Below are 115,405 nucleotides of genomic sequence, written 5' to 3' on the forward strand. Positions count from 1 at the left end.
TGTAAAGTGAAATCTTTTATTACACTTGATCTTAAAATATATGTTTGTCAGTTACATTAAGAAGAAAATAACTACCTACAGTTTGTTCGAAGTTATTTACAGTCTGTGTCTTGTGACACACGGAATCTTATAATATATTATCTCAGCTTCTGTCTCTAATTAAAATAGTGAAATAATTGCTTCCAGTACAATTCACTGAATCTAAACTATATGTAACTAAACACTTTCTATTAGTTAAAGGAGAAACAATTCTACAGCATGTTTATCCATTGGCAAAGATTGTCTAGTGACAAAATATACCATATATTGATTTGCACAGAGTAAAAAGTTCCGCATTCTTGCGGAGACCCTTTTTAATGTAACACATGCAAACAGAGGTGCATCCGGTTTGGACAAGGTAACTTTTTATGTGTCTTTTTGCAATATTAAAGCTCATTCAACTTAACTAACGAGATAAACATTGTCACATTTCGTTATAAGGTATTATCAAAATAAGGTTTTTTCATCCTCCGTTTGTACACCACCACTTGTCGAAATAACTAGGGATAATCACCAATAGTTCAAAATTTTGCAAACAAAACTAGTTTTGCTCAAAACACAACAAACAATCAATAGTTTATTTCCTAAAAATAAATAGAATTCAATTATATAACACTTGCCTTCAAAGATGTAACTATATGAAAGTTAAAAATATTTTTTAAACTGGAAGTTGTTGATTAAAGATGGGTGTGAAAACGCATCATATGGTATAGAATTTTCAGAAAACAAACTTTGTCCTAATTTAATTTTTATCCACGGTGCCATTTGACACTATGCATCTAAAATGAAAGGTTTTAATGGAAACTATTTTTAGTTTATCAAAGGAGAAACGGTTCAGTCTATGGAACGTTAGTTTTTTTATTATACTTCGCGTCAAAATGCCAGATTTTGATTGGTTTAATACGAGGGAGACAATTTACTCTATCCCATGGCAAATACTCTATTACCCTTCACAGAGACGCTTGCTCAAGTTTGCGCTTTAATAAATACGGATGATTGTTATTATTGTACAAGACGACATAGTTTATTACTTTGAATTTGAAATTTAATAGACAGTTATAACAGAACATTCAGTATAATAAATTAAATAACACATATCTGAGAGAGTGATAGAGCAGATTGTTACCCCTCGAAAAGACATTGTCAACCTTGCCTTCGCCTCAGTTGACAATGTTTTCTCGGGGTAAAAATCTGCTCTATCACCCTCTCAGCTATGTGTTATTTATATAGTGTCAAATTATTGCATTTATTTTAATGAATACGAAAAAGCGTGGTTTCAAGAACTTAATATATTCAAACAATATGCTCTAACAATAAACCTCTAAATGTGTAGCCATAATAAAGACCTAAGTTCTTCATGTAAAAATGGTATTCTTTATGTCAATCGTATCTCGAGGTCAGGCTCTTGATATAAAAATTTTACCCAAAGGGTAATAACGTTCATGATATATATCAGATTTTTTTCACATATAAAAAAACGTGGAAAAGTTGGTCATTACTAAGGAACTTAACAATAATGCGTCATATCGGTCTTCACGTTGAAAAGTTTTACCTATTTTTTTAAATACTTTTTTTTATTTATATTTGTGAAAAACACTGAAGCTATCTTACTGTTTGCGGGTTGTTTAGTTGTAAATTACAAATATCGTGAATTTTCACTCATATTTCTTCTGAGAAGTTAAAGTGTCCCAAGTTTATTACAAATAAATGCTATTATTCCGTGCACTTACTAATCGTTAGCACACTTGTTAATAATAAATAAATTTATATCGTTAACACTCTTGTAGAGAATTTCGAACAATCTTTACCCTATAGAACCAATAGCTATAAGAGCTTGTTAACCAATAAGTGATGTCAAATATTGCTAGCCCATTGAAAATATACTATTGTGAACTCATTAGCGAATGGTTTTCTCCTCCTTTTCGTTTATTGACATACCAATTTAGAACTCTTCCTTACTAGCTTATATATGGTTTAAAATCTGTGTTAGTATATTGACACGATTTTCTTCATTAATTCGGTATATACTTTAACAGATTTCCTGATTGTGATTTGGTGAGTTGCTAACTAAATGATGTATTTATCTGATTTTCCAAACAACTTGATGTGGAATACAGGACACGATCGATCTTACAATGAATGTTGCTTTAGAATTGATTCTTAGGAAATCTTTACTACTCTGTGTAGCACCGAAACTGTTCTCTGTTATACGCATGTGCGACACTTTTTTTGAATGAATAGGAGATATCTGTATTAACCATACACAATGTTGAGGTATCCACGGCAGGTGTGTTTTAAAATGGAATTTTTTGTTCGACTTCTATTTATGATAATGCCATGGCTTTATTCTCAGTGGTAAGTAGTTAATTCAAATGAAAAAAATATTCAAAAATCTATAAAATTACTTTATACTTATCGTTTACATAGTTATCAAAGAAGCCTAGGGTCTTTTTTCATATCTAATAGAACGCGGTCTAGAGATTGAGTTACTGCCACATACATAATGAACCTATGTCCTCTTCAGACTTAGAGTTTAACTTGTAAGACGAACCATTCTACACACGAATAATAATTGACGCTAGAATAAAGACAGTTTAGGACCACGTTTAATATACGACAAAATATCCGTTATATCAGACAAACAATAACCGTATAACAGGCGAAACAATAACCCTATATCAGTCGACTAAATCATCGTTATAACAGACGACATAAGTACCGTATAACTGCTGACACAATATACAAAATACAATTATGGCCCGTAGAAAATGTGAATATCCAAAATTATCAACCCTTAAAAGTTATATCCCTGATGGAGCAGCCCGAAGTTAAATAACTTTTTAGGTTTGACAATTTTGGATATTCATCGCTTCTTAGGGGCGACTATTTTTTTATTATACTGAATTAGCAGAAAAAAGCTTTTTGACCCATTGAAAATCCACTTGCTTTACTGTAGTAACTGATTGTCAAAGTACTTATGTTAGAAAACTATTTTGTGTCTTAGATATGTACAACAACACTAGACGATCCTTTCTGTAAAATATTGATGACCCTGGAAATGACCGTTTGGAATTGCTATCCTCGACACTAGATTAATTTCCAAACCTTGTTTTCTCGTCACTCGATGGGCTTCTAACTTGGCCGTTGCCATTATGTTTATATACTCTGTAACGTCATTTTGGTTAGAGATAACTCATGGAGCTCACCAACAGGTTATTCATGGGTGAATAATAGGTTTGTTCATCACTTGGTGTTAATTTTTAGGGTTATTCGTGCTTTTTTGCATTCATTCTAATGAAAATGAAATGAGTTATGCCACGCCATGTGATAATGTATAATATTACCTAATAGAATTGTTAATCATATATGTAAGTTATAATAATAACCATTATAACAGGCGACATAATAGCCGTATAATTACCGACACAATAACCCTTATAACAGACGATATAATAACCGTATAACTACCGACACAATAACCCTTATAACAGGCGATATAATAACCGTATAACTACCGACACAATAACCCTTATAACAGGCGATATAATAACCGTATAACTATCGACACTATAACCCTTATAACAGGCGATATAATAACCGTATAACTACCGACACAATAACCCTTATAACAGGCGATATAATAACCGTACAACTACCGACACAATAACCCTTATAACAGGCGATATAATAACCGTATAACTACCGACACAATAACCCTTATAACAGGCGATATAATAACCGTACAACTACCGACACAATAACCCTTATAACAGGCGATATAATAACCGTATAACTATCGACACTATAACCCTTATAACAGGCGATATAATAACCGTATAACTACCGACACAATAACCCTTATAACAGGCGATATAATAACAATACTTAAAAGGTATCAAATGTTGCTCACCGCCACAAAAACAGGCTCAACGTGCTTTATGTGTCAATTTGTTAACCATGTTTTCATAAACTGTTAAGTCTGCCGTAGATTTTCTACAGTACCTTCTTGAGCAGTGCACGACATGTAGATTGTTTTGCAATACACAAAGTATAAATATGTATAAATCTTATACTGTTAAAGTAAATAAATAAAACTTTAAAGTTGTGTTTCAAATTGTTAATGAATGAACCATATAGATCCCTCATCACTAAAAAGGCAATGATGGTACAACAGTATAATTGTAATTTGATCTACCAAAAAAGACTGACTTAAGGGATAAATATGACACGTATTTACTTTTTCTGGTTAATATCATCGTAAACTTATAGTAAAATTAAGAAAAGATTTAACTAGCTTGTGAATTTTTGTGTACCCCTGTTTTAAAAGTGTTTAAGAAAGAAAATATAACTTTCATTAAAGCAAAAACCTGATATGCAACCAACAAGTAATGTATTCTCCATACGTAGGAACTAGTGTAACATTACGTGACCATTAAGGAAAGGCAAATTAACAATATTGAACAAACAGTTAACTTTGTTTTAAAAAATGTGTTGTTAAATATAATAACAACTTTAAACAAATAAGGACCGATTTCTACGTTGGATTTGATAAAAGTCTAAATTAAATTGGAATATGTAGGAAAATCCAGATAATTCAGGGGGATAAGTCCTTTAAATGTAAACAGGTTTTTTTCAATCACCTCATAACAGTACAGGAACAAATATAGAACAAGGAGGACTTTCAAATTACAAGCATATGTTGAAGAAGAGAGGCGAAAAATACGAAAGGGACATTCAAACTCATAAGTCGAAAATAAACTAAAAATAAAGAAATATTGAAGGTGTACTTTTGAATTACATTACAAAAGAATACACATATATTTAATCCAAAACCGAAACAAAAGATTTAGATTATACTTACGCCCACCCACTCAATTAGATCTCGTTATACTTTATATGACATGAAAAATTATATTTGACGTATTTATTCTTTCAGAGAGGCAGCAATAAATACGTGTAAAATTGTACATCTATAAATATACAGAATGAACGCATAAAGTCTCTTAAATATACATTTTTGTTCACTTTTTAAAGAGATTTAACGAAAACATGCCCACCTCATTATGTTTCAAATCGACATGTTAACGCTTGGACAATCATCAAATATTAACCAAGATGCAAATTGTAATACCTTTGGTGGAACTTCGTGCTGTGCTTTTCCAGGACAAAACTTGCAAAATATGTAGACGATATTTTGACCTTTAACCAATTTACTGTAAGCTGGTGATATTTTGGTTAAATTGAAAATTTATTTCATCAAATAAACTATAATTGAATCTGTTTCTTCTCTCCTAAGTGTGAAATTCTTAAATTGGAATCACAATTTATTTTCTTTGATATATTACTTAGCATGTATTTTTCTTCCAATTGATATTTCATGATATTAATAACCTAGCATGTAATTTTGTCAGTGTATTTCATTCTTTTTAATTCACTATAGCCACGATTGTAATTTGCTAGAAAATATAACATGGAAAGTTAATTCTTAGCAGTAAATTAGAAATTTCCAAAATAATCAAGATATGAAGGGAATAATTCAGCCTTTCTGTCACAATAGTTAGCTTTCCGATTTTGTATTTAGAGAAAAAGATTTTTCGTTAATTATTTTAATTGTATGGGAAACCCTCACACAAAACTCAGCTGAGTTGAAAGAATTATTGTTAAAAATAAGGTTTATTGTCTAAATTTGTTGAAATTTATACTCAGAATTGTAAAACCCGCAAGTTTAAATTAAATGAATTTGAATTTCCTGCCAATTAATGGATAGCAACATATTGTGGAGCTCTTCTGTATTGAAGGGACCAAAGGAGTAATTAATTTTCTTCGTCATCCCTACTATTCCGGTTTATCGAGAAGCAACCAATTCATCAAAAAATATTTTTTTCTTTCAATATTACGTTATTATGATGTCTTATCAAGCTATCAATTGTGTAAATGCAAAAGGGAAGTGTGGTCAGAGGTTTTTTTGAAATACCTAATCAGTTAAAATCTAACGAGAAACGGAAATTCTGCAAACTTTTCCCACATTCGCACCATAATTTCCACCAATGTCCGAACTACAGCTTCTGAAGGTGCACATGCAGCTCGAATTCGATCTCCAATTTCTTCAACAGTGAGATCGGGTTCGAAGTTGTAAGCAACAAGATCTATCTGATTTTGGCTACTTTCATTTTCCATCTAGGTGTGTAAATACATTTTGGAAAATCGCAGATGCTGGAACAGGTAAAACCGGAACCATTGGTGTGACGTCACGGATAGTACATGAATGGATGCATACAGAGAGGCGGGAATTGATTATAAAAAATATTGATTTATTTCTAAACGGGACCATTTTTTAACACAAATGTTGTTAGAAATAAAGATATATAATAATGTTCTATTAATGCATGCAAATATTTTTTAGGGTTTCCCTCCCCTTTAAGTTGCAAACTAGTAACCTTTTATAATCCTTTCAGTGGTGTCAATGTCCATGGCTTATAATTTTGTAAATTTGACGACATGCTTCCTAATGTCTTTTGTGTTTCATGCTTGCGTGTTTTTTACTTTAAACCTTCAACTTGTAAGTTGTTATCAACGTATTTGTTTGTAACTTGTTTCAACGTTCTCGAACACTAAATAACACGCTCGGATTTTGTAGTCGATTTTATTTTTGTCACAGTATATAATTTACATGAAATGTGCATATTAATGGATATTTTATTTGTTCATTCTCCTAAAAAAATATTTCTGTGAATAATTCTACTAACCATGACTGACTTTTCAGGTACTTTGTAGTAAAATAAGTATTCCCTAGAAAGTTCGTTAAATTCTTATTTGGAATCACAGGGGACGATATTGTTTGTTATTATTAATTTTTAAATGTTCTACCTTTAGTCGCTTGGTAATATGGTCATGGTAGCCATATGGCTTGCTGATTTTGATGTGTTATATTCCGATGAGACACTATAGATAAAGAAAGACAACAGTAGTATACCGCTGTTCAATAGTCATAAATCAATTTATTTGAAACAAATCCGGGTCACAAACCAAAACCGAGGGAAACACATCAACTATAAGAGGAAAACAACGGAACAACATATACTGAACTGCTACAAAAACAAACGCCAACATATATAGAAACGGACTATTTGATAACAACTGCCATATTCCTGACTTGGTACAGGACATTTCAAGAAAAAATGGTGGGTTGAACCTGGTTTTATGGCTAGCCAAACTTCCAGCTTACATGGCAATGTTAAAAATACCGCTAAAATCACAACATTACGTGACAGGAATACATTAAAACTAAACGCAAGAACACTCAGGACAGAGGCATACATAAATAAATGATATAATAGTACATTACAACATGTAAACCACAGAATAACAACGGACACCTCCCATTTACACCACAATAGAATTATGAACTGTGCGTCACACGAATGTATCAACGCTACAAAAAGTGACGTCACAGGTAAATTTCTAAAAATAGAATATAAAATTTGGATTAAGATTGTAATGGTATTATTTTATGTAGAACATCTGTCTATCATTGGCAATCAGTAGAAACCCTATGCGACACGTTTGTGGTAGTTTTGTTTTACTTTTATCGCAGAATGAACTTTCTGTGGTGTAACTAGGTCTGGAGTTGAAGGTAATGTTAATTACATGGCCACTTGGAGTCTTATGGCGATTGTTGATATTTACATAATTGTCTTGACTTAGTTACATTCGCCGCAGATGTTTTGTCAAACATCAACAAGCTGTACACACTCGGTATTATAAGAGGGGAGAATTCATCGAGGTATCTATGTTCTCAATATAATCAATGTTTCAATATTTTATCTTAATGCATTTTACTCTTTTCCCTACCATTATGACGAAATATATTTTTGATTAAGTTTAAATGTAAAGAGATGTAATTTTACTACATTAAGCGTTTGTAATCAGTCGAGCTGTAACATGATCGTCACTGTGATTTAATTTAAAGCATGTATTGCTTTAATTTTGTTTTTTGTGCAATAATTTGTGGATTAGTGTTTGTTTACATCTTAGATTTATGTGTTGTGTTTTGGGGACTTTTAGTCTTTTAAATCGTGTTTGTTGACAATTGTTTGCTATATCTTGACTTACATCTAGAAATTGACAATGAGGGTCGGTTGAAAACAAACTTTACGACAAAAGAGATGATTTCAGCTTCCCAATTGTGAACTTTCCATTTCTATGTAGCAACATTCCAGCAGCGCCCGCATACGGAGTATATATCTCCCAGTTGATACAATATTCCAGGGCTTGTATTTCCTATCATGATTTCCATGATAAAGGGTTGCTGCTCACGAGGAAACTTTTAAACCAAGAGTTCCAAGTGGTGAAGTTGAAATCATTCCTTCGTAAATTTTCACGAGATGGTTGACCGTTATGGAATATCTGTTTTACAGATGATAGCGGATATGTTCCAATTGTCGTAACTACAATCCCGATCATGATCAACACGACGGGTGCCACATGTGAAGCAGATCTGCTTACTCTTCCGGAGCACCTGAGATCATTCCCAGTTTTTGGTTGGGTTCGTGTTGCTCAGTCTTTAGTTTTCTATGTTTTTTTTTGTGTACTGTTGTTTGTCTGTTGGTCTTTTTCTATTTTAGCCATGGCGTTGTGAGTTTATTTTCGACTAATTAGTTTGAATGTCCCTTTGGTATCTTTCGCCTCCCTTTTATACATGAAAATAATGTAAAGACGTGGGGTTTTTTTTAACGCTGAGGAAGTAGAATAATGGAAAATCCAGTTATAGCTTAAGCTTTACTGGTGATTTTACAGTTATATTCAAAATAAATGAATGTGATGTCCGAACCTACCTACTGGAAAAAAGTCATCAAATTTTATTTTACATTCTCTTAGTTCATTTAATGAACGAGATACGCTGTCATCCAATGATCTATGCCAAAATTCCAAATTAAACAAAATTTTACAGGTTTACAGTTGATTGATCCACATATCGTCTTTATATTTTGAATATTTTTTACCGGAAAAGCATAACAGGAAGTCCAAGTTTTTCTACAACATAACATTTTGGTTGATATTTGATTGTTATGAATATCAGCGTTTTATATTGTAAATGTTTTCTTGGTCTCATAGTGTATTTTTAAAAAAAAAAAAGGTTTGATAAATAGAGTGAAAAAAGCTTCAAGAAGACAAAATATAAGTGACGTCGTCATGTCATGCTGCAAAATCGCAGTTTTTCATGTGTCATTCAACCTTCAGTGATTTAGACAGAAAACATGAAAATGATGACCCCTTGTAAACTTATAATCATTCAAAATAATTTTTAGAAAACAAATCTTGTCAAAACCTTTTAAAAATTGTGGGTCCTTATTGCTCTTCAACTTCGTAATTTATTGACCTTTTGAAATTTTTATTCAAGTGTCGTTGATGAGTCTTTTGTAGACGGAAAGCTCGTCTGGCGTACAAATTCATAAGCCTCGTATCGTTGATGAGTCTTTTGAAGACGAAAAGCTCGTCTGGCGTACAAAATCATAAGCCTCGTATCGTTGATGAGTCTTTTGTAGACGAAAAGCTCGTCTGGCGTACAAAATCATAAGCCTCGTATCGTTGATGAGTCTTTTATAGACGAAAAGCTCGTCTGGCGTACAAAATCATAAGCATCGTATCTTTGATGAGTTTTTTTAACAAATAAATATACAATTTTTGTCGAAATTGAAATGCAGTCTATACCATCAGATTGCATTAACTTTGCATTTATTTAATTCAATGTATTTTGGCGAAGTTTATGACAAAGACAGTTTTTGTAAAGACTATAACAAAGTGACCTTTTATGAATTTTGCTATCCTTTTAATTTCTTTTGTTTATCAAGCTCAAACCAGTTCTACGTATTTATGCATCTCTGGATTTCCAATGTTTATGGTTGATCGTTCCCGATGAAAGGATATATCCAGAAATGTGAATCGGACGCAAGAAATTCATATCGAATTATTTCACTTTATTTCCATGATTTTGCATATAGAAAATTAGAAACTAAAAAATTGTTGATGATTTGCCATTTAGAAAAAGGTAATAAAATCGTATGACAAGGTCGTAAAATATGGGGAGCTCTTACAATGATCAAAGGGGTCAAGGATACAGAAACATCGATCAAAACAAGCCGAGAGTGGTTAGTTTGGTTTTTGGCATATACTCAATAATAAGTAAAATGGAAGGAAGATAAATCGTCTTTTCTAACATATAGAATGATAAAATTATCAATATGACGATAAGATCATTGAATCCAAATTTAAACACCTAAATCTAAAATTATCAAACTTACTTTCATATTTTCCAGCAGCCTCCAAATTTCTATCTCGTTTATGAAATCTTACAGTAAACTATAAATGATATAAGTGTGAATATGATTGTTATCAAACATTCACTTAACATTGGCTTTTTAAATAATGATGTAGCTGTCAAAATTATTATAATTTTAATAGCTAGAATATTTCGGCATGTTGAAAATGAATTTTAAGTCAAACCAAAATTATTGTGTTTATCAATTTTGTACTTGCGATCGCAATGAGTTCTAGAATAGCCAGCCTTATCATCTGGGCTTTTATTAAGTGTTATACAGCTATCATATCATTATTTTAACTAGTTCCTTGACTACAATTAAATAACTTATGATTATATTTTGCAATTGAAAATAATGGAATTTACTTTTTTGGGGTGTACAAACTCTTTGGATGTTTTAATATATAAATTAAGCGCCTTTGGTGGTCCTTTCAATTCAACTGACAGTTATGACTTCTTCCCTCTCCACACTACACTTCCAACCAATATTATCAAACAGAAGTTTTCATATTTAATCAAATTGTGCTTTGAAGAAATTGATTGCAAATGTATGTGCTGCAACCAATGTAAAGCCGGTTTTTGTAATGAAAGAGCTAGATATGCTATATACAGAAACAATTACTTGAAATGTGCATAATATTATGATTATATCTGTGAATTATCTTCTTGACAATATCTATGTACGTTTCGGTAATAATGTTACACGGTGTGTATATTTCTCAACTCGTTTGATATGCCCGTGTTTGTTGTTTTTTGTTTTTCTTTTTGCTTTGTGTCGACATGATGTCTCAAGCGCTTTCAAACCAGTTTTTTAGGGTTGAGTTCTCACAAACATTTTTTACTTTTCATATTAATTATGTGCCTGTCCCTGGTCAGGAGCTCGTGATTCATTGATTGTCGTTGTTAGTCTTTAATTTTCTTTGTTATGTTTTGTATAATGTTGTTTGTCTTTTTATAGGTTTTCATTTTGTCAGTTTGTTTTCGACTTATGAGTTTGAATGTCCCTTGGGTATATTTCGCCTCTCTTTTGTCGTTGGTTGTTGTACGTCATTTTTGTTTGACTTGTCGTTTTTTTTTTATTCGTTTGAAGTGTTTCACATATTGTCATAAGTGGGCCTTTCATAGCTGATTATACGGTAGGAGTTAGCTCATTGGTGAATGCCGTACGGTGACTTATAGTTGCTGACATCCACGTAAATAAACACATCATAGATACCAGGATATATAGACTTAATTATACTATGGTCAAAAGTTGTCTCATTTGTTTTTTATACATAAAACTGTATTTAGTCAGGTCAAGTTTTTTGGTACTTTTTAACTCTTGGATTTTCGTGAACAAGTTTGAATTCTACAACGCTACAGTATCCAGTCTTTGACATTGGCATTACTATACTTTAAAAACATAAACTTACAATGGACAATCAAAGTTTATCAAAAGCGCATTGATTAAATCTCATTTCAATTCTAACAAGTAAAGTGAATTTAAATCGTGGTATTTGTTCCATTTAAAATGTTTATCCTCTAAATGTGCACTTAGATTTTACAAGGTTCAAGGTTTTTATGTGGATAATCCACAGCACAATTATTGTACTTATTAAATAATAGTATTGTTTGGTTATACACCATTGAGGAGTATCCTGTTTTCTACACAAATAATAGTATTCTCAATAAAATTTTGAGAAAATGATTGAACGCTGATATATTTTGATTTCTTTTTAATTTTCAAAAAATATATTCAAGGCTTTTAATCTTATCGTTTAATTAATGTCTGTTTTCTTAGTTTTAGGAAAATTATAAGATACTTTATGTAATAAAATTGAAACAGTTTTAAATGTGACATTTGTTATAATGTTTAGGTTTCTTTAGAAATCATCAGAATTTCTGTAATGTATAGGCCAATACATCACGTTTGTCAATAATCAAATACTAATATTTGAATTCGTCCATCATATTAATATAATCAATATTAGACCATCAAAGTTGCTGGTAATGATGGCATGATACTGAACCCCTGTTCTTGATTTTCAAATGATGAATACATAATCTATCGTTCAGTTTAATTGAGATCTAGAGCTGGCAAGTCAGTAATTGCTAGATGTAATTTCTTAATTTATGTTGATCATTGTCATTTTGCTTAGTATCGTCTGTTACCTAATTTAACAGCAGACTCGGACTCCTTTTGAATTGAGTTTTACTGTGCGTATTGCTGTGTGTTTGTTTGTTACACATTGGTTAGAGGTATAGGGGCAGGGTTGAGATCTCACAAAACACGTTTAACCCCGCTGCATTTTTGCGCCTGTCCTACGCATGGAACGTCTAGCCTTTGTTAGTCTTGAGTGTTTTTTTTTTATTTTGAATTCATTTATATGTTTCGGAATTAAATGTGTCGTCCATTTCGCTGAACCAGTATACATTATTATTAAGGGGCCAGCTGAAGTCCGTCTCCGCGTGCGGGATTTTCTCGCTGCGTTGAAGACCCATTGGTGGCCTTTGGTTGTTTTCTGCTCTTTGGTCCGGTTGTCTTTTTGACACATTCCCCGTTTCCATTCTTAATTATATTTAAAACGCTATTCATTCAAATAAGTTAGGAACTCCTAAAAACAGATTTGAATGGCTGTAAACTGAAGCTCTCCTAAGCATTGTGTGAATTAAAGAAGTATTATAAGAGTTTTTACGTCTTAGTTGAACCCTAAGGTTGGAAAAAATCTTCACTCCTTCAAAATTGCACTAACTGTAGATCTATATGTGCAAATGATTAGATGGTCAAGTCTGATTTTTAAATTCAGGAATAAATATTATTTGTGGTAGTACTGTGTCATCATAAACACTTCATAATTGATAAATGTTCCCGAAAGACCGTTATACAAAAAGTGTTGATTTAGTAGTAAATTCAATAAAGATAACAGCCTTACCATAATGATATTTAATTTACTTCAAAATCTTGATTTAATACGTCTTGTAGCAAATATAAGGTAAGTCTGATACTAATAAAATGCAGGAGATTGTTATATCGTCAGACTTTTTACCAAAAACTTATGTTTTGTCTTCTGAGCGAATCCCAAATAAACTCATAACGAATTATAAATCGGTGAAATGAAAATTCTTGGAAAAATATATATTTTTGGAATTATTTTTGTTCTTTATCGAGCTAAAAAATTTTAATGATCTTTTTCAGTGGCAAATGTTTAAAAACTCGCGAAACTGTATTTTTTCTTAACGTTGTACATGATGAAATATCAACGCAATCATGGCCTTTCAAATGTTTTTGTATAAGCGTTTATGATAAAGATAAATACATAAAAACCAATGGTCGGCGCTGGGTCTGAATAATGTAGAGTATGCCTGAGTGCATACAGGAGCTTCTCAGAAAGAATAAAAAGAAGCTAGTATTTTTCTTTCATTTCTCGTTACGCTATATTGATGATGTACTCTCATTAAAGTATTCAAAATTTGGAAAGGAAACCACAGGTACAGTTAAGTCTGCCTCCTATCTTAGCTGACAACTCGAAACTCAAAACATGAGAAAAAAAATTTCCCATTTCCATTCACAATTTTATTCCAAGTGGTACAGTTGGTTGACAGTAACGAAATGTCCGTGTCACCGATGACCATGGAATGTTCCAATTGTCGTTACCAAAATTCCGTCCTCTTTTCCTCGATTGTTACATCACCGAATGAGACTTATCATCGGATTTGTAGCACACACTGCTTTCCCTTCCAGAGCACCTACGTACACCTTGGGTCTTTTGTGGGGTTCGTGTTTCTCAGTCTTTAGTTTTCAATGTGGTGTTTTGTGACTTGTTGGTGTTTTTGTCGTTATTTTTCAGGTGTTGTCAGTGTTTCCCCGACTTATGAGTTATACATGTCCCTTTGGTCTCTTCCGCCTTTTCAATTATTTTAGCTGTTCTGTCAAGACACTTATGGTTCTGATGTAACTAAACATTCCTTATATTTGATTTTGAAAAATTTGGTCAACACTTTGAGATATTCCAGAATACAACCTTATAAAAAAGCAATATTGCCATGTTGAAATGTCATTATATTTTATGTTTATCTCAAACATGTATTTACCTAATGGAAAATACCAGACAATAATCCAGAATAACAAATATGAATTAAGCCACTGTAGTCCAAATGATCCACACATATATTTTTTTCTGGCGAAGTAGTATGTTGTGTTTGCAAAAGTGATTTTTTTTTATCATTTTTAAACTGTTACAACGAATCTTTAATTTCTTAAAATCTTTTTCGCTGAAAGTATTGAACTTGTTAAGAAGGAAATGGGAATAGGATATATGGAAACACATTTATAGTCCCATCATCCGTATGTCATAACAAATGTTTTAGATTTGAAGGTAACATTAAGCACCAAATACAACCTACGTTAGAGGTAATTGATTTTCTGCTACCATGTAAATTGCTCGCTAATCGATGACTTCAAAACATACAAATATCATTTCTTAATAGAAGATTAAACAAGAATAGCACAAAGAAAAAATCTTATCTGAACGTAATCTTCCCATTTAGTTATAATTCTCATTTCCAAATGTCAAGTGACCAAGTCTGGAGATCCTAAGAGAATTCTTTTGTGTGTATCTGCATTTTACTGTGTCGCATTAAAGTGTAACTAATGTAGTTTGACAAATGAATAGCAACAATTTATATGTCTCCAGACATTTCTATCACAGTTTGGACTGTTTATGTTGACAACGAAACGGAAATCGTGTGATATAAGAGTGTTTTATCATGAGTGCTGTATGAAATATGCAGAAACGTGTCTAATCGAAGAATGTTTTGCATGTTTGAACACAAAATTAGTCAATAAACGATTATATCTGTGATATATAGAGACATTAGAAAGACCGGCAAACGAACAGAACAACAACTCCCAAAAAGGTTAGTTCTGTGCATTTAATTTCGTATTCTGTTACATAATAACATCGACTTTTCAAATCGAAGCTTAGTACCTGCGTTACTGGAGAGTGCGTTTTACCCTTTGATAGAAAATAAGGACGTTTGTGTCGAATGAATTTGAATTTTGTCTAGCAACCGAAGTAAAGCATATAGAAATTGCTATGGTCAACGCACATCAAGAAATTTCAGAACAAAGTTGGTTAATTCAAATTTTACTCGTTGAGCCAATATAGCTACAGGTGGACTATAAAATCTAGTGGCTAGCGCTTCAGTACTAGTGTTATATATTGGTATATTTTGTCTGTGAATTACTTATTTATTCGTTTTGTTACTGGACTACAACTCCCTCTGGAAAAGTTGATCATATACTCATTTTAGAGTATTGTGTGTTATTTCTACTTCAATCGTGTATAATAATGTGAATCCACGAGATGATTAAAATCATTTTCATTTTTGATATGTGTTTTTGGTACGTGTCCTAGTCACAGTAAATGTCTTTAGGTCATGAAAGAGGCAGACATATTTCAAAATCTAAAGAACTAATTTCATGCAACGTTGAAAACCTGTCAAAACCAAAAAGGAAGAACGGTAAAGTAAAATCCAAGTTATTGGAGCTTTTCATGAGGAAGAGCCATTCCCTAATTTAATTTAATTTCCAAAATTTTGTACCCGCAAGTTTAAATAAAAGACAATCCGAATTTTTTTGCCAAAATCAACTGAATATTTAAAATTTTATTTTCGACATGCGACATATTACCCAAAGTGACGAAAAAAATGAAAACAAAACTTTATAAATTTCATGCGTCAGAAGCGCTTTTCTAAATTTACCTTCATCTGAAACGCTCAAAGCCGGAGAATCTCTTGTCGAGTTTTATCCGTTCTGAATGTGACTCACTAACGGTTTTTGACTGGGGAATACGCATAACTTTTTGAAGAACCTTAGATCACTTCAAGTTGTTATGATTGTCTTAATAGCCAAATACAAAGTATTTTTGTTGAACATCCTGGAGTAATATTTGTTATCTTTTTGTATTTTTTATTGAGTTTTTATCTATTAGAATAGAAGTGTTATCATTAATCAGCAAAAAGTTAATATTTTGGCAATTAAACCAGAAAAAGACAAGACAAGGCAGCAATTCATATTCCCATACAAAAGCTGTGATAAGGTATCAATTTGATGATAGAAAAAATAGATGCAATTAAGATTTCATTCCAAATCCATAACTACAAAACATCTTCTGAAAGTGTTAATGCATCTGGAAAATTTGAGATAATGACACTTTTTCCTTTTTTATCAATTGCTCTTTTTAGAACAAGAGAAAAGATTAAATATTTATTTATTACTTCTATGTAAATCAGATGTAATCGTCTCATATATTTGGGGCTAACGCTCCTCAGATATCAGAAGCTTACATCTAATACATACTTTCTACTTTAGTACCGTAAAAGTCCTCGAAATCAACCATCTATGCATTACTGAAAAATTAGTACACCAGGGTTTTCGATAACACAAACTAGTCAAAACATTTACTAAATATTACCATCGGTACACGGACATCATACACAAGTCAGGAGCCTCTGGCCTTTGTTAGTCTTGTATGTTTTTTAATTTTAGTTCATTTATATGTTTAGTTTAGTATGACGTCCAATTTCACGGAACTAGTACACATTTTTGTTTAGTGGCCAGCTGAAGTCCGCCTCCGGGTGCGGGATTTTCTCGCTGTGTTTAAGACCCATTGGTGGCCTTCGGCTGTGTTTTTTTACTCTTTGGTCGGGTTGTTGTCTCTTTGACACATTCCCCATTTCCATTCCCTATTTTATCATGTACCAAATATTACGAACTGGATTAAATTTTATGGTAATATAATATATTACAAACTTGGAACTTAGTTGTTGCAAATATATATAGACAATATACTTACTTTTGTTCAATACAAACAGGGAAGCTCCTGGAACTTTTATTACAGTAACACCTTTAATTATTCGATAAAACCTGGTAAATTTTAAATTAATGTAAATTTTCATCAAACGATATTACATCAATCCAGATTTGTGTAACCCATTCCTTTATCTTGTTCTATCGGTAAAATTTATCAAGTATTGCTTCCATCGATTTCACAATACATGTATTTCTTGGAATCTTTTCATCCAGACAAAAATGATAGAAATTTTCAAAAAAAGTATAAAATATACATCACAAAATAATTCCAGGGTAACTTGAAGAAATATGAATTTGGCAAAACATAATATTGTTACCTTTAAACTATCTGAACTAGTATCTTCACAGACCTATTATCCTAAATGTTTTTATCGAACGAACGACTATTACATGATTTATATATATCTATGTAGGTTTTGCACCGTATATCATCCCATACTGACAACAAATATTACACATATAACGAAATTTGTTCAACAAATTCCTCCAGACATGACTTCGGCATAATGGCAGAGTTGTTTTCTATTAACTTAATCCCAGTATTAATCCATTCTGTTGGTTTGTATGGAAATGCTACCCGGTTATGACTTATATGTAAACTTTTACTTTTATAAATTTTGACTTGGATGGAGAGTTGTCTCATTGGCACTCATACCACATCTTCTTATATCTATTTACATATTTGATGAAAATGAATAAACGCTGGACTTCATCCAAATAATGATATTCTAATTATGTTTTTTATTTATATATATATGGAGTAATATTTGGTTTGATGAGCATCCAGTGAGTAATATTGGATTGATATACAGGACGATAAAATATTAATGGTATACAAATTTACCTAGTGTGACGTTTACTGGAGCACTGAATTCAATTTCGAACGTGCTGGTTTACAGAGTAACAGTTGACTGACAGACAAATCTGGCTACCATCAGACATTATTCTGACGTTCTGTCTTACTCCCAATTGTTACTTGCTTCGCGGAAAAGCAAGTACCAGTTTCTAATTGGTATTAAAATCTGATAAGAAAAAAAGAAGAGAACAAACGTCTTGACCAGACTAGGATCAAACTAACGATTTCCTACTTCCAAGGTAACTTAACCACACCAAGACCACTGAGGCGGTGTAGCTTGTTGGACACTTTATAACAGATAGTAAACTTTAAGAAGTTTTATCGTGCATACTCATAATTCATAATTGTTCATTTACTGTAGCTTTAATATTTGCTTTGCTTTACCCTCTCTTCATTATCCTTTTACTTAAAGGGGCATTAGCTGTCAAATTCATTATCACCGATTTGACTCAAATTCTCATATTTTATTTATTACATACTAAAACGTATATATCCAATTTATAAAAAGTCTAAAATAAACAATTTACAATGCATGGGCTCGATAATATGTATCAGCATTTTGTGTGTATTCTAGTATAGAAGCCATCTAATTAACCATCGAGGTGACCTCCGAAGACTATCGACGGTCATAGAACCGATATAAACATAAATATAGATATAAATAGATAGCGAACTCGTGCAATTGGATTTTTCTAGATCTGTTTGATTTCATATTATAGGTTAAAAATATATGTTCATCATCGTTTTTACCTTTGTAAGGAGAAGTTTTTGTGGATCGAATCAGTCAATCAAATTGTTTACCTTTTTTTCACTTTCAATGTTGACATTCTTTTCCTTTTTAATTACTGAATACGCCTAAGTCATGCGTAACCCATCTCTAGCTAAAGGGTTAAATGGAAGGTCACATGAATACAGATTCAATGAGGTCGAGTTATTCACTTGTGAATAATTCATCAGCGATGTTTCGTAGCTTTTTTTTGACAATATTGAACCAAACTGTCTTCTAAAAGCGAATTATTATTTCACTATTTCACTTTCATTAATGATTTAACAAAAAAAAAATCTCATTTTATTTTTTTTATATCTCGTACCTAATGCCCGTTTAACTTTTCGGTTTTTTTTTATCATACTTCACATGCAAATAAATAATGCACTATCTTACTTGAAGATCTATCACAGAAGGACGTTAGAAGAATGAAATGTAATGCTTGTAATGTTGCTTGTGACCTATCCGTCCCCGCAGTAACCATCCGTTCTGTAGACAGTGCTTTATTACAGACATTATAAAAGTTATGAAATTGTTGTCATATAAATTTCCAGTTCATGAATTATATAATTTATTTAAGTTAAGGTTCCAACTTTTTAATGCTAAATGGTTTTGACAGTTTGTTTATGTCATTTACGTTTCTTTGCTGTCAAAACATTTTATTAATTGAATATTTTTACAAATTTTGGTTGCGAGTGACGTTTTTTTTTTATAGAAACCTGTGTCGTATGGATGGGAATCAGGATCATATGTTCAAGCTAGATGAAACCCATTTGAAAATTAGAAGATCGATGGTGCATAATTGCCAATGAGACAACTATCCACCAGAGAGCATACCAATTAAAACTTCATGTCTTTGAACATGAAATAAAACGAATCATAGTCAGTACTTTTGAAGTCAAATATATATATGGTCTCAATATGTGATGAAATTCCACATTTACGTTGTCTCGTTAAAAATAAGAAGAAAACATACAGCAGGATATCATCTTAATCAATCTCAATTTCTTTATATTTCAGTGGATGTCTTACTCCGCTTCGCAACACATCAACCACTCTTGATAATTTATTGAAAAGCTACGACATCCGTTTAAGGCCTAATTTTGGAGGTATGTTGATTGATATTTATATATATCTAAATTTGATTATCACTTTAAAGATTGAATTGGTCAGTGTTACTTATCATTGTGTGAACAGTCATCCAGTGGCCTAGATATGTATTATCAGAACTGTTACTTCAATATTGCCTAATCAGAGTCGCTAAACAAAAGCTGAAAATCTTGGCAAAAATCCCCAGTTTCTCTCTTATCGTAATGTTTTTGCAGTTTATCTATTGTTTATGCTTAGAAAGCCAATTTACTAAAAATTACAAGTATAACAAAACCGAAGCTAAAATACCTACCAAAAGCCGAATTCAATCTCAATGTAAGACCATTGTTTTCAATATTTATAGCAAAATATTTTAACTGGTGATCTGTCATTCATTATTATTAAATCTGCGTCCAGTTTTCGTCGTATCTGTCGATAAAAAAGTGATTTATATGTTTTTCATTAATTAGTTACACGCTTCGTAAACCTGTTTGATTCGCTGCATCGTTCAGTAATTTAATAAGAATCACATCAAATTGATTTCGGTGGTCAAATTGCTATACACTGGTCAGTTAAGTCTAAATCATTTTTTAGAAAAAAATTGACTATATTCTTATCAATAGTCACACAGATTTTGCGTATCTTCGTTGTGTGTTATAACAAAACAATATAAAATCAAACATCTTCATTCTCATCAACAAACATTCAAGTTTATATGTTCCAATTGTCGTAACCACAATCCCATCCTCTTTCCCCAAATGTGACCTACTGAATTAGACTTATCGACGGATTTGTACTTTCATGAGCACGACGACGGGTACCACATGTGATGCATGATCTGCTAACCCTTCCGGAGCACCTGAGAAGGAAGTAAGGTTAATTGAGTTATATTCCCTTATATGACAGAGTACAAAAAAAATTGAATCATACAAAATATATTATATTTTTGTTTGTTTAAAAATTAAAGGTTGAAATAATATGAAAACACACAATGTTCTTCATTTAGATGAAAGGTCTTTCAAATTAATTACAATTCTCTCTAAAAATGTGCATATTTTATTAAAGAACCAGACTGATTGTGTTCTTCTATTTTACCGTGAATCCAAAAAGTCTGAAGACACCCGATCTACCTTAAACAATACAAATGCTTATTTACTCGGCATTCATGACATCAAACGCTTTCCTTTTCGTATATACAATTCAAATGACATATTAGAGTTCAGATCATTTTGTTTTTGTTTTCTTATGTTTTAACATGTTTAAAGTATAATTCTGCATTAAAAAGATGACATGAATACCCTTAAATATTGGACAGTTCAACATACCGCAACAAACGCCAACAACCGACTCCTTCGAGAAATAGACTTACAAACACTGACGAACGACAACAAATAACACGTGGTCCAGATACCCTGACTTTACACAGGTCCAAAATGAGCTGGAGTTAAATCAGTTTTACGTGGACATAAACATCATTTACTTTATGAACCATGTGTCGTAAATTACATAATGAGTAACGATTGCCTTTTAGATTTGAAATATGTTTATGCAAATATAAAAAATACATTGTATTTATGTTTGTACCGATCTGATGAGTCATGTCCTTTCAAACTGATATGTTTTTTTTTTCTTATGCCGTTTTTAACACCATTGTGCCAGGTTAAGGGTGTGACAAAGGATCACAAATATGTTAAACTCCACCTCATTCTTAATATGCCTGTCCGAGGCAGTAAACCTACAATCCAATGGTTGAAGCTCGTTGCTTTCTGAAATATTTTTTTTCGTTCACTGTTGCAGTGTAAATCATGCTATAAGTTTTTTTTCTTTCGACTTGTTTCACAGTTTTCATTCCAGGTTCATTTATGGCTATACATTATTCGTTTTTATCATTGTTGAAGGCCGTATTCAGTGAGAGGACATCGTCTTTATAGTGGAAGAATACATGAAGTTTATCCTTTGACTGCGCTAAGCTATATAGGACATACATGTCCAGAGTCGTTAGACCGCAGTAAGGACATATGTGTCCAACGACAAGAAAAGTCTTCCAACAAGCTGAAAAATAATAACAAACTATTACTTCTTGGATACTATTTTATAATACTTTAAACCCTTCAGTAAAAACAATAACAGTTTAACGTCCAAACGGACAATTTCTGGATCCTTCACCTGAATGCAGCAATAAACTTTTTCAAAGATTTTTAGAATATCTCTTACTAAGAAATCTCCAAATATTGTGTGAAGAAGTATATCACACCAGCAATCTTAGTCATGTGGATTCTAAAATTTTACAAATAAATATACCTGCATGTCTTTAATAACAATCACTATTAATCTCGCAACATTATTAAAACTTGCGACCGCACTGCACTTTTACCAATTTGATGAAAGATCGACTACATATTCTCGCCTAACGTTTTTCTTCTATTGTTTTCCTGCATTCGTAAATGGGTAAATGACCGATGACATCCTCTTTTGTTTGGAAACTTTATGATTCAAATAACAAATTTGCTTAGTAAGCTGATTTCTTTCAGGCAGTTGGTATTTCACTTGGTACTTTTTGTGTTCCCTCCTTACTTGTTTTTCCATTTTTTCTATAAAAACAAGATGTGGTATGATTGCCAATGAGACCAAATGACATAGAAGATAACAACTAAAGGTCACCGTACGACCTTCAAAAATGAGCAAAATCCAAACAGCATAGTCAGCTATTAAAGGCCCCGAAATGACAAATGTAAAACAATTCAAACGAGAAAACTAAGGGTCTTGTTGATGAACAAAACAATGAACGAATCAAACGAGAACACTAACGGCCTGATTTATGTACAAAACTATGAACGAATCAAACGAGAAAACTAACGGCCTGATTTATGTACAAAACAATGAACGAATCAAACGAGAAAACTAACGGCATGATTTATGTGCAAAACAATGAACAAATCAAACGAGAAAACTAACGGCCTAATCTACAAAACAACGAACGAAAGTATTTAAATGAAGCAGAAACTACATAAAGCCATTTGAAAATAAGAGGAAGAAAATATCTAGTAAAATTCATAAATATCTGTATTAGATATATTGTTCATTTTCTTCATTACAAAAAACCTTTTATCAGTGAGTGCTGATATCTCATATATTATGCTGAGTGTACTTGGAATAAAGAATAGTGTAGGGACACGGATATTTAATTCATATCTTTTTTTTCTCAAGAAATTGACATTGATGGACGATTCAACTCTAGATAAAAGGACCGATAAGCTCTACCGTTGCCATCACGAATTGGCTGATCGCTACAATGTCTCAACTTTCTAAACACCCGTTAGCCTTGTCATAAACTCCATATGTTTATTATCAATTTGACCTTATTCCCGGTTTTGTCATGTTTTTTTTATGATAACACTTGTTGCTGGATATACTTTGAAATCTAATGGAGGTAAATACATATTTAGGAGGAGTATTACAAGGCTTATGGTACAATCATAAACTAAATGTTCACATCTTGCGAACATTCACTAGAAAGGTAACCTTTTTGTAGGTTCGAGTGAAGATTTCTACATTAATTTTAATCAGGACAGCTTAAAGACAATGTTGCATGTTTATGAGTCTGTGGTCAATCAACCTCGCTACATGTTAATGAACCTGTGGTCAGTCAAAACCAAGTTGCATGGTAATGAGTCTGATTAGTCAAATCATCGCTACTTGTTAATGAATCTGTGGTTAGTAAAAACCTCATCTCACAATACGTTAATGAGCCTGTGCTTATTAAAAACCTCTCTACATGTTGATGTGCCGGTGGTTATAGTCAAAACCTCGCTATAGTTTATGTGCCTGTTGTTATATTCAGAAACTCGCTATATGATTATGTGCCTGTTTTATAGTCAAAATCTCGCTACATGTTAATGTGCCTGAGGTCATAGTCAAAACTTCTCTACATGTTAATGTGCCCGTGGTTAGTCAAAACCTCATCTCACAACACGTTAATGAGCCCGTTATATTCAAAGCATCGCTACATGTGTATGACCCTGTGGTTATTCAAAGTCTCGTCACATGGGTATGACCCTGTGGTTATAGCCAAAATCTCGCTTCATGTTGATGTGTCTGTGGTTATTCAAAACCTCGCTAAATGTTAATTAGCATGTGGTTAATCAACCTCGCTACATGTTTATTTGCCCTTCAAAGAATTATGTGTTCGGTAGTCTTGATTGATTTTAAAAACTTATCCAGATTTTAGTTGAATTGGAGTTTGACATATTGCATAGACAGTTGTCTATCGTTATAAACCGTAAATTCTTCTTCAGAGGATTGGTGTCGCTTTTTGTGATTACTCGATAAAAATATCATATTCGTTGAACGTAAAATCACTTTAAATCCGTAATATATATGTTTTATTGCATTCTACATATCCGTTTTACAGAAAATCTATTTCAGATTATCCCTTGTGAAATTCCTGACACCGTGCGTACATATACCATATTGGATCAGAAACAGTCTGTTTTAACTCAATAAGCCTTCAAACAAACGAGTCATTTTAAACTGTAAATAAATACGAAGTATTATATTATGCATGCACTAAATCATGCATGTGATTAGGAACTGATTTTCTGTCAAAGTGAACGTCAATAAATCAAAAACTAATTTCACTATAAAATGAATTTACAAAGTGCATCCACAAGTTTATGAGTGAATTAATGTTACGTAATCAAATATTGAATTATGTAAGGGAAAGTATTTTCAACGTTTGTCAGTAAAAGTTACACAGAAAGGGAAGGAAAAATAAATTCAGTACCATAGCAGATTTTAGAAAGTTTTTGTGAAACTAAGTAAAAATATTTTTACCCAAGAAAAAATATTTATCCCGACTATATTCAACCAATGAAGATGACGGAAGGCTAGTAGTATCAGATATTAGTCCGCTTTTAGTCCCTTTTCTGCTCGTTTAGAGCATTTTGAAAGTATGAGATATCAGAAATGTGGTGTATTCCACGATGAATTGAAAAAGCATAATTATATAATGAATAGTGCGTTCCGTGATGTATTGAATAAAACAGACACGGATTTTTGTTAAACTCAAGAAAATGAAATAAAAAATAAATTGCTGTAACTTAAAACTGAAACAAATCAAAATGAACGAGACAGCTGTATGGACAAACAATAAATCACGCACCCTAAGAAAAAACGCAAACAACTATAACACGTTTAAAAAGAAGCGAAAGATACAAAAGGGACATTCAAATTCAAAAAGTCGAAAACAACTGACAACGCCATGGCTAAAAAGAATAAAGACAAACAGACAAACAGACAAACAACAGTACACAAAACACAACATAGAAAACTAAAGACTGAGTAACACTATCCTCAACAAAAAACATGGGGTGATCTCAGGTGGTCCAGAAGGGAAGCAGATCCTGCTTCACATTTGGCACCGGTCGTGTTGCTCATATCAGTACATACCCGGTTATAAGTCTAATTCGGTAAGTCACATTCGGGAAAAAGGGGGGGGGGAGGGGGCGGGATTGTAATCACGACTATTGGAACATATCCGTCGTCATCTGTGAAACAGATATTCCATAACGGTCAACCAACTCGTGATGGCGTCCGTAAAATTTACGAAGAAATGATTTCAACTTCAACACTTGGAACTCTTAGTTTAGTAGCTTCTTTGTGAGTAGCAACCCTCTATCAAGTCACCAAATTTGAATTATTTAGTGAGAGAACATCATCTATATATCAGAAAGTGACGTTAAAGGATACTGCTAACTTTTTCTTTTCTCCTAAAAAGTTCCTGTATGACGTCAGCCTCATATAAATAAAGGAACAAGTTGGCAAGGAAAGGGGCACAGTTGGTTCTCATGGGAATGCCAATTGTTGGTGGAAAACACGTCCCACAAACGTAACAAATATGTTGTCAATGAAGAAATCAAGCATCTTGATAATGTCAGTTTTAGAGAATTTTTTGTTAGAATCAGAGTGATTTATAATATGTACGATTTATCCCTCCCTTAGACAAGATACTTGTATCTACGTCGACCATTCTTTTTGATGAAACAGAGCAGAAGTATCATTAAAATTCGTTACCTGATTACAGCTTGTGTAGTTGTTGTTGTTTTTTCATTTTTTTTCAGATTCCTCTCGAGTCATCTAGTAAGAGTTTTTTTTTTTATTGGTCTTTTGTTCGATAAATTTGTATCAAGCCTAATTTCACGTGGAACACTTTTTAACCAGTAGTTCAGAACCTCGGTACTTACATGAACATATACATATTGGTTTGTTATGAATTTGCAGTGATAAAACCCATGAAATCTTTTAAATTGAAGAATATAATATATTATGTCCTCTGTGCATTGTATCCTCAAATACTTGGAACCGTTAACCGTAATTTATCACTTTGAGAACAAGCAGCCAACATAATTATATTAAACTAATGAACTTTCAATTGTGTTTTTGAATGAAATGTAAGGCTTTCAACAACTTCAATAGACTAGTATGATTTAACGCGTACAAGTAATGTAATCATACTTATCCTTGTTTGTATGATACGTTTCTTTTCCCAGAGTTCAAAGCATTATACAGCCTAAGTATTCTGCTACTAAGTACCGTTGCACATTATTCCCCTAAAATCTGGATGAGACATACGTTTTTCATTGAATTTCCTAAAATGGGATCGCAAGTCCATAATTAGAACCATCATCGTGTGACCAAAAAAGGATAATAGCGAATTACTTAGTAATTTAGATATTACAATCATTAAAAAAGCTATTTTCTGTAAAGGCTTTTTGAACATGATATTGGTGTTGAATAAATCCAGGAGAAGTTTTTTATATCTTTTCCTTTACGGATAAAATTGCTTATTATATTTGTGGCTTTTAATGGAATAGTGGAGGATCGCGTAACTTCTGAAATAATAACATATTTACACTTGTTTGTGTATTTTGTAGGCGAAAGACTGGACATTGGTATCGAGTTAATTGTTGTAAGCTTTGACGCCATATCTGAAGTCAATATGGTATGTATGAATGTGCCTTATGTGGTCCATTGTTGTAAGATTTGACGCTATATCTGAAGTCAATATGGTATGTATTAATGAGCCTTATGTGGTCCATTGTTGTAAAAGTTGACGCTATATCTGAAGTCAATATGGTATGTATTAATGGCCCTTTTGTGGTCCATTGTTGTAAGATTTGATGCTATATCTGAAGTCAATATGGTATGTATTAATGGGCCTTATGTGGTCCATTGTTGTAAGCTTTGACGATATATCTGAAGTCAATATGGTATGTATTAATGTGCCTTATGTGGTCCATTGTTGTAAGCTTTGACGCAATATCTGAAGTCAATATGGTATGTATTAATGGGCCTTATGTTGTCCATTGTTGTAAGATTTGATGCTATATCTGAAGTCAATATGGTATGTATAAATGGCCCTTTTGTGGTCCATTGTTGTAAGATTTGATGCTATATCTGAAGTCAATATGGTATGTATTAATGAGCCTTATGTGGTCCATTGTTGTAAGATTTGATGCTATATCTGAAGTCAATATGGTATGTATTAATGGGCGTTATGTGGTCCATTGTTGTAAGCTTTGACGTCATATCTGAAGTCAATATGGTATGTATTAATGAGCCTTATGTGGTCCATTGTTGTAAGATTTGATGCTATATCTGAAGTCAATATGGTATGTATTAATGGGCCTTATGTGGTCCATTGTTGTAAGCTTTGACGCAATATCTGAAGTCAATATGGTATGTATTAATGGGCCTTATGTGGTCCATTGTTGTAAGATTTGATGCTATATCTGAAGTCAATATGGTATGTTTAAATGGGCCTTTTGTGGTCCATTGTTGTAAGATTTGACGCTATATCTGAAGTCAATATGGTTTGTATTAATGGGCCTTATGTGGTCCATTGTTGTAAGCCTTGACGTTATATCTGAAGTCAATATGGTATGTATTAATGTGCCTTATGTGGTCCATTGTTGTAAGCTTTGACGCAATATCTGAAGTCAATATGGTATGTATTAATGGGCCTTATGTGGTCCATTGTTGTAAGCTTTGACGCTATATCTGAAGTCAATATGGTATGTATTAATAGCCCTTTTGTGGTCCATTGTTGTAAGATTTGATGCTGTATCTGAAGTCAATATGGTATGTATTAATGGGCCTTATTTGGTCCATTATTTTAAGCTTTGACGCTATATCTGAAGTCAATATGGTATGTATTAATGTGCCTTGTGTGGTCCATTGTTCTAAGCTTTGACGCTATATCTGAAGTCAATATGGTATGTATTAATGAGCCTTATGTGGTCCATTGTTGTAAAAGTTGACGCTATATCTGAAGTCAATATGGTATGTATTAATGGCCCTTTTGTGGTCCATTGTTGTAAGATTTGATGTTATATCTGAAGTCAATATGGTATGTATTAATGGGCCTTATGTGGTCCATTGTTGTAAGCTTTGACGATATATCTGAAGTCAATATGGTATGTATTAATGTGCCTTATGTGGTCCATTGTTGTAAGCTTTGATGCAATATCTGAAGTCAATATGGTATGTATTAATGAACCTTATGTGGTCCATTGTTGTAAGATTTGATGCTATATCTGAAGTCAATATGGTATGTATAAATGGCCCTTTTGTGGTCCATTGTTGTAAGATTTGATGCTATATCTGAAGTCAATATGGTATGTATTAATGAGCCTTATGTGGTCCATTGTTGTAAGATTTGATGCTATATCTGAAGTCAATATGGTATGTATTAATGAGCCTTATGTGGTCCATTGTTGTAAGATTTGATGCTATATCTGAGGTCAATGTGGTATGTATTAATGGACCTTATGTGGTCCATTGTTGTAAGATTTGATGCTATATCTGAAGTCAATATGATATGTATTAATGGCCCTTTTGTGGTCCATTGTTGTAAGATTTGATGCTATATCTGAAGTCAATATGGTATGTATTAATGGCCCTTTTGTGGTCCATTGTTGTAAGATTTGATGCTATATCTGAAGTCAATATGGTTATGTATTAATGGGCCTTATGTGGTCCATTGTTGTAAGCTTTGACGCTATATCTGAAGTCAATATGGTATGTATCAATGTGCCTTATGTGGTCCATTGTTGTAAGCTTTGACGCTATATCTGAAGTCAATATGGTATGTATTAATGAGCCTTATGTGGTCCATTGTTGTAAGAGTTGACGCTATATCTGAAGTCAATATGGTATGTATCAATGGCCCTTTTGTGGTCCATTGTTGTAAGATTTGATGCTATATCTGAAGTCAACATGGTATGTATTAATGGGCCTTATGTGGTCCATTGTTGTAAGCTTTGACGCTATACCTGAAGTCAATATGGTATGTATTAATGTGCCTTATGTGGTCCATTGTTGTAAGATTTGACTCTATATCTGAAGTCAATATGGTATGTATTAATGAGCCTTATGTGGTCCATTGTTGTAAGATTTGATGCTATATCTGAAGTCAATATGGTATGTATTAATGGGCCTTATGTGGTCCATTGTTGTAAGCTTTGACGTCATATCTGAAGTCAATATGGTATGTATTAATGAGCCTTATGTGGTCCATTGTTGTAAGATTTGATGCTATATCTGAAGTCAATATGGTATGTATTAATGGGCCTTATGTGGTCCATTGTTGTAAGCTTTGACGCAATATCTGAAGTCAATATGGTATGTATTAATGGGCCTTATGTGGTCCATTGTTGTAAGATTTGATGCTATATCTGAAGTCAATATGGTATGTTTAAATGGGCCTTTTGTGGTCCATTGTTGTAAGATTTGACGCTATATCTGAAGTCAATATGGTTTGTATTAATGGGCCTTATGTGGTCCATTGTTGTAAGCCTTGACGTTATATCTGAAGTCAATATGGTATGTATTAATGTGCCTTATGTGGTCCATTGTTGTAAGCTTTGACGCAATATCTGAAGTCAATATGGTATGTATTAATGGGCCTTATGTGGTCCATTGTTGTAAGCTTTGACGCTATATCTGAAGTCAATATGGTATGTATTAATAGCCCTTTTGTGGTCCATTGTTGTAAGATTTGATGCTGTATCTGAAGTCAATATGGTATGTATTAATGGGCCTTATTTGGTCCATTATTTTAAGCTTTGACGCTATATCTGAAGTCAATATGGTATGTATTAATGTGCCTTGTGTGGTCCATTGTTCTAAGCTTTGACGCTATATCTGAAGTCAATATGGTATGTATTAATGAGCCTTATGTGGTCCATTGTTGTAAAAGTTGACGCTATATCTGAAGTCAATATGGTATGTATTAATGGCCCTTTTGTGGTCCATTGTTGTAAGATTTGATGTTATATCTGAAGTCAATATGGTATGTATTAATGGGCCTTATGTGGTCCATTGTTGTAAGCTTTGACGATATATCTGAAGTCAATATGGTATGTATTAATGTGCCTTATGTGGTCCATTGTTGTAAGCTTTGATGCAATATCTGAAGTCAATATGGTATGTATTAATGAGCCTTATGTGGTCCATTGTTGTAAGATTTGATGCTATATCTGAAGTCAATATGGTATGTATAAATGGCCCTTTTGTGGTCCATTGTTGTAAGATTTGATGCTATATCTGAAGTCAATATGGTATGTATTAATGAGCCGTATGTGGTCCATTGTTGTAAGATTTGATGCTATATCTGAAGTCAATATGGTATGTATTAATGAGCCTTATGTGGTCCATTGTTGTAAGATTTGATGCTATATCTGAGGTCAATGTGGTATTTATTAATGGGCCTTATGTGGTCCATTGTTGTAAGATTTGATGCTATATCTGAAGTCAATATGATATGTATTAATGGCCCTTTTGTGGTCCATTGTTGTAAGATTTGATGCTATATCTGAAGTCAATATGGTATGTATTAATGGCCCTTTTGTGGTCCATTGTTGTAAGATTTGATGCTATATCTGAAGTCAATATGGTTATGTATTAATGGGCCTTATGTGGTCCATTGTTGTAAGCTTTGACGCTATATCTGAAGTCAATATGGTATGTATCAATGTGCCTTATGTGGTCCATTGTTGTAAGCTTTGACGCTATATCTGAAGTCAATATGGTATGTATTAATGAGCCTTATGTGGTCCATTGTTGTAAGAGTTGACGCTATATCTGAAGTCAATATGGTATGTATCAATGGCCCTTTTGTGGTCCATTGTTGTAAGATTTGATGCTATATCTGAAGTCAACATGGTATGTATTAATGGGCCTTATGTGGTCCATTGTTGTAAGCCTTGACGCTATACCTGAAGTCAATATGGTATGTATTAATGTGCCTTATGTGGTCCATTATTGTAAGCTTTGACGCTATATCTGAAATCAATATGGTATGTATTAATGAGCCTTATGTGGTCCATTGTTGTAAGAGTTGACGCTATATCTGAAATCAATATGGTATGTATTAATGAGCCTTATGTGGTCTATTGTTGTAAGCTTTGACGCTATATCTGAAGTCAATATGGTATGTATTAATATGCCTTATGTGGTCCATTGTTGTAAGCTTTGACGTTATATCTGAAATCAATATGGTATGTATTAATGAGCCTTATGTGGTCCATTGTTGTAAGAGTTGACGCTATATCTAAAGTCAATATGCATGGTATGTATTAATGGGCCTTATGTGGTCCATTGTTGTAAGCCTTGACGCTATATCTGAAGTCAATATGGTATGTATTAATGGGCCTTATGTGGTCCATTGTTGTAAGCTTTGACGTCATATCTGAAGTCAATATGGTATGTATTAATGGGCCTTATGTGGTCCATTGTTGTAAGCCTCGACGCTATACCTGAAGTCAATATGGTATGTATTTATGTGCCTTATGTGGTCCATTGTTGTAAGATTTGACTCTATATCTGAAGTCAATATGGTATGTATTAATGAGCCTTATGTGGTCCATTGTTGTAAGATTTGATGCTATATCTGAAGTCAATATGGTATGTATTAATGGCCCTTTTGTGGTCCATTGTTGTAAGATTTGATGCTATATCTGAAGTCAATATGGTATGTATTAATGAGCCTTATGTGGTCCATTGTTGTAAGATCTGATGCTATATCTGAAGTCAATATGGTATGTATTAATGGGCCTTATGTGGTCCATTGTTGTAAGATTTGATGCTATATCTGAAGTTAATATGATATGTATTAATGGGCCTTATGTGGTCCATTGTTGTAAGCTTTGACGTCATATCTGAAGTCAACATGGTATGTATTAATGGGGCTTATGTGTTCTATTGTTGTAAGCTTTGACGCTTTATCTGAAGTCAATATGGTATGTATTAATGTGCCTTATGTGGTCCATTATTGTAAGCTTTGACGCTATATCTGAAATCAATATGTTATGTATTAATGAGCCTTATGTGGTCCATTGTTGTAAGAGTTGACGCTATATCTGAAATCAATATGGTATGTATTAATGAGCCTTATGTGGTCTATTGTTGTAAGCTTTGACGCTATATCTGAAGTCAATATGGTATGTATTAATATGCCTTATGTGGTCCATTGTTGTAAGCTTTGACGCTATATCTGAAATCAATATGGTATGTATTTATGAGCCTTATGTGGTCCATTGTTGTAAGAGTTGACGCTATATCTAAAGTCAATATGCATGGTATGTATTAATGGGCCTTATGTGGTCCATTGTTGTAAGCTTTGACGCTATATCTGAAGTCAATATGGTTTGTATTAATGGGCCTTATGTGGTCCATTGTTGTAAGATTTGACGCTATATCTAAAGTCAATATGGTATGTATTAATGGGCCTTATGTGGTCCATTGTTGTAAGCTTTGACGTCATATCTGAAGTCAATATGGTATGTATTAATGGGCCTTATTTGGTCCATTATTTTAAGCTTTGACGCTATATCTGAAGTCAATATGGTATGTATTAATGTGCCTTGTGTGGTCCATTGTTCTAAGCTTTGACGCTATATCTGAAGTCAATATGGTATGTATTAATGAGCCTTATGTGGTCCATTGTTGTAAAAGTTGACGCTATATCTGAAGTCAATATGGTATGTATTAATGGCCCTTTTGTGGTCCATTGTTGTAAGATTTGATGTTATATCTGAAGTCAATATGGTATGTATTAATGGGCCTTATGTGGTCCATTGTTGTAAGCTTTGACGATATATCTGAAGTCAATATGGTATGTATTAATGGGCCTTATTTGGTCCATTATTTTAAGCTTTGACGCTATATCTGAAGTCAATATCGTATGTATTAATGTGCCTTGTGTGGTCCATTGTTCTAAGCTTTGACGCTATATCTGAAGTCAATATGGTATGTATTAATGAGCCTTATGTGGTCCATTGTTGTAAAAGTTGACGCTATATCTGAAGTCAATATGGTATGTATTAATGGCCCTTTTGTGGTCCATTGTTGTAAGATTTGATGTTATATCTGAAGTCAATATGGTATGTATTAATGGGCCTTATGTGGTCCATTGTTGTAAGCTTTGACGATATATCTGAAGTCAATATGGTATGTATTAATGTGCCTTATGTGGTCCATTGTTGTAAGCTTTGATGCAATATCTGAAGTCAATATGGTATGTATTAATGAGCCTTATGTGGTCCATTGTTGTAAGATTTGATGCTATATCTAAAGTCAATATGGTATGTATAAATGGCCCTTTTGTGGTCCATTGTTGTAAGATTTGATGCTATATCTGAAGTCAATATGGTATGTATTAATGAGCCTTATGTGGTCCATTGTTGTAAGATTTGATGCTATATCTGAAGTCAATATGGTATGTATTAATGAGCCTTATGTGGTCCATTGTTGTAAGATTTGATGCTATATCTGAGGTCAATGTGGTATTTATTAATGGGCCTTATGTGGTCCATTGTTGTAAGATTTGATGCTATATCTGAAGTCAATATGATATGTATTAATGGCCCTTTTGTGGTCCATTGTTGTAAGATTTGATGCTATATCTGAAGTCAATATGGTATGTATTAATGGCCCTTTTGTGGTCCATTGTTGTAAGATTTGATGCTATATCTGAAGTCAATATGGTTATGTATTAATGGGCCTTATGTGGTCCATTGTTGTAAGCTTTGACGCTATATCTGAAGTCAATATGGTATGTATCAATGTGCCTTATGTGGTCCATTGTTGTAAGCTTTGACGCTATATCTGAAGTCAATATGGTATGTATTAATGAGCCTTATGTGGTCCATTGTTGTAAGAGTTGACGCTATATCTGAAGTCAATATGGTATGTATCAATGGCCCTTTTGTGGTCCATTGTTGTAAGATTTGATGCTATATCTGAAGTCAACATGGTATGTATTAATGGGCCTTATGTGGTCCATTGTTGTAAGCCTTGACGCTATACCTGAAGTCAATATGGTATGTATTAATGTGCCTTATGTGGTCCATTGTTGTAAGATTTGACTCTATATCTGAAGTCAATATGGTATGTATTAATGAGCCTTATGTGGTCCATTGTTGTAAGATTTGATGCTATATCTGAAGTCAATATGGTATGTATTAATGGCCCTTTTGTGGTCCATTGTTGTAAGATTTGATGCTATATCTGAAGTCAATATGGTATGTATTAATGAGCCTTATGTGGTCCATTGTTGTAAGATCTGATGCTATATCTGAAGTCAATATGGTATGTATTAATGGGCCTTATGTGGTCCATTGTTGTAAGATTTGATGCTATATCTGAAGTTAATATGATATGTATTAATGGGCCTTATGTGGTCCATTGTTGTAAGCTTTGACGTCATATCTGAAGTCAACATGGTATGTATTAATGGGGCTTATGTGGTCTATTGTTGTAAGCTTTGACGCTATATCTGAAGTCAATATGTTTTGTATTAATGTGCCTTATGTGGTCCATTATTGTAAGCTTTGACGCTATATCTGAAATCAATATGGTATGTATTAATGAGCCTTATGTGGTCCATTGTTGTAAGAGTTGACGCTATATCTGAAATCAATATGGTATGTATTAATGAGCCTTATGTGGTCTATTGTTGTAAGCTTTGACGCTATATCTGAAGTCAATATGGTATGTATTAATATGCCTTATGTGGTCCATTGTTGTAAGCTTTGACGTTATATCTGAAATCAATATGGTATGTATTAATGAGCCTTATGTGGTCCATTGTTGTAAGAGTTGACGCTATATCTAAAGTCAATATGCATGGTATGTATTAATGGGCCTTATGTGGTCCATTGTTGTAAGCCTTGACGCTATATCTGAAGTCAATATGGTATGTATTAATGGGCCTTATGTGGTCCATTGTTGTAAGCTTTGACGTCATATCTGAAGTCAATATGGTATGTATTAATGGGCCTTATGTGGTCCATTGTTGTAAGCCTTGACGCTATACCTGAAGTCAATATGGTATGTATTAATGTGCCTTATGTGGTCCATTGTTGTAAGATTTGACTCTATATCTGAAGTCAATATGGTATGTATTAATGAGCCTTATGTGGTCCATTGTTGTAAGATTTGATGCTATATCTGAAGTCAATATGGTATGTATTAATGGCCCTTTTGTGGTCCATTGTTGTAAGATTTGATGCTATATCTGAAGTCAATATGGTATGTATTAATGAGCCTTATGTGGTCCATTGTTGTAAGATCTGATGCTATATCTGAAGTCAATATGGTATGTATTAATGGGCCTTATGTGGTCCATTGTTGTAAGATTTGATGCTATATCTGAAGTTAATATGATATGTATTAATGGGCCTTATGTGGTCCATTGTTGTAAGCTTTGACGTCATATATGAAGTCAACATGGTATGTATTAATGGGGCTTATGTGTTCTATTGTTGTAAGCTTTGACGCTTTATCTGAAGTCAATATGGTATGTATTAATGTGCCTTATGTGGTCCATTATTGTAAGCTTTGACGCTATATCTGAAATCAATATGGTATGTTTTAATGAGCCTTATGTGGTCCATTGTTGTAAGAGTTGACGCTATATCTGAAATCAATATGGTATGTATTAATGAGCCTTATGTGGTCTATTGTTGTAAGCTTTGACGCTATATCTGAAGTCAATATGGTATGTATTAATATGCCTTATGTGGTCCATTGTTGTAAGCTTTGACGCTATATCTGAAATCAATATGGTATGTATTTATGAGCCTTATGTGGTCCATTGTTGTAAGAGTTGACGCTATATCTAAAGTCAATATGCATGGTATGTATTAATGGGCCTTATGTGGTCCATTGTTGTAAGCTTTGACGCTATATCTGAAGTCAATATGGTTTGTATTAATGGGCCTTATGTGGTCCATTGTTTTAAGATTTGACGCTATATCTAAAGTCAATATGGTATGTATTAATGGGCCTTATGTGGTCCATTGTTGTAAGCTTTGACGTCATATCTGAAGTCAATATGGTATGTATTAATGGGCCTTTTGTGGTCCATTGTTGTAATATTTGACGTTATATCTGAAGTCAATATGGTATGTATTAATGAGCCTTATGTGGTCCATTGTTGTAATATTTAACGCTAAAGATTCTGATGTCAATATGGTATGTAGGAACGTGGTTGATAGTTGTGAGCTTTGAAGATATATTTGGATTCAATGTGGTATGTGCGAAAAGAAGTTGATTAGAAATCATACAAAATGATGTTTTGGTTTTATCCCTGACCTATTATTTCACAATGAAAATAACAAACAAAAGGTCGGAGGTATGTCTTGAAATAAAAAAAAAGAATGTCTCTCAACAACCATTCGTATCGGATCTATTCTTGTCTATGTATGTTTTACCATTACTTTCCTTTCAGTTCTGTATTATATTTCGTATCATACCACATCTTTTTTTATAATAAAATTAGTAAGTTCTGCAAGGTTAACCGATCCGGAATGACGGCAGGAAATTTGACATTGGAAATGATTTTATGTTGGAAAGGCGGCAGAAAAAAATATAGAGACGCATATTGTAGGAGCGCTTTCAAGAAGGCCACCTACGGACCACCAAAGAGTTGTTGCAATGGTTCTTTTACATGCAGAGCATGGCACTCTCTTCACAGGTATCTTATAGATACTATCTATACATCCTGCACAGCCAAACAGACGCTCCACTTAAGCAAGAGTTTTACTACCGGAACGGGAGAAGTCAATGTGACCATATTTCCACACCTCAGTCAATCTTGTGGGAAATTATAATCAAATATCGTTGAAAGATTTTTAATTCGTATTTTCTTTCTTAGTCCAATAATTTGAGTCAGTGGTGGCATTCCGACAACTGTTAAAAAACAATACAATAGAAAAAATGTGCTTGCTGAATAATGTTTAAACCAGGAATATTCACTCAATCAAAACACTCCGCATCACTATGTCTCGTCATTTGCTTGCATCTCATGGGAACTGCATTTTGTTATAAATGTTTAAAATGGTTGACTTTATATGGTGAAAAAGTCTCTTTAGCAGTTTCTGAAAGATTACCCTACCTTATATAAATGTTTTGGTATTGAACTAGAATTAAAGGCATGTCTCCAATTGAAAATTATTCCTATTCAATCACGAACAATTGATTGATTGCATATTCATCATCGATTGGTTAGTTAAAACATCGCGTCGAAACAATCATAACTAGTGTAATCCCTATCTAATAAAAGACATCGAACTACCTTCTATAACTCATTGGATAAGACATTGATTTGCAAATGAAAGCAACAAGAGTAGAAAAACGGTTAAAAACGTATCATTGTTTATAAACAGAGAGCACTCAAAGCTGTATTAGGAATACTACTGTATAAAACTGTTTGTGACATCAAAATTTTGGGAAAAGTTAGCATAACCTGCTTTGCTGTCGACACCTATCGTACTGACCAAGTGGTCAAGGTCTGGATGATAATGTGTTAAATCTGATAAAAGGAGTTTAGCCGCTTATGTTGCATACAATTTTAATTTATGACAGTAATTATTAATGCAGGCGTCACAATGTCCCGAAATTGACACCAGATGGACACACGAATATGGAAACTTGAATTTCGCGCGAAGATGGCACCGAACTTGGTCAACAGCCAATCATCACCCGAAGCAAGTAACATGCTTACAGAAGTTCACGAGATGGCATCCGAACCACACACGAAGGCAACACAAAGATGTGAATTTTTATTAAGATATTTACCCGTAGGACACACGAAGGCAATACAAAGATGTGAATTTTTATTAAGATATTTACCCGTAGGACACACTAAGGCCACATGATGGCTAAACAACGTCGTATTCAGAGTATTTATGTCAATGTCAAGAATTAGGTGACGAATTTCACTTTCTTCTGAATTGTAGATCCCTAGACGACTCAAGAAAACTGTTTTTGGATAATTGTTATTGTAACAGAGTAAATGTAATTAAATTTTGTAAATTATTACAAACAACACATAGAAATAAGTTAAAAAATATATGTAAATTTATAAAGGTTATAAATTCATTAGCAGGTCTTCCTGGTTAGCCTTTGTCTATCTGTTTTTCTATTATAATAACTAAATGATCTTGTATAGTAATTGTAACATTCATATCTTGTCATGTGCACAATTTATTTTGTATACTATGTATTATTATTTCATTCTTTGTACCAATGTGTATACAATGGTTTTAAAGAATAAAATTGTCTTGTCTTGTCTTGAGTACGATGCGTTCGAACTAGGTCACGAAGTCATCAAGAGACATCCCGATGGCATAAAATCTTCAGTCGATTGTCGGAAATTTAGTTTAATTACCTAATTTTTTGGTCCTTTATCCTTACTTTACAAGTTATTCTGATTTTGATATTAAAGTTATTTTCAATTAAAATTTCAAAAGCAAAATTTATAACTCCATACACATTTTGCTTTAAGTTCCAATGCAATATGTGAAAATAATTTGTTCATCATCACAATATCATTGTCTATGTATTGATTTTTCTGTCACTGCTGTGTGTGAATAATTACATGATCATCCTGTACTGCCATGGCAACCTGCCTTTGAGGTTAAATATTTACCAATGTATCTTCTAATTTGCCTCCCATCCTTAGTTCCAGTGTGCCTTGCCCTCTAATGGTAAACATCCAGAAGTGCTTTGTCATTTCTCCATGTCCCTGAGATGACATTCTGGTTATGGTCTTCCTAGTCCATCCGGTTGTTGTGGGTGGCTGGAGATTTCAGTCTAACGAGATTTTGAAGGATTTCACAAGTTGTGATGATTTATCTGCATGTCTCTGGCCTCTGTTCATGGTCCTCAGCAAAACTCAGAACCTGTTTGCCTGAATACTATGTAGTATTGGACAGGCACGTTATTACCGGGTAGACACTTCTCTTCAGGGAGATTGAATACCAGAGTGTTGTTCGGACTTTACAGGCCTTCCTTCCTTTCTGACCCATTGAAGATACTGGAATCGTTGCTGGAACCATAAGAGCCGACATCAATCCAGAGAAAATTGTAGTCTGCGTCGACCAGGGCCATGAGAACAATGGATAAGAAATCCTTAATTGTTTCTGTACACAGAGCCAGTATTCCAAGGACAGGTGACCGCCACTTTCTTGCCATCCAGAGCACCACATCAGTGTGGAAATTGCCATCTTTTCTCAGCTCACCAGTGACGCTCAGGTCAAAATAGCAAAGAAAGCCAAACAAAGATGAAGAGCATTGATGACCCAAAATTCCAAAAAATTGTGCCAAATATGGCTAAGGTTATATACCTGGGATTTGTAATTGTTTCATATCATGTTCTCTGAGATGCATCTAAAGAAGTAATGCTGCTGCCTTCTTTTTCCCGGTTGTCTTCTTCCTCAACGTATGCCATTCTGCAGGAACTGAATTGTGATTGAAACTTTGGGAGTTACACACGCTTCTGTTCTGTAGAGTTGCTCAGGACAGTCTGAGAAGATGCTTTTAGGCTGGCCTTTTATATGTCTGCTATACATGTGAATGTCAAATTTGGTTGTCTTTACCGACACCGTGGTCCTATCGCGATGTTATTGGGAGGGCTTCACGTAATCGTGTTGCCTCCTAAGACAATCGGGAAACATCTGTTTCATATTGTCTTCTTGAGTCGAAAAATGCCCGATGGCACCGGTGATCACACGAAATAAAGACAAATGTGACAAGATGCCCTCACGATGGCCTTACGTTGTGCAAAAGGGACATACCAATTCAACACGACAATGAACCTAAAGTCAGCTGGATCATTTCTTCAAATTAAAAGCATCGATTATAAAAAAAAACACGGGAAAACACCATGCAATATTTCAAACTGATGATGACCATCACCTTATCAATATAATTACGATATTATTTTATATAGGTCGTACATAATAGATATTATTTTATATAGGTCGTACATCATAGATAAAAACTCATGACGCCACTTTTTTTTTTTTATAGAATTGTATACTATATAAATAAGAAGATGTGGTATGAGTGCCAATGAGACAACTCTCCTTCCAAGTCACAATGTATAAAAAGTTAACAATTATAGGTCAAAGTACGGCCTTCAACACGGAGCTTTGGCTCACACCGAACAGCAAGCTATAAAGGGCCCCAAAACAATTCAAACAGGAAAACCAACGATCTAATCTATATAAAACGAGAAACGAGAAACACCCATGAACCACACCTACAAACGACAACCACTGAACAACAGGCTCCTGACTTAGGACAGGTGCATAAAAATGCAGCTGGTTTAAACGTTTTAACAGGCGCCAACCTTCACCTTAACCTGAGACAGTAGTGTAACATTACAACATAAAAAGACACACTCCAAGGGTTTTCCATTCAAGTTGGGTAAGCAGGTCACTGACAGATAAGGTGTTTTAATATCTGCTAGCGACGTATCTTGCTGCTTTTCTGTGTACCATTTCCATCCGGTGTTTATTGTTCTGCTGGAAGGGTTCCTGACTGTGCATGCATACTCAAATGTTGGTCTAACTAGAGATGATTTCCATGCAGTTTCCTTAATGGGGTCTTACATTGTATTTATAGTGAGGTTCGGAATATGTTTAAGAAATTCAATGGTCTGATTTACATTGTTGCATATGTTTTTGGTATGTTCATTATATCTCATGTATGAACTGACAATACTACCAAGGTACTTTGCAGACTTGAAACATGACATGCGGAAGCTACTTTATTTCCTCATCTATTTTTCTACAAGTGCTATAAGAACAACTTATGATATCCTATATTATACACAGAAAAAATAAATGATTTATTTTACTTTACAAAAATATAATGTAATATTTTGATGTTTTAGGATTACACTATAACAATCCATTTGAACCAGTATTGGCTAGATGACAGGCTTTCCTTTGACAGTTACGATGTATCAAGCATGACACTCACTGGGGAATTTGCTGAGAAAATCTGGGTGCCAGATACATTTTTTGCAAATGATAAAAACTCGTTTCTGCACGATATAACTGAGAAAAATAAGATGATTCGATTACATGATAATGGATCAGTTGTTTATGGAATGAGGTAGGAACACATCAAGAGTAGACAAGAACTGTTAGTACAATGATCTTCTATAATTGATTTAATGATTCCTCAACTAATGTTTTATCGGTTTTAAATAATGGTCAGGATTTATTATAACCTTTTGGTTGCATATTCGATACAAATTATAAAGAGGACCACTCTTAAATTAAATTGATCGAACTGTGGATTCAATAGATTATTCAAATGTTTCCCTTTGAAATTCTTATCATTAATTTTATATTGCTATCACTAGTGGACTGTCAGTCTTCAAGGGTACATTCTAACATGAGTAGTGTAAATTTAAACCCGAATTATTTTTAAGTTATTAACTTTTTTATGTCAATAAAAACTAAACATGAAGTTCCACATGCAAAGTTGGCTTAAGATTTAGCTCATCTGTTTAAACCCTTTTGATATTATTCTCAATATTTATACAAAAAAAATTTAATAACGCAACATTTTTGTTTATTTTCTATGAACTAGAACTTTGAAGGCTTAGTTATTTATATTCATGTTCTAAGTAGCTAAAAATTTGTTATAATAGATAGTAATTTGTCAAAGTGAAATCAATCATTTTCATCAAAAATCAAATGAATCAAAATAAATTTCAAAATTCTAGTGATCAATACTAAATAAAAATTTTAACATCTAAAATCAATACCAACATGACTGACATAAAATCTGTACTCTTATGTGAAGAAGAATAAAAAAATTGATGGTAAGGTCTGGACATTAAATCAAGTCTACAAGACATTGCATGTTTTTTTTCTCAGTTGATGCGTTTAATTTATAATGATTATTATCGATTAGTAACGCATTGATGCAAAACACTTAGTCTTTTAAGGTTGTACACGATACCGAATGACGTTACGCCACGAGTTGTCGTTCCTGCTGTTGTCGACATCCATGAAATTGACGGCAAACGTAAAACCTGAAGTTTTATAATAACTTTGAACGAATTAAACAAACATTTTGCCTCAGTCTGGTATAAAATATTTGAAAGATAAATGTGTATTTATTTCAAATTTTCAAATATATATGATTTTATATTAAAAATATCTTCATTCAGTACTTGAAGCGTCGCTTTCTATACGAATCATATTTAATCACAAAACAAACACTTTACATAGATGCTATTCAAATGAAAGAACAAAAATCACACTTATGTGAAATTCAAATAATAAATTAACCTTTTGTTTTTTATAAACATTTTTAAAAGTAGCTTTGCATAGATGCAGAGTGTCGAGGGATTTGATGCAATACGTTATTTGACAAAGGTTGCTTCGTCGTCTTCCTCGCATTCTGCATAACAGACTGAGCTTTTTATTCTTGGTTGGTTTTTTTTTGGCAATACATTCTTATTAATGATGCACGCCGTTCCCCGATGAAATTTTGTTTTGAAAGTAGAAATCGAAATTATAGAAACGCATGATAATGTGTGAAAATACGGGAATTGTACCACAATTAATGCAAAATTCCGCTAAGAAGCCCATTCGTTTTTAAATGGTTACCGAAAAACGTCGTTAGCAAAATAGAAAAAGGAAAATTATTTGGAAAAGAGTACCGATAGAATTTTTCGGGGGGAAAAACCACCGTACAAGCAGACGTATAAACTCAGACAGAAAATGGTGTGTTTGCATGGAATGAAAAAAGAAGGGTAGTTGAACTTGTCTATTTGGCCGAACAACTTTCCCTATGTTTCAAGTGTAAACTGTATTTGAAATTTATTGGACTGTACAGAAGAAGTCCGATATGGTTCCGGAAGCTTGTTTAAAATAAACTACTAGCATTGTAATCGTATAAGCACAGTCTACACAGGACAGCAACATCGGAATAAGGAGAAAGTTAATAAAGGCTTAAACATATGGGATTTCAACACTAAATGTGTACTCGGTTTGGACGAAATATAATTAAACTATTCAGATCCCGTTACATTTTTTTCTAGCAATTCCATTCTGAAATAAATTATTTTCTCGAAATTTACAATCAAACGATTCATTAAGAACATGTGGCCCCACAATAAACGAATGATCGGTGCTTCGATTGAGGTAAATCCAGAAAAGCGCTTCGAACGCAAACAAGTTATAAAAGATATTTTCATTAACCTATTTATTCAAACGGCAAAAACAAACTGATTGAAAGAACAGAGTTCCAATCGCTCCCCCTTTTTTCCCGCGTTGTACATATTGTATCTGTCAATGGTCATTATAACTTAAACAAATTTGTTTGTTCGTTGATTTATTTTTATAAATATCGTCAATAGAGAAATGTAGGCTTGAGAGCAAATGCAATGCAAAGTCCGAAATAATTAATATTTCATAGGGGCATAAATCTTTTAATAAAATATTTGATCGGCACTGACTATCGAAATTATCCAGGACAATGCTGATATAAACCTTTGATATAAATGATATAAATCATTTAAAGATCTGGCAAAAATTGTACACGTGAAAGCTTTTACAAATGCAATTTTCCATATAATTAATATTTCCAAGGGGCATACATTTGTAACTCTTATAAAAATAAAAACTTATTTTCAAACTTGTCAGCGTCAATGCTGATATAAACTTAATATATAAGTTTTATAAAAATCTGGCAAGACTTGTACACGTGAGAGAGCTAACAAGACCGGACGGACAAACGGACGGACACCCAGTATTTCTTTGTCCCCCACAACGCATCGCGCTGGGGACAAAAATACAACGAGATCTTAAAATCATGCTGATTTTAGATTCATATTAATTTGCACTTTGGTCTTCGGGGATGTGTGTGTTTTTGGTGTTTTGAGTTCGACGTGATGTACAGGAACAGATGATAAAGAAACGCACCTTTGCACAAAGTGGGGAGACAAAACGACTCACAGACGATTAGCAAAAGAGCCTTTAGGGGGAGTGGCATATTGCTCACATAGGCGTCGGGAAAAGCCCGAGAGTATTCGAAGCGTTATAAGGACAAGTCTACAAGTGTTTATGTAAATTAAAAGGGTTGTTATTTCTTTGTGTGCATAAATGGAAATGTGGGATATACAATAAAGCAGCAATTGGCGAATTAACGACACACAAAACCAAAGACATCTAGATAACACGTGACTAATGTAAGATAGACGAGTATTGTTTTACTGCTAATTTGTAGTTTTAGTAAAGATTCATTGGTCTTTTGAATTGGAAATATAATAAGTATATTTAGTATGGCAAGTATTAAATCAATCAAATTATAACATCACATGTTCACAACAAATGTCAGATTATAAAAAACAGCAACATATTTCAGTCTCCTAGCACGTATTTGTTAGTCTTTAAACTTCTTGAATTTCAGGAGAAAACGCAATCCATTTTGAAATAAGGAGATGTGGTATGATTGTCAATGAGACAACTTTCCATCCTAGTTTCCATCAAATGCATGGATACATCGGTGACATCACCATTGTGTAGTTTGTAAGGGTAAGTTGAAGATTCAGTTTTGAAAAGCTAAACGTGCACCCAGTTAGGACGAAATAAAATTAACTCGGTCGAATGTTATATTGAATTATTAGGAAATTTACGACAGGGGGAATGAAAATAAAATAACAAACACCGTTCAGATCCCGTTACATATTTTTTTTTCAATACCTCTGAATAAAAATAACGTTAATCTGTATTCAGTAACGTCATACGTTTTTTGTCAAATTCTAAGCGTATCGGTCAACTTTGAAGCAATGTATCTAAAAAAACAAGGATGGTGACATATACATGCATGGATTCAGTATACAATCCTGGATATTATGTTAGTTTTTAGTCTTTCTTCGTATATAAGAACACAGCCATCCATTGAAAAATCTAAAAAAAATAAGTTAAAAAAAATGCATTTTCCCTATATATCTATGTAAATTAGTCGCCAAAAGTGATGTTTTCTTATAAAAATTACAACAACAAAAAAATGGTGACCCCCATTTTTTTTATTTCATATTCTGATATAACTCGATTCAAAGTGCCAGTATGCCAAAAAGTTTAGAAATCGGGAGATATGCCATTCGGTATCGTGTTACCTTAAATGTAGACACTTTCACGATTTATAGCTTATCTACATCTGACCTATCTGTTAATGTATAATGATCTAAATAAAATAATTGGAAAATGTTTGTTAAAGTGGTTGCACGAATATAATAGCTGTTCCACCAAAAAGAGATTCGTATATGAACAAAAGCATTTTAATCAAACAATTGATAGACCAGACTAGAGTCGAAAAAGGTAGTATATTTTTGTCAATACAAGTTTACACTGCTGTCTTGAGAAAATACTTTAAACCGATAATATTCCACAATACAACTCGTTGTATGTAGACCTTATTATATATTCATTCATTCTAGATCCTTCTATTTGCCCGTAATTTTGTGTTTGGATATTTATGCTGATAGGCACGAACGACTCAATATCAGATGACTTTAACCACAAGGAAAACAGCTGTGTAAACTTAATTTATCCAGAATTGTTGTCTTTTGAAATGAATTTACCAGATGTAAACAAAGATTGAATTGTAAACTAATAGATATTCACCGTCACTGAATGAACGACAAATAATTTTCAAAAGAAATTCATTCTTTTGTTAGACTTAAAGGAATCAACATCTCAATATAATCAAATAAAGAAAAATGATTTATATTTAAAAGGAAGATGTTGATCAAAATATGGCACTATTAATTTTCAAAGGTTCTGTTAAGAACATTGACCCAAGGCCATCATACTGATTACAGTAACAATCTGATTAAGCTGCATGTTAAGTCCTACGAGTATTGTGCATCATTGATTCGAACGGGATTGTTTCCACTATAAGAACTGACTGAAGCTGATGACATCAAGTTCCATACCACTGTGTCTGAAGAAAAAAACAATAACCTACAAAGGGTACACTAATTGAGAATTCATCACAAACTAAGAGAGAAATTGAACGGTTTTGACGATAGTAACACATGGTGCTAATGTCACGTTTGAATAATGACTTATTGGTAAAAAGACCTTCAGTTTGAATATTAAAGAACATATATACCTCAGTTTCAGAGAAGTAAGAAGATTATTCGAAATAATTACTAATACATCAAATTTTTGTACAAAAAACAGTAACTAAAAGTAACTGATCAGATTTAATAACTTAATCCAAAGAAGATTTATTACATGTGACTGTTGTGTATTATTATTATGTGTCTGTTTCAAGATTTCTACATTCCTGATAACTAATTGATGGACGCTTTGTTTGATGTTTATTGAAAACTGTTTTATGAAATCGAATGTTAAACAATAAGGTTACCAATAAATAAATTGGTAAATCTAGGTAAGGAAATGCATCTTAAAAATAGACAATTAATTTTGATTGGTCCTGATATCCTGGGAATACTTGGTAACCATGATAAGGTCTGAAGATTAAGCAGATATTTTTGTTTATCTCCAAGAACAGTTGAACTTAAAAGTAACCATTCACGGGGTTTCAAATTTAAATTCACCAACCCAACCAAAGTGGTCGATCTAAGTATTTCTACAACGCATAGGTAACGGACTTCAGTCCTTAGGTGTATTTCTTATTTGATTCTATCGGATCTTAAACAATCGAATTACACGATTATCTTCTGTAAAATAATGTTGATAATAGTATTATTCATAATGACTATCAGTGTTTCAGTGTCTTCTTATTGTACATTCCTTTTTCATCGCCTTCATACAGTTAGTTTATCGATTGAATTGCACTTTAAAAGCCCAGTAATGGTCAATTGACTCAAAACTTTAAAATGTTTCAGGTTTTAGTTCTGTTTTAAGGTTGTCCACTCGGAAGTTATGTTTGTTATTAAACTGGTCGCTCGTAATGGTTCCTACATTTTGATACATATCTTTCTTTCATACTAGTAATTTTATAATTGCGGGTTCTCAACGATAGTTGGAAAACCTGAACCATTTCTTTAAACCACTGCTTTTTTTTTGTCATATGAAAACAACCATTGGTTCTTTATTCATTTAAAATAACGATGACTAACATCTTTTCGTCATGTGTTTGAAGTGACGTGTTGTGTGATGAATTGATACACCATTTCCTTCCGTTTCTAGCATAGGCATAAAAAAAACTCATCAAAGATACCAGGCTTATAATTTGTACGCCAAGCGAGCGTTTCGTCTTCAAAAGACTCATCACTGACCCTCGAATAAAAAAATAATAAAAGGCCAAATAAAGTACAAAGTTGAAGAGTATTGGGGACCCAAAATTCCGAACAGTTTTGCCAAATACAGCTAATGTAATCTATCCCTGGAATAGAAATCACTAGTATTTCTAACAATTCAATGTTTTTTAAACAGTTAATTTATAAATATGACCACATGAATACATACTAAATGATAGATAAAGCTAAGTATTTTTCTAAGAAATATTGTCCCCAAGACATTATTATGTATCGTTATATTTTGTCCCTATCCATGAAAAATTGTTCAGGGAAAGACAAAATGTCTTTATTAGAAAATTTTCCGTAGAGAGATAGTAATTTCATTTTGGTCTCGTTTTAGGGATGTTATCTAAAGTTATATTTTATGTATATTGAGACAATATTTTATGAAGGTATTGTCATGAAATTTTGTCTCATGAAAGGGAGGTTATAAAAATTTATATTTTGGACAATAATATCATTAAAGTGTTATTGATATTAACACACATATGTTATTATATAATTATAATACATAGTTTAGAGGGTGATCATGGTGATAGAGCAGATTGTTACCACGAGAAAACATTGTCAACCGAGACGAAGACGTTTAGCCATGTGATAGAGTACATTATCATTCTCTTATCAACCAATCAAAATCTGGCATTTTGACGTGAAGTATAACAAGTTGCTTTCTTTAAAAAAAAGAAAAGCAATACGTGAACCTAAGACCGCTGACTGCCGGGTCACCAAAAGATTGTTGCTGAATTTGTGTTTGCTTTTGAATTGAAATAATTGACTGTGATTAGAAGAAGTCAGTTGAAAGTGTATATTAACATCTACTATTTGAATATACATTTTAAAGCTAGACTATTTTATTTAGTACTTGGGAATGTACATAATTTTCCCGATGATAACCCTTTTGCAAATCCCAATTTCTACAAACCGGATGACTTATGCAAATTGCATAAACCAATCGCAATATAAATTAATGCACTCAGTTTGCTTTATAATCTGGAATTCTGCATGCACTTATTTTATCTATCACATCTTTATATTTTGCTTCCTGCATGGACCTTCATGTTCTCAACTCGTTATTGAAGCTGTCTGTACTCATGGTAGATGTTAATTGTATAGATAAATCTAAAGTCCAATTTCCATGTGCAATGAAACCTGTGGCATGCAACTGATTGGGACATCTTATAAAGAGACTTTTTTTGGTCTAATAAAACATCTCAAATTTAAGGATTTCCTGATTTTACTTAAATCAATTCAAATATTCTACAGGGAAACTTGGTTTTGCCGAAGAATATCTTAATTCAGAAATTTTATGAATACCTGTACATACCCTCAAAATAACCAATTTATATGAAAAGGTATGTAGATATAAAAAGATACCAGAATTAAAATGATGTTCGCCAGACGCCAGTCTACAAAAAAGTATCAGTGACACTCGAATGAAAAAAATTAAAAGGCCAAATAAATTACAAAGTTAAGGAATCTATTCCTTGGGTAGACAATCCTCAGCTTTTCGAAAAGGTCAAAGTTTATTATAGGACAGTGACTCAAAAAAGAAACAAAATAGAAACAGCTAGAGGTCAGAATACCGTAAGTAATGATGACCGTGCATGAAAGTCAAATGTCAATCTCTTACAGACGTGTCCTAAATTTAGATAAGAAAAACGAAAATGCGCATTCACGAGTGAAATTAGTATTATTGGAATTTTTGAGAACGCAAACCGATAGTGTGCGTTTGAAATGTGATCTATAATGTGAATGAATCAAGACGTGTAGGATAGTTGGGCAACACAGTGAATACAATTTTCAAGCCGTACCATGGTACAAATATGTAAATATGTTTTATGGATATATTACAATACAAAAAAATAAATAAAAATTACTTATAAAACATTACTAAAACGGTAGGAAATAATTAACGTAGAAATATAATTATTATTGTTTATCAACATTTTTTTTTGTATGATGCAAGGATTTATTCAGATTTAATTATTATGCATGTTTTATTTACAAATGAATATTTAAAAATACCAAAGCAGAGTATCTTGTCATATAAATACTTATTTCTTAATTGCAACTCTGACTTCAATTTAATATTTAGTTTCTACAGAAACATAAATTATGCAGTATATATTTTGTATATATTTCTTTGATTTCTATTGAATTAATTAAATTGATTACTTTTGATAATAATATTATCTTTCTGTTTTCTGATCTTATATACACATTTAAACAAGAATGTTCTCTCCTATGCTTAGTCTATGATGAAAATACACACGTGGTTAAATCTTCAGACATAATTAGTTTACATGTTATCATGACAATGCACAATTATACCACGTTATAATTGACCTAGATACACACGGTGTACAGGGGTCGTTTTAAAACAAATATAATTGCGTTGTCATAATACTTGTTTAGAAACTTTCACATCAAAGCACTTATAAACATTCACATTATTAAAAACACATATGTTTTGTGAAAATGCAAAAAGGTTCTTATATTTAGACGATTTATTGACTGCAACCTAGCCTTATTGTTTACTTTCCAATTTACTTTGATGGTGTAATGTCACGTGGTAGCCTAGCCATAGAGGGACCGTATCAAAGACGTAGATAGCTACCTGTATAAATAATCGAAAACTTTCGAGACGTTCCGAGAATTTTATTCCGACTTCCGGCCGAGAGATATCGAGTGGCCCATAGACACATCCAAAACTCGCCAATATATAAGCGTGAACCCCTCAGGGGATTCACGCAATAAAATTAATTGTCAGTACTTTACTTGAATTTACACAGTATAATATCGTACACTTAACATATTTGACTTTAATCATTAAGAGTAGCAAATTTTAAATCAGCCTATGACAAAATATGTGTTTGTTTGATATATAAAATACTTTTGATACAACTATTTTTAGTTATGAATATAAAAACTGCACATGCAGTATCACGGAAGACATACTTTGATATTGTCAAGGAAATACTGTCATAGACAAAAATTCACAGTGAAATATTGTCAGGGACAGTGTTTCACAGTGAGATATTGTCTCGAAGAACTTGCCAATAGTTCAAAGAGAAGCACACACTTTCATAATGAAATTTTGTCCTGGACAGTATTTAATTATAAAATATTATCTGCGGACATAATTGCTGTGAAATTTTGTCCAGAGACAATAATTCATGGGGGACCCAGAGACAATATTTCATGGGGGACACTATTTTATGTCAAGTATACACATAACAAAAAAACTAATACTAAATTGGTCAGACAACAGTCAACTGCCAGTAATTTAAATGCATAAAAATTCCTATATTGACAGGTTCACATCAACTCTTGCATGTATGATGGATTTACATAATTACCCTCTAGATATACAGAACTGTACAGTGGAGATAGAAAGTTGTAAGTATCGTCAACACATTATCTTTCCATTATATGTTTGCATTTGTAATAATAAGTAGAAAGAAGACAAAGTACCCATGGAAGTGTAGAAATTGATACCAATATGCAAGGAGCAAATTAATTTTTTATTTTGAGCCACTTTAGTACAGAAGGCTTTCAGTACCTGTTACTATAACGATCGTGTAAATTTCACACAAAGTGTCATACGTAAAAAGTGATACTTTTATTTGGGTTTTATTTACATTATTGTTAGTTATATGACACAAATTGAGACCTAAAAAGGGAACAGACTCGTGAAGCAAAGATCAGCGCTATCCGTTCTTATGGTCACATATTATGTTGGTTTTGAAAGGAAAATAAAACGTGTAATAGTAAAAACCATTGCAACTTGTTTAATGATCTCCTTAATTAGACGGACACGCGATACCGTTCATTCCGAAATACATCTAATAGTATTCCCTTTAATGAATTGAATTATTTCAGCTGTAAGTCAATTTTTTCGACAACTACAAAAGTACACAGCGATAGTTCCACAAATTGATTTCTCAAATTAACTGTGTTCCGAGGGTTATAAATAAACGTTTGTTGTTATATACTCGCGTTTTGTTTTGTTGTAATGCTTTCTTAAGTTTACGCCTAGGCCCATACTCTCTAAAATGTATAAACATACTCACCCTTTCTCGTAAAATGGAAAATCAGTATTTTCCCTTCTACATTACATATTACATGATTTTACATGCAATTTACAATGATATATATGAACAATAAATCATTGAAGATTATGATGAACTCTAAATAGCTACACTAACGAAGTGTACAATCCCCGAAGGCAATTTCCATAAGACAAGAGCAAGATAAACAATAATCATGAGTACTGCTGTTTGTTTATTTATTATAAATGAAAACAAGAGAATAGATTAAAAAAAATATAAATGAAAAATTGAATTTTTAGTATTACTGGCAAACTCAATATAATGAAGACTGCGATGTCATGGTGTGAGTTAAAAGTCATAAATAAGCTGAAATACTAGCTTATCGCTTGAAAAAACACTGAACTCTATGAGAAATAAAGACTCACTGAAGATTTCCTTTGGATCGGAAATTGTTAGTAATTTATAACAATCGCGGTTAGAGATAATCGGGAATCTGAGAGATCGTTTCCATTTGTGTGGTATTTATACAAGACTCTTTTCTGTGATGAATTGAACATTTAAGATTAAATGAGTTATCTTCAGCCGTCAATCTTACGTAACATATCTGAGTTGTTTTCAATGATTGATTTCTCTGCAGACATCCCGTTTGTACTTTCATTTTCTGTTAAATGTCTATCAGTTCTACACGCAGTAGGTTTAATACATTGCTCTAATTTAACCGAAATTGAAATAAATCTCGGTATATAAATTAAAATATATAAACGACCAAGATAGTTAAAACAGTTTATGTTAAATTCTTTCGAATTTCATATCGGTTCTTTTACATTAAAATCTTTCAATTAAGATTTTTCATAGTAAAACGACTATGTTGAACTCATCTATCCCATCTTACTTAAAGGGGCAGTAGCTACGAGATATAAAAATAGAATAAAGTATGATTTTTTTTTGGTCAATCATTAATGATTTTAGCAGCCAGTTTGGTTCAAGTTTGTCAAAATAAGATAAGAAACAACACTGAAGAATTATTCACTGGCAAGTGAATAATTCGACCACATAGAATCCGTATTCAATTTAATCCTAAGCTAGAGATAACGCATAAACTAGGCGTGTTCAGATATTAAAAAGAAAAGAATGTCAACATTTAAAGTGAAACAAGGATAAACCATTGGTTGACTGATTCGATCCACAAAAACTCATTCTAATAAGGTAAAAATGATGATAAACATATTTTTCAACCTATAATATGAAATTAACAGCTCTAGAAAAATCTAATTGCACGTGTTCGCTATCTATTCAATCTAAAAATGTATATTTATTTTAACATCGGGTTATATGACCGTCGACAGTCTTCGGAGGTCACCTCGATGGTTAATTACGAAATGCTGATACATATAATCGAGTCCATGCATTGTAAATTGTTCATTTTAAGACTTTTGATAATTTGGATATACGTTTAAGTATGTTATAAATCAAATATGAGAATTTGAGTCAATCGGTGAACATGGATTTGACAGATAATGCCCCTTTCAAAAAAAGTATATTACATACACTATCTAGTCTGCTTCAAATGTGGATTAAATTCTTAAAGTTAAATTTTAATGCCGGTTGAGAATTAAACTTTCCGATAAAATAGTTAACTTCAGTTTCTCCAATTGTGGCCTTACTATTTGTATGTAGAAACATTCCGACACTTCATGCATATGCAATACATTGGTTACTTGCCATGAGCAACACAAAGGTTGTTACTGGTATATCACGATCTGCCTACCTTTTTAAACATCCTCTATTTGTGGTGTGGTTCTTCTTGCTAAGTCTATATTCTGTGCAGTGTTTTGAAGACTGGTGTTTGTCTTGGTATTGTCTGTTTTTCGTTTACTTCCGTTTTTTTGTTGTCCCTTTGTTGTCTTTTACTCCTTTTCTTTAACATATGGTAGTAACACGGATAATAAGGACTGTTTTCACAAAAAATACTTGTGTAAGTCGTGAAAAATTATGTTTAACTATGAACTATTTAAGGGGGTCTCGTTGACCGAGTGGTCAAAATAGTCTAACTACTGTATCTCTAGCCTGTAAACACTGAGATTGTGAGTTCGAATCCTGCATGTGGCAGGTGCGCTCGACTCTAATCTCAATTGACAAGGATTTCAGTTCTCATACCGAAGGTCGGTGGTACTCGACGGGCATTCGGCTTCCTCCACCAATAAAAACTGACCCCCACGAAATAGCACAATAGTCGTCAACATTGAGATAAAAGAGAGGCGAAGGATTCTTGCAGGTAAACGCGTCTGGCGTACCAAATTGTAAACCTGGTACAGTCCGTGTAACGTAAAAGTTAACAATACGAACGATGCCCGAACCATGTACGGACGATGCCCGAACGATGTACGTACGCTTCCCGAACGGTGTACGAATGCAAACGAAACGCTGACCGAACGTTGTACGGACGCTGAACGAACGATGTACGAACGAAACCATGTACCATAAACCATACCATTAACGATAACATAAGCGCCCTTGTATCGTTAATCGTATGGTTTTGCGTACATCGTTTCATTTAGCTTATACCGTATCGTTTAGCGTACATCGTTTCGTGTAGCGTATATCGTATCGTTAAGCGTACATCGTTTCTTGGAGTGCATAGTTTCGTTTTTTAATATAAAACATGAATTGTGTTCTGTTAAATCTTTTTATATAGGTGATAATATGCGTAAAATTTAGATTGGATGCATGTTTTAGTTTTTAATTAATAATTTAATAAATTATAATTTAATCTGACTCGATGTTGATCCAACATTATTTACATAAAAAGTTTGAAAAATAAACACTGAAATAAATTTAAACAAATTAAAAGATACAATTATGATTTTTTTTTAGCCGTAGAAATACGGACTTGGTGAATGTGCGAGTAAACTACTGTCTGCTGAGTATTAAACGATTTTTTTTAGATTATAGATTTTTTTAATTCATTTTCAAATCAGACGGAAAAAAAACAAATATTCGAGAAATTTCAAATAAAAACAATTACTCTTTATGTGCCTTATCAACCTCAAACCTAAATCCCTACCAATGTACAAACGATTGTGTATTATTTTACCTATAAATGCACTTGACTTTAAACAATCATCAACGATTGTCCGGCAAAAAACTAGACCATTTCCCTCTATTCTTTAATTTTCTTAAACCATTTTCCTCTGTTCTTTATTTTGCCTGTTATACTCTATTCTAATTTTATAAAATGTTTTTCTTTATTTTCCTGTATCTATACCTCCTTTATTCAGAGCAACCCACCCTAAATATACATATGATACACACGGTCTATAGGTCATCGCTTGTACCGTGATACACATGTTTGCATAAAAAAGGATACCTTGACCTTGTTCATATTTATAACATTGTAAATGTCCTCCTAATGATACATCTAGTAGTAACCACTGGACATAAAACAGCTAACTATAAATTCATCCGTCATATTCTTAGTTTTGTTATAATGTGAAAATCAAACAACATGATGAAACAATAATTATTGCAGATTTTCACTACGGAAATCATGGGAAATAATTGTAGACAAAACCAACCAATCACATCCCTACACCACAAATTAAAGTCTAGCCTTTTCGCATTAAAATACATTATTTTCATAAATCTATTTCTAAATAATTTTAAACAATTTTTGAATCGAACGGTCATTTTTCTTATTTGCCATAAAAAAAAACAAAAAACAAACAATTATTTTCATTTCTCATTTTAAACAGATCGATGGTTTTTCAATGGTCGGTGCCTGTCAGCATTTATAAAATCTAACACCGTGTTTGCCAGAAAGAAAGCTACATAGAACAGGAAAACAACAATGTCTTAGAAATACTTCCAGGCCCTATTTTCTAATTTCTGTTGTAATGTGGTGTAATGCAAAAAGGGTAACTCCTGAATACTGATAAGCATTTGTGGTTAATAACAAATCTATGGTAGTCTCTTTTTTTTACTCGCAAAGTATTCTACTAAATCATGTTTTATTTATGAAAATTGCTCATGGCTGACGAATGTTAAACATTGATCCCTAGATTTTCAATTGTTTAGTTGTTAGGTTACTGTCTGATCTCGCAAACCTGACATTTTATGGTCATTATTTTTTGCATCAAATTGCACCAATGTTTTAAAAAGATATAAACGCGACACCGTACGAGAGTCGTTATTTTACATAAACTATTAGTATTTTTTTCTATAACGAAATACGAAACCACTTCTCGCAATTCGCTTTGGGGTTATTGTGCTTGTCTTTTGACAAATTATGCATGGCCTTGTCTCAAAAACAAAAAAGTATAATATAATATTGAGTAATATATAAAACTGGACCAGAGTAAAGAGTTGGGAAGTACGAATTCCGAATTTTGATTGATTGTTCTACATCTTAGTGTATTTCTGATATATGATTGTACAGACTCAAAAATGTCTTTGTTTTGGTGAAATGAAAGGTCACCGTCACCAGCCACTAATAAAAGCAAAATGGATATAGTAGATCTTTCTAATTTTGAAATCAATATTTCTCTTGCTTCGTTGATAAAAGGGCACTTAAAATATAGTGAATACTATTCTCCACAGCTGCATGCGGGATTGGGTTTTATATTAATAAGGTTTAAATCTGCATTTGAATAATTGCACCATATTTCTCAACTGTGTATCAATGACATTAAGATTTCTATCACCACAACTAAAATAGGAAGTGCGTACTGTGAATAAATACTCAGTTTACTATTATTTACAGCAATTTATCACATATAATACCACGTTAACAATACGGTAGACGGTGTTTGACAGTCTGAAGGAGACAGCATCAAGGATTTAATAAGGCAAAGCCTTTGTTGTACTCAATCTTACTAAAGTTTTCTTTGTTATATTTAATAGATATATATCCGAGATACGATAATGTAGTTTTCTTTTTTATAACACATCTGATCATCTATGATGGGATAATGTCTAATGAGAGAATTTAACCAGAAACTGAACAACGTAGAAGTGACCAATCAAAGGTCACTGTACGGCCTTCAACAATGAGCAAAATCCATACAGCATAGTAAGATATTAAAGGCTCCGAAATGACAAATGTAAAATACACTCAACACTGTTCAAACATCACCGCACGTCAAACTTTGAACAACTGAAAAACCTGATTAGACATTCGTGACAATTTGGCACGCCCTCATGAATTGGCGAAAGACCTATTATTATTAGTTATAACTTATAAGTTACTAGTTTCCTGTCTATTCTGTCATTTATTGCATTTGATTTGTAATTTGTCCTCATGTAACACATATTTGTGTTTGGGTGTAAATAAAGAATTGAAAAATGTATTTTGCGTTAAATGTGCAATGAAACCACGGAATCGTTATCTTCAAAAATAGTTCTGAAACGGTTGATAAAATGTGGAATGTCTGAATAGAAATATAACAATTATGTCCACTGCGCGATTATAAAACGGGCTGTATTTTGACATTTTGAGATACTATAAGTAATTGTTTTCTGTGATAGAATTTTAGAGGTCAATACGACTTTTAATCAGTTGGATTTTCAATTTTAATAAAAAAAATGTGTTTGGTTTTCTTCTTTTCTTTAAATTCATATCATGATTCTTTAGTTTGGACGTATTTTGTTGTTCCAAAATGACAAATGGATTAGACACAAGTTTTTCAACTTAGTAACGTCTTCTCCAATACATACATAAATATACACATGAATGAACATTACATATATTTGACTTTAACCATTTTTATTTTAGCATGAAGATATAAAAATAAATTACATATAAATTTTAAGAATCGAATCATTGGATATGTTCCACTTAATATAACTAATCAAGTGCGCCTATTTTCAGAAGAAATAAATACAAACACACCGAGCTGTGTAAAATAAAATATGTTAGTGTACATGACAAGTCATGTGTGTGAATTTGTTTAAATGTAAATTATACACTGATAGTTTATGATGTGATACATATTAAGTCGCTTTTCTAGTTACGGATTAATAGGAAAACGGAATAAATCTACACATAATTGTAAGTATCAATTTTGTTTTTTTAATTAAATCCATTGAAACGTTTCAGAATACAATAGTCAATCATAAAGATCATTCGATTACCGTATCCTTAAGAGCATAAATTGATCATGTTCTAGTAAGATCTGTTACAGAATAAGGTTGTCAAAGTTGAGAAAAACGCTTGGTACTTTTTATATACTTTTGTACAGATAGAAAAACACTGTAATTTTCGTCAGAACTCAAAGACTCATCACCAAAGAGCAATACATAAATTGTAATATTGACAGCAAAAACATTGATTTCATTTATCATTATAAGCCTTTGTGAAGAAAACTTGTTACAATATAATAATTAAATAATGATTCTTCGATATTTCCTATTGTCTTCTGAATATTTTTTAAGTTGATTAGTTTAAAATTTGTATACCAAACATTTACAATTTTACTCTGCGTTTATAAATAGCATTGAAGGTACAACATCTTATAAACGATAAACATTGATAGAGGTTAATGAGCCACTCTTTCTCATGTTGAGATGGAATATTTTCGTTATTTGATTTAACGAGTTTAAGGTTCATCATAACAAATGGACAAATATGGCCGTATTTTCACCTCAAAAACTACTCTGTGTACAGACTTACCTGTACAGTTTGGAAAGTTTTAAGGCCTGGCATCCACTAGATATATAAAAGTTAAATTTATTTTGCATATCAGAAAGATAAAATGGTTTTTTGATTTTAATGGGCATTTTTTTTCCTTCCTGCAGAAGATATAAAAATAAACAAACACCTGAGTTGCATTTGATACGGTCCACTCCATTCTTACCTTTAACTCACCTATAGATGTGTAGATATCTATTGTCCATGCCAATCAAGGTCAATCAATACAATACAAACCAGTTGTTACCTGAGAGGGAGCATCTCAAAGTTGTTTCCCCAACTTAGTTAATTTTTACACCTTCTGCAGGAACGAAAAAAAATGCCCATCATAATCCAAACAAGATTTCATCTTTCTGATATGCAAAATAATTTTAACTTTTATATATCTAGTGGATACCAGGCCTTAAAACTTTCCAAACTGTACAGGTAAGTCTGTACACAGAGTTGTTTTTGAGGTGAAAATACGGTCATATTTGTCCATTTGTTATGATGAACCTTAACAATCGAAACCCCTGAAATATCGTGCTTGTCAAAAATGGCGAAACTGGACTTCCAACAGCGGACAATGATTTCTAATTATACAATATTCTTTCAATGGATTTTTAAATGCAATGTAGAACTTATCAATTAAGACATTTCTTATCCCTTTTGAAATATGAAGTCACATGCACACAGAAGTTTGTCTGACGTATGAAAATTGAAAAAAAGGCATGACCGGAGTTTAGAGAAAAAAAGGCAGTATGGGCATCTTGCCAAAAAGAAAAGGCATGATGACTTTATGTAAAACAACTCAGGAAAAATTAATAACTAAGAAAGGCAGGACAGAATAGAGTGTAAAATAAAAAAGCATGACTACATTTACATTGAGAGTCCTATCAGTTTTAATAGACCTTTTCAACAATTGTCTACACCTACAGTTGAGAACGACTACGACAGGTGAGATATGAGGGGTCGTCTCAAAAATAAAATTGAAAAATTATTATTGATCGCATATGATTATTTTGATTGCCAATGAGACCGGTATCCAACATGACGTGTATATAAGCAATTGTTGTGTACCGTACCTTATTTTGTTTATTAGGTATTTGTTTATCAAAACTAAATTTATCTGTGAATTGACTATGAAGAAAAGGAAGGACTTCAATGTTTCATTTCTTTTAGACGTCGTGTTGAAAAATGAAAAAAAAAAATACCTGTATTTTTGTAGTAGATGTTTAATTAATCAATCATGTTTTATATCTGTTGACTAGGGCGGTACATGTTTCTACAATGTCTGTTAATTTTGGCTTCCAATGTCTCAATGGTACTCATAACAAAATAGATACCAAGATTTTTAAAGGCCCTTGGTGTCTCTTCTGATTCAGATTCAGATTCAAATCGTAAGCTTTTTTTTTTTCGTTCTCTTGCTATTTTATGACTTCTGCAGTAGGAAAAAAAACCACACAATGCAACATATAAAACAGACGTTCAGTTACCGCATAGTCTGCATTTTGGTTAAAGACCCCAATCTCCCCCCCCCCCAAAATGAAACAAAGTTACTATCTTTGATCGAATAAAATGGAAATAAATATGAGAGCGACGCCTTTCTTATCAAATTGTAAACTAAATATTCTATTGTGACAAAAACTTACCAATTGCAATGACCAACTTGTTTATGAATTGTTTCAGGCGCATAAAACATGCGGCGGGGTTTCACTAGTATAATTGGGATCTTAAATCTCCCCTATGTATGGTCAGAGATGAAATTTAAAAACCTTTATGCATGGAAAAAATAGAAAAGAGTAGAAAACCAAAGCTATGTCCTGAAAAGGGGAAGGGTAAGCATTTCTCGCTTCTTGCAAGACACACGAAGGTCATTTTTCATGAACAGGGAAAGGAAAGGAAAGGAATCTACGACAGGGGAAAAGGTATGTTCACGTCTTTCGGGACACGGACAACCTATAACGGTCAATCAGTTCGGCGCTGTCAAAAAGACACTGCAATGACAACAAGCTCTGTTGGGATATAAATACCATACGCATTACTGAAGAGACATTAATTGTAAAAATGCGCATGTGGCGCAGAAAAAAATGGTGCCGTTAATGTTTCCAGTTCATTAAGGAAACATCTCAATTTTAACATGGTATCTTAAAGCGGAGTAGTCTCTCGTAACTAAATTATCGATGTGGCCTTTTCCTTTGACCTTTAAACAAATAGGCTTTTACCCCTCCCAAAATTGAATGTGTACAACAAGTGACGTGAAGATCGGTTGAGAAACACAACTCGAGGGGACGGACGGTAGTCCTGTTACAATGTTCCTTCATCAAATCTCATAAATAGCATTACAAAAGCGAATTAATCGCAATTGGCATGTGGAACAATCTGTGTTGACAGTTTAACCCCGCCGCATTTTTGCGCCTGTCCCAAGTCAGGAGCCTCTGGCCTTTGTTAGTCTTGTTTATTTTTAATTTTAGTTTCTTGTGTATAATTTGGAGTTTAGTATGACGTCCATTATCACTGAACTAGTATACATATTTGTTTAGGGGCCAGCTGAAGGACGCCTCCGGGTGCGGGAGTTTCTCGCTGCATTGAAGACCCATTGGTGGCCTTCAGCTGTTGTCTGCTCTATGGTCGGGTTGTTGTCTCTTTGACACATTCCCCATTTCCATTCTCAATTTTATCGCTTATCTAAATACTCACATAATCATGAAATTTAAGAAGAAAAAAAGGCAGATTATGTGAATTGATTGCAGTAATTATTTACTTAAAGGTTTAATAAATTCAACGTAAAATGTCGTATAACTACATGTAATAAGAATGCTATACAAAAGAGAGAGATATAGTTCATATTTGTTAGAAATATGTTCTTTCGTCAAAATAGTGTAAAACGATAAATCGAAGGTGTAAAAGTAATACTATTCATGAATGATTTTTAGTTTTGAGACGACCCCTTCATTTTACCTGTAAACTGTAGTTGTCATTAGTCGGTGTCGAGAGTTATTGAAAAGGTCTAATATAGGCGTGGCAATCCATCACTTTTATCCAACCAACTGTCCTTAATAATAAAGATTGTACGACTTTGCCCCCAGCAGAGCTATAGAAAAACAGTACATTAACGGGTGTTACACGGACACTTTATAGATGATACACGGACACTTTTTAGTTGTTACACGGACACTTTTTATGAATAGAATCACTCGTGCATGATCAGTGAGTTCATGGGCACTTTAAATTTCGATTAGATTTGAACTTTTTGTTTCACCGACATATTTCCTGTCTGTTTAAAATATTTACGTTGGCATCAAATAACTGTATTTTTTTCAAACAATTCCAGTATATTACTATTCATATCAGTACACTACGGAATTGACCATTTAACTTCAAAAGGGGGGTTAATGTTTTTTCCACAAAAAAAATATTCTGATCCCCAATTTTCTGAGAAAAAATATAGTGTGGTCAAGCAGATGACAAAATAATGTTCTGATTCCTGATTTTCCGAGTACAGTATATTAAAATGCTAATTTCGAAAAAAATATTTGGTGATAGCGTTGAAAAGGTAATTAATTTTCTTACTCAGAAAAAAAAAACATACCCCTTTTGAAGCTAAATGGTCGGTCCGTAAATGTATTTTTTCAATATATGGGCATGAATAGTATTCTGGACAATGCTGAAAGTAAAGAAATGCTGGTACCGACGTTTATATTTCAAAATAAAAGACAGTAAATATATATACATAAAAAAATCAAATCTAATCAAAAGATAAAATCCCTATCAACTCACCAATGCACGATTGATCCTATAAATAATAAGTGTCCGTGTAATACACGTCCAAATAGGCAGCAAATCTTGAAGAAAATCTTTCAACTTATGTCACCAATTTTGGACGGTAAGCTGCGATTGGATCATAATTGTGACACGTGTTTAATCCTGATCAATACTATTAGAGACCTACAAGCATGAAAATTAAAAATAAAAACCAAAATACATGCCTATATATATCTAATAACAAGCCAAAATCTATTTTTTCATAACATTTCATTCACTAATGAAATAAGAACTTCGTTCTTTTTATACATTTATACTGTTATTGAAATCATATATATTGAATTCATATATTTGGGAGCAAACGGACGATTTTTATGATTTTTTTAAGGGGGAATGGGGAATGGAATGGCACATCCTGCATTTTTTCAACAAAAAAGGATCAAGCCTGTTATTTTAAATGTTTAACCCCCCCCCCCCCTTTCTGTTTTTCCCCAAATAAAAATCAAATGTTAGCTTGCTTACCTCTTAAATCTTTTTCCTACATTACTTACTTGCGAAGTTGCATTTAAAAAAGTCTCAAATGTGTACGACATTCATCTTTTACTTGATATGGTTCTTTTTTTATAAAATTATTAGATTTTTTAATTTCTTGAGAAAAAAAAACTCTCGGCTGAAGGAAAGTGAAAAAAAAAAGTTTGTTTAAACTGTAACTTACATTAACTTGTATATGGTCATTTAAGTCTCTAATCTGTTTAATTTTGCTACCTCTTCTAAATGCAAAATGTACTACTTCTTTCTTGAAACGTCGTACAAGTCAGATACAAAACAAAGGGAACAAAAAACAGGCCGTAAACAAACTGCCGTATAGTTTTTCTGCACTTGTAGTCAGGTCAAGGTCCTCGGCTATCGCCTCGGACCTTGACCTGACTACTCGTGCAGAAAAACTATCCGGCAACGCTTGTTACCGGCCTGTTTCTTTGTTACCTTTGTATTGTATCTAATACTTAGCGTGCAATTGTGTCTGTGTCAAGTTAGATAAATATATTCATATTTCTGGACGTACATATGTCGGGGTTTAGGACATTTCATTCGATAGTAGTAGATGAAAAAAGGATTTTCTGATATTCTATCTATAACTGATAAAAGTGGCATTAAATCGTAGAGGTTGTCCCACTTTATGTGAAGAATAGAACATATTGAGCTTTTTGGATTTTCTTCTGTTCACTACCAAATGTCGGCCTGTACCACTGAAAATATATAACTTCCGGACTAGCAAACACGGGCAACCCAGTTACTAATATTCCTGCTTCCAACTAAACGTCATGTTCTAGATTGTCGGAATCTTGTTGAGTACAACCATCCCATGACTCACGTGCATATGACATAATTGGTCTTATAAGTGACTGTGTTAAGTTTATGCGAATAAGATAATTCCTAGTCAATACATATTTCAATTTTTTTTTAAATTTAATCTAGTGCTTGCACACTTTAAAACGTTTTCTATATTGTATAGAATTTACTATTGGAATCAAAAGTAGTACCTAAGTGTTTATGACAGGAGACATTTCTACTACTTGATATTGAAGTTCTATTTTTATTTCATCTGGAGAAGAATTACAGGAGAATAGCATAGTAATTGTCTTGTTAGGATTAAAATCAATAAACCAATCCTTAGACCATGCTGAAATTTGATCTACCGTAAATCGCTATTTAAGACATCCTCTATTGTGTAAGGACTTTTACTTGAATAAGAAAGGGATGTTTCATCAGCACACACTCGAGTTAGACTTATCAAATTACCAGCTATGTCATATACATGAATAAGGAATAGTAGGGAACCTAATACAGAGCCTTGTGGAACTCCTGCATTATTATTCTCAAAAGGCGAATATGAACTTGAAACAAATACGCTTTTTGTATATTTGAAATATAACTAATTAAGTTATAAAATACATTTTTAAATACATTTTTTTTTTCAAATACTTTGCCCACTGCTGATAATAATGAGATTGGTTTATAATTGGAAATTAGTGATTTGTCTCCGGTTTTGAAAAAAAATATATGCTCAAAGTCAACTCATTTTAAAGAAGTTTTGAAAATAAAATGGTTAAATGCTTTTTTTTTAACATAAAGCACAAATAAATTTACATACATTATCAGATCAAAATATTTTAAATACCCCAGTCCTGAGATACCGTGTATATTCGACTGAATATACCATATCGATAATTTTACATTCGTACTTGTTACGTAACAAGATCTGTGTCCAGGTAAAAAGATCCAACAGGTGGTGTATATTCTAAAATGTTTATCGCCTTCCATTATACATCTGACGATGACGTTTAGCTTTAGGGCCATTTTGTTTTCGCAAAGAAAAAAAATTAAAAAAAATTATATATATATAATATTCTGTTGAAAAATCTTTTTAAAGGTAAACTGATAAGCATAACGTCTTCGCAATTTCTTGTCCAGATCCAGGGACACAGATGTCAGAATGAATAAGAAAACACTAAACTCTTAAACAATATATTGTAAAATGGACACCAAGCACATTTTGATAGACTAGTGTAGTACTAATAGACTTTCTTGTGTATTTTCTATGTTCTGGAAACTTCAACATCCCATCAACAGTACTTAAATTAAAGTCCTAAGTTTTATAAATTAAATATATCTTTTTTAAATATCATTTGCAAGGCTGCATGCACATTGCACCTATCGTTTTCGTATATTTCTTTTCCGCCATGTATAAGTTTAATGTTTACTTTGACTTCTATATATATATAATGTGTTTCAGAGATCGATTTATAAACTTTATGTTTGAAATAATTATCCCACACAGAGCGATAGCACAGACAGAAAAATGCTCTGGAAAGAGGACTGTTTGCAAATCATTTTGAAAGAAAAACTGAATTATTTTGATATCCTAATGATAATGTTTCCTTTTGAAAGCACTATATTTTATTGATTATTCAATATATGTATATGGTATCCGGCATTTATATACATGTACATGCATAATGAAAATCCCTTGGATATAGTTTAGTTGATTGATTGTAAGGTGTTTAATGTCCAGTGTAAACTATTTTAAACATTTCTATGAAGAAAAGAGTTTCTCATTCCTAGGAAGATTTAAGGATTTTTTTTGCACAATGTAATTTAAAGTATTAACTCCGTCTTTCAAAGAAAAAAAAATATTATTTTTCTTCATTTAAAAAAAAATGGATTTGTTTTGTGCTCAATATAATTTACTACGACCAATTAAATTGTATTTACAATGTGGTTTATATGTAGGTGTGTGCTAAATAGGGAAACAATAAACTGGTAAGTTGGTGACCATTTAGACTTCGTTTAGATGAAACACGTCTTCAAAATTAATAGTTTAAAATTGTGGCGAGTTAAAAATTGAAAAGTGAAACTTTTTCTTGTATTGTTAACTTTGCACTAAAATGTATATACAAACCTATTCTATTACTTTCCTCTGAGCAAAGTCTTAAGGGAAATATATATTGAATAACCCTATCAAATATGGTTTGTTTTAAACCGAATTAAACGTACATCAAACGGAACTGAAACTGTAGGAGATCATAGTGGGTTTAACGACAACGAGACAGCAATCAAACAACAGAAAGCACACAAGGACATCTAGTGGGCAACATATATAGTATTCACCAATAGAAAGGTGTATACACAACATGCCAATTTCTTAATCATCCCTAATTTCTTTATCATTGTGAATAAAGTTATCCCGGAAAATAGAATACATGTACTACATGTCTTTATTTAACAGAACAAATAATAAAAGATCTGGCATTAAAACTTGATTCTCCATATAATTTAAAAATTGAGGAGAAAGCAAGAAAATGAAAGTTATACAATTTAAAGAATACCAATCTTAAAGTTTAACTACTTGGAGGTATATTTCCCCCCTTCTTTTAACCTACAAGAAAACTTCCTGAGAGCCGATGTTTAAATATCCGCCTAATTTTTCCGAAATGTTCATATATAATATTAATATGGCGTCAAGTGTTTAAACAGTTATTTGCCAACCAAATCGGTATGCACGTTAAATAAATATTAAAATGTCTTATAAATAATGCTTAAAAAATGATGCAATTATATTATCAATCTTAATTTATTAATTATGAACAAAATATATATATATATATATATATTAAATGACTAAAGCAATTTGAAATTCTAAAGGATATTGTTACAATATTTCCGAAAACTGAGACTACTGTTATACATGTAGTAGTCTCAGCCGAAAACAATACGTAATTGATAATATAAGCAAGTACTAGTATGACAAACCTGAGACTACTATATGTGTTATAGTAGTCTCAGGACAAACCAATAAAAAAATTGTTGTTTGGGATTATTCATGGTTGACTAGTTCTATATTAACCAGTGACACATGTCCTAATTATTAAGAAAAGGGACAGAAAAGTATTAAACAGAAATAACCGGTTTTGCAAAACTATATTTTCAAAATTCACTGCATGATTTAAACAACTCAGGAACATATATATTAGATATACTGTTCCCAGAACAGCTTAAAAGTGTTATATTTATTTTATCTTTGTGCGTATACGAACAATTGATAGCAAGTTGAACTTCAATGTTCATGACTTACGAGTATAAGATTTCTTTTGAAATTGATCGATGAGCGGCTTTTCACAAATACCGTAAAAAAGAATATGGCGTATACGTCAATTAATGGACAAGGAACCCAACGAGAAAAATAAAATTAAGAAGCATCTATAACTAGTTTTGAGTTAGAGAAATCATTTAAATGCCATATGATTCTATTTAGGTTTGTGCGTTTTTCGATTTACGAATAAGTCAATAAGATATCCAAACAAAAAAGAAGGTAATTTAAACCAAAAAGAAGAATGCAAAAAAGATACATGAAATAAAGTAATAACATAAGTTTACAAATACGTACTTAGGTGCATTTAATGATTTAATAAAGCAACATTTGAACTTATTATTACCATTTTTTTTTAATGTAATTTTATGTTTATGTATATTTAATGTTACCTGATATGGAGTTCTTCGAAAAGATAAAATTCACTTGAATGGGTATTTCTGGTGTATATACATCTATCACACGTGCTATCTACATGTACAATATACAGAAATGACACGACTGGGTATTGTAAAGTTACTGAAGGAAGATTAACGTCAAATGCATATCCCCGGGCGAAGAATTTACTAGGTTGACAGAACGATTAGGTGTAATTTGTGCCAACTACCATCATATTGAAAAGGTTTGAATCGCGGCAATCTGTTCTTTTCTTATAATATGAATTGCGCCAATAAATGGAACTTAATTGTGCCATATTTACTTCGAAACGATTAACCTATTTACACGTACATGTAACATTAGAATACTGACTTCAACTGTTAAATAACTTTATAATTACTAAAGATATGATTATAAAATTTGAAATTATGTACTTTTAGAAAGTCTCATTCTATATGTCATGTTTTTTGTGTCAATTCTATCATTCCATCAGGTCCTTGGTTCAATATTTTGTTCTTAGTGCATTTAGGAGGCCCTTTGCGGTATTTCTACTTGTACCTGTAAATACCGGAAAGGAACTCATCAGTGCACTAAGAACAAACATTTGCAAACAAGTCTATAACATTTGGGCAATTAAATGATTGTTTTATTGGCGGAAATGAATGCTGCAGTTTTTAAAAAATAAAATGATGCAAAAAAAGAATTGGCGTAATTAAGTTGTGGCGCAAATTAATTCTTTTTCAGCGAAACTGGATATCGGCCTTCAAAACACCGTGTGTACACAATCAAAACAATATTCATCTTTTACGCAGTCTAGCCTGAGAATAAAAGTTTTGGCAACTTGTGTAGGATTTTAATTTTAGAATGTAATGAACAAGTGAGAAGATCGTTAGAAACCTTAAGTGAATCGGAAAATGAACTATGCACGATGAAAGGAAAATGTTTGGTGCGTCGATAAGAAATTCCATAGAGGCATGTGATATTTGTAAAATTTCAAGTCTTTCAATAACAACCACTTGTAGAACTGATTATTTCGATCCTTCAAATATGTGTAAAATAATTAAAATTTAAATTATTTAGTCTATTTCATATATACAATGGCAGTATGTTTATAAATACTGTAGATTTGTATTTGATCATCGATTGCATGCATAACGTCCAGTGACAAATATTGCATGTATTCGTACAAAGAACAAATCAACAACTTTTAGAATACAATTGATTGGTTATTTAAGGTAAATGATTTGCGTTAAAGTTGGTGAAACTTGGCCAGAAGCTTACCTCTAAAATAAAGAAATATAAAAAAGGCAGAGTTATTTTTTAATTCGGTATTTTACTCATACATGGACTTAAGCACTTTTTACTGTCAAAATAATAGTTTTAACACCGACAACAGGAATCACAAGCGACACTGGTTCCATAGATGTCGTCAACGAATTTTTATATATCCCTGGCAATTTTCGGTTTATATCAGACTCTGACATTAAGGGCAACAAATACCATGGATGTCTTGTCTTTTTTTTTAATACATTTAGATATAAAACATGTATCTCATATAAAGCCTCATTTATAGAACATTATATATATTTATTGTGTCAAGGAAATATTTGGATCAGAGAAATATTTGGTGGAGGAGAGAGAGAGAGAAAGAAAGAGACTTATATCGCGGTATTTGGTCTCATGTTATTCATGTCAAAATGATATGGGAGGAAACGTTTCCCCTTCGTTTTATATATATTCCATAATAAATAAATAAATAAATATATATTTTATTTGAGTGTCAAATAATGATATTAGTAGAAGATTTAATCCAATCCAAACTAATAATTGTTTTTTTTTTATCCCGCATCTTTTTATATTAAATTATTTTAACTCAAAATAATAATTGAAATAACTTTCTGAAATAAAACCCTAACATATATCAGACGCTTAACAAAACGATATACCATACGATTGATGAAACGCTAAACGATATCACATACCATACGATAAACGAAACGCTAAACGCTAAACTATACCATGTACCATACGACAAATAAAACGCTTAACGATACCATGAACCATACGATATATAAAACCCTAAACGGTGACATTTACCATACGATGAACGAACGATGAACGAACGCTGACCGAACGTTGTACGGACGCTATACGAATGATGTACGTACGATGACCGAACTCTATACGAACGATTCCCGAACGCTGTACGTACGATTCCCGAATGAAGAAAGTGTTAACTTTTACGTTACAGGGACTGTATCAAGGCTGAGTTTTCAAGTACATTCTTTATATCCAGACTGAAACTTTGTCAATAATTTTATCTGCAAGGGACACAAAATAGATACAATTGTCAAACAAGTCTTTTGTAAAAGAGATCTGATAGCGGTTTTAAATATTTCTATGGTGCTCAAATCTGCATATAAGTCTAAGTAACGTTGTGTTCATTTTAAGTTTATTTTTTAACCATTTGCTTATTACAGATCGACCAATGACAAGGTTATTTTGGTTTTTTTTTTCTTTTCAATATAAACAAAGTTAAAGCAAACGACATTTTACAGTCGGAATGGTCCTTTAACAGACGTTTACAAAAAATAAAGAGTGACCATACATTTTGTCTGCTTTTTTTTCAACCATCATTCACCTGTTTATAAGATATACATTCCAATCTATATTATTGTTAGACATACAGGTCAGATCATCTTAATGTTAAGTGCTACGTGCATAAAGTAGATCATAGATTAGTGTCTCCTCGAAACAAAGTTGCACAAAGTATGTCCATTGCAACATGTAGGCGAAGTAGAAAGGTTCTCCGATATAACAGGATACACCTCTTTAATACAAAATTTATAGACCGCAGGTCAATCTCAGCTGATGGCGTTATGCGACGACATGTTCAACTTCGCTGTATCATTGTTTCATTTGAATTGCACCAATAACGCTTTTGTTCAGTGCCTTTAAATTCTGCGGTAGGTCCTTGAATAAATTGTGAAGAGGGATGAACGGCAATATTGATATATTTCTATGCTTGCCTTAGAATAGGTTTCCTCGTCAAAGCTACATCGCAACTCTTTATTACGCCTATAAAAGTAAAAAAATACTAGTATCTCACACTTTTCCAGTTGAAAATCGTTTTAACTACTGCATGAGATTAGAATTATTCATTAATAAAAATGATTGATTTCTTTGGCTATTTGTGTCGTTCTGTTGATTTATTATTGACGTGTACCCTCATTTTAATCATATTTTGAAGATTCTTAGATGTATACATTGTAAAAATGCGCGATCCGACAATTCGTATTTTGATTACCCTTGTAGATACATTTGGCATAAAAGAAATTTAGCCGATAAAACGTGCTGCAACTCACACCATTTCCCGTATTGCTAAATGCTTAAGTAAGAAATAAACCTTTCTTTTAAGCATGTATTAGTGTCAAAAGATCAATAGCATGGTGCAAATGTTCTTAGGGATGAGATATTCTGATTTCCCTGATTATACGATAAGAAAATAATAAATCAAATGATGAGATAGTTTCATTTCCTGGTCAAAAGTTTTATTTCCAAATTTAAATTGTGTCAGGAAAAAATGATTTATATGGGCAATTCTATGGATCGAAGAAGGAGGGTGCAATTAACGTTGAAATATGAATTGATTCGATAGGGATATTTGAATTTTCATATCATACGGTACCAATGTTTTAGTACCAGATGCACATTTCGATAACTAATGGCTCTTCAGTAAAATAGAAGCGAAAGATACCAAAGGGCCATTCAAACTCTAAGTCGAAAATAAACTGACAACGCCATGGCTAAAAAAGAAAAAGACCAACAGACACACAATAGTACACAAAACACAAAATCCACGAGGCCAAAATATTTGAAAACCAAAAAAAAAAACGGATAGAAACACCGAAGCACTGCTAGAATTAAAAAGAACAAAACATTCCGAAACCCGAAGAGGAAATCAGAGCTATACATGAGGGAGATTAGGTGTTTTGTTGATTGAGAATTGTTTGATTTTATTGATTATTTATGTCATATGGTTACTGATGCTTTGTTATTGGTGTATACCTTATATTGCATTGTATTCGTATTGCATATTATCATCGTGTTTTTACTTCTCATTACGGATAAAGAAGATATAAGATGATTCAATAATTGGCAATTTTGTTCGAAACATTTGCTAATTATTTAATTAAGGCAACACTAGTTTACCAATGTTAAAACCTCATAAATCGAGTAAGAAAACCAATCAAGGTAAACAAAATAAACACTGATAAAATCGCATTTACTGCAGGCATCACCCGCCGTGTGAATCTACAATCAGTCAACAAAAAAAGTCCGGTGGGAATGGGACACAATCGCTAAAATAACAGTTGAGACTAAATTAAGGCATCGGTAGTTTACCGATGTTCAAATCTAGAAAAGCAATTTGGAATAGACAATTAGGGTAACAAACAAAAATTCAGGGAATCGGAATCGTCTTTCCAAAAGAAAGGCGAAGGATTCCAAAGGGACATTCAAACTCATAAGTCGAAAATAAACTGACAACGCCAACAAAAGGAGTAAGACCGAGGGCGTCGACAGGGTTAGCCTGTTCTGCAATTCATCCATCTACGCAATGCCAGTTCACACTCAGTCAAAATGTTACAATCGAAAAAAATTACACAATTGGTATACAAACAACTTCAAAAGACTGACGATCTTTTCGGATTGATTGTGGAATTCTTATTTTTGCATTTATGTTTTCAATTACACAAAGTAAGGCATGGCGTATTTCATCCTAACAGGAGTCATATATTAACCTATTTTTTCACTGACAGGTATGAAAGTCATATGAACAAAATTAAAGATTAAAACGTTCACCAAATGTTTACTTTGAACACCTTAGACCACCCCTGTTTTGAGTTAGGTTTGTGTTTGTTTATTCTCTAGTTTTCTGTGTTGTATTTTGTAAACTGTTGTTTGTCTTTTCGTCGAATTTCCTGTTGGCCATAGTATTGTCGGTTTTTCATTGATTTATAATCGTTTTACTTTCTCGTTGGTATATTCTCTTCATTTTTACCACGTCTTAGAATGGTTTACCATCTACGTCGTCTGGTCTTCTAAGTACCGAACTTGACCTATTCCCGAATATGACTGTTTTGCTGAGTGTAAATTCACATTGCTATTAGACGTGTCTCGGTATTTGTACATCCAACATTCATGCATTTAGTTATGATGTTTCATTTGTAATTCTGGTTGGATGTTGTTTTATGTCTTATCGTTTGTGGTTTTAATTCTATTTTTATTTTCTATATGTATGTAAAAGTAAAGACATTAATCACCTAGTTCATTTATATGATTTTTGGTTTAAAGCAACTATATGCGCAGAATTTATTTGTTTTTACACAGTTTGATTTTGAAGAAAAACCGACATGGTTATAAAATACAAATAATTACACCATTATTAACACAATTCTATATTAATATTCTTGTTATGGTTAGAAAATACATCAAATAACACCATTACAAACTTAATTCAAATTCTGTATTCTATTTTTAGAAATTTACCTGTGACGTCACTTTTTGTGGCGTTGTTTCATTCGTGTGACGCACAGTTCATTATTCTATTGTGCTGTATTTGTGTTCTGTCGTATATTAATTTTAGGTGTTCGTTGTTATTCTGTGGTTTACATGTTGAAATGTACTATTATATTATTTATTTATGTATTTCTCTGTCCTGAATGTTCTTGCATTTATGTGTACTGTATTCCTGTCACGTATTATGTCATTTTAGCGGTATTTTTAACATTGTCATATAAGCGGGAGGTTTGGCTAGCCATAAAACCAGGTTCAACCAACCATTTTTTCTTAAAATGTCCTGTACCAAGTCAGGAATATGGCAGTTGTTATCACATAGACCGTTTCTATGTATGTTGGCGTTTGTTTTTGTAGAAGTTCAGTGTTTCGTTTTGTTCCTATCTTATTTTTGGGAAGTATTTTTACAAATTCAAATGTGACGTCACTTTGTGTGTTTTTTTAGAATTTCAAATGTGACGTCACTTTGTGCTTTGAGGCTTTGGCTAACTCGGCTGTGTATTTTTATGTGTTGGATTAAGTTGTTTTATGTAATGTATCCGTTTTTATTCTGTAGTTAGTCCCCTCTTCGGTTTTATCATGTATATCTATTATATAGTCATATTATAAGATTTACTGTTTGCAAAATTATAAATTATTCTAAATAATAAGGATGTTCTTGTCCCAGGCAGAAAACCCCGGCCGTGTTAGGCGCAACTTTTTGGAAGTTTTGGTCCTCGGTGCTCTTCAGATTTGTACTTGTTTTGGCTTTCAAACTTTTTTCATCTGAGCGTCACTGGTTTGTCTAAAATGGACGAGACGCACGTCTGGCGTATTGAAATTTAAGCCTAGTACCTTTTGTTAGCTATTATTCGTGTGTTTCTTTGTCCTATATGTTCTCCCATTTATTTGTATTGTGGTCCTGTTATGTGATGTTGTCGTTTTGGTGTTGTGTTTGACGTTGCCATAAAAGCGGGAGGTTTGGCATGCAACAAAACCAGGTTCAACCAACCATTTTTTTCTTAAAATGTCCTGTACCAAGTCAGGAAAATGGCCATTGTTATATTATAGTTCGTTTCTGTGTGTGTTACATTTTAATGTTGTGTTTTTGTTGTGTCGTTGTTCTCCTCTTATATTTGATGCGTTTCCCTCAGTTTTAGTTTGTAACCCGGATTTGTCTTTATCTCTATCGTTTTATGAGTTTCGAACAGCGGTATACTACTGTTGCCTTTATTTGTTTCCTCTTATAGTTGATGTGTTTCCCTCTGTTTTGGTTTGTGACCCGGATATGTTTCTGTTAAATCGATTTATGACTATTGAACAGCGGTATACTACTATTGCCTTTCTTTATCTATGCTACCCTGAAATATCTTCAAATGTAAGTATCGATGTTTGATGCACAACAAATATCTAAATGTTACTTTTTTTATTTAAGATATCCAATTTGACTTAAAATCATAGAATGTTTTTTTGGAGAACAGGTTGAAAATTTTGTAGTAATTTCTCATCGTTGATATTGTTTAGCCGTCAGTGTCTATAAATTTATTTTATGTAGCAAAGTTTTGTAATAATTCCTTCTTTATAAATAAAGAACGCTTTAAATTGAGACTGTATAATCTCGTAAAGGCCAACATCATTTGATGACCAGTTATGTAAGGCATATTAGCTTTTATGTTCAGACAAGTATAAACATAATACATCAGACTCGTACAATTTTAACCTAATAGATTGGTCGGTTCCGAGCTTTTGTACTTCTCTAAACCTTATCACTAATGTTTTCTGATAAATGAGTCCCATGATTACATTTACTGTCTTGCCTTCCTCCAGACTTCCGAAGTCATAAAGATATATTTTTCATTCATTTATAGAGATCAAATTTACATAATGAATAGCGTTTGCAGCTTTGCATTTTCGAGTAACGAAAACGTAAGTTAATTTATTTTGATCCCCGTCTTCTCTGTATTGCCTCCCTTATTTCCCTTTCTTACAGATGTATAAACTTCAAAATTACATAAATGTGATACCAAATTATATTCATTTGAAATAACCGTTACCATCGTATTAAAATATTTTAGAAAACACATAACCTCAACAACGTTTCCTTGGATAGTTAAGCCTTTTATTTTTGTATGTACCCGGAAGATCAGTACCCTAAATATTTACGACTGACAATGCCGATCTTTATTTTTTCAAGTACGATCTATATAAGTCAGTAAATTAAATTATTCAGTGACAGGACATCATCTAGCGACAAAATTTACCATTTGGTTTTATTTTTGCCTATTATCTTGAAAATAATAAAAGATAGATATGAACTTCAAACAGAAAAAAATGATCAGCAAATCAAGATCTACAATTAAGTCTGGTGGTCGAATTCGTCAGTTGACTAGTTATTGTAGTTGATACCCTCTAATGATTTAAATTTTTACAATTTTTTGGTGTTTTTTGTCTATTATCTTGGAAATTATAATAGATAAATAGAAACTTTTAAAAGCAAAAAGGAAATAAGTGAATATTACAAAATTCTGCAGGTGTCTCTTTACAGGAGTCAGTGCCCTTGAATGACAGTTTTAATTTTTTTTTTTTTCGTTTTTGTCTAATATCTTGTAAACTATGATCAATAGATAGAAACTTTGAAAACAAAAATTATCAGCAACACTAGATCTGCAATTAGGTCAGCAAAGATGAAATTGTAAGTATTCTGATAGAAGTTTTTGCCCTTAAATTATATTCCTAGCTTTTTGTGTTTTGGGCTAAAATTAAAGAAGACAAAGACAAACTGTAAACAGAAAAGTGACCAACAATACTAGTTTGACAAAAACAGAGATTAGTCATGAACTATTTTCTAGTCCACTATGTTTGAGAGTGTCCATTGTTCAAGACGCACATAGAATATACCTAGTTGAGCTATAGTTCTTTAGAGGCTGTATTTTCTTTTGGTCGTGGTGTTATCTGTCTTTCTGTTATTTGATTCTCCACTTGCATTTTTCTTCTTTTTTTGACAGAATATTTCTTATAAATGTTGGTGTGCAGTTTTTTTTTTATCCAAAGGTTGTTTTGGCATTCCCAAAGTAGACATCGAAATCGCCATTTCTATATACTTTTGGGAACAGGAGTAAGTTATTGTGAGTTGTTACCCATTGTTCTATTTCTATTTCACAAACATCATGATAAGTTTTCCTTCGCTATTTTTACACGAAGCTGTTGCTAAATCGAACAGAATAATTCAAAAAGTGTGCGCCTATAGAGTCATGATAGATAAAAGGATATTTCAGCTGAAATTCAACGTATTATTTTATTGAATTCTATTTTTTTATATCAATAGATGGCTATGATATGCATGATTTAAACTTGAACTGGAAAGATGGTAGATCATCAGTGTATGGCATAGATAATGTGGAACTACCTCAATTCTCTCTGATAGAATATAGGACGGTACGAAGAATAGAAAGTTTATCGTCAGGTAAATATCTTACAATATTCTACCTTCTATAGATTTCACAGAATTAAATTGGTTGTGCAATGTATTTAATACACAGTGTGTACAAGTGGGACATTGCCCGATATAAGACGGAAATTATCAAATATTTAAAGTTAGTTATAGTCATTCATATGTTTTTTTTCCAAGTATCAAATAATGGTAGGATATAAATACTACAAAGTCAATCGGTGACCTAATATGGCATATACACGATCAGGATATTTAACACGAGGATAATAACCCCATATTTACTGACCCTCTATATACCATATTAGGCCACTGACAGCCCCTATAATAAATAGTATTAATAGCTAGATATTTAGATAATTGTCAGTTTTAGACGACAACATATACGTAATGCATTGCGGGAAACACTTGATCCTTTAAGTTATTTGATTTATTTAGAACATCGTTATCATTGATGTCTACAACATGACTTTACAAATGCATTAGAAAGGTCTTTCTACGATTTTTTTTGCGTTAACATCATGCAATTCGCACACTGAATTGTACTATAGTTTGCATTATTTTAGGTGGTGTACTATAGTTTGCATTATTTTAGGTGGATTTGTTTTTATTTGAATATAAAAATATTAAAATACAAAGTAATTTAAGATTAACTCTTAATATACATGTGCATAAGTAAAAACAATGGCATGAAATTTGTGCTTTCACGTCCTCGTTTATAAAAAATGAAAGTATATTCTTTATTTTGTTTTATAAGGAGTGGATTCCGTACAGCAAGCAATATTTGTTACATATATTTTGTATTTCAAAATATTAATCTGTGGTCTTTCAAAAATTATTGGCAGAAAAACATGAGTTTAAGTAATATGCTCAAACATTGATACTGAAACCAGCCATATACAACAAGAGATTATCAAAATTTGACTACTATGAATTAAGTATTTAGCACGGACAACTAATTTGCACAAAGCGTAAGTTCATTTACAAATTACTTTGGACATATTCATAAAGAGATAGGTCTAAAACAGAGGCGAAAGATACCAAAGGGACATTGAAACTCATAAGTCGAAAATAAACTGACAACGCCATGGTAAAAAAAGACCAGAAGACACACAACAGTACACAAAACAAGACATAGAAAACTAAAGACTGAGCAACACAAACCTAACTTAAAACCGAGGAGTTATCTCAGATGCTCCGGAAAGGTAAGCAGATCCTGCTCCAAATATCTAACACGTTAAAACATAAATCAGAAAATCTACCATGCTAAAACCTGAAAGGAATCCGACGTAACCATTTGTTTGAATAAAAACTATTTGCCTATCCGTTCCATCGGATGCAAATATATGTTTTCGCGAATCCCGCCCCGACAAATCTTTACTTTTCTTTTATAAGAAATACCATGTTACTGTGTTATAATATTACTTGCAACTGTGACTTTAATGACTTCAATGTCATAACTGTTTTGATATAAAAATGATTTGCCCCGTCAACCCCGTTACATTCCCTTTCCCCGAATCGTCATATAAGTTAATTATACTTCCGAATTAAGAGATCATTGAAATTCATTTCTAGAAACGCTGAAATGTGTGCACAGAAAAAGCATAAACACTAGGAAAAGAATGAAAAGTACTCAACTTAAAGTAAAGACTGTCGAATACCTTTACGAGACATTATTGCAACATATTCTTAAAAGATTAAGATGTATACTTTTTCCATGAAATGATATGTTTGTTGTTACCAATTATACATTACAAATGCTACTGGCTGGCGTGTTTCACAGGAACGTAACATTTAAACTTTAACAAAATAATAAATGAGACATTTACTATTGAACGAGACTAAATGTTATAATTTTGTTTGAAATTATTTCCATGTAATGATAGTCCTTCTTCGACTATTTTATTCTAATGAACACGAAATAAAATTCCGCTTGTCTATTTAATTCTCAAAATATATAGAACTAGTTGTTCACATAAAGTAGGCATTACGTTTATATGTCTTTCTAATGTACAATTAAATATAGAGAAACATATTAGAACGTGAAATATTTTAAAAACTGTTGAATGTATCTTTTGCTAAAATTTTTCAGTGTTGTACCTAAAATACTATTAGTATTAACCTCAAAAATAAAGTTATATTCTAGTCTTTTTGCAATTCAATACTGTTATACATGAGAAAATTTGGCAATTCTAGCATGTTCAAAGACAGCATGCAGTAACCTCTGTCCTCTTGAGGCATAAATAAGTTGTCCAAATATCTTATATTTATGCAAAATTAATTAAGCGATTTTTTTTTCATGACTTCTGGTGGTAATATTTGTGAAGGTCTATCTAAAAATTGGCCAAACTTATGATAATAGAAACATGAACTGTAGAATAAATGAACCATCATTACTGTATATGTAACACTGTTCAATGTAAAACTATCTTGTAGTATACTTGGAAGTTATAAAATCATAATAGTTCACACAATATTAAATACAAAAGAGGTTGTTCCTGAAAGCCTTTCGAAGCTGACAATGAAAGTATCCTATGGAAGCCACATAATATCAATGGAGAAAACACTAGAAACAAAAACTGCTACAGAAAGGATGAGCGCAAAATTGTTGATTAAAATTGCGAATGCACAATCTTCAATCAAACCTGTGATAGTGGCGTAACAGAATAATATTAGAACAAACGGTTTAATTCCGATGAAAAAGGCTTGAGTCATCAGATCCAAAAAAGCAACCAAAAAAACCCAAATAGCAACAAGACTAAAGACACAAAGTATCAATCAAAGAGTACTCGTAGTTACTATAAGCTATTCAAAGCCATTTGCAACTAATGAATAAATTATGTATCCCAAACTAAAATATCAATCAGTACACAACAGTGGATTTAGACTAAAACATCATACTCAGTCTGAATAAAACAACGTTTCCTTTTGCAATCTCAAAATGTAAGTATCAAAATGATATATTTGGCCAGTGATAAGTCGTAACGCGTGTGAACTTCTCGCATCTGTCAGACACCAACTTCCTGTGTGTCGATGTTCAATATTTTTATTTTGTTGAATGAACTAAAATTTGGTCACACTTAATTCACTGAACAAAACGACTTCATATTTTGGCTAGCATTTTGAAAATGATGAGTTGTATGTAATGTATGAGTATTTTCGAATATGTGAGACACTTTTTCTTGTTTTTCGATACTTTGAATTACGAATGGGGTAATCTTAGTACGCCAACGCTTGCAACATCTTGTTGATTTGGTCTTCCAGCTATCCTGAATCAAGCACCTCTAAGAATTTTTATGAAAATGAAAATTCTATTTCGTTACGAAATTAAAAATCTGCTAAGTTTTAACAACCATCAAAAAGCTTTATACTGAGAATTATAATTGATATTTTACTGAGATCAAAACTGAGACCTCCCACTGTTTTTGTGAGGTCCTTTTAGTTTTCCATGTAGTGTATTATTGACCTTTTTTGTATTTTTGTCGCCTTTTGTTTTTTGACGATCGTGTCAGTTTCCCTTCAACTTATCAGTTTGAATTTGCCTTTGGTATCCTGTTGTTACTAGAGAAAATAATTCTTCCAAACCCTGATAATCGATTCAGATATAGATAAGATGTTGAACACTTTAGTGTCGTGTTCTTGATCCTTATTAAGTCTTTAATTTGAAATCAATTTTTTTTTAATTCCAATCTTATTTTTTTCAAATCTTGGAGTTTAAATTTAAGAAGATTTGAAGTTGTTGTCTTAAGAGTTTAGAACTGAACTTCCTTGATGAATCGATCAAATTTGGTAACTTTATTACCTTATCTGTATTTGGCAAACCCTTCGGAATTTTTGGTATTCAATGCTCTTATACTTTGTACTTTATTTTGTCTTTAACTTTTTCGATTTGAGCGTCACTGATGTGTTTTTTGTAGATGATGTAAACAAATGAAGCCTGGTATCTATGATGTGTTTATTGACAAATATTCAAAAGAGAATATTTCCAAAAGTTGATCATAACATTCTTTAGAAAAAACATAATACTTTTGAATGTTTTAGCAATTTACAAACTCTTTTCTATGATTGTCTCTTTTAAATAAAGACATCAAAGTGAATTATTGAATTGACGACACTGAAAAAGAATGTTTATATATTCTCTGTATGCTTCCTTTGTGAAAAAGCAACATTACAAAACAGCATCTAACGCTCTAAAAACTAATTACGCATTAACACCAGCGCTAATATCTGAAATTGTATAATATCCTGTCCTGACTGAGTATAATGTTTGGCATTAATGCCGTCATATTAGCTGTGCATTGTACTCCCCCGATACTTGTACTGTGTTTGCCAATGCACTTTTTTCGAATGAAACATTTCAACACAAAATAGAGATAAATTGTAATGATCTCTCGAAAATACAGTCAATAATGAAACAAATCTTTAATGTCTTCCCAAGGTCGTGGTCGAGATATTGTTATTTCATTGACATTTTAATGAAACGAAATCTCTGACTTAATAATTTACCAGTAATACATCGACTGAAATCTAAAACGTCAGAACAGGCACGTGCGTAGCGAACGCGTTGGGAAATATACACAACGTAAGATTGGGCCACACGAATATAACCATCCAAGAAATAAACAGTAACAGAAGGGAACGAAAACCCGTATGTGTTATTTCATTAAAGAATTTTCCGAGTGAAAGTGATTCATCTAAATTTTGAAAAAAGACAATTATTACTGTTTGAATTAGAATAATTTAAAAAAAAATTCAGCAGTGTTAATAGAGAAATCTTGATTAATTCAAGCAAACATATTATCAAGGTAACGGTAAAATTCATCGATTAAATTAGACGAACCTTTATCCTGTTTTTGGTAGATTGCGTGTTGCTCAGTATTTAATTTTCTATGTTGTGTATTGCAGACTATTGATTGTCTTTTGGTTTTTTTTTGGGTTTTTGTTTTTTACATGGCGTTGTCAGTTTGTCGTCGACTTTTAATTTTAATATTTCTTTGGTATCTTTCGCCTCTCTCTTTACTGAGTTTAACCTAATTTTTATTTTTTTTTCAAAACAATACAGGAACACGTTTGTTATTTAAGGGCGCAATTGGTGCCCAGAGGGCATAATTAAACCTGTCGATAGAAACGCACATAATTGTTGTCAACGAGACCATTTACACCCATGATCAACTAATCACAGTTCCAGTAATAATATCTAGTATATTTTCTTTTTCGTAACAGAAGAAGTCTGTCATGTTTGTTATTCGTTAATTGTTTTGTTATAAATCAGGCCGTTGATTTTCTTATTTAGATAGTTTCATATTGTCATGTCGGGGACTTTCATAGATGACAATAGGGTATGAGTTTTACTTATTGGTGTAGTAATAACATTAAAGATACCATTTTTATGCACTGGATGCGCATTTCGACAGTGATGTACGAGGCTAAAATATTTGAAAATAAGCCGCAAGGTGATCTATAGTTGCCTTTAGATATCGGATGATAGTTGACTATTATACCACATCAAACCACATCTCCTTATTTTTATATCTATATGAGTTGTAGCATTTCCATTTGCAAATTCGAAATTCATTACAGTCAACTGAATTAAACGGAACATCAAAATTCGGTAATTTGTCTCAAACATCGTAACAGTTTTTACACTTTAAAAACAAATTATACCAATATTTTCATTTTTTTTTTAAATGAACAGAAAGATTAGAAGTAGAACACGTACTTGAAGCCATGATGTATTAGTTACTTTTACTTGTTCAGATGAGCTTTTAAGCTGAGATGTGATTGTAACATCAATGTTTACTATTTGACTCTATATGGATCACATGGTATTGAGTGTAGAAGAATTAATAATTTCATTCTCAAGAACTTCCGTATTATATTTATGTCAAACAACTGCAACATTGTCGGTTGGGTTTTTTTATAATTTCAATTTACAGTGACAAAATCAACGCTGAAATAAATAAAAATTCCCAATAGAATTTTGTGTTTGCTCAAATTTCTATGAGCATTATTGTTATTAGTTTGTAAAACAGGTCCATATAAATGTATTTTGAATTGTATTGTACTATTTATAGTAATACTTTAGTATGTTTAAAATCTACCTTTTATCAAAATACATAGGTTTAAAAAAAAATGTTATATATGACTCAATTTATATGTAAACACAAAAGTATTAACATCAAAATTAGAATAATCATTTAAACATAATATTGTATTTTGCAGGAGATTACCCGCGGCTTTCTTTAAGCTTCAAGCTATACAGAAATGTCGGATACTTCATTTTTCAGACATATCTTCCCTCTATATTGATTGTTATGTTGTCTTGGGTGTCATTCTGGATTAATCATGAAGCCACATCAGCACGAGTTGCTTTAGGTTTGTAAAGATACATTAATATGTATAAATATCATTTTGAATTGTTATTAAGATTAATGATAGATTATTTGTATTTCAAAACTGCAGTTACTTTTTGAAAATAAATCTGCTGATTTCAGCCACTGTCGTTCCTACGGATATTATGTCAGTCGCATGTCTTTTGTTTGTCTGTTTTTGCTAAAAAGGATGTCAAACACTGCTTTTAACAGATCGGATCTAAATATTTGGTATGATTCTTAGTACTTGTGATGCCTTATTCAGCTCAAATATTTCAGCATAAGTGTTTACGATATGCAATATACGGCCGTCAGCTTCTCCTGGATTTAACGGAGGGATATTTGATATCCATCAAAGAGATTAACGAAGGCAACTTCAAGACGGTCCGGTATGCATTATGCAAAACAACCCATCGACATACATATGTATGTATAGATCTTATACTATAGTTGTTAAACACTGGGTCTTTATGACACCTTATATCACCTTATGTTTAAGAAATACATTTGGTCGATAAAAACCGCAAATTCTTTGAGTTGGGATGTCATTACCAAAAAATTATCTATTAAAGAAAGAATAAAAGAACATTCGATCAGTAGGTAAGTGCCAAAGGCGAAACAGTTAAATACAAGAATAAACTAATTTTGAACAAATATATTCTACTTTGTTGCTAATTATTTTGTAGGTATTACAACTGTTTTAACAATGACGACTATAAGTAATGGTGTACGTTCGTCATTACCCAGAATATCTTACGTAAAAGCCATTGATATATACCTGGTTGTGTCTTTTGTATTTGTATTTGCTGCGCTATTAGAGTATGCTGCAGTCAACTATACATATTGGGGAAAACGTGCAAAGAAAAAGTTCAAGAAAATAAAAGATACACAACCAATGCTACAGGATGATAAAGTACGTGAAAGTTAATCAATCTGCTTTTTAAAAACATTCCTTCTTATAAAAACAAATCTGAATAACATTCATAAGGAAAAAACCAGAAAAGTTGGATATTTTATTACTAAAACAACGGTTGCAACTAGTGAAGCAGGAACGGATTTATCCTTGCGTAGCACAAAACTTCATCCTGTTACTTTAGTAGTTTAAATAATGTCAAATCTTTTTATTTGTCATTATATTTTTTTCTTTTGGCTGTCTCTTTTTTACTTATTGTTTTCGATTCTTTCCTTGCGATCTTGTCAAAAAAAAATACATCAGTTATTATACATGGGTTCTTTCATAATGTTATACTTAAGAATTAAAATAGCTCATTATAAACTTAATGTGTCCAGATCGATTTCTTACATTTACCTTCATCAGGAACGCTCAAAGCAAATTATTTGAAAGCCAAGTATGTACAAGTTTCTTAATAGAGACAAGAGTTGCGGCCCCTGAACTAAGGTGACGAGTGTTACATAGCTCCGAAGAAAATTAAACCTATTTGAAGATTTCCAAGAATTTATGGTAACATACTTGTATGTGATGAAGACAGTAGGTAGTTGCACTACTTTATAGAAGATTTTCTGCAATCTTTCGGGATTACACCCAGTAAATAAATTTCGTCAATGTGTACTGACAAAGACGATCCAAACAAAGAAAAAAACATGGCTGCCTCATATGCCGAAGCAGCTAAAGGAGACAAAACACAATCACAATCATATGATGACACAATGACCGGAGTAAAACCTATTTTTCTACTTGAAGAAGATGTATTCGGAAACGATCTTGTAAATTCCAATGGTCATCGTTATTTTTTAACTCACTGGGAAGTCTACCATGCAATAAATGAGCAAGTTCCAGTAAAATCAATGTCTGGACTACAAAGAGTCCGCGGTATTTGGAGAATATACTTTGATAACGAGATGGACAAAAAAGACCTGTTGTCCTAAGGAGTTACAATCAGAAGAATTTCTGTTACCCTGTATACTCGAAATCCAAAAATTACCTTTCGTGAACAGGAAGATACGATCAGAGTACGAGTAAAAACATTCCCCTCTCAGCAGACGACAACCAAATAATAAGAACACTAGAAACCTCTGTCAGTAAATGTGAGGTACTTAGCTGTTATAGGGAGAGGCTCCGAATAGACAACAAGATTACAAATTGTAAAAATGGTGACCGCATATTGATATGCAAAACTTTTGAACAACCTCTACCTAAAACTATGCAGGTTGGGAAATACTGGGCCAACATAAATCATTATGGTCAGCCTCATCCAACCAGGCCAAGTACAAAATGCAGCAAGTGCCTTGATGAAGGACATACAGCAAGAGAATGTCCAAATGGCTGGAAATGCAAAAAATGTTGGCAATTTGGACATAAACAATTTGAATGTACAGAAAATATGAATTCTGATTGTGAGGGTAATGCAGATGGTGATGAAATGGATAACACATCTAACAAAGAAAAACATGATGATGATGATGACGATGATGAAAGCAATGATGATTACACAAGTGAAAACAACCAGTCTCTTGAGGAAGGCAATTCCCAAAATATAACGAAGACTTCAGTGAGTATCGAGGAAAGGAAGAAGTCGGATAATGACCCAGAACAGTCTCAGTCAATCCTTGATACTCAAGAAAGTGCGTTGTCCAGAAAAAAACAAAGTCAAACACCAAAGAGCAACAAAAATACAGGTCATAAAGAGAGCATAACAAGATATTTAACAACAAAAGGCAGAGATCAAGATAGCACTAATAATACTCATGATACTCCTAAGCAGTCAAGAAATAAAAATCCAAACTTTGAAAAATCTCCTGTGACGCCAACTGAAAATCTTCATGATGCAACAAGAGAAACAGCTGCAAAAGAGCCAAAGAAGAAACGCTAGTTTGCTTATGATGATAAACAATACAAACTTTAGATAGAAATACTTTTATTAAAAATCATATATATAAACATTAAAAAAAAAATGCATTGCTATGTTAAAATGTCTCACAAAATAGTTTGTAAAGCACTGTTTTTATTTATATCATCCAGTATTTACTATCTAAAATGTTTGATCTGTAAATTTGTTGTATGCTGTATACTAATGCAGCAAGTTGCGAAGAGAATAGAAGGTCTAGTTTCAACAGCCTCTTTAACTCTACTGAAGTTATTTCTGTTCGAAATGTTAAACTTGAAAAAGAAAAAGAAAAATGTAAAAATAAAATACGAAGATTCTGTCATAGAACAAGCGTGTATTAAAGTAGTGAATAAATTGCATTTAGTAAATTTGAGCCAAAAAAATGTTTTCTATTCAAAGGGAATTGTGACTTGTCAAATGCTACTCATGTTAAAATTGCTTGTAAAATATATAACAAGCACACATTCAACACTTAGATTAGCTTCTGCGAATGTTCTTGATATTTCACCTAAAATTAAAAGCTCTAAAAATATTTTATTTCACTGTGTGTACTTGAGAAAAACAGTGTACTATATATTGCATGGTTTTGTTGTAAGAATTTTATGTGTACATGTATGTTATTATATATGGACATTTTTATATCTGTTACCACCAATGATATATTCTCTGGTGATATGTAGTGTGATCAAATTTTCTTATCATAGATATGATGAAAAGAGTACTGAAAAATGCATATTGTGCCAAAAAGTGCCCAAGTTTACATGCATTATTTTGTGGGTAAAAAAAGTGTGTCAACACGTGCTTATGTTTATATACAGTGTCACGTGGACAAGTAAATACAGGTCATTCGACCTCGCACGGACTTCTATTTTACTTTCGAAATTCTTGAATCTTACAAAAAAATCCACTGACGAGTGTCTTAAATGGTTGTCTATTAAATCTCATAAAATAATTCTTAATGAGTGTAAATCATCACATCAATCATTACAATCATCAAAATACGATTCAGTGTCAAAAATCAGACTAAACGGAAAAGTTATTAATAACAGCAGATCAAAATGTAGAACATACGTAACTGGACAAACAAACTTTAAATACAAAATGTGTTATAAACTGAGATCCAAACGCCGAATGCTTAGTTTTAAAAATAAAAATAAAATAAACTTTATGTCAGATTCTAAAGACACAATACCGCAAGTAAATCATTGTTATTTCTGTGAAAAAAAATCACTCAAAACAAGAAACAGAAGCAGGATAAACAATAACAAAAAATCGCTTATGTTTACAAAGATAGTAAAAGCTAGAAAATTGTTTAAAGGTACATCGTTAAAATTTAAATCCACAAAAATCAATGAAGCGTTCTTTGTAAACACTCAGGAAATATACCTGTAAATGAAAAGAACAAGCTATTTAAAACCTTTCAGTAAACATACATTTAAGTGTAATAAAAACGCTAGAAATTGATAAAATATTTCGGCCAAAAAATGAATAAAAACCCCACTAAAATAGCAAGATATAAAAATGATATACAAATATATAAATACAGCTGCATACTATATATGGAAAATATTTTCAAAACTATGATTAGAAAATGGTACTTACCAGATAAAATGCTTAATCGACAATTTTCAAATAATCCAAAATGAAAAACAATCTACATATAAGCACGGTCAATGCCAATGGCCTGCAACAACCTGAAAAAATAAGTAAAATTGTAAGCTGGTCAAATCAACAAAAAAGTGATATTCTATTCATGCAGGAAACCCATTTTACAAATAAAATGAAGTTCACATTAGAAAAAGAATTTGGTGAAAATCTTTTTAGAAGCGACGGGACAAGCAATTCACGTGGGGTGGCAATATGGATAAAAGATAAAACCAAATTCAAATACATAGATGAACATAAAGATTTAGAAGGAAGAGTTATTATGATTGATATTGAAATTGATGAAAATATTTACACATTAGTTAATATCTATGCTCCGAACAGATTGAGAGAAAGAAATAGTTTTTTTAAAACAATAAAAGTGTTTATTAATAAATACGGACTGGGGCAAGTCATTCTAGGAGGTGATTTTAATGACATTTGGTCACTGCTAGATACAAAAAATAAAACTAAATCTCCCAAAAAGTTTGATAAACCAGTAACAAGTTTAAAAGGGCTTATAAAATCATGTAAACTAATCGATATTTGGAGAAGCAAAAATAAAAATACTAGACAATTTACTTGGAGTAGGAAAGATAGAACAGAAGCTACCAGAATTGATTATTTTTTTGTTTCTAAAGAGGTAAAAAAAAACTGCAAAAGTTGTGATATTAGACCTATTGTCCAAAAAATAACTGACCACAATGCAGTGTCACTCAAATTAAATACTGAAAGAGGAAATAAAGGACGGGGGTATTGGAAGTTAAATGCTAGTATAATGAACAATGAAGAATATGGTTATGTTATTAAAAAGCTAATATCTAAATATGAAAAAGAATTAACCAACTGTGATGATTTGGGGATTCTTTGGGATAATTTGAAAATAGAAGTAAGGGACGCAAGTTTAGACTATTGTAAAAGAAGAGCTAAATTAAAGAAAGATGAAATAAATGTTCTGGAAACAAAGTTGAATAACCTAAATAATGAAATAAATGATAGTACTGATATAAATAAAACACTACAAAAGGAAATAGAGAATGTTGAAAATAAGTTAGATAGTTTGTATAAAGACAAGATTAAAGGGCAAAAAGTAAGGTCAAGGGTAAAATGGTTTGAAGAAGGTGAAAAAATAGTGCATATTTTTTGGGGCTAGAAAAGAGTCGTCAAACAAAAAAAGTTGTTACTGAATTATATGATGAAAATGGTTTGGCTACCAAAAATCAAAATAAAATTTTAGACTTGGAAGTAAAATACTACAAAAAACTCTATGAATCAACTAATCCCTGTGATAATGAGGTTAAGAAGTACATAATAGAAACAGAAATATCAAAGCAGCTAGATGAATCAGAAAGTAATCAATGTGAAGGGGAAGTGACTGAGAAAGAATGTACAGAAGCAATTTTTAAAATGAAGTTAAATAAATCCCCTGGCCTGGATGGTCTGACAGTGGAATTTTATAGGCAATTTTGGAATAATTTTAAAAATATTATGGTTAAAGTATTTAATAATAATTATGAGAAAAAGAACTTACCAATTCACAAAAAAAAAGGTGCAATTTCCTTAATATATAACAAAGATGACCCGCTTTCATTAAATAATTACCGTCCAATTACATTACTTAATATAGATACAAAACTACTGGCTTATGTGTTAGAACAAAGACTTAAAAAAGTGTTACTATCTATTATAAGTCTAGACCAAACTGGATATGTAAAAAATAGATATATTGGCTTTAACATAAGACAAATTCAAGACATAATTGATTATTCAGAGAAATTTAATATAGAAGGAGCAGTACTATTTCTAGATTTTAGTAAGGCTTTTGAATCTTTAGAATGGATTTTTATGACAGAAACTCTCAAAAAGTTTAGATTTAAAAGCGGATTTATCAGATGGGTTGAAACTATGTATAGCGATATTAAAGGGTGTATTTTGAATAATGGGTGGGTCTCAAGTCCATTTAAAATATAGAGGGGAATACGACAAGAATGTACGATTTCTGCTTTACTGTTTGTTATAACAGTTGAATTAATGGCAATAAGATTGAGAAAAAATAAAGAACTTAAGGGAATAACAATAAAATTAGATGGACAATCTTGTAATTTAAAAATCTGTCAATTAGCAGATGACACAACATTGTTTCTTCAGTCTCGTAAAGATATAAGCCTGGCTCTCAGTATAATAGAGACATTTGGAAGTCTATCAGGGCTGAAACTTAATAGGAATAAAACAGAAGGGATATGGTTAGGGAGATTAAAAAGCAGTAAAGATAAATATAAAAATATCAATTGGACAAATAAACCAGTCAAAAGTCTTGGTATTTATTTTGGGTATGATAATAAGGAATGTCAAACATTGAACATAGAAAAAATCTTGGATAAAATTACAAAACTTGTAGACAGATGGTCAAAAAGAAATTTAACATTGTTTGGAAAAATTTTAATTGTAAAAGCTCTTCTGCTACCAAATTTAACTTATTTTGCTACTAATGGTATTATTACTAAAGATAAGTTGCAAATCATAAATAATATAATTTATAGATTCGTTTGGAATGGAAGAAAAGATAAAATAAAGAGGTCAATATTAACAAAAAATTTTACTGAAGGGGGCTTAAAAATGATTGATCTGGAGTCTTATATAATGTCAATACATATAAAATGGATTAAAAAAATAATACAATCAGAAAATGCTAACTGGTCTGTGTTGCCTAAATTATACCTGAATAAGTTTTGCAAAAATTTGCTAATTTTCAAGATAAATATAAGAAACATAAAATCACTTGATAAAAATACATGGAACAATACACCACTATTCTGTCAAGAACTGATCAAATCATGGATAAATTTGAATGATACTAAAAATAATCAAATATGTAACTTTTTAGAGATCAGAAAGCAAATAATATGGGGCAATAGTTTGATAAAATTTAAAGGACAATGTCTGTTTTTCGACAAATGGATTGAAAGTGACATTTTATTTATAAACGACATAATTGATAACAGAGGGCAAATATCAGAAGAAGTAATCAATTTAAAACTAAAAAACAAAAGTAATTGGATTGCTGAATTTTCAAAACTTATAAAAAAGCCATACCAAATCACTGGGAGGAGAAGCTTACAACTGAGAGATCATTCAAAACTATAGTTAATATTAACAGAGAAAAAATTAGACTAAGAGACAATGAGGATATACTGGGCATTAATAATAAAGACATTTATAAGATAGTGCAAAGTCGAATAAAAACAGAAACACCTATTGGATTTTTAAAATGGGAAAGGGCAATGTCTGTTATACATGATATTATCAATGAGATATATATTTAACAATGTATATCAATGAGATATATATTTAACAAACTAGGTATTGACAAACATGTAATAAGCCTACACTCTCTAGTAATAGGATACAAGATTCATGATGATGCTTATTTTGGACTTAATCACTTGCTGAGTTTAATGTTTTTCTCAGTCTATAAATCACATTATAAATCCAATAATAAGGGGAAAAAAATAGACATGTTGAAAATTTTTAGATATGGAATCAATAGTACAGTTGAATTATATTGTACGGCCGATATAGAAATAAACAGAATGTTAAAAAAAGTGTTACAGATCTTAAAATAAATAAAATTAACTTTTGGAAAAAACAGTTTCTTGAAAAGCAGAATGCATGTATTAATATGTTAATATTGTGTATTTGTTTTCAATGTTTCAAGTGTATCAGTAAGCATATATGCTATTATAATGTATGTATATGTGTTTATGTATGCAAATGCATGTATACATGTATGTGAATGCATGTATCTGTAAATGTCTTTATATGTGTGTACATGTATGTATGTAACTATATGTATGAATGTATGCATATGTATGTGTGTATGCATGCATGTAGGTAGGAAAGTTATGTATGTATGTAAGTGAAACATAAAATTAGATTGGCAAGAAAAAGGGGGGGGGGGAAGTAAATGTATTGTAGAAAAAAAGAAATATGTTTATATAATGTACATCATGTATCCTATCTTATCTGTACATGCTTATAGAAGTCAACAAAGCTTTTGTACAATGGTATTAACTTTCATATGTCTAATGATTGTTTTCTTTTTTATGTGAAACTATAGGAATATATATATAAGTATAATAAGTACAATTGTAATGTTTACAAATATAAAGGTCACGGGTAGTTAAATTGGGGTCAAATTTGTAAATAAAGTTTCATGACAAGAGCTTAGAAGAAACAAACAGTATCAAATGTAACTTACCATTCTTTATTATTATCCAACACTTCCAAAAACTTGTATAAATCCAAAAGTATAAAATAACAAAAAGTATCAGAAACAGTATGTCAGTAACCACGCTGTCTTTCACATACTTCACATGTTTCAAAATTTTATTAAAATAATCGATAACGGATTTTTCTCCGTAAATTTCACGACACAGCGTCTGTAACATCTTTACTTCGATAAGATTTTATATGATATTATGATTATTTATAAAGTAATTATAGAAAAATAGAAATGTATTAAAATGACTATGTATAAAATAAAATAAGTTTTACTGTATATTCTCCCTGGATATTCAGTAATAATTGTGTATAACAGGGATACTTGATGGAATGCTGTACATCAAGTATTTTGTTAAAACAGCAAAGAGTGCAATAAAGAATTTATGAATGTTAAAAAAAAAAAAAAAAGAAAAAAAAGTTTCTTAATAATTAAAAAATTTATAGAAGGGCAATTTAAGGAAAGGTGTTATCGAGGCACCGACTTCTGAGCTAATGATACCTCCAGGGAATAATAGTCCACAAGCAGCTTTGTCGATCTTGTGCTATAAAAATACAAAAAACACTTTATAAAATGTATGTATCTGATGCCTTTTTCTGGATTTACCTTCATCAGGAACGCTTAAAGCCTAATACCTGAAAGCCATATTTGAACATGAATCAATGTATTTCTATCATGCTCAAATGAAAACATTATGATTTACAGTAAAAATTTCAATGGAAAACTGATGACAAAACCACAATTTTAATTGCCCAAAAAGCATTGTGTAGGTTAAACTAACAGTTAAAGGCTTATATGTGGTTATTTGCTTTCAGCACGATAGGTCTTTCTTTTGAACAAACAACTCGAACGATACCAAGTTTCAATTAAATGTGTTTTTAGTCATCACATAATGAATTGTGCAAGGTCATTCAAAACCATGAAATTTATACATATATATACTACTGAAGAGTTAAGTAACACAACTTCTGACTGAAAATAAAGTAAAACAAAATCTAGATTTATATATATTTTTTTTATTTTGTGTTTTCTGAATCTTCAATTATTTGTGTCTTCCAAAAAACTACAGTTTTGCTGGTAAAATTTCAGATAGCTACGCTGTGCACAAAATTTGAGAGAAAGGGTCTAGATTAAAAGCCACAATTTAATCATTTTTTTGTACATTTTCTCGTGAAAAAATGCATACAACAAGCAAAGTGGACGAAGCGGTAAATCTGTTGGAATTATTCATTACACTTGAACAGAAACTAACATTTCCATCGCAAAACAATAACGAAATAGGTGGGACACTTTTTTTACCCTCCCCCCCCTTTCCTGTTGGAGTGTTTTGAATTATTTTAAGCATTTTCTACAAAGGTATGAGTCCTCAAAGTTTGAGTCCATTAATCTTAATTAAGATTAAAATTAATTAAAATCATATCTATACTAATGAGTTTCATTTCACCTTATAATTGAGCCGTGAGGCGTAGTTATTTTATACCTACAAGTATTATCAAAGAATATCCCACTTTATTGTGATCATTAAAATGGGTTACAAAGTTTGCACAAAATAATTTTGTTGACGGTATATAAGTCAGATAATGCATATATTAATGTCTTCCTTTGATCAATCCTGACACCCTCGGTGTGTTACACGACAAGCCAAATCTGAAAATATGCATTATCTGTAACTTACAGATACTAGTTAAAATGTTGAAAAATATCAAAAGTGTATTTTCACCGCGGTTAGGATTTAAAAAAATAAGCTCCAATAAATTATGAAAAGAAAACAGCACTTTATCAATAAGTTACGTCCGAAGTGTTATTTCTGAATTTACCTTTATCAGGAACGCTCAAAGCCAAATGTGTGTAACCCATATAAAACCCTAAATGACCAACAAATTTAAGGAATTTAACAAAGTTATTTAACTAATCCTGCCGGTACCGAAGCACTGATTATACCTACTTAGTGCCTCGGCGATCAACAGTTCACCAACAGCGAAAATCGGGATATTCCGTAGCGCTTTTCTGGATTTATTTGCATAATGGACGGTCAAATCCCCAATATATAAGTATAACTTATTTTGGTAAACTAGAGGTTTGTTCAACATTAATACCAATGAGTTTGATCATTATTCCTAAGACAAATGAGACTTTATTCAGTTCCTGTGTAAAGTCAATCAAAATCTCCTTAAGATAAAGCCGTTTCTAGAACCAATTTATCATGATTTACTTTTCTGTGCATTATCAAATTGCATGACGTAATAGTTTTTATCCATATGTCAATGACATATCTTTTAAGCTTTTAACATTCATTAAAAAAAATCACAGAATTTGAAAACAACTCGATATTATCCCTTTGCTTACATTTTCTTAATGAAAAATTATAAGAGAACACTCCTAGTGGTTCAGTTTTTTGTCATCTTTCGTTTCAAATTTTCGACATACGTTGAATGGGGTTCCGATATGTTTTCCTTTTTTTATTTTCCTTTATTTATCTTATCATTTTTTTAAATACTTTAACAAACAATCAAAGTATTCATTCTACTTATTTTTTCCCCTTATTTGAAACAACAAAATAAATTGCAACAGAACGTTGCAGGATTATTGAAAGCCCTTTTGTTCTGGCGTGAAATGTCATTAATTTGTTAATTTTCTGTGAATTTACTGTTTATAAAATGTTGAAAAATTCAAAACGCTAAGCCTTTTTTCACCCCTAGTATACATTAGTTAGCCATATTTTGTACAAATTTTCTGATTTTTCGGTTATTATTATAATAATTTCATAATATTTGATTTGGCTTTGCAGCTGTTTTTGTTCGAGCGCCACTATAAAGGTTTGACCGTATTTGCATACCTACAAATCAATAAGATGATCGATGAATTGAGGTAAACTATCGTATGGTTATAATCCCAAATTAGAAAAAAAATCGTTTCAAAACATTCTGACATCTTGACAGCACTTTTTCAAAAAACGTAACATCGCAGTTTACAAACCAAATCAAGACCATAAATAAAAGGTGAATATATAGTAGGTGAAAATACTGAAAAAACTTTATCTGTGCTAATATGTATTTATCTCTTATGGAAGAAAAAATGAGGGGAAAATCTCCGTATAAAATTTATAAAAACATTAAAAACAATTAAGGACTATTCGCAATTAGTAATTTAAGATATAATAATTTTGCATTTTTCAGTACAGTAGTGTTGATTTCGCTGAAATAGATGAAATAAGGATGTCACCAATTATTGCAATTCGTTCCCAATCATCAGGAAATTGCACTGAAAATGGAGAGAAAATCTCACGAACAATAGTAGCTTCTCCAGTTCTTCCGAGAAATTGTATGTCACGAAGTTACTACCGTGAAAATCTGGTGAGACGAAAACATTCAAGCGTTAAAAGAAGGAGACAACTTAACTCCAGCGTACGAGAAAAAAGTATGAAATGTAAACTTCCTCGTATCCCTTTGCCAAGAATCAACGATGTGAACTGCATTGACAGATACTCCAGAATGGTCTTTCCATTGTTATTTGTATGTTTTAACTTAATGTATTGGGTTTTTTATTTGTTCATTAAGAAGGACACGTAATAAAAGTTCAAACAAATTTTTGTTGAAATAAATTAACGATAATGGGGTTATGTGCCTTTGTCCACCAATATGAAGTTCAAGTGTTTGCAATTTAACATGTTTATATGATTTACGAAATCTGTCAATTTCAGGGAATGTATTCATTATTTATTGACCGTAAACAAATAATTCTACGTAAAAGTGTTCGTTTTGTTTTTTCATTATGATTATTATAGTGGAAAATTTTAAATAATTGTCTGAGATAATAGTTCGTCCTAAACATGCATGAAATATTTGCCACTGGACATTAAGCAACCAACAATCAATCAATCTCAAATAATAATTCCCTACGGTATAATTGATCTCAGTTATGTATTTGATAAAACAGCGATATCGTTAGTTATCAAATGATCAGTTACCTATACATTTGTAATTCACAATTGTCATCATATCAATTTATTTACGTTTTTGTTTTTTTCCGCATGAATTTTTATAATTTTGGTTTACACACCATACATTTTCAACATGTTAATTTGACTCGTATTTGAGAGAGAAAAATAAATGATAGAATAATATATTGTTACAATATTTATTGATAAACAAAGCCGAAATGATGTCAAAATGCCTTAAGTATTTGTGACAGTTGATTGTTTAAAATAGTCACAATCAGAAAACAACCAGTTCTTTTCGATGTACTTTTTTTTAAATAAATGAACGCCAGAAAAAAGTAAAATAACAAAAATACTGAACTCCGAGGAAAATCAAAAGCTCAAACACATCAAACGAATGGAAAACAACTGTCATATTCCTGACTTTTATCTGTTTGTCTTTTTATTTTTGGCCATGACGTTGTCAGTTTGTTTTCGATCTATGAGTTTGACTGTCCCTCTGGTATCTTTCGTCCCTCTTTTATAGCTATTTTGTCATAAGATTAAATAAAGTGATAGTCATTTCATGTCAAAACTATACGTTATCCTGACTTTAGCTGAAAAATTTAACACACCTTTAACTGCAGATTAGAGCGCACTGGTTCTCGGAAGCTGGGTAGTACAAAAACAGGTACTTCTGATCTGAGCAACAGGGCAAATATGCCCTCTAATCTGAATTTCATATATTTCTTTATTCTTCAAAAGAAATTTTTAAGAAGGGTTCTACGGTGATCCAAAGTCTTTAAGCTTTCATTTGATACAAAAAATTACCAAAATATTTTACTTATTGACAATGTTACAGCTATGTGTAGGAACTATTTTGTTTAAGATATGGACTACTTTCTGGCCGGGCCGAATATTAGTTCTATACCTAAACGAACATGTTCAAACTTGTCTTATGTTTTCATAAAAAAAAATAGTAACATTATTGCCAACAGACGGAATTGCTACTGAATGAAATCTTAATCTGCTACAGACCATATTCAGTTACGAAGATTAATATTTATACTTTGAAATAAGACGTAAATTTTCTTTGATAATTTTTAAATTCCCTTACAAAAATTTTGGCGATGATCACGCTGTTTTCCTGCATTGTTCGTTATGTTGCTAAATTAAATATACCCGAAGAACAGTGTAAGTCCACATGATTTAGATAAAAGTAAAGGAACAAAAATACCGAACTCCAAGGGAATTTCAAAACGAAAAGTCCCTTATCAAATGGCAAAATCAAACGCTCAAACACATCAAACGAATGGAAAACAACTGTCATATTCCTGACTTGGTACAGGCATTCCCTTACTTACAAAATGGTGGATTTAACCTGGTTTTATATCTAGCTAGACCTCTCACTTGTGTGACATTCGCATAAAATTCCATTATATTGACAACAATGTGTGAACAAAACAAACAGACATAATAGGTAAAAATGTCAAAAATAGGGGTACAGCAGTCAACATTGTGTTATAATCTTAATCACTATAAAACAATTAAATATGTCAATAAAGAAAAACAAAATGGCATATAGACAAAGCACATAAGCAAAAATGAAAGACAAGAATACAAAAAATGACCATAGCACAATAACACAATGGCGGGATGTATAAGTACCGAGCCACGCCAAAAGGATATTACCAAAAATGGACTAAACAGTAAAGGTTAATAATTTACAAAGATAAACAAAAGAACACTATAACACGTAATTCAGATGATAAACAACATAGTACCTAAAATCTATACTTCAAGACCATCATGTATTATTTGTGAAGTTGATACGGATATTTATTAACAAAGTCTTGGTATCTCCGATGAACTTTTTCAGAAAAGGACGAGAAATTTAAGTATTTTAGTTTTTTTTTAGTAATTACGAGCATTCTTTGTTTATTACGATACAGCAAATGATTTAAACTTTTAAGTCCACATTATATGCTTCATCACTGTAAATATGCAACAACTTGAAAACGATATTGCTTTTCTAATTGTTACAAGGTTTTTCCCCAAAACAATATTGGTCAACTATACTTTTATGAAATGAGAACAGAATCTTTGTACGTCGAGGAAAAAATCAATGAGTTCGTACAAAGAGCGTACGACATAATCTTTCGATTCTGTTTATTAGTTGGATTGTGTTTTGGATTGTTGTGGCAGAAAACTCATGAATGACTTATACACCGTTTGGAAATGTTCATTAATCTTGAAAGTACATCATGAAATTGATACAGTAAAATAGAATAAAAGATGTTTTGCGCTTCTGAAAAAAATGGTCCTTTACGTCCTCACTTTATACTGCATTGAAGAATAAAAGGGAGTAATTATCTAGACTAGCTTTATTTGAGATGTTCCTATTTTTTTTTAACTTGTCTGTCAATTCGTGGTTATTGGATGGTGTAGCTTGATTCAAAGAGAAATATATCTTTTTTAAACAGAAAGATTAAAGAACAATGCTAATGTGGTAGAAACAAATTAACCAAATTGACCTACCCTCCTTTGAACTTAACACTAATTTCAACTGGAAGTGATAAAAAACAGAATTCAGAAACCAGATATTTGAAAGTTTAACATTTTATATGAATAGGAGACTGCTCGAAAGATTTTAGTTAACATAAACAATATTCCAATAATATCCATGAATAACTAAATTGTATGTCAATGAATAACTGTATCAATATTAAAAAAAAACCAATTATATACACTACATTAGAATGTAAAAATTACGACTTGTTTATAAAACAAAATAACACAATCGATATACATCTGCAACATAGCGTGTCTTTGTAGTATAATGCATGGAAATAACATTAAAATTTCTTGAATAAAATAAGAATGAAATCAGCTTACAAAGCAATTTGACCAAAGTAAAAGTGCTTTTTTGAACGTGTTTCGTACAAATCGAGAATGTGTAAAACCCGGCGGGTGCAATCAATTGTTAATAAAAAATGTGAAAAGGGAGCCTCAAATTTGTATTAAACCATTATGACTGAAAAGCAATAATATAACTGCGATAAAAGCCATTCAGTTCGGTATTATAGACAAACATTTAATTGAATCGTGATATAATTCATGAATTAATTATTGCTACAAATAGACTAAAATTAATATGCCATTACAATAATGTACTTATAAGAAATTCAATGTCAGTTTTAATGAAAAAATGAATTAGTAAAGATTACCGACAATACAAATGACTCCACTCAAACATGTATCAAATGGTTTTAATTAGATTAAACATTATTTTCAAGTATTGTTATGCATTGCTTAATCCATTATGTGAAAGAATTTTTTTATCGCTTTTATTTTTGATGAATTTTTATCAACACTGTAAAGAATTACCGTCTTTCAAAATTAGTGGTCATTTGCGGAACTATATGCTAATATCACAGAAGTGGGAGGTAATTAGGTTTAAACCACTATTTTCTTCTGGAAATGTATGTACCAAGTCAGGAATATATAAGTGGTTTTTCATTCGTTTTGTTGGTTGATGAAGTCTTACGTTTGATTTTGTTAGTTTATGTAGACATCCTCCTTGTTCAATTTACCTTCGAGTTCGGTATTTTTGTTAATACTTTTTTATCATACGCTGAAAATAATCATTAAAAGTTAAGCGCTTAAGAAGCACTTTCTTTATGCACAGATGTACAATTAAAAAATATCTTAAAAAAAATCTAACGATTGAAATAATATATTGTAGGAGGTCAATATACAGGTTGAGTTTCTGATTCCTATTCGTGAATGTGAATGTATATTGTAATTTGTATAATTCATATTGTTTACACTAATATAAAGGTTAAAGTCACATGGAATGAGTTCCTTGTAACTATAATAATATGGGAAAAAGTATTAAATTATTTTTTCTAAGGTGACAAAATCAAACGTTCGACTATATCAACCAACGAAACGAATGGAAAACAACAGTTTTATTCCTGTCTTGTTACAGGCATTTTCCTCCGCCTTGTATGAGATTTGTTTATAGTTCCGTTATATGGCAAAATTGGGAGAGCAAACCTAACAGACATTATTGGTTAATTTGATCCGGCAGCCAAAACTGTGTAATCATACATCACATACATACAACACAACTAACTAAAAAATCAAACAATTACAAATAAATTTGACAAAGATGCCAACAAATAGTTATTGTTATTGAAAGCAAATCTGGCAAAGACGCCAACAAAAAAGTTTTTGTAGTTGATAGTACATACAGTATACAAAAAAATTATGCCATACTATTATACACTTTTCTGATAAAGTATAAATTAAGTAAAATATAAATATATGGATAAAAAAATGAAAACAACACCTAAATTAATGAATATATGAATGCATATATACAAAACTAAGCCTTTGTGTACGTTTTCTTTTACATTTATTACGAATACATAACGTTTAATTGACATAAAAATAATCATTCGGTGATTGTTGATCATTAACTTTTGATTTTGGTTCCGAAGTTGACCGATCTTGACATAAAAACAATTAACGGATAAGCAAGAAGCACGTGAACAAGAAGTGATATAACAAAGCGATTTTTATTTGGATTTTTTCATATGTTTCTATTTGTTAATTAAACTTTGGGTAAATTAACTGAGATTCAGCATTATTCTAGATGCTTACTAACTCCAGAGCTTAACTAATTGAAATGTATCTCTATCTCCACTCTAGGGGATATATTTAGACAATTTTCGTTTCTTTTATTTCTTTGTCTTGAAAAAGAATCCAGTAATAACCAATTAAAATGTATATAAAGTATAAGAGAATAATTAAAATGTATCTCCACTCAGGTTTCATATTAAAAAGGTATCTCACTCTAGAGGAATGCAGATGAAATTGTACCTTAATCTTCAGGTTGTCTAACTAAAACGTATCTCATTCTGCATGATATCTTATAAAAAAATTTCTCACTCTAGCGGACATCTTCAGACGATTAAAGTTCCTTGTTTGCTCCGTTTGAAGAAAAATCAAAAAATGTTCATCGAAAACAGGAAATTCGATATGCTTTATTCTATTTTCGGTCATGTCGTTTATAAGTTTCGGTTTTCTAAACGCTTTGTTTTGGAAAAAAAATATACCAGATACGTTTGTAAAACGCACTAATTTTAATACTTTTTTTCACTTTTCATATATATCAAACAATAAATATGGAGATGGTATGTTGATAAAAATATAGGGAATACGGAAAAAATGCAAGCAACGTTTTATAAATTTCATGCGTCCGAAGCGGTTTTCTCGGTTACCTTCAACAGCTGTTACGCTCGTAGCCGAATATTTGAAAGCCAAGGAAGTATAAGAAGCGATACTGTTGAAGAGCTATATGACTAAAAAAGACATTAAGATAATAGTCTAATCCATCTAAGTTCAACTTTGCCTGAGTGCACCAAATGCAACATTTTATGGTAATATCAAGATTCCTTACGGTTAAGGTCCTGTTTCATGGCCAGTAAGCTAATAAAATGACCTTAATCATCATCCAAATGATGATTTTCATATTAATTATGCCGGTTAAAGAATCGAATGACGAGATTTGCACATCGGTAAACTACTGTCGACATAAACAACATCGCGAAATATGTTTATTCTGCAGAAAATACAGTAGTAAACTATCAGTTGCTTTCACGGTGTATTATGACCTTGTTGTGTGTGATGTGAACAAACCATATGATATTCTGTTTTTAATACTTTATTAAACTTTCCACCTTTTTACAGATGCAAATTGTAAGAGCAAAAAAGAGAAAAACGGTAAAGTATCGGGAGGTAGTAACCGACCTCTGGTATAATAATCTGAAAGCCTGTATACTGTTAATCATTAAAAGTCGTTCATTTCATTCTAGCAAAGACAAAAAAGTGACGGTTGACTTTCAAAATTAAAAAGTGATCGATCGTTTCCCAGAAATGATATAAAATAATATTGAAGTAAGGATCCCCGAATTTATTTTTTACCTTCTAGTGTGTTGTTTAAAAGTCAGGAAAATAAGACAACAACCTTAAATATTTAAGCTGCTGTGTAGTGTATCCTAGTCGTAAAAGAATGACATGCCTGTTTATTATTATTCCATTACTATTTTTTATTTTGCGCCTTTTTGTCAAAACAATCAATTCAGCCAGGAAAAAAAACACAAAAATAAAAATATATTCATAAACTTAATATGCGTACAATTTTTGCTATTTTGTAACATTTGACTTGTTCCTTGTTTTATTAATTAATTATTTATTATCTATAGTTTAGAATAGAAAGTTTTAATTTTCAGCAATGTAATGATTTTTGACATTATTAATTCAATTGTCCACTTAATGTTTTTATTTTCAAATGATTTTTCGAAATATGTTTTTGTTTTTGGTCTCAGACCAAATAGAACGTTGACGCAAAACAAATGCTAAATCACAAGAATACGAATTGATTATTTAGTTTACTTTTGGTTTCCATATCAACAGAACAAGTGAACAACAACCGATGACTTGGACCAAGTTCACCTGTCAAAGTTATCTTTGAAAAGGTTTTGAAGAAAACATTTGTTAGTGGCAACAGATGACTTGGACCAAGGTTACCTGGTTGTTAAAGAAAACTTTGACCAAATTAACTTTGATAGTGAAATCTATTAGTCTCTTCGTACGAACCCAATGTATGCTTGTATAATTAGATGTGTTTACGTGATTGTTTTGAAAATGGGGAGGTAATTGAGTAACATCGTTAAACTTAACTAATATTTGAAAAAAAAAAACGAAATAGGCTGCCCAATAAAAGTTTGAAAATTATGACTCTTTTACTTACCTCTGAATAAGAAACAGTGAGAAAAGCAACAATAAAAATCTTAGAAACACTCTAATCAAATTTCAATTATCTCATATCTCGTTTTATTTGCGAAAACCTTGAATATTTAGGTTGTTCATCTGTGTTAGATTTAACTGAACTTTGGTTTGGTTTTGAAATATATATCTTTCTAATTCCTGTGATGAACTCTCAACATGTTCAAATTAATTTGTCTTGGTGATTTGGTTGGCGACATGTTTGAAAAACGGTATTTTTGTCAGAACCTCAAAATACACACGTGAAGCTGTAAAACTGTGATTTTCAGAAAAGATTGATAGATTATTTTTTTTTCGAAAATGAACAAGATGTTTAAACTAAGAGTCTATTATGCCTTCCGTTCTATAAATTTGTAAATTGTAACTTACAAAAACGTTAATTGTGTCAATTTTAAAACAAAAGTAACTGCGCAAGTCTAGAAAGGAAAGACACTTTATCACAAAGTTTTCCTTTCAAACTTCAAGGATAGTATGCAAACTTTGCGTAAGTACAGTCAATCATCTCTATATGATCTTATGTATGGCACTGGCAATTAACCAACTTACATATATTATCTCACTTTTCGTAGTGGCATTATCTAATTGTATTTGTTTGTCAATCAAGCCGTTGGTGTGCAATAAAATGTTGAACTTAGTGACACTCGTGGTGATGTATACAGTTACTTTAAGCTTAGATGACGTTGTTCTAGTCAATTTCTGTGTGAATTATTAATGCATATTGTAATTTCTTACAAGCGTATTTATACTTTATGTATCTCAGATTTAAAAAAATGGAAATGGCTACATGGCTTTTATTCTCTGTTTGGCAAAGTTTCAGTAGTGACGGATATTAGTTGGTAAAACTATCTTCAAAATTATATCATAAAAATAAAAAGGTAACGAAATATCTAAATGAATTTTGAATGTTTTATTTAAATTGCTCTGCGTTTGGTCAAGTGGGTGTAGCGATTACGTGTCATGAATTGATACAACGCATCTCTTCTATCTTTTTTCAGGTATTAGCCATTTTTTCTGTATATATGTCTTTTCATAATTTTAATTTGACGTGCAACTAGAAAATCATAACATGGTCAGTTCAATTTTTTTTCAAAGCTTAAATTTTAAGATAAATAATCCAATACTTTATATTGTAATGCTTTGCAAATATATATATAGAGAAAGAGAGAGAGAGAGAGATTTGCAAACAGAAACAAATGACTTAAACTGTCAAATAATTTTAGCGGAAATGGATTATTTAGCCTCGACCCTATCAAAAGTGTTTGTATATAAAAAAGTAACCAAAAACATAAAAACAATAAATTACTTTTTACTTCACTTTCGTACAGTTCAGACATGTAGCCAGGATTACAATAACTTTTTTAACTAAGATAAAAAAAAATGTTCCCTAATGCAAATGTGCAAATAAGTTGTCAAATAATACACACAACGTCAAATATGGAGGGTATAGTCAGAAAAAAAATTGATTCATTCATGCCAAATGACGGCTAATAATGAATGATACTAACATTGTTTAAAATAACACACAACATAAGTACCGTAGATCTTGCTAAACCTACAATGTACAAATAAACGTAAACACAAGACATTCAGACTGTTAAACAAATTATTGCACATTAAACACTAATTTCAAATACAGAACTTATTCTATTACAAGCAGGCGGTATAGGGTGAAAACTTTTCAGCTTCAGAGTTATTAAAATGGAACATAAACATATCATATCAATAGATAGAAATGAAACAGTTAAAAAATTAGTATTCCTAGATTCACAGCAATCATTGCGACAAGACAGGTCAACTTCCATGACATCATTTAAGTTTTGATCTAACCTAAATAGTTTAGCAAATTGTTCAATGACTTCTGGTCAGCAAATGTGAATAATTTTGAGCATACCTTTAGGTTCTATATTTATAATAGAGGTACAAAACTGCTAAATGCTGGTCTCTAAAACAATTGTTTGACTTTTTTTTATTTTGATCAACTCATGTCAGTATAATGTACTTTTATATGATCTTCTTTGGCGTCTGACTTTCAGATTTGAGTTTGATAATATATTTTCATATGGACTACTACATAAATGAAATGCAAATATAAAAATAAGATGTGGTATAATTGCCAATGAGACAACTCTCCACAAGAGACCAAATGACACAGAAAAATACAATTTAAGAAATAGTTCTTGGATTCTTTCTATTTTGTTTGAATAACTTGCACTTCAGAAATTCCATTATAAACGCAAAAATCAAGCGTTGACCGGATAAATTAATGATTGTTACTTTATCTTGTCCATGTTAATATCCAGTTGATATCAAACAATAGAAATTTAACTCTTTATTAAAGAAGGGGAAAAAAGAAATGAGTTGGTATTTCGGATCGTTTACACCTGTTTCTATGGTCATTATAGTTTAATGCAACTGTACAATAAAAAGTATAACAAAAATACTAAACTCCAAGGCAAATTCAAAAAGGGGAAGTCCATAAAAACTGACAAAATCAAGCACTATCAACTGCCATATTCCGGACTTAGTACAGGCATTTTCTGAAGAAAATGGTGGGTCAAATCTAGTTTAATAGCTAAATAAAAAAACTCCTACTTGTATGACAGTAATTGGTTTTTTTTAATGTTATAAACTTCTTTATACACAAACTATAGTATGGAGCTAAAAGATAAAATGCATTTTCATAATTTAAGACAAATAGTCAGTGATTTGTTTGGTAGGTTCAAATACTTTTAGATCTTAAAGATGCATATAAATACATTCTATTGAAAATATTCTACGTAAAAGATATTGATCGGTTTAAAGCATTAGTTTGTATCTCTATCATCACCGGCTACTTAAATTTGAATAAACAACAATCTGAAAATAGGTAAAAACCTTTACTTGAAGAGAAAGTCGGTTAAACCTGTTATATTCAAGGGCGTTTTGAGTCAACTGCTTTGTCCTTTGAATGTATAAAACAAAACAAATGATATCTTATTCGAGCACTTATTATATTTTATAGATCACCTACCCCTAAAAGAGAGGCAGAAGATACCAACAGGATCCAAATTCATAATTCGATGACAAACCGACAACGCCATTGCAAAAAAAACGACCAAAAGACACAGTAGTATACAATACACAACTGAAGACCGAGCTACACGAACCCCACCAAAATGCAGGGGTGACCTCAAGTACTCCTGATGGATAAGCAGATCCTGCGCCACATATGGTAACCGTCGTTTTGCTCATGTAAATACCAAGTCGGGGATAAGTCTAATTCAGTGATGTCATCTACGAGGAAAAAAGGACTGGATTACGGTTACAACAATTGGAACATATCAGTGATTTCCACTTTACGACTCGGAACCCTTGAATTAGCAGCTTCCTTCTAAGCAGCAATCCTCTATCAATGAAATCGTGAAAGGAAATGCAACCTTTGGAATATCATATCAACTGGGATATTATACTCCATATGGACTGCCGGGATGTTGTTTCATAGAAATGGAAAGTTTATAATTGGGAATCTGCATTCATCTCTTTTGTTGTACAGTTTTGTTCTCAACCGACCGTCATTGTCAATTTATAGATGGAAGTCAAGATATGATGCAGATTTAGCTGTATCTGTTGTATCTTGTATTTCTGATATACTTTCCACAACTGATATTCATACACAAGTGTGTGTATTTGTAAGAATAACATCATTTAGGCTTTGTAATGGTAATTTTAGAGGTTTACTTTTAACGTGCACTAACATATCAAAGTTTAAATTTGTTATTTATGCTTACATCATACTTAATACTTTAAAAAAGAAGCTATATCAAATAAATGAAAAAAAGAAAACAAATTCTTGTTGAAAAATCTGTTTACGAACATTGATGGGGGTCAATAGAATCCTCGTAAAAAATATCTTCTCTTGCTTATATTAAGTTCTTATTGCTCAATAGTTTAAAATTCGAGGTTTGTTTTGCTATCAAGGGTCAAGTAACATTAAGCGTGTGCTACAACACGTCTCTATATTGGTTTCTATTTGCCCGCAACAAATCAAAGTCGTAGACTCTAAATCGGGTATCATTTAATTTTCAGCTACCTTATAACTCAGCTATGAACTGCATATCTCTAATGTTTAAAATAAGGAGTTCTTGAATCGTGCAGAATATGTACCTTAGGAAAATAAGGAGATGTGGTGTGATTGCCAATGTGACAACTATACAAATGAAGAGGATGTAAGCAATTATAGGTAACCGTACGGCCTTCAACAATGAGAAAAAACCATTACCGTATAGTCGGCTATAAAAGGCTCCGACATAAAAATGTGAAACAATTCAATTGAGAAAACTAACGGCCTCATTTATAACAAAACAATTTACGAAAAACAAATATGACAGACATGAACCAACGACAACCACTGACTACATGTACAGGCTCCTAACTTTGGACAGGCACATAAAAATGTGGCGGGGTTTAACACGTTTGTGAGCGCTCAACCCTCCCCTAACCTGAGACAGTGGACAATCTGTATTGCATTGACAAAACACACAAAACTGTTGTGGGTTTCTCTTAATGTATTTAAACTGTACGGTAATAAAAAAAAACAAAAGAAAATCAAATCAGTTGTTCTTTGAAATTTGAGAATGCTGGTCACATAGGCATGGCAAATTTAAAATGTCAGATATAAAAGATGTCGTCACCCTTAAGACACCTACAATTATGCCATAACATCAAAGTATTAAATGTATTTTATTCATGTCTTCTGGATTAATATTTTTTTACGAATGAATCGATCTATTGTTCAAGTGCATTTTCATATTTGAATATTTGCCATTCTGTATTTGAACAGTTCCAAATAAAGATGTTTTGTGAAATAAGTAATATGAATTCTTATTCAGTAACAGCTCTTCGATGAATAAGAACTCAATCAAAGAAAAAAAATTAACTTAGTTTTATCGTACAAAGTCATTATTTTCTACCAATTTCACAGAAGATTTTGAGAAATATATGGTAATGTTTTCATCCTGAAGCGTTAATATCGTTGCATTTTATTTGCAAATATGCCAAAATTTTTTAAAATACATCAATATTAACATATGACATGTTTGATATAGAAATAAAACATTTAAAAATAATTTTGTAATAATTTATTAATCATTTATGAAAGTGACAAGTGAATCACAGAACTCAACTAAATTTTACACAGCAATAAACACAAGATAATGCATACGTTTGCACCCGTCTCATTGGAGTTTTGAATAAACTTTAGGTATATAAACTTTTCGAAAACCGATAAAGATTAATCAATCTTAATTACATGTAAAGAATAATACATAAATATAAACAGCAGTAGTTTATCGATGTTCAAATCTCATATTCGATTTAGAAGACAAATCAAAGTAACAAACAAAAAGTAATGCAACATCTAATAACGAGTTGGTATATCATTTGCAAGACATTGCACGTATAATGTCCTGTTATAATAATAAAAAAAATTCTACAAAAATACTTCACAGAAAACCAAAATTTGAGCAAATTTTACCCCAAAATATTGAGGGTTAACAAAGAAGGCTTGTAATTTTTTGCAGCATGCCCCACTAGAGACACTCGTTGTGTTACTTATGTTTAAAACTAATGTGCCCAGTGGATAATACAGAGAAGTCTTTTGGTCTTTACCTAAAACCTGACCAAATTCATAAACAGTGTTAGTTAATGTATAAGGATTGTTTTCCTACTTTCTATTGAAAAGGTCTAGTAATGGTGAGATCACCGTTTCATAGACAGTAAATATTTTTTTCTCACCACTTTATCGAAAAAAATCAAATTCCTAAACAAATAATCAATTTCAAAATCTGTCTATTTGACAGCACCACTCATTTTAATCACTACTTGTATGTGTTTATCAAATCCTAATTATGTAACATGGTGTGATGATTCTTAATTGGAATAATATGCTTATAATAGACTGTGCAGGTTCACATAACAATTTACACTGTTTAATTGAAACACTATTCTCTTTTGCCTTAAAGTATTTGCTTGTTGTTTGTTTTATTATGAACCATATTTTATATCATAAACTTTGAACAGGGTACTCTTTACTTGAAATTTTCTATAAAATCTGACAAGAACTGAAAATGTTGGCCAGGCAACACGAATATTTTATGTCATATTTGTTCAATCTCCTTTCCTAGATAATTATTTCTCTACCCTGTGCTTATTCAAGTTTTGATAACTGTCAAACCGATTCAAACTACAGTTTAGGGATCTAAAAAGCTATGGTGTCCGGTCGACAGCAACGTAAAACAGATTCATCAGATCCCATAATTTTGTTTCAAAGGCTGTTATTGAATAGTTTTATATAGAATAGTAATCAAATGTTTTCTGATGTGGTATCAAATATTTCCGATAGATTTATTTGTCAGATTAAACAACGAAATCTATTGTTAGTCATTTTTTTGAAACAATACTCAAAGGTTGCAGCATTTCCTGACAAGAATTATGTGACACTACGATAGCAAATTGATTTCGAAGGCGACCCGGATCCATAAAGTCTATCATTATGTTATTGTGTATGAATAGAATGTATCTATATAACACAAGTAATATTTTCATAGTTTTATAACTAAATATCAAATATTATCCTTATTTGAAATGCTGACAGCTAAGTGGGGTCAATCTTTTATGGCATAAGGGGGATGGGGTCAAAATGTCATGGCTAAGAAAAGGTACTGTGATATCTTTTCTGGAATATTGTATACCATCAGAATATAAAGGTCGTATTATAACTTGAGCAAGTAGTTTATCCATTTATTATACTATGGCTAAGAAACGGATGTCAAGTTGGTTCAATATTCAACCAAATTTTTTTATTTTTTTTTTTTGGGGGGGGGGGGGTTCATTAATTTTCAACATCCAACATTCGTTTTCAACATTCAACATTCGTTTTCAACATTCGATTTTCAATATTCAACATTCGTTTTCAACATTCAACATTCGTTTTCAACATTCAACATTCATTTTCAACATTCGATTTTCAACTTTCAACATTCGTTTTCAACATTCAACATTCGTTTTCAACATTCAACATTCGTTTTCAACATTCGATTTTCAATATTCAACATTCGTTTTCAACATTCAACATTCGTTTTCAACATTCAACATTCGTTTTCAACATTCAACATTCGTTTTCAACATTCGATTTTCAACTTTCAACATTCGTTTTCAACATTCAACATTCATTTTCAACATTCAACATTCGTTTTCAACATTCAATATTCGTTTTCAACATTCGATTTTCAATATTCAACATTCGTTTTCAACATTCAACATTCGTTTTCAACATTCGATTTTCAACTTTCAACATTCGTTTTCAACATTCAACATTCGTTTTCAACATTCAACAGTCGTTTTCAACATTCGATTTTCAATATTCAACATTCGTTTTCAACATTCAACGTTCGAAAACGAATGTTGAATGTTGAAAACGAATGTTGAATGTTGAAAACGAATGTTGAATATTGAAAATCGAATGTTGAAAACGAATGTTGAATGTTGAAAACGAATGTTGAATGTTGAAAACGAATGTTGAAAGTTGAAAACGAATGTTGAATGTTGAAAACGAATGTTAAATGTTGAAAACGAATCTTGAATATTGAAAATCGTATGTTGAAAACGAATGTTGAATGTTGAAAACGAATGTTAAATGTTGAAAACGAATGTTGAATATTGAAAATCGTATGTTGAAAACGAATGTTGAATGTTGAAAACGAATGTTGAATATTGAAAATCGAATGTTGAAAACGAATGTTGAATGTTGAAAACGAATGTTGAAAGTTGAAAATCGAATGTTGAAAACGAATGTTGAATGTTGAAAACGAATGTTGAATGTTGAAAACGAATGTTGAAAGTTGAAAATCGAATGTTGAAAACGAATGTTGAATGTTGAAAACGAATGTTGAATGTTGAAAACGAATGTTGAATGTTGAAAAACGAAAGTTAGAAAAAAAAAAATGAAAAAAAATTGAAAAAAAAAAAAAATGTTGAATGTTGAATGTTGAAATTGAATGTTGAATGTTGAAAATGAACGAAACACCCCCCCCCCCCCCTTTTCAAAAAAAAATTGAATGTTGAATGTTGAATGTTGAATATTGCACCAACTTGACATCCGTGGCTAAGAAAGGGGACTTTGAAAATAAAAGTTCAAGTAGCAAAGTGTTGATTCTAAATTTTCCATGAACGGAACGTTTTTTAACTAGCTGTTTAACTGGCTTTTGCAAAACATATTTGATAAATGATAATTTGCAGGTACCATTTATACTATAAAATTCATCTAGTGGTTTCAAGTCCCGATGTAGATATCAGGACGTGAGAGTATGGGGATGGTAACACATGTTCAGTTGACAAAAATATTTGTACTCTTACATTTACTCATCCAGACTTATCACGTATCTAAAATCGATTAAACACAATCAAACAAGCATCTTAAAGAGTAGAATTGTTGTTAACGCAAAGCTGTCTTGGAGATTTGAACAAAGCGTTAATAAACATGCATGAATGTAACTTTGTAATTATATGTTACATAACTGAAGAAATATTTGATGATTATTTGACAACAATATTCTGTTTAATCATACGGGCGTGAAATTTCCTGACTTTGCACCTTTCTTAATTTGTTAAGATTGTTGCATATATGTCCCTGTCATATAAAAAGTTTATAGCACTAGTATGTTGGGGTTATTGTATTTCTATTATAAGGTTATTGCACTAGTATTTTAAGTTAGTTGTACTGTTACTATAAGGTAATAACATTAACGTAGTACTTATTAGTTATAGAGTACTATAGTCATTGCATTAATGCTGGTGAAATGTTTCCCCCGTGAATAAAATTAACGTGCATTAACCTAATAGAAATACCTTGCGAGTGCAATTGATAATCTATGAGGTATAATATTCAATAATATTCGTGCAATAACCCTTTTCTGTCAAGTTTCGTATGAACATCACCTATTCTGGTCATGTCTACCCCTAGTGCATCGCAATCTTATGCGTTATAAATGAACACTGCCATCTATAACCGGTAATGTCGTCTCCTATGTTAATAAGGCACTCCCACAAAGAAAACGGAAACAATATCGAGTTAATTTTCTGATGAGTTCTTACGGGAAACCCTCTGATGTATTAGATATGCAAAAGAAAGAAAAGTTCAATAGTTATAACATTCATAGATTTGCTCGTGAGAGATCTGAATCCGAAAAACCTTCCTTGATACTTCCAGCTCTCTAATAGATGGCATGATATCCACAGACCTATATTCTAATCCTACTGATAATCACCAATACCTGTCTCCAAAAAGTTGCCATCCTGCTCACTGTACTAAGAGCATCCAGTATAGTCAGGCACTCAGAGTCAAGCGAATATGTTCCAACACAGAAACAACTAAAAACGTGACTGAGTCAACTCGAAACTCGTTTGCAGAAAAGGGGCTATAAACACAAGACTATTCAAACAAGTTTTCAGAAAGCGGAAAATATCCCAAGGAGCAAACTGCTAAAATACAAAGATAAAAATAAAACTAAAAGGACTCCATTTGATCTTACTTACCAACCATCTCTAAAAACCAGCTTAGGTGTCATTCGTGAGCATTGGAAAACAGTTGAAAAGAATCTATCGAAGATTTTCTCCGAGCCCAATAATTTAACAATGTGTAAAATAGATTAAAATAATATTAAATGAAAGTTTTTACAGCGATTTGTTGCACTGTGTACTAGCACCTTAATGAAAGTTTCTTTGCTAATTTTAAATTTAAATGGATTTCTGTGTTCTGCAATGTTCTGTTACAATTAGAGTGATAGCTTATTTTGAAAATTGGTTTGGTAGTAAACATTCTATGAAAGTTAGCAGTTGGCAAAAAGTAATTTCAAGAAAAATTCCAGGTCAAAGTGTAAACCTCATTTCTGCTAAAGTTTTGGTTGAAATCTTAAATTATTCCCTTTGTTCTTGTTCTTATATTTTTAAAATCTGAAAATATAATTTACAGTGAATGCAATCCACAGTAAGGGAAATTAACATTGACCATCTTAGTGTCATATAATGTACACATGTGTGTAAACAGAATAATCAGTATATTCCATACATCTTATTTCAATTAAACAATATTATGAAATATAATGGTATCTTTTTTCTTATTTGTGTATCCATGGCAAAGTTTTTCATTTATTGGCCATAAAATATCATTACAAAAGATGGCATAGAAATGTCACATTTGTCTTCAAAATTTGGTCAAAGGTAGACTTTAAATCCCTTTAAAATAAAGAAATTCGCATGTACTTTTCCGTTGAATTGCATCACAATTTTTGTGCTCAAATAAAAGTGATGCAAACATTACAATAATTTCTGGACCTCTGTTTATATAATTATTTACGCGCATTCTTTACATTTATCAAAATAGTTCACAAATTTTCACTTAATTGAATAACATATATTTTTTAGATATTCAGATATAGTTTACAGGGATCTCAATGCATACAAAATATCATAAAAATTCAATTTCCGGACACTTACGTATAGTTCGCCTTAACAAAAACATCTTGCACGCATGTTATATAAAATAAAAGTAAAATAACAAAAATACCGAACTCTAAGGAAAATTCAAAACGGTAAGTCCCTTATCAAATGGCAAAATCAAAAGCTCAAACACATCAAACGAATGGAAAACAACTGTCATATTCCTGACTTGGTACAGGCATATCCGTATGTAGAAAATGGTGGATTAAACCTGCCAGTGGTTTTAAACATTGAAAATACAAATATACTAGCTTTGAAATAGTAGGAGTTGAGTGGAAAGAGAATGCTTAATTTCCATTTATTTAGTAAATAATTATGTGAAATAAAAAATCTGATAACATGCTGATGATTAGTAATAATACAGAAGAAAAACAAATGATATGGGGTATCCATCCATGTATAGTAATAAACATGTATAGTAATAAACATCTATATAAACATGTTTAATATTTAATGCTAAAAATCATCAACACTCTTCATTCAGTATAGAAATAAACTTATATGTCCCCATGCAGAACTAGCCGACCTAACATTGAAGTAAACTTCGTTTTTTTCACATATATGTCCATAAAATTGAGAATGGAAATGGGGAATATGTCAAAGAGACAACAACCCGACCAAAGAGCAGACAACAGACGAAGGCCACCAATGGGTCTTCAACGCAGCGAGAAAATTCCACACCCGGAGGTGGTCCTCAGCTGGCCCCTAAATAAAATTGTGTACTAGTTCATAGAAAATGGACGTCATACTAAACTCCAAAACATATAAATGAACTAAAATTAAAAAGCATACAAGACTAACAAAGGCCAGAGGCTCCTGACTTGGGACAGGCGCAAAAATGCGGCGGGGTTAAACATGTTTTGTGAGATCTCAACCCTCCCCCTGTATATATTCTGCTAGATAAGAACAATGTAATTTGTAAACTGTAGGAAGAGTTAAATGGACAGACATTGCCTCATAAAGGAAATTTAAAAAAAAACAAAGTTAGGAATTTGTGAACATTCAAGGATTTATACTTACAAAGTGATGACACAAGGTGAATTTTTAATCTATCATATCATAAATCGTTTATGTTCCAACTTCCAACGAATGGATACAAACGACCTACATTTCTTGTATTGGATTCCAAAATTTAGAATAAAAAACATAAAAACACTGATATAGTGCCAACTAACCTCCCTGATCTTCTAAAGATGTGCTAATGATTACATTAATCTAAATATTATCGTCAGACAAAGAAGGTTTACCGTTAGGAAGTTTTTCGACTAAAAGGTTTACCAAATACTGATTAAGAACTTCTTGAGAACATTCAAATTAGATCAAGTTATAAAGAACTTCTTGAGAACATTCATGTTAGATCAATTTATAAAGAAACCATTGAAAATTTTAGTAGTATACATATACTTTTTACAGTTTGTTCTTTTTTTTGTGCTATTACACCACTGTCCCTGGTTAGGGAGATTTGAGCGCAAACATGTTAACCCCGCAAAATTCTGTGTTGTTGAGAACATGCTTGTGCGATATGAATACTAACCATGCGTTGTACTACACCGACACGTTGGACCAGTTTTTAACGTGCTGGTTCAAAAGATAACAGTCTGCAGGAAGACAAGTCACCTTACCCGGACATATTATTCAGACTCCGAGCCGACCAGTCTTTGTTTATTCTAATTAATGCAGCGTTTTCAGAGGAGAAGAAGCAAATACCAATTTTACAGTCTTTGGTTTTACCCGACGGGGGTTCGATCCCACGACATATCACGCTCAAGGCAAAGACGCTACCACGAGATCACCGAGGGGGTATATCTCGTTAATTACAGGGAGTATAATCTTAAATGTTAAAGTGTTAATTCTTTTGGTATTATTTCTTTTTTCTGGTTATTTGTTTAACTTGGTGCAAACTACCATGTTTTCATTCACAAAAAGGAATAAGAAATGAATTTATTTACTAAACAATGCGATTTCACCAATAGAAATAAGAAACAAATTTATATACTAATTCGGAAGGAGAAACTTAAAAAGAATTAAGTCCAATCAAATATAACAACCAATTTATTTCTAACATCTCCCTTAAGTTGGATGTAATGATAGATTACAAATTGTGATCTTAAAGTGCCTATATCAGACATGAATATATAAAATATACTCATGCAAAATAATCGGTAAGATCTCAATCTGAAAATTCAACAAACAACATTTGTCATAATTAAATTGGCTTTATGTGTTGCTTCTAAGAGCGTAAAGAAAGTTATTAATTTTACAAGCCTTGTCATTTTTCTAATATCAAGTGATGTTATTCGGTCTTATTTTATGAGTTTCTTGGTAAATCTAATGTCATGGTCAATATATCTATGAAAAGCAGCAGAATTCTTTCACAAATAGGGGAAAATTGGCTGTTTCTTTGAGCTGTTGTATTTGTAGCCGAAATGTCAAATTTGCTGAGGTTCCTTCCATCGATTTATGTGTTTTGATTGTTAGTATATAATCACTTAATCTTGTTGTGTTTGTCTGCTGAATTTTAAACTGCATTGAATTACATTGAAATTACGAGAATTTACTGCATCAGGCGTTTGAAACGTATCCCGCCAAACGAATCAATAAAATGACTTACAGACGACACTTTTAATTGAACTTTTTGTAAACTAGCGCCATAACGATAAACTATTTCTGGAACACAACAACTTTTGTGAATGTTGATTAAGTTGTTTCTCGGATCTATTAAAACTGAATATGAGGAAATTATACTTTCTTGCTCACTTTATCTTAAGGTAAGATGTCATACTCAGTTAAGAATTATATTTGACTACAATAGTGAAAACCACATTGTTACACTGTTAACATGTACATGGGTTTTTTAATAATAAAAGAATTGTAGTTTATCGG

General features: G+C 31.9%; 1 protein-coding gene across 1 annotated transcript; it reads left to right on the forward strand.

Moving 5' to 3' along the window:
- The first annotated feature begins 2,299 nt into the window (after nucleotides 1-2,299).
- On the forward strand, nucleotides 2,300-95,341 carry LOC127716490 (gamma-aminobutyric acid receptor subunit beta-like). Its single transcript, XM_052222717.1, has 10 exons — nucleotides 2,300-2,394; nucleotides 19,853-19,941; nucleotides 26,854-26,921; nucleotides 41,166-41,389; nucleotides 50,884-50,966; nucleotides 75,956-76,093; nucleotides 82,301-82,453; nucleotides 83,136-83,362; nucleotides 93,057-93,064; nucleotides 94,403-95,341. Exons 1-10 carry the CDS (start codon nucleotides 2,306-2,308, stop codon nucleotides 94,785-94,787), a joined length of 1,464 nt encoding a protein of 487 aa, XP_052078677.1. The 5' UTR covers nucleotides 2,300-2,305; the 3' UTR covers nucleotides 94,788-95,341.
- The last annotated feature ends 20,064 nt before the right edge of the window (nucleotides 95,342-115,405 follow it).

Source organism: Mytilus californianus, unplaced genomic scaffold (assembly GCF_021869535.1).
Source record: "Mytilus californianus isolate M0D057914Y unplaced genomic scaffold, xbMytCali1.0.p SCAF_9, whole genome shotgun sequence".
Lineage (NCBI taxonomy): Eukaryota > Metazoa > Mollusca > Bivalvia > Mytilida > Mytilidae > Mytilus > Mytilus californianus.

Bases quoted from the DNA above. Each gene is read 5' to 3' on its own strand.
- LOC127716490 (XM_052222717.1), top strand. From the start codon at position 2,306: ATGTTGAGGTATCCACGGCAGGTGTGTTTTAAAATGGAATTTTTTGTT. The intron at 26,922-41,165 runs GTATGTATGAAT...TTGATGTTTTAG, and splicing joins CCATATCTGAAGTCAATATG to GATTACACTATAACAATCCA. The intron at 76,094-82,300 runs GTAAATATCTTA...TGTATTTTGCAG, and splicing joins AATAGAAAGTTTATCGTCAG to GAGATTACCCGCGGCTTTCT.